This window comes from Rutilus rutilus (assembly GCF_951802725.1).
Source record: "Rutilus rutilus genome assembly, chromosome: 6".
NCBI classification, from domain to species: domain Eukaryota; kingdom Metazoa; phylum Chordata; class Actinopteri; order Cypriniformes; family Leuciscidae; genus Rutilus; species Rutilus rutilus.
Genome location: NC_140214.1, coordinates 31200799 through 31344977, shown reverse-complemented (window position 1 = coordinate 31344977; position 144179 = coordinate 31200799). Strand labels below are relative to the sequence as shown.

At 38.4% G+C, this 144179-nt stretch overlaps 9 protein-coding genes across 20 annotated transcripts; 4 read left to right on the top strand and 5 right to left on the bottom strand.

Annotated features, from left to right (window-relative positions):
* The first annotated feature begins 14731 nt into the window (after positions 1-14731).
* Positions 14732-16880, top strand: LOC311292714 (extracellular superoxide dismutase [Cu-Zn]-like). 3 transcript variants are annotated; one of them, XM_084412497.1, is made up of 2 exons: positions 14732-14943; positions 15922-16879. In XM_084412497.1, exon 2 carries the CDS (start codon positions 15937-15939, stop codon positions 16591-16593), a length of 657 nt encoding a protein of 218 aa, XP_084268623.1. In that variant the 5' UTR covers positions 14732-14943; positions 15922-15936; the 3' UTR covers positions 16594-16879. The 3 variants fall into 3 exon arrangements, with proteins under 3 accessions (XP_084268623.1, XP_084268625.1, XP_084268624.1); XM_084412499.1 differs by lacking the exon at positions 14732-14943 and adding an exon at positions 15501-15571 and having other exon boundaries at positions 15922-16880; XM_084412498.1 differs by lacking the exon at positions 14732-14943 and adding an exon at positions 15777-15796 and having other exon boundaries at positions 15922-16880.
* A 10080-nt stretch (positions 16881-26960) lies between these two features.
* Positions 26961-40113, top strand: pter (phosphotriesterase related). Of its 6 annotated transcripts, none has more exons than XM_084412172.1 (6): positions 26961-27038; positions 29907-30017; positions 30759-31203; positions 33598-33863; positions 36111-36251; positions 38628-40113. In XM_084412172.1, the coding sequence occupies exons 2-6, from the start codon at positions 30007-30009 to the stop codon at positions 38836-38838; spliced, it is 1074 nt and encodes a 357-aa protein (XP_084268298.1). In that variant the 5' UTR covers positions 26961-27038; positions 29907-30006; the 3' UTR covers positions 38839-40113. The 6 variants fall into 6 exon arrangements, with proteins under 6 accessions (XP_084268298.1, XP_084268302.1, XP_084268300.1 ...); XM_084412174.1 differs by having other exon boundaries at positions 27016-27210; positions 29903-30017; XM_084412175.1 differs by lacking the exon at positions 26961-27038 and adding an exon at positions 27155-27210.
* A 1963-nt stretch (positions 40114-42076) lies between these two features.
* On the bottom strand, positions 42077-44802 carry c1ql3b (complement component 1, q subcomponent-like 3b). Its single transcript, XM_084412180.1, has 2 exons — positions 44112-44802; positions 42077-42783 (listed from the first exon to the last, which is right to left on the bottom strand). The coding sequence occupies exons 1-2, from the start codon at positions 44667-44669 to the stop codon at positions 42604-42606; spliced, it is 738 nt and encodes a 245-aa protein (XP_084268306.1). The 5' UTR covers positions 44670-44802; the 3' UTR covers positions 42077-42603.
* A 20752-nt stretch (positions 44803-65554) lies between these two features.
* Positions 65555-86151, bottom strand: gpt (glutamic--pyruvic transaminase). 2 transcript variants are annotated; one of them, XM_084410238.1, is made up of 12 exons: positions 85783-86151; positions 85118-85307; positions 73945-74034; positions 73617-73725; positions 73015-73148; positions 71891-72134; positions 70754-70833; positions 70431-70567; positions 69300-69474; positions 68230-68385; positions 68031-68143; positions 65555-66753 (listed from the first exon to the last, which is right to left on the bottom strand). In XM_084410238.1, the coding sequence occupies exons 2-12, from the start codon at positions 85256-85258 to the stop codon at positions 66663-66665; spliced, it is 1470 nt and encodes a 489-aa protein (XP_084266364.1). In that variant the 5' UTR covers positions 85259-85307; positions 85783-86151; the 3' UTR covers positions 65555-66662. The 2 variants fall into 2 exon arrangements, with proteins under 2 accessions (XP_084266364.1, XP_084266363.1); XM_084410237.1 differs by having other exon boundaries at positions 85760-85980.
* A 4390-nt stretch (positions 86152-90541) lies between these two features.
* fuz (fuzzy planar cell polarity protein) lies at positions 90542-96751 on the bottom strand. Of its 3 annotated transcripts, XM_084412414.1 has the most exons (3): positions 96525-96738; positions 96416-96432; positions 90542-93212 (listed from the first exon to the last, which is right to left on the bottom strand). In XM_084412414.1, exon 3 carries the CDS (start codon positions 93143-93145, stop codon positions 91874-91876), a length of 1272 nt encoding a protein of 423 aa, XP_084268540.1. In that variant the 5' UTR covers positions 93146-93212; positions 96416-96432; positions 96525-96738; the 3' UTR covers positions 90542-91873. The 3 variants fall into 3 exon arrangements, with proteins under 3 accessions (XP_084268540.1, XP_084268541.1, XP_084268542.1); XM_084412415.1 differs by lacking the exon at positions 96416-96432 and having other exon boundaries at positions 96686-96751; XM_084412416.1 differs by lacking the exon at positions 96416-96432 and having other exon boundaries at positions 96525-96679.
* A 1087-nt stretch (positions 96752-97838) lies between these two features.
* Positions 97839-101503, bottom strand: LOC311291306 (stress-associated endoplasmic reticulum protein 1). The gene is made up of 3 exons (XM_084410246.1): positions 101242-101503; positions 100933-101008; positions 97839-98460 (listed from the first exon to the last, which is right to left on the bottom strand). Exons 1-3 carry the CDS (start codon positions 101320-101322, stop codon positions 98420-98422), a joined length of 198 nt encoding a protein of 65 aa, XP_084266372.1. The 5' UTR covers positions 101323-101503; the 3' UTR covers positions 97839-98419.
* A 1186-nt stretch (positions 101504-102689) lies between these two features.
* selenot1a (selenoprotein T, 1a) lies at positions 102690-109429 on the top strand. Its single transcript, XM_084410589.1, has 6 exons — positions 102690-103316; positions 104695-104805; positions 105018-105144; positions 106220-106307; positions 108504-108670; positions 108919-109429. The coding sequence occupies exons 1-5, from the start codon at positions 103186-103188 to the stop codon at positions 108626-108628; spliced, it is 582 nt and encodes a 193-aa protein (XP_084266715.1). The 5' UTR covers positions 102690-103185; the 3' UTR covers positions 108629-108670; positions 108919-109429.
* Positions 109430-117236: 7807 nt separating this feature from the next.
* Positions 117237-132683, bottom strand: LOC311292245 (glutamate-rich protein 6). Of its 2 annotated transcripts, none has more exons than XM_084411855.1 (11): positions 132565-132683; positions 132121-132179; positions 131772-131885; positions 131590-131682; positions 127121-127290; positions 126430-126497; positions 125698-125858; positions 125360-125442; positions 120502-120657; positions 118241-118463; positions 117237-118088 (listed from the first exon to the last, which is right to left on the bottom strand). In XM_084411855.1, the coding sequence occupies exons 1-11, from the start codon at positions 132593-132595 to the stop codon at positions 117828-117830; spliced, it is 1419 nt and encodes a 472-aa protein (XP_084267981.1). In that variant the 5' UTR covers positions 132596-132683; the 3' UTR covers positions 117237-117827. The 2 variants fall into 2 exon arrangements, with proteins under 2 accessions (XP_084267981.1, XP_084267982.1); XM_084411856.1 differs by having other exon boundaries at positions 117239-118088; positions 131772-131882; positions 132565-132672.
* Positions 132684-135134: 2451 nt separating this feature from the next.
* Positions 135135-141576, top strand: LOC311292244 (uncharacterized protein). The gene is made up of 4 exons (XM_084411854.1): positions 135135-135652; positions 139155-139277; positions 139447-139562; positions 139636-141576. Exons 1-4 carry the CDS (start codon positions 135376-135378, stop codon positions 141289-141291), a joined length of 2172 nt encoding a protein of 723 aa, XP_084267980.1. The 5' UTR covers positions 135135-135375; the 3' UTR covers positions 141292-141576.
* The last annotated feature ends 2603 nt before the right edge of the window (positions 141577-144179 follow it).

The window sequence follows — 144179 nt, the reverse complement described above, 5'->3', positions numbered from 1 at the left end:
AGCATCTCAGATAGCTTAGAAGAACTAGATATTACAACAGAAACGTTTAACTCTCTCTTTTCCAGCACTTTAGACACAGTTGCTCCGTTGCGCTTAAAGAAGATTAAAGAAAATAGTCCAACGCCGTGGTACAACGAGCACACTCGGGCCCTTAAGAGAGCAGCCAGAAAAATGGAGCGCAACTGGAAGAAAACAAAACTAGAGGTATTTCGCATTTCATGGAAAGAGAGCTCAATTACTTACAGAGAGGCTTTAAAAGCTGCTAGATCTGCTTATTTTTCAAACCTATTAGAAGAAAATAAACATAATCCTAGGTATTTATTTGAAACGGTGGCTAAACTAACGAAAAATAAAGCTTCAAGCACCGAAGTTTCCAAGCAACACAGCAGTAATGACTTTATGAACTTCTTCACTTATAAGATTGATAATATCAGGGACAAAATTATAACTATGCAACCGTCTACTACAGTATCGCATCAGGCAGTGCATTGTAGTCTCCCTGAGGAAAAATTTGATTCATTCATTGCTATAGGAGAGGAAGAATTTACTAAACTCATTAAATCATCTAAATCTACAACATGTATGTTAGACCCTATACCGACTAAGCTACTGAAAGAAATACTTCCAGAGGTCATAGATCCTCTTCTTAATATCATTAATTCGTCTTTGTCTCTAGGATACGTACCAAAAAACTTTAAGCTGGCTTTGATTAAACCGCTTGTTAAAAAAACGCAACTTGATCCTTCAGAATTAGTCAATTACAGGCCGATCTCGAATCTACCTTTTCTGTCAAAGATATTAGAAAAGGCAGTATCCTCACAACTGTGTTCCTTTCTTGAAAGAAATGATATCTGCGAGGATTTCCAGTCCGGATTTAGACCGTACCATAGTACCGAAACAGCTCTCGTTAGAGTCACAAATGATTTGCTCTTATCATCCGATCGTGGTTGTATCTCTCTATTAGTGTTACTCGATCTTAGTGCTGCATTTGACACCATCGACCACAACGTTCTTTTAAATAGATTAGAACATTATGTTGGCATTACGGGAAATGCACTAGCATGGTTTAAATCATACTTATCTGACCGTTATCAGTTTGTAGCAGTAAATGATGAGATGTCTCATCGATCACAAGTTCAGTATGGCGTACCACAAGGCTCAGTACTAGGACCGCTGCTGTTCACTCTGTACATGCTACCCTTAGGAGATATCATTAGGAAACATGGCATTAGCTTTCACTGTTATGCCGATGATACTCAGCTCTATATTTCTTCAAAACCTAACGAAACTTATCAATTCACAAAATTAACGGAATGCATAGCGGATATAAAAAATTGGATGACTTGTAATTTCCTACTTCTAAATTCTGAAAAAACAGAGTTTCTAATTATTGGACAAAAAACTTCCTCACGTAATAACCTAGAATACTGTCTAACACTTGATGGCTGCTCTGTTAAGTCTTCGTCGTCAGTTAGGAACCTGGGTGTGCTCTTTGATACCAATCTTTCATTTGAAAGTCACGTGTCTAGTATCTGTAAAACTGCATTTTTCCATCTTAAAAATATATCTAAATTACGTCATATGCTCTCATTGACAAATGCGGAACAATTAGTTCATGCGTTCATGACCTCAAGGCTAGATTATTGTAATGCTCTACTAGGTGGTTGCCCTGCACGCTTAATAAACAAACTACAGCTGGTTCAAAACGCAGCAGCTCGAGTTCTTACCAGAACCAGGAAGTATGACCATATTAGCCCAGTTCTGTCAAAACTGCATTGGCTCCCTATTAAACATCGCATAAATTTTAAAATATTGCTGATTACTTACAAAGCACTGAATGGTTTAGCTCCGCAGTACTTGAGCGAGCTCTTAACGCATTATAGTCCGTCACGTCTATTACGATCTCAAAATTCCGGCCAGTTGATTATACCTAGAATATCAAAATCCACTGCTGGCGGTAGATCCTTTTCCTATTTAGCACCAAAACTCTGGAACAGTCTTCCTACCATTGTCCGGGAAGCAGACACACTCTGTCAGTTCAAAGCCAGATTAAAGACACATCTCTTTGACCTAGCTTTCACATAATACATTATAGACTTCTATAATTTAATGTTATGCTGCATAGATTAGGTCAGCCGGAACCGGGAACACTTCCCAAAAATCCTGATGTACTCGTTACATCATGAGAAGAATGGCATCTACGCTAATTTTAGTGTCTGTGTTTATCCCAAGGTTTTTCCTGCAGCCTGCCGGATCCGGGCCGTATCCAGATCTGACGAAGGACCTTCACCTGGACCGATGACAACGCAGTGCTGAAGTGCCAACTAGTCTCTCCCTATGGAGGATCCCACTACCACTCTACAGATAAGGCGTTGTCGGGAAAATTCGTCTTGCGGTCCTACCCCAAAGCAACAAATAAAATAAAATTCCTTATCAAAATTTATAAGGAAAGACAAGTATTTTGTTTAGGCTTGGCTTGTAGGGAATTCCAAACCTGCGTATATTCTAACGCACATAACTATAGAACCCATTCTAAATGCGCATGTGACCGCCATCAGCGTTTCTCACAGGTTCGCGTTTAAAGTCTGTGTAGAGAGAATGGTGTCGTCTTAGCGGCCCCTAATTTAATAACAAATGATCATTGCGACGGAACCAAATCAATTAAAACTAACTTTAGATGGAAATAACTCAACTCTGCTGTAAAGCCGAAACAATGTTACCTTAAATTATACGCTTATCTCTGTAAAGCTGCTTTGAGACAATCTACATTGTTAAAAGCGCTATATAAATGAAGATGACTTGACTTGACTTGACTCGGGGTGAAGGAAGATTATGTGCTTCGTAAGGCACAGAGAAAGCCTGTACAATCCATTGTTTGGACGCTGAAGAGCCCAGTTCTGGGGGAACCAAACCACACCAACAATTTCTCAGACTTACACCACTGAGATAAGCGGTGGACGTAACAATTGAGGGCTCGAACTGGGCAAAGCAGAGTAAGCTTCTCTGGGTCCGCCATCTGAAAAGGAAGAGGGCAAAAGGCCTGGAAAACAATGGAGTGTGCTACATTATTGGGCACTTTTAGAAACATAACCCAGTTTAAGGTGAAGAAAAGCTTTGACCATGCTGGGTGAAAACTCTAAGCAGAAGTAGTCAACAGAAAGCCATCTTGAAAGTCAGAAATTGATTCAAAAGGCTCAAATGGTGCCATTGACAAACCCTCCAAAACAACAGTAGTCCCAGGCAGGAAACAGGACACTAAAGGGTGTCTCCCCAAAGACTCAACACTGACAGGTGCGTGGTAAGCAGCCATGGCCGCCACGTAAACCTTAAATGTGGAGGGGGTTAACCCAGGTGAAAAACTATCCTGAAGGAACTACAGTATAAAAACTGGAAAGTTGACTGGGTCCAACTCTCTGCACCATAAAGTGAAAAGTCCCCACTTTAGGGCATACAGTTTCCTCAGGGAGGGAGCTCTAGAGTTCAGGATGATCTCAACAACATCAGTTGAGAAACCAGCGTTCAAGAGTTGATCGCCCTCAAGGGCCAAACCCACAATTTCCATAATTCGTGCTCCCTGCTTGAGACAGAAGATCCCTCCGGACGGGAATCTCCCATGGAGAGCCATCCAGGAAAGACATCAGGTCAGAGAACCAGACTTGGCTACTAGTAGTAGACGAACCCTGTCCTGGTGATCCCTCTCTAGAACTTCCAGGAGCAATCGGGGGAAATGCATACAGACATAGCCTTGGCCCAGGACTTATTCAGTCCATCCTGTTGCCCATGTTCACATATAGTTTCCGCTCGAATGTTTCGATAAAATATGCAAAATTGAGAAAATGGAGAAAATGGAGATTTAAAACACAGTTGTTTTCAGAATGTTTCAATCATATATGTCACCATGGTGGAGGCCATGACCAGTGCAGCCCTTCCCAGCCTACACAATCTGGTGCATTAGCCTCTGTGCTGGCCATTGGTCCAGACGACCGTTGATGCGCCTAATGAAAACCGTCAGTGAACAAAAAAAACAAAAAGGAAGAGGAAATTCCAAATTCCCATTGTGACACAGCCATAGGCGCCATGTCCCAGCTCACCACGCACATAATTTTAAATGTACGGAATGATATAACATGTTAATATCAGATCGTTACTTTCTTTGATTGTCATGCATGAACTCCAATAGCAGCTCTGGTTGTGCCTGATCAGATCATAAAAATCCATGAATGTGGGAGTTATTCTTATATATGGAGATCAATGAAAATCAACCACTAGCAAACAAAACATGGTAAATGTTTGACTATGTGAGCATTAAAGTAATCTGCAGAATCCACATTGATACGTGATGTGTAGACACTGGACATATAGTTCAGACAGGTAATATAATGCATTCAAGTGCAGCATAAAGACAATCAGCTCAAAATACTAAATATATCTATAGACATGGAACAAGAAATGAGTTCTGAATGTTCCTGAGCCAGGTGATGACCCGATTCTGTGTGATTCAGACTCACGTAATGAATCTATTCCAGATGGACCTGGAAGAGGCTCAGAAATTCCTCACTTGGTTCACCCATCAGATCCTGACCTGGGAATGGAGTAGGCTACACAATGGGGATGGTTGATACTCGTTATTAATCAATTACTTGCTTGACATTCATGATTAATTGATGATCTGGTATAATATTTTAGGCCAATCTATACTGTCAATGAATATAGATGCACAATGTGTTGTCCTAAATGGGAATAAATCTGACTTTCTGATTCAGCAAGGTATGCCTCAAGGTTCAGTTTTGGGACCACTTCTTTTTTCTATTTATGTAAATAATCTACCATTACTTCTTAAAAACTGTCAGGTTCAACTTTATGCGGATGATACTGTCATATATACATGTCATTTTGATCCTATACAAATTCAATTATCTCTTCAATCGGATTTTAATAGTTTACAAGACTGGCTTTTGGCTAATAAATTATTGCTTAATAAAACCAAGTCATATACTATGATTTTTGGTTCTAAACATAAACTTAATTCCAAAATCTGTTCTTGTGTTATATCATGTAAAGACGGTACTCCTCTGCATAGAGTTGACACTATTAAATATCTTGGTGTATGGCTTGATTCTAAACTTTCCTTTAAACCACACATTAATCATGTTTTTTACGAAAAGTCAATGTTGGAATGAGTATTTTGCATCGATCTCGAAATTGCTTCTCTTATAGTGTTCGTAAGAAACTAGGTGCTCAATTCATATTTCCGTTTTTTTATAACTGTGATGTGGTTTATCAGACTGCCTTAAAATTTGATCTTGTCTCACTTAATTCGGCATATAATAGAATTTGCAGATTCGTTTTAGGATGTTCTTTTTCCACTCACCACTGTACAATGTATGATGCACTTCAGTGGCCATCTTTGAATGTGAGAAGGCAGATTCACTGGCTCCAATTTATATTTAAATGTATTTACTTTGATTATCCTAGTTATCTACAACAATACTTTGTACTCTTTTCTTCAAACCACCAAGTTAGGCATTCTGTCCAGACTTACTTTCTCGGTCCTTGTGTTAAAAAAACAGTTGGTAAGTCGAGAGCATTTATGTTTAAAGCCGTATTAGACTGGAATAATTTGCCTGTAGATATTAGATCATCTCGGTTGTTTAAACAATCTTTATTATCTTATTTTAAAGTAGATTGCACATGCTATCACTGAAACTGTCGTTGTTGTTGTGTACTGTTGCTTTTTTTTCTTTTTTTTGGTGTGTTTTGTTGTTTGCCTGTTTGTTGATGTATTGTTAATTGTAATCTTGTTATGTTCTTTAAGTTGTAATTGTTTCATTGTAAGGACCCCCTCGAAAACGAGATGATACATCTCAAGGGGTTAATCCTAATAAATTCTAATATAATATGAACATTCTCAAGATATCCAATTTTGTGTAAATTTTATATTTTGTGGGCAATATATTGAAGAGAGATGAATATTATAATATAAAATGACCAGCATCGTAAGTATTGTGAGTATTTGGCGTTTACGTTTCAGAAATGCTTGCATTTAGAGTAATCATTTATTTTCTTGCGATTTGCAAGTAATGTATGAGGTATTTAAAATGAATTATTTTAGTAGGCTAGTGTCTCGGTTTTCACCAGCTGTTTTGTTTTGCAAAAACCTATCTTGTTGAAAGTTGTTTATATGGAAGTGTAGATGTTGACAAGAGTACATTCATACAGATTCACAACAGAGAAGAATACGATTCCTTCTGTTTACAAAGTATAAAACATATACTAGTGTAACTGTGTAGTTGTGCTTAAAACCAGTAGATGGCGCCATTATACAATTATCTGTCTCGTTCTCTGCATTACTGCCTGATTTTTTGTTTATGCCTTATGCAAATATGGAACAACTCTGGCTTTGCCCAGAGCCTTGTACAAATCTGAGAGTTACAATCCTCCATGACAGAGATGAGAGAAACAGTGTTTGAGATAACAATTTTACGTGCACTTCATAAATGTGGGGATAGATGAAAGCTTTTGTTGCAGTAATGTCAAATCACATCTCTGCTGGTGTTTGGCCAAAACAAAACAGAGATTCCACAATTTAAAGGAACATTCAGCCGTTTGATGGGACCAAAACTAAAAAAAAAAAAAAAAAAAATATTCCAACAAATTAAAAAAGGTAAAATTGATTAAATATATTAAATATATTAAATGTATTATTAATATTATTATTGGTCCCCCTATCAAAATAATAATAATAATAATAATCATAATAATAAAAATCTTCCAACAAATTATAAAAGGTCAAATTGATTTTTATTTTATTTTTAAAGGGGGACTAATACTAATATTAATAGTACATTTCATATATTTATATTTGATGTACTATATATATATTTTTGTATAATAATAATAATATTTAATAACTCTATGTAATCTCAATCTAATTTTATTCACCAAGTCTTCTGAAGACAAATAATAGCTGTGTGTGAGGAAAATAATGAAATTTTGCTTTCAAAATAAAATGTTGTTGGTGACATCTAATGCAGTCAGCTTGATGAGGTCATATTAAATAACATTTTTGCCTTGAATATTTCAAGTGAATTAAGATTATAAAAAGATTGTATTATATAACGGGTTGGTTCACCCAAAAAAAAAAAAAAAAAAAGGAAATTCTGTCATTATTTACTCAACCTCATATTGTTCCAAACCTGCATGACATTCTTGTTCTGCAACGAAGAAAGAAATGTCTGCTGAAATGTCTTTTTTTGTGTCCATAGAATGCAATTCAGCTTTAATGTTGTTCTGTTCCCAATATTTGAGAAAATATGTTCTACAGAAGAATGGAAGTCATTCAGGTTTGGAATGACATGAAGGCAAGTAAAAGATGACAGAATTGAGCTCTTGTGAAAGAGAAGTACACTTTAAGCATACTTTAAAAACAATAGTGCAAATTTGATGTAATCGGACACTTTACATGTTTTTTTGCAATTAAATGAAAATGTACAGTTTAAATTTATATAAAATGCAATCAGTTGAACTTAATTTGACGTCTAAATAATACATACTCGGAATTTGTCCTCTGCATTTAACCCATCCAAGTTAGTGGTAGTGAAAACACACACACACACACGCACACGCACACGCACACGCACACACACACACACACACACACACACACACACACAGAGCAGTGGGTAGCCATTTTTGCTGTGGCACCCAGGGAGCAATTGGGGGTTATGTGCCTTACTCAAGGGCACCTCATTCATTTCCTGACGGTATTGAGAATCAAACCCTCAACCTTCGGTTACCAGTCTGACTCTCTAACAATCAGGCCATGCCACCAAGCCATCTTCCATTAGTATATTATCTGCAAGTACAGTTTGAAAGAACACATAATAAAACTTGAAGTACACTACAAGGGCAAATTCAATTCAATTGAGTACACTACTTTTTATCAAAGGAATCCCTTTAAGTTCTTTTCAAAATATTTATTGTACTTTCTTGTAGACATCAGCATTGACTGGATGTAGGGTGCTTGTCTATTAAATGCCTCCCAGGACAAACGATGAAAATTCAACAAAAGCACTGGAGAAGCTAAAACAGCCTCACTAGAAATGAGTGTTTTCCGTTTCGACTTTATATTTGATCAAAAGAATAAAACAAGTCATTGACATTTATCTCTAAAGACTCAAGATGTTAACATCTGTCATCAACACAGTGGGAGTTTTATTCTTCTGAGGTTTGAAATTGAGATGCAAAGCACCATTTCTCATCCCCCTCTTTCCAAGCTATGAGCCCACACTGAGAGAGCAGGGCTCTCCATAAATTAGGAAGAGGTCTTGCTGGGAGATCGCAATGGCGAATGAGGTGATTTTGGATTTTTTTTCATACTTCTATGCTGTCACTCAGCTTTGCCTCCACAACACAGCGGAGTGAGTTATCACAACAGCAGCGCTAATGCAGCCCTAATGCAGATGAGCTGCAGTCAGAGGTTTGCTGCATGAAAAGCCCTGCACTCTCAGAAAAAAAAAAGGTATAAAAGCTGTCACCCTTTCAAAAGGTACACTGTAAAAAAATAATCTGGTAAATTTACGGTTAAAAAAACGGCAGCTGTGGTAGCCAGAAATTTACCGTAAAAAAATACGGTGAGGTTGCGAATTGCAACCAACAAAAGTTACGGTGGCTGACAGGAAAAGACGTCGTTGTCTGAGACAGCAGAGAGTAGCCAGTTAAGCAATGAGGTTTCTTTACAAATATAAATTAAGAAATTATGTTTACTTTATTATTCAGTAAAACGATATGTTATTGCGAATATTATTGTTACTTGTTCATCATTGTGTCAGTGTTTTATTCGCTGACTTTAGCTAACTTCCTTGCACGAAGAACAACATAGTGACGAAACGCGTTTGTCAGTTTAGGGCTACTGTAGAAACATGTCGGCGCATTTCAATGTAAAGGGACCCGCGGTGTATGTAGATAGAAATGGCTCATTCTAAAAACATAAACGGTTCATTAAGTAAGGTTTTTATACACCACTGAAAACATAGTTATGTATATGATATTGCATTTCTGTCAACAGATCCTCCTAAATATTACACAATGCACCTTTAACTCAAATTTACAGTAAAAATACGTATTTCATTATCTGATATGATGTTAATTTACTGATACATTGACGTACTAATATCTGTTGTACTATTGTAATACACTGACAACCACCAATCACAGTGGTGATGAGAGTCACATGATGAATCAAAGCTCATCACAAGCAGCTTTTCCTCAAGTTGAGAAAGATAATATTAATATATAGAAGCTGCACAGTTTCATTTACACAAACACTAAACACCATCATGGTAACACACATGACATTTTAAAAATGCAATAAACATTCATTTAACAACATTAAATGTAACATAAAACCCTAATGTACATAACTGATTAGAAAAATCTAAGAAAAACTATGAAGAAACATATATTATTTAAAAAAAAAAAAAACATTGAAATGTGAAGTGTCACATAGGGAATTGTGGGAATGTCAATTTATGGTTTTTCACTGTATATTCTACAATGATTTTGTACAATAAAAATGTACAGTTAGATCTATCACGGTAATTCACCGTATAAAGTACGTAAACTTTCTGTTAACCAATTAACAGTTTTGCACCGTAGCATCTTTTAATGTTAAAATCACAATCATTTTTACAGTGTACACATTTGTACCTAAAGAGTGCATATTAGTACCTCAAAGGTACATATTGGTACCAAAAGTGTACATATTTGTACCTAAATGGTACATATTAGAACCTTTTTAAAGGGTGCCGTCCCAGTGACAGCTTTTGTAAAAAAAAAAATCTGAGAATGAAGACAAACAGCAGTCAGGTGCAGTCCGACAAGGTGAGAGAAACATGTTCAGGTTAATGCTTACTTTTATACAGTATATATATAAGATTTATCAAACCACTAAAGATTAACTATTAACAGTGTGCTGATAAATAAAGTCAAATGAACATAGAATTAGAGTACATTTTTCTTTGTCCAGGTTATGTTTTTGATGATAGTATTGTGAGGGTTGCTTTGTGGTTCACAAAAAAAACTTTTCATCTTAAAGCTGGAGCCAGGTCAATAACAAATGATTTTGCCCCAATAAAGTTTTTTTTTTTCTTGGCCTGGATCTCAGAGATGGGGTATCCAGGCCAGCAAGGGGAGTTCCTCTGCTCGATCCACAGATCTACCCAGTGCTTGTGTTTCAAAACACTGAGGAGGCCTAAAAAAGGCCTTAGGACTAATCTAACTGGGAGGCCTCATGAGAGACCTACGGCCGTCTGACCAGACTCGGGAGGCCGAGTACTCATAGTGACCCTCAGTGAGGGGAGCACATGGCCTGACTGGTAGGCAAACCAGGCTGTAGGCTAAAAAAGAGAATCCGAGAGGGAACCAGTAGCAGAAAGTGAACACTTTAATTGTGCTAGGGTGCAAGCTTGCCTTCAGAAGCTGCCTGCTAGGGCCAGCTGAACTGATCTGAGCCACTAGCTGCCAGAACCCAGTATCGCTGGGAAACCACTTATACCCCTTTTCCACCAAGGCAGAGCTGGTGCTGGTTCGGAGCCAGAGCCTAGTTTCAAATCGGTTCTTTGTTTTTCCACCGCCAAAGCACCAGCTCCGAACCAGTAAAACTGGTTCTTAAGTAGCACCAAATCATTGCAGGGTCTAGAACGGCGCCAAGAAAGAACCGCTTGCGTCAGAGGCTGGGGGCGGGGTTACCGTGGCCAACAAGACTGAAGAGAAACTTGTGACCGCCATTTTTAAATAGCAGCTAGTCGAGCTAATAGCAGCTCGATTATAATATCCGTCTATGTAAGTTACGGCGAGCTGCACGAACGCGTTGGATTCGCCGTGTTTGGATGCCGATTTATTTTCGCAAACCCATGAGCATCCATAGTAACGCAACGTCTATTATTGTTGATGCCTTGTTCGAGATGCATCGGAGCAGCGTGGACCGATCAGAGATTCGGGAGTGTTTGGAGATCATACGACTCCTTGTGCTTTTTGATCGCTTTCGCAGTGCTTTGATTTCATGTGCTGATCGTTCTGCGAGAAGCCGATGCATCTCGAACAAGTCTGGTGTGTTTGTGTTTGGCGCTGCCGCACTAGCGTTGCTGGGCAACATGATACGTATGCAGTGACGTAAGATATAGCTCTGTTGTGGCTCTCTGGCCGGTGGAAACGCAAACGGGTTCTTAGTAAGCTCGTCAGTCGAACCAACTCCGAACTGGCAATAGCTCTAGCTCTGAACCAGCACCCGGTTCTTGTTGGTGGAAAAGGGGTATTACAGGGAGGCCTGGTGCCCATACTTGGGAACTTGCCTTCAGGGAGGCCTGATGAGGCCTACTACCTGATAGCCAGTAAGGCTAGCTGTCCAGTTGCCCGTATGTGGGAACTCGCCTTCAGGGAGGCCTGGAGAGGCCTACTACCTGATAGCAAGCTAGAAAACTGGTTGCTATGAACCCTGAGTCTGGGTGTCAGTCCCAGAGTGGCCTGCTAAGGCCAGTTGCCCAGTCCTGGGGCAAAGTCTCTTAGCGGTCTGTTAAGGCCGGCCACCTGAAAGTTTTCTTAGGTAAGAAACTGACTGCCATGGACCAGTAAGGTTGGGGACTGCTTCATGGTGGCCTGATAAGGCCAACCGCCGGACAGTGGTCTTACTAGCTGGCAAAAATTACCCACGCTGTTGGGGGTTTGCTTTGAGTGGCAAATCTTATTTGGCTGATCGTGATCGGGGCTCGCCTCTAGAGAGGCCCACTGAAGCCAATAGTCTGATTGGCCAGTGAATTTAACAGCCAAGCACCCTATCTGCTGGCTGTGTACCCCGTCACTCGAAAACTCATGAGAGGCCTACTCGGCCTGAGGCACGCCTGTGCTGTTAGCCAACTACCCATACTGCTGGGGACTCACTTTCAGGGAGGCCTGGTAGGTCCTACTAGCTGACAGCAAGTCTATTCTGCTACGAACACAACACCCGTTGGGAACCATACTACGCCAACTCAAATATTGGGGCCAGCCACAGGAGCCCTCTTGAGGCTGGCTACCTGGTCGCAACTTTAATGTATGTCCTACAACGTTGGGACTCTCTTCCGAGGAGGCCTATTAAGGCCTACTACCCGTCAGTGAGTCTACTGCCCAAACTACTAAGGCCAACCACCTGAGGCAAGCTGGCCTAAAGAGCTCTCATAAGAGTCACAAATGATTTGCTGTTATAATCCGATCGTGGTTATATCTCTCTATTAGTGTTACTCGATCTTAGTGCTGCATTTGATACTATCGACCACAACATTCTTTTAAATAGACTCGAAAATTATGTTGGCATTAGTGGAATTGCATTAGCATGGTTTAAATCATACTTATCTGACCGTTATCAGTTTGTAGCAGTAAATGAAGAGATGTCTTATCGATCAAAAGTTCAGTATGGCGTACCACAAGGCTCAATACTAGGACCGTTGACACTCAGTTCAAATCTAGACTAAAAACACATCTCTTTGACCTAGCATACACATAACACATTATAGACTTCTATAATTCAATGTTAGGCTGCATAGATAGGTCATCCGGAACCGGGAACACTTCCCATAAATCCTGATGTACTTGTTACATCATAAGAAGGATGGCGTCTACGCTAAAATTAGTCCCTCTGTTTATCCCGAGGTTTACTGCAGTCCACCTCATCCTGGCTGTATCCAGATCTGATGAAGGACATGCGCCTGGACACGACGACAAATTTTCTGTTAGACAGACAGTTTTCTGTTAGAATGGTTTCGTGTTAGCGGCCCCTAAGTTAATAACTAATGATATTCGCAACAGAAGTGAATCAATCAATCAAAACTAACTGGACAATAACTTTATTCTAGAGCTGCTGTAAAGCCAAAACAATCTCTGTTACTGTAATTTCCTATTATCACTGTAAAGCCGCTTTGAAACAATTCATATTGTTAAAAGCGTTATATAAATAAAGGTGACTTGACTTGACTTATTCCTTTATATCCACGGGACTCGCATGTGGCACTGATATCTGTCTCTCATTAGCAATCGTGACCTGCTTCATACCACAGTCATGTTAAAACCATCAATGTATTGACTCATCCATAAACATTATTAGATCATTCGGCATGGCGGCAAGTTCCAAAATTCCGCTTATGCGTCATCAACCTACACCTTTGTTATTGTAAGAGGTTAAGCAAGCCTGGTTAGAACCTGGATGGGAGACCTCCTGAGAAAACCAGGTTGCTGCTGGAAGAGGTGTTAGTGAGGCCAGCAGGGGGTGCTCACCCTTGGTCTATGTGGGACCTAACGCCCCAGTGTAGTGATCGGGACACTATACTGTCAAAGAGCACCATCCTTCCAATGAGACGTTAAACCGAGGTCCTGACTCTCTGTGCTCATTAAAAATCCCAGGATGTCCTTCAAAAAAGAGTAGGGGTGTAACCCCGGCATCCTGACCAAATTTGCCCCTTGGCCTCTGTCCATCATGGCCTCCTAATCATCCCCATATACTGATTGGCTTCATCACTGTCTCCTCTCCACCATTGAGCTGGTGTGTGGTGGGCGTTCTGGCCCAATATGGCTGCCGTCGCATCATCCAGGTGGATGCTGCACATTGGTGGTGATTGAGGATATTCCCCCTTCCATGTAAAGCGCTTTGAGTACCCAGAAAAGCGCTACATAAATGTAACAAATTATTATTATTATTAAAATGTAGATGCAGAATATAACGCTTTAAATATGGACACAATTTAAGTTCATTTACAGTGTTTAGAGAAAACAGACAGAAAAAAAGTTTTACAAGATGGTTACCATTTAAAATGTTCCTCTTATTGAATTTTTGTTAGCCTGTTGCATGTGTTGTAGTTCCATTTGTAATATGTTGTAGAGGTCATTAAGATATCTGATATTCAAATTTCATGTCAACATAACATGTTCTAGTTGTTTTGAACTTTACACATGCATTGAGTGAACTGATGAGTATTACTCATCATAGCCTATCTATGTGCTTTTGGGTCTGTTAAATATGCTGTGGTATATGTTTGTGTGATGTGTTAATAAATCATGTGGTTTTAAGATCCAGGATCATTTTTGATAAATTAGGGATGGGTCACATTACCTGAAAAGAAATTTGTCTGGAGTGCATGATCTCAAAATGTTTATTGGTATATACCTTGCAAATAACACATATCAACTGTATTCAAAATGAAATATTAAAGTTAACAAAAGTAATAAAAAGAAATAAACTAAATACATTTAACAAAAAGTGTCCCACCTTACCTGCTGCATTCACTCTACTAAAAGGGGATGTAAACATCGATGCCATAGAAGAATCATTCTCTCCGAAATTTTTACTTCTGCCTTCAAAGACAATTAAATAACAGTCCAATTGCATGTGTAATATAGGCTTGTCAGGCTTGGTACATCAGAGTCTGTAGAAATGGTTTCTTGAAAAAGAAGAACTGTCAGCTATTCACTTATGTGAGATGAATATCTGCTATAAGAAGTGGTGTCAAGTGGAATTGTACACTAAGAATTAATGAGTCACAAATGAGCCTCCAAATGAAGAGAAGAGGAATCTATAGCAGTACTTCTTTTAATAAACACAAAACAATGGAGGTAATCTACACTGGAGAACACATTGTGCATTGCAAGACAAAGAACTGAATACACTGAGTGCTATATATAAACAGGCAAACAAAGGGAGCTAAATGAAACACAGGTGAACTTAATTAGTGACTAACAGACTATCATGGTTAACTTGTAGCTCAACATGAGTTCCTAAAAGAGCAGCAAAAAGTGTGATTGCAAAGGAACATTCTCTCAACCCCAGGTCAGGACTGCACACGGATTAAGCGTTGTAGTATTTTTGTGACTGCAATATTGAGGCTCCACACGGATTGAGGACAACATTTCAGCTATACGGTAATGCACCTTTGCTGTTTTAGGCTTGTGTTTTTTTCTCCATTCCATTTTCTCCATCAACTGACTTGATTTAGTACAACTAAAAAAAGTTAGTTTAAGCAAAAGTATAGATATTGTCTTTTATTTTACCTGTCCTTGTGAAAAATATCAGAAAATATTAACTTTATATTTAATATTGAATAACATGTAGGCTACAACATATCAGATTAAGTGTACTTCTTTAAAGCACAACAAAAAGCTTTGTAAAACATAATGTACTTTAAAGTAAAGCTCTTAGTTTGACATTACTTTTTTTTTTTTTTTTTTTAAGTTTACATGATGTACTTAATGTCACTCCTGCCAGCAGAAGCGCTATGATAGCCACCAGAGGGCACTTCTCCCTAAACCTTTTCCATTTCCATAAACCTTTGCCTGGACTCATTTTAGTGTGATTACATCCACCTGTATGTCATTGGTTTGTTAATGTTTGTGTGTGTATATATCATAGGCACTTTGGCTGGCAGGTCTGACACTTATGAAAGTGTACGGTGTGTACACTTAAGTGGCTTTTTATAATTCATCAGTGTTATTATCTGCAAGTGGACCTACAGGTTTTTTTTATTATTATTGTACTTTCAAGATACTACAGGTACGCATCCAATACCAATAAGTGCATTTATTTTTTTAGTTTTTCACAAGGGTACATAGCAATTCAAAAATGATAGCGTTTTCCAGACAGCAACATAGTGTCTGCCCAGATCCGGCCCACATCTGGTACACATGGATTACACACGGCCCAGATGTGGGCCGGATCTGGGCCGACGCTATGTTGCTGTCTGGGTTCTTATATGGTTTTCCGTTGCAAACTAATCTGGTTGTGCTATTTTTACCTAATGCAACTTCCATTCTCAAAGCTCCCTGCAGCTTTGACCTTTTATCAAAAATATTACATTCTTAAACCAAACGGCATGATTTCACTGAATCCACTCTTCATTGTAGGCTTTAAAGATCAACATGGAGAAAATCATCCTAATATTCCCTCTGATATTGCTGGTGCTGCATATACAAGGAGGAGAGTTCTCCAAAAATCAAGTTTGTTTGCCTGCCGAAGCTCCACAGCCAGAAGTCGTGGAGTTCGACAACACAATCTATGCCACTTGTGAAGTAACTCCCAGCCCCAATTTGCCACGTAACCAGCCAAAGATCTTTGGACAAATCCTCTTCAAGCAGCTCTTCCCCAATGGAGATTTAGAAGTGAAAATCAACCTCCGTGGTTTGCCTGCCAACGATCATCAAGAGCGTGCCATTGACATCCATCAGTATGGAGACCTCAGTCAAGGCTGCATCACTGTTGGTCCTCATTATAATCCAAACAGCGTTGACCACCCTCATCATCCTGGAGACCTGGGCAACTTTGCTTCCGAGAAAGGAGTTATAAGGCAGTTCCTGACGCTTCCAGACGCCAAGCTCTTTGGGCCTTATTCCATTCTGGGACGTGCGGTGGTGGTTCATGAGAAGGAGGATGATCTGGGAATGGGTTCAGATGATGAGAGTAAACTCAGTGGGAATGCTGGACAGGTAATTGCTCTCGGTGTGATTGGTATTACTACTCCAAGTCTGTGGCAGAAGACTGAAGTGCTCCCCAAGAAAAAGTGTGGAGGAAGCAACTGAGAGTCAAAGATGAGGGAGTCGGATATGGTGGAAGGGCAGACTCAAATGGGATAATCATGATTTTCCTTGTGTATTCTTTATGTGTCCTACATTAAAGTATATTTCATAACCTGAACATTCCCATGTTTTTTTTTTCTTTTTTTTCTTGGTCTTTTCAGAGGCTTTTTGGCCATAGCTTCCAATAGTAAATGCACTCTTAAAAATAAATGTAGGGTGAATGCAGGCAAAGTGGGCCGTTTAGTTTGATTTCCTGTGCTCAATGGGTTAATGCTTTAAGAGCATGACAATGGCCTTTAATTAAAGATACACTATTTCTTTAAATGATAAAATGGTTTTGGTTGATGCAATATGACACTGGAGGGTGTGGCTACATCTCAAGGGAGGACACCCTTATTGTTGAAGGTAGACATAACCTCTGACATAAGATTTTATTTTCTAAATTATAAGGTTTCTCGCTAAATGTCAACAAATGGGTATATTATTCTGACAGTTTGTTACTACAGTTAACAGGGAATCAAAATGCAAAAAAATATAATGATTTTAAAATGTGTTGGTTTTCTTGTAAGGTGATATATTTCCTGCAGTTGTGTACTTCCAGTATCCCAAAAGTTCCCAAAGATTTTTTAATTTCAGAGAAATTCCAATTTTAAAGGGAACCTATTATGACTCTTTTCACAAGATGTAAAATAAATCTCTGATGTCCCCAGAGTATGTATGTGAAGTTTTAGCTCAAAATACCCAACAGATAATTTTTTACAGCATGTTTAAATTGTCATTTTTTGGGGGCTCAGAAAAACGCGCTGTTTTAGTGTGTGCCCTTTAAATGCAAATGAACTGCTGCTGCACGGCCCAGGGGGCGGAGCCTCACGAGCTGGCGCTCAGAAGAACCAGAAGGACAATCTCAACAGAAACTCTGAGTTGCGGTGTTCATTTCGACTCGGCGTCGGACAATAATGCCCACAGAGCCAGAGAATATATGCTGTATGAGATAGAACAGGTATAGTGTAGTTTAATTATGGTTATAACTTATTTGTCATCTGCTTTTATCCACTATTAATACAAGCCTGCTGTAGCAAACCCCGTCCGAATGATGACCAAAATAACGTTATACTGATGAGTTCAGTGAAGTTTATTGTACATCACACAAAAGATGAGCGTTAGTTTTACTCCAGAGAATCACTGTAAGACCTGAATAAACACAGTATAAGAAGTGCGTATTAAAGTCTTATCCATAAACTCTCTCTCTCTCCCTTTCATTATCAACAACATACACAGCAAAGTACACAAAACACTGGTTACAACTAACAGTAAACAAATATATACACACCTTTTCAGTGGGTGCTAAATAAACTGGTAAACCTTATATCCGTAAAACGACTCGATGAGCTGTCATAAAGTGCGCGCTCTCACTTTCATTTCTGCAGTGGTCAGTAACATTAGTCCTGTCGCTCTGGAGACTGTAAGCTGGATCACAAACAGTACAGATCCATAAAACTTCAAATAATAGCCCGGGCTTTTATTTTCCCAAATCGCCGAACTGCACCGGCTTGTATTTGAGAGAGGCGTCTATATGAGACAGGCCTTTAATTTAGTGTGTGTTGAGACTTCACCCTGTGCTGCAATATACATTTAGTTTTACATTCATTTACAGAAATCAGCTGGTTGAATGGAAACTGCTGATGTTATCGGATTTTCAGGTGATATTCTAAAATCATTCAGTAAACGGACGCTCTGAGGTGAATTCAGACTGCAGACTTAGCAACGATTGTATTTGTACAGTAGGCTACAATCATATAGTACAGACATGATCTTAATTCCATAATGTCCTTAAACATAACTATTGCTGGCCATAAAATGACAAAGTGCGCGTCCGGTGCGGTGTGCGATACCTCGAGTGGTCATGAACGCGATGCGGCGCTTCTCGTCCGGTGTGCGATACCTCGGGTTGTCATGGACACGACGCGGCGCTTCTCGTCCGGTGTGCGATACCTTGGGTTGTCATGGACACGACGCGGCGCTTCTCGTCCGGTGCAATACCTCGAATAGTCATAGACGCGGCGCGGCACAGCGCTTCTCGTTCGGTGTGCGATACCTCGAGTTGTCATGGAGCTCACTCACTGAGTGCCAGCTCACTCAGGGCGGGTCTAGGCTCAAACAGCAGTGTCAATCAAGGAGTCGTGGGATGGGCTTGCGCAATTCTACGTCACATTGCACCGAATCTGAGAACAGCTCATTCTGAGACAGTGCTTATGATTTATTGAGATTGTAAAAAAACCACTGGGTGGATTTTTATCATTGCATTGCATATCATTGTGAATTTTGCATAATAGGTGCCCTTTAAATAATGGCTCGTCCATGTTCACTTGTCGCCTGTCAATGACGTAATATCCGCGTTATCCCTGGTATCCGCTCGTAGTGCCATAGTAACCATGGCGACAGACGGCGACAACTGCGTTACGTCTAGCGTTCAACGTCGTTCAAACATTATGGACCATGGCAAGCAGACTTTGGGACAAAAGGAGAACTAAAACGAGGATCAATGAGCACCAATAGTAACGCAACAACCTCCATTGTTGATGGAAGGCTTGTTCGAGATGCATCGGAGCTGCGGGAGTGTTTGGAGAGCATACGACTCCTTGTGCTTTTGGATCTCTTTCGCAGTGCTTTGATGTCATGAGCCGATCGGTCTGCGAGAAGCCGAACCATCTCGAACAAGCCTGGTGTGTTTGTGTTTGGCGCTGCCACGCTAGCGTTGCTGGGCAACATAAGATGTATACAGTGACGTAAGATCTGGCTCTGTGGTGGCTCTCTGGCCTTGTGGAAAGGCAAACCGGATCTTAGAGAGCTCGTCAGTCGAACCAACTCCGGACTGGCAATAGCTCTGGCTCTGAACTGGCACCCGGTTCATGCTGGTGGAAAAGGGGTATGTGTGAGTATTAATTCAGCACTTGCGGGTAGATCGGTGTCCTTATTCCTTTATATCCGCGGGACTCGCATGTGGCGCTGATCTCTGTCTCTCATTAGCAATCGCGACCTGCTTCATACCACAGTCATGTTAAAAACATCAGTGTATTCACTCATCCATAAACATTATTAGATCCTTCGGCATGACGGCAAGTTCCATAATTCCGCTTATGCGTCATCAACCTACACCTTTGTTATTGTAAGAGGTTAAGCAAGCCTGGTTAGAACCTGGATGGGAGACCTCCTGAGAAAACCAGGTTGCTGCTGGAAGAGGTGTTAGTGAGGCCAGCAGGGGGTGCTCACCCTTGGTCTATGTGGGACCTAACGCCCCAGTGTAGTGATCGGGACTGGACCTAACGCCCCAGTGTAGTGATCGGGACACTATACTGCAAAGAGCACCATCCTTCCAATGAGACGTTAAACCGAGGTCCTGACTCTCTGTGCTCATTAATCCCCTGGGGTCGGCGGTATCGCTGGCGATACCAGCTCGCTTTTTTTTTTAGCAGTTCAAAAGAGATTCATTTTGCTCTGTTGACTTTGATATTACAAACAAGTTTCATACATCAATCGATTCTGTTAAATGCGTATTATTTTTGTGTATACTCACAATAAAAACAAAGTGTTGTGCTTTTTGCCAAATAAAGAAAAATAAACACGAAGCGAGTTCTGCCTTCTCTCTGTCAGTGAAGTCCATTCTGAAACGCGTCCGAAAATGAACAATAACTCAGCGAATACTCAGTCAAACAGGCATACAGACACACAGGCATGAAGCTTGAATTCTCTTCTTTTAAATGAAGTAATTTATATAAAAAACAAATATTCTCAGTTCATGTAATCTGTAAGAAAAGAGCAAGATGTCAGTCGTTCTCATCTCATCTAATTATTTTTAATGTGACCCCGCCCACGGAGAGCGTGCGCTATTCAAACGCAAATGAATGAGGCAATCCACGCAAACCTGTGAACGCCCCCATATCAGCTCAAGAAAACACAAGTTTATTCAGATCATTACTTGTTTACACCGTCTCGCAGCGCTGTGAGGAATAATAATAATGGAAAATGTACCTCAGAAGTGCGGGTATTTCGAGGAGCAAGGATCCGACTGAGCTGAGGAATACTGTAGGCAAGGCAAGGCAAGGCAAGTTTATTTATATAGCACATTTCATACACAATGGCAATTCAAAGTGCTTTACATAGAAGAAATTAAAATAATAAAAAGAAATAAGAATAATTAAAACAGTTTAGAAAAATAAAAAATAAAATACAGTACAAACAGTCGGACGAACATTGGCACAGTGCTCATTCAGTAAATGCATAGTTAAACAGAAGTGTTTTGAGTCTGGATTTGAATGTGACTACAGTAGGAGCACATCTGATCTCCTCTGGAAGCTGGTTCCAGCTGCGGCTGGCATAATAGCTAAAAGCAGACTCGCCATGCTTAGAGTGAACCCTTGGTATTTCAAGCTGATATGATCCTAATGATCTGAGTGATCTGTTGGGTTTATATTCAGTGAGCATATCTGCAATGTATTGAGGTCCTCCTAGGCCATTGAATGATTTATATACCAGTAATAATACTTTAAAATCAATCCTAAATTTAACTGGGAGCCAGTGTAAAGACCTGAGGACTGGTGTGATATGTTCATATTTTCTGGTTCTGCTCAGAATCCTGGCGGCAGCGTTCTGTATGAGCTGCAACTGTCTTATGGTCTTTTTGGGAAGGCCAGTGAGGAGTCCATTACAATAATCCACCCTGCTGGTGATGAAAGCATGCACAAGTTTCTCTAGGTCTTGTCTGGAAACAAAGCATCTAATTCTTGCAATATTTTTCAGATGATAGTATGCTGATTTAGTTATTGCTTTGACATGACTACTGAAACTAAGCTCTGACTCTAGTGTCACACCAAGATTCCTGACTTGATTTTTGGTTGTTTGACCCCTAGAGTGAAGGTATGCGTTCACCTTGAGAACTTCATCTTTGTTTCCAAACGCAATGACTTCAGTTTTGTCTTTGTTTAACTGAAGAAAGTTTTGACACATCCAACTGTTGACTTCATCAATGCATTGGCACAGGGAGTCAATGGGGCTATAATCGTTGGGCGATAGGGCTAAGTAGAGCTGTGTGTCGTCTGCATAGCTGTGGTAAGCAATTTGGTTCTTTCTCATTATTTGGCTCATTGGGAGCATATACAGGTTGAACAGGAGTGGCGCAAGAATTGAGCCTTGAGGGACTCCGCATGTCATGGATGTCCACTCAGACTTATGGTCTCCTATACTCACATAATAACCTCTCCCATCTAAGTATGACCTGAACCATTTTAGGACTATCCCAGAAAGCCCCACCCAGTTTTCCAGCCTGTCCAGAAGTATGTTGTGATCGACAGTGTCAAATGCAGCACTGAGGTCGAGTAGTACCAGCACTGATAATTTGCCTGAGTCAGTATTTAAGCGAATATCGTTTATTATCTTTATGAGCGCTGTCTCTGTGCTGTGGTGCGGTCGGAAACCAGATTGAAAATTGTCAAAGTATCCATTCGAGCATAAGAATTTGTTCAGCTGATTGAAGACAACTTTTTCAATGATCTTACCTATGAAAGGAAGATTTGAGATCGGTCTATAGTTGCTTAATATGGTCTTATCCAGATTGCTCTTTTTCAGGAGGGGCTTGACAACTGCAGTTTTTAGGGAGTTTGGAAAACTCCCAGAGAGAAGTGAAGCATTTACCACTTCTAGAAGATCTGCTTCTAAACTGTTTAACACACTTTTGAAAAACGATGTGGGAAGTGTGTCAAGAGCGCAGGTTGATGTTTTAAGGTGCTGTACGGTTTCTTCCAAAATTTTGCCATCAATTTCTTTGAAATCAGACATAGTAACTACTTTCTCAGGTGGTTTGATCTGTCTGACCCCAGCGCAAGACAAGGATGTGCTGATCACCTTTCTGATATTATTGATTTTCTCAGAGAAGAAAGAAGCAAACTCACGGCACTTGCTGTCTGAGAGCATTTCACTGGGAATCTGGCTTGGGGGGTTTGTCAGTCTCTCTACAGTAGCAAAAAGAGTGCGTGTGTTGTTTAAATTGCTGTTTATAATATTTGAGAAGAAGTAGTAAGTAAGTAGTAAGTTTTTTTTCCTTCTCAAGTGAATCGCGTTTCTATTTGTGAATGAATGAACGGCAGAGATGCGCGCTGTTTACCACAGCTCGCAAAAAGACCGTTTAAATTTAAATCGCTTTCTGTGTGTGAATGAATGATGATGTTTTAGCAGACTGTATTGCTATTCTGAGATGAGTAAAAATCGACTGAAATATGTTGAAATAAAATGTAGGCTATTTGTATAAGCAACGTATTAAACTGCAAATTAACATTTATATGCCCTAATATTTCATAAAAACAAGGTTACAGTCAGGCGAAATATGAAAGACAACATTTTGTTGACTAGATTTACTGTAGAATATACTGCCACATCAAATAAGCTTTTGTTTAGCAATTTCTGCTCATATGTTATATATATATATATATATATATATATATATAATACTATTTTTGTCAAAAATAAAGTCATCAACTAAGATGTTAGCTGTTCCAATGTTGGCTATATTCAAACTAATGAATACATATGATAAAATGTAGGCCTATAATCATTTTTTTACAAAGAAAGAGTACACTTGAAATATTGTTGAAATTGTAATTATTGTTGTAATTGTAACCTTTTTAATAAAATAGCAAAACATATTTACAAGATAGATGTAAGCAAAATCTTAAATGGTCAATATAAGTCTTCTTCTAAATATATCTTTTGTCCTTGCATTGTGGCTCAGTCAGTGTCACACCTGAATGAATGGCTCATTATGCAGAGTGGGTGGGACATTGTATTCTCAGGTGTAAACTACTCCTCCTTCACTCCCCCCTCGCATATTGGCTTTCCAAGCAAAACCTGTTTACACAATTTAAATCAATGTATTGGTTTATGTGAAAGATAAAGCAAGACTATTTTCACATAATTTTGAAGTAGACATCTGACTGTAGTACTTTTACTTGTACTTGAGTAAAATTTAGTAACATTTAAAATGAAGTAGACATCTGACTGTAGTACTTTTACTTGTACTTGAGTAAAATTTAGCAAGGGGTATCTGTACTTTTACTCAAGTAATGAAGCTGTGTACTCTGTCCGCCTCTGCTTATTGGTTCAAATCACTTACTGAGACAATCGTTGTCATAAAATTAGTGCTGGGAAAAAATTAATCGCGATTAATCGCATCCAAAATAAAAGTTTGTGTTTGCATAATATATGTGTGTGTACTGTGTATAATTATTTTGTATATATAAATACACACATATGCATGTATATATTTTTTATTTATTTATATATAAATGATTTATATTTATATATAATATAAATTACATGCAAATATTTCTTAAATAAATACATGCATATGTGTGTATTTATATATACAAAATAATTATACACAGTACACACAAATATATTATGCAAACACAAACTTTTATTTTGGATGCGATTAATCGCGATTAATTTTTCCCAGCACTACATAAAATACATTTGTCTGTTAACAATGGTTAGGACAAAAACTCTGATTGGCATATGTCTGTTGTGATGCATTCATAATAAATTCATGCTGCTGTTTATGCTTCATTTGTTGTTTGCTCATCTAGATTTAATTTTATATATGGGTCAAAATCGCTATTAAGTGCCTTTGGTGTCCTCGTCAGAATCATAATGCAAAATAATGAAATTCTGAGGTTTTATGATAAATCATCAAACATTTACACATAGAAGTACAATGATAAATCTCTTGAAATGTGTTTTTCCTTGATTGGATGTATGTGACTTTGGCATGTCCCATACGCATAAGTGTAAAAAGTGGTTAAATTACACAAAATTAAATAAAGTTTTTCTCAACAAGTTGTTTTTCAATTTGATCATTTATATGCTATTTTCATAATAATATTAAACATATACACATGTACGTTTAGTTTCATTGGGTTGGGGTGCCGTAAAAATAAATATAAAAAAACGCTACAACCACGCTTACAAAACGTTTGGGAACCACTGCTAGAGGTATAGTGACAACTAAAAAGGCCAAAAAAAGATCTGGCCTGTTTCACTCACAAATGTATGAGGAAGCTTCTGCCTCAATGTATACAGCTATTATTTCATCTTTTTTGGCACAGCATAAACTGAACTCCTCTCTCAACACTTCAGACGTGTTATGGGAGAACCACACGCTGATATGAATCTCCCAGTCTTGCGCCAAAGATTTGCATAAACTGTGATGGGTCACAAGTCTGTCAGGCAGAATAGAGTGATTATGCTGAACTAATTCACACCCAGGGCTGCAGCACCGTGTCAGCTTTGAATAATCTTCTGCCTGATGCTTCTACAGATTGAGTCAAGATAAACTTTATCCACCAATCAAATGATTTACAAGCTTGTTCAGGTGAGATACAGAAGTTTGTCAGAATATACAAACGGGCATCAAATCATCATGGCCCAATTTTAACTGTAAGTAATTCCACTCGAATTAATGAATTAGGCCTAGATTGTGCTGTTAATGGTACGCAGCTATGCTGCAGTGCTTAGGCAATACGAATGTCCAAATATGTGTCATGCCAATAAAGCAACTAAAACCGATTGCCATTCACTGATTATTTTATAATTGGCATGTATAATTGCCTGTGTTGGACTCGCCATCTGTCCAGGGTGTTTCCCAGACACTGGGATAGACTCCAGCATATTGGCATATTGGTATACCTTCCAAATAACTTATTATATTAACTGAGTTTAAACCATTTCCTTCTGTGTACATAAACTACATGTTTAACAAAAAGTGTCCCACTTTACCTGAATTCACCCTAATTTATTTTAGTGATCTCGTATTATTTGAGGTAGGCTGCAGTGTGCAGTCAGTTGTTAATTTTAACCTTAAATTGGGCTTTTCACACAAAATTTTTAATTGTTTACTCGCTCTCATGTTGTTTGAAACCTGTATGGCTTTCATTCTTCTGTGAAACACAAAAGATAATTTGAAAAATGCTTTTGTCCATGCAGAAGTCAGAACACTGAGACATTTTTGGGTGATCTATCCCTTTAAATATACACTTATTTTTGATAAGGTTTTTGGTCTTCACTCATGTCAAATATATCTGGATTATTCTGTGATTTGATTGACGTCCTTAGGGCCAGTGTCTCATTTGGGCCATTGTTCAGCCGAACCACATCTTCAAAAATAATGTCTAATTATAATGAGACCTCATGCAGATATACCTTTGTTCCATATATAGACATATATTTTAGTCTTTGATGGGCTTTTTTATTATTTGATGTGGCTGAACCTGGATTGCAAGGTTCAGCCACATCAAATAATAAAAAAAGCCCATCAAATTCTTGCTAATGGATTATAGAGCAAAAGCTGAATAGCACTAATAACAAACCAAATCAATGTTAGGGAAAATCAGATTACTGACCACTTATAATAAACATCTTACTAACAGTGTGCACAGGCTTTTTATAGTCTATTCCACAGTGGATGAATTAGAAGTGACATGAGACGCCAACAGCTGTTTAGCAATTTGCAGTTGGTTGATACTTAATACTAGTCATTCTTGCTCTACCTAAGGACTCATTTTGTACACGAATCCATGGTCAGATACCTCCCCAGGACCTGTCACTATTAGTTAGATCAGACTTGCACAGAGAAAATGTATTATGGCTCAACGTGCCACTTTAAAATCATGGATCAATGGTTAGATCAGGCTTTGCATATGTGCACTTTGTTGCATACTAATTGCTTTTCCCAATAAGGGAAGTAGATTTGGGTTAGTCAGTTGATGTGATTAGAACAAAGGAAGATTTCTTATCCATCAGGCTACAAACACATCTAGCAAATAATTTTCATTAGGCTGTAAAAATAGCAGCAGGGCATAGAAATGAAATAATGTAGAAGCACAACAATGTCAAACTAGTTCTTAGGGACAGTTCACCTCAAAATGAAAACGCTGTTATATACTCACCCTCAAGTTGTTCCAAATGTGTATGAGTTTGCCATTGACTGCATGGTATTTTTTTTCCTATACTATGGAAGTCAATGGCTACCGTCAACTGTTTGACACAGTGTTTTTATGCAACTGGCTCTTGGTCTAAGCTGGTTTAAGTTGTTATCCACCATGGATTCCCATGGAAACACAACAGTTACTGGTAAAACATTCCACTTGTAACCAATCACAAAATAGTAGGCTGCAGCTTTCAGCTTCATAATGATAAATAGTTTCCAAATGTTATGTTTCATAATAACATGCTTTATTTCTTTATGGGACTCATCTGAGTGAGGATGTATTTTCCGAATCCTGATTTCCACAAAGGGCCCTTATATAATACTTGTCTCAAACGGCAGTGAAGGGGCGTGGCATAAGCTTCAAAGTTTAAAAACAGGCTAACTGTGTAAACGGAACCACATCTTCAAACTAGAGGTACTGCATTCATTCTTACTAATTTAATTGTACTGTTTTAATTATTCAGTTTTTAGCACTTCAGATTATAGTGTTTAAATGTGAATGTGAAAGCTGGTTCTCGCGCTATATGCATAAAATCGCGAGAATGTAGGCTACTGCTCCGTTGTCAGTTCTGAATCTGCAGACTCGAGTAAGTTGAACTCACCTGCAGGTCTTGGTTTTCACTTTGCGTTCTATTTCAGTGTTTATTAAGAATCTCTAACTGCATAACGCCGTGTGATTTTAAAATAGCAGCTAACGTTAGTTTCACTGCATGCTAATCGACTGTGTTGTGACTTTTAACGGTTGTTATTGAGGAAGCCTCGGAGTCCTTAGTTCTGTGTTCAGTTTATTTTAGAATCTCAATATTATGAACATAGTTGCATCTTATTTTGGGCATAATCTTAAACTACTTTAAATGTTGCAGCGTTAAATAGACCGTTTATTAAACCAGGTAACAGTTATTCGGACATCTTCCTGCATGCGTTTGTTTACATGCATTGCAAGTGCATTTAACCGTTACTTCTGTAATCCATATTTGGAAATTAACGTTAGTAAACCGCATTAAATGCATTGCAATGCAATAGTCTTCAGTCAGTGCAAAGTCTGAACCGCCAAGGTGTGTCTAACCCGTTAAATGAGACACAGCCAAGATGAGTCATTTACAGATTTACACCAGCCAAGCATTCACTTCTTCTTCTTCAAACATGCAGTTTTTTTTTCTTTCTTGGCTTAAATAGAGTTGGGGGGAAAAGATGTTTAAGTATTTTTTTCTAGGGGTGGGCGAAATGACCCAAATCTTATATCACGATATGAGTAATTTTATTTCATGAAAACGTTAGGCCTAGGCTATATCACGATAGTTATTTTTGCTTTAAATGAGGTTTTAATGATATTAAAATTTGATACCATTGAAATTTCATAATTCAAACCATTTTCAATATCATTTAAAAAACTAATACTAGCCTACAAATACTCTCAAGCTGTACATGAAGACTTGTAAACAGTGATAAAGAAAAAACTTTAATAATAATAATAATAATAATAAACTACATAAGATGTGTATATATATATATATATTAGTAATCAAATGTATAAAAACAAAACAAAAAAAAACAATGTATATAGTCTTTACTGTGTAAATTAACCCAGACAGCGTGTCGGCCCACACCTGGGCCATGTGGAATCCACATGTATTCTTATAAAAGTAAAAAAAAAAGTGATTCAGTCAAGAGCAGTGACAGATTTTCTCTTTTTTGTTGTTGTTTAACATTAATAGTGACAGCAGGTAGCCTAAATTTGGATGCTGTCATTTTAAGACCGACTGCACTGATCCAATATAGCCTACTCGTGCGTTTTCTTTCTCAACTGTTTACATTCACTTAAAGGGATAGTTCACTTTGAAATTAATTTTTGATATGTTTTAGCTTACCTCAAGGGCATCCAAGATGTAGGTGTCTTTGTTTCCGCAGTAGTTTCAATTTTGATATTTTTAGGTCAAACCGTTCTTGTCTGTCAGTCATATAATGCATGTCGATGGTCACTGTCTTAAAACACAAGCACAGAGTCCAAATTAAACAATTCCCCATCATAAGTACACATTGATGGCCTAAGACACGAAACGAGCGGTTTGTGTGAGAAAACGAACAGTATTTATATCGTTGTTATCTCTTGAACACAGCACACGTCCAAATGATCTGACGGCGCGGGCGGGTATAGATATATACTAGGGATGGGACTTTTTCTCGACAAAACGACCGACATTCGACACATGCTCCACTCGACAAAAAAAATAGAGTGTCGACATGTCGAGGGGGCGGGGCTTGTAGGATTTCCAAATTGCATTTTTTTTTTTTTTGGCTTTTAATTTATTACATTTCCTCGGTTACTTTAACCTCGGTTCCCTGAGAGATAAGGGAACGAGTATTGCGTTGCAAACGCTATGAGAAAACTCCTTTTCTCGAGAAAAGAACGACCATGGTGTGTAAACAGAAGCAGCAGCGGAAATATGCACGATCCGCGAGTGTTGAAGACGTTCTGCACGGCTTTGATGGGTGCGCAGGAGGACACAAATGGGCGGCGACAGCTTCTTACAGTGGCGGGAGCTTTTTCCTCAGCGCCGTCAACAGAAAGAGCGTTAACTGTAGGTACGTACACACCGCCGCCGACTTGAGCAAAGAAGCTCTGGCCGCCCTGTCAAGGACGCTTGTCAAAAAGTACGGGGAAGCTTGACCGCTCTGAATGGTGAGTGCGCGCGCGCGCGGCCGGGACTCGCTCTCTCTCTCTCTGCTCGTGCGTGCGCGCTTAAAATTTCATATTTTGTTATGAACATTCACCCGCCAGTGTGGCGGATAGCCTTTTGAGATTTACTCGCCAAACAGAAAATCTACCCGCATTTGGCGCTTGACGGGTGTTAATTTCGGACCCTGATGTAGAATATTTTCCACCCTCCGCATTGCTGCTGCTCTTTAAAAAAGAAAAAGAAAAAAAAGGCCGACAATCCGACAAAAAGTCGACACATGGGCCTCGACAGTCGATTTCCCAAATCCCGTGTCGTTCCCATCCCTAATATATACATAGATGTCGCCTTGGCTACGGTTTCGTTCCAATGAACTGCAGTAGCCAAGGCGACATCTATTTATATATCTATACCCGCCCGCGCCGTCAGATCATTTGGACGTGTGCTGTGTTCAAGAGATAACAACGATATAAATACTGTTCGTTTTCTCACACAAACCGCTCGTTTCGTGTCTTAGGCCATCAATGTGTACTTACGATGGGGAATTGTTTAATTTGGACGATGGGGAATTGTTTTAATTTGGACTCTGTGCTTGTGTTTTGAGACAGTGACCATCGACCTGCATTATATGACTGACAGACAAGAACGGTTTGACCTAAAAATATCAAAATTGAAACTACTGCGGAAAAAAAGACACCTACATCTTGGATGCCCTTGAGGTAAGCTAAAACATACCAAAATTTTATTTCAAAGTGAACTATCCCTTTAAGACATAAATGACCGTTTACTTGCAAATACTTGGTTATTATTACACAAGTTATGTGTTTAACCATTCAAGCCCAGTTAGGTGGCAAAAAGCACACTGAAATGAGTTTCACTTTCACTGCTTATTGCGCTTTTACGTTTTAAAATCAGCTGTTTTTAAACCAAAATGCATGCAAACGATAAGCTTTCGTGACCGCACAGCAACGTCACATGAGCGTAACCGCGATAGTCCGCTCATAAAGCGGCTGTGAAATCGCGATCAATCGCATCTAAAGTAAAAGTTTGTGTTTACATAGTATATGTGTGTACTGTGTATAATTATTTTGTATATACAGTAACACACACATGCATATTGTATATATTTAAGAAAATGTGTTATTTATTTATATGTAAAATATTTATATATAATATAATTATATATAGGCCTAAAATATATATATACATGCAAATATTTCTTAAATATATACATGCATGTTTGTGTATTTATACAAAATAATTATACACAGTACGCACATATAGGCTATTATGTAAACACAAACTTTTATTTTGTTTCACAGCCATAGTCCAAAATCTCTACCGGTTGGCAAATTTCTACCGGTTAATCATGTCTACCAGTTGATCCCCCCCTACTTTTATTCAAATTTCACACTGTCCGAACACTATTATATTAATGAATGTAACTGTTTGTTGGACAGGATCCCCGAAACCATGTCTGAGCGTAGCGGTAAGGTGCAGACAGTGCTTGGTCTGATCGAGCCTGATCAGCTGGGCCGAACCATGACACACGAACACCTCACAATGACGTTTGAGTGCAGCCACGTTCCCCCAGCACCTGGAGATGAGGGTCTCGCCGCAGCTCCCATTGAGATGAAGCATCTTCACTGGTTGCAGCAGAATCCGTACAGCCACCAAGAGAACCTGCTGTTGAATCAGGAGATCGAGGCGGTGAAGGAAGAGTTGCTGTGTTACCGTAAAGCAGGAGGAGGATCCATAGTGGAGAACACCACCACGGGCATCAACCGAAATCTGCCCGTCCTGCGTCAGTTGGCGAAGGACACGGGTGTCCATGTCATAGCTGGAGCGGGGTACTATGTGGACGTGACCCACTCTGATGAGACCCGAAAGATGACCGTTGAGAAGGTTGGCGCGTGTGGTCCTGTGATTACATTGCAAAACAAAACGGATTCCATTTCTATTTTCAGAATGATGGGAATAGGGGTGTGCGATGTTGACAAAAAATTATTTCTGGGATTTTTTTGATAACGTCAATTAGTCTGTGTGATTTAGTGGGTCATGGGGTTCGGGGCCCTTTGCTAAGGGCTATCCGGTCCCTGTACGACCGGAGCAGGAGCTTGGTTCGCATTGCCGGCAGTAAGTCAGACTTGTTCCCGGTGCATGTTGGACTCCGGCAGGGCTGCCCTTTGTCGCCGGTTCTGTTCATAATTTTTATGGACAGAATTTCTAGGCGCAGCCAGGGGCCGGAGGGGGTCAGGTTTGGGGACCACACGATTTCATCTCTGCTCTTTGCGGATGATGTGGTCATGCTGGCCTCATCAAACCAGGACCTTCAGCATGCACTGGGACAGTTTGCAGCCGAGTGTGAAGCGGCTGGGATGAGAATCAGCACCTCCAAATCCGAGGCCATGGTTCTCAGTCGGAAAAGGGTGGTTTGCCCGCTTCAGGTTGGTGGAGAGCTCCTGCCTCAAGTGGAGGAGTTCAAGTATCTTGGGGTCTTGCTCACGAGTGAGGGAAGGATGGAACGGGAGATTGACAGGCGGATCGGTGCAGCTTCTGCAGTAATGCGGTCCCTGTACCGGTCTGTCGTGGTGAAGAAAGAGCTGAGCCGCAAGGCGAAGCTCTCGATTTACCGGTCAATCTACGTTCCTACTCTCACCTATGGTCATGAGCTGTGGGTCATGACCGAAAGGACAAGATCCCGGATACAAGCGGCCGAAATGAGCTTTCTCCGTAGGGTGGCTGGGCGATCCCTTAGAGATAGGGTGAGAAGCTCAGTCACTCGGGAGGAGCTCAGAGTAGAGCCGCTGCTCCTCCACATCGAGAGGGGCCAGTTGAGGTGGCTCGGGCATCTTCTCCGGATGCCTCCTGGACGCCTTCTCGGGAAGGTGTTCCGGGCATGTCCCACCGGGAGGAGACCCCGGGGAAGACCTAGGACACGCTGGAGAGACTATGTCTCCCGGCTGGCCTGGGAACGCCTCGGTGTCCCCCCGGAAGAGCTGGAGGAAGTGTCTAGGGAGAGGGAAGTCTGGGCATCCCTGCTTATATTCTGTGCGTTGGTTAATGTATTTTTTTATAAAAGGGTGATGGTTTCCACCTTAAACTGATTTAACCTAAGTATTTTTTTATCTTATTAGATAAGATTACAAGGGTTACAAGCACCAAGTCCAAGCCTCGCACAACGAGTGCAAGCATATTCGTATATGCTTGCACTCGTTCACTGACTAGATATATTTGAAATAATGTAGGCCACTTTTTACTGGTAACTTGAGACATTTGGCATTATCAGGATCCAAAATATTCCCCCATTGCATTATTATACATTATTATATTCAACATTATAATAGTTTAATGTAGTACTGACACTAAACTCTGTAAACTGAATTTTTTTCTCACACAGTAATTTTTTATTTTGGGTAAACTATCCATGATACAAATTGTCATTATCAACGATACATATTGTTGCATTTTTGTATTGCGATATATTGTGACACGATATATTGTTACACCCCTAGATCAACAAAATCTATTTTTGCACTGCTGAAGTGGAACAAAAGATACACCTAAAGGAGCATTTAGATGTATTTACGCTGCAGTTACAATTGCATAAATAATGCTGAGATTGATTTAAAAATTAAATTGGCATATGAAACTAAAACCACCTGTAGGTGGCGACAAGTCACTCTCTTAATGAGTGAGTCTTTAAATTATTCCTTAAACCGATTCGTCTGATTCATGTGAACGCATAATTTCTTGAGTAGGTATTTATTTTGAATAAGTAATTACTTCACGGCCGCTAAAAAAGTATGTTCTGTATAGAATGAGTGTGTGTAGTATGAATGTAATCTGGAGGCACTACATGCATCATGTTGTCATTATCATGTGAACTTTATCAAGATCATTATCCCGTGGCCTTATGGGATAGTAAAGAGTTCATCGAATAGTGTTCACAATCTCGCTGTAAGAAGAAGTAGGTCATCTGGATACTTTTTGCCTACTCTTTAATGAGTACTGTGAATTCGAACATACTTTTGTCACTTACTGTTTTTCGCCTACTATGTAGTAGGGAAGTATGCGATTTTTGGATGCAGCCTCTGTCTTTATGAATAGATCATTGAATCATTCAGGTATGAAACACCATTGTGTTGCTCACCACATTTCTGGTAATGCTTTATTTGGAACTGCACTTTTAACTTTAGAATGAGACCAAAACAACAATTACGATATTGCACACCCATAGATGGAAATGATTTGTTCCCATTTCTCAAATGTGTCATTTTTTTTTTTTTTTTCCACAAGCTTACTGACATCATTGTCAGCGAGGTGCTCCATGGAGCAGACGGCACAGAAATCCGCTGTGGCGTGATCGGAGAGATCGGCACTAGCTGGCCAATCACAGAGAGTGAGAAAAAGGTCCTGCGAGCCACTGCTCACGCTCAGACTCAGCTCGGCTGCCCCGTCATCATCCACCCTGGACGAAACACAGCCGCTCCTGGAGAGGTCATCCGCATTCTGCAGGAAGCTGGTGGAGATATCTCCAAAACGGTCATGTCTCATCTTGACAGGTAAGAAGAGGTGGGAAAACACCTGCATACTGGAACATGTTCCATAAATGGATCACTATTAGGAAGAAAAGCATAAAATATTAACAGCTGTCTGAGAACAACATGTAGGTCAGGGGTTCTCAACTCTGGCCCTTGAGGTCCACTTTCCTGCAGAGTTTTGCTCCAACTTTAATCAAACACACCTGGACAAGCTAACAAAGGGCTTCAGGATTCCTATAATGTTATAGACAGGTTAGATTGATCATGGTTTGAGCGAAACTCTAGTGTGGTCAGTATTATGCAGATACACTATCATTCAAATTTTTTGTAATATTTTCGAAATAAGTCCCAAGGCAAATTACTATAAAAACAGTAAAATTTTGACTTTTTATTCCAATTTAAAATAACTGTTTTCTGTTTTAATGTAGTCTTCAGTGTCACATGATCCTTCAGAAATCATTCTAATATGCTGATTTAGTGCTAAAGAAACATTTCTAATTATTATCAATGTTAAAAACCGTTGAAAAACTACTTAATGTTTTTGTGGAAACTGTGATACTTTTTTCCCCAGGATTCTTTGATGAATAGGTTCAAAACAACACCATTTATTTGAAATATATTTTTTTATCAATTTAATGCATCCTTGCTGAAGTATTAATTTCTTTTGAATAGCAGTATATATCAACTTCTTATATCTTCAACTTGTATCTCACAATTCTGAGAAAAGATGTCATAATTGCGAGATTTATAACACGCAATTCTGACTTTATATCACGCAATTCTTACTTTATGCCATGCAATTTGCAACTTTATATCACGCAATTCTTACTTTATATCACGGAATTTTGACTTTATATCACACAATTCTGACTTTATATCACGCAATTGCGACTATATCTCGCAATTCTGAGAAATAAAGTCAGAATTGCGAGATGTAAGCTCGCAATTGTGAGATAATCTTTTAAAAAGAGATTTTCTTTTAAAATGTTTTATTCTGTGGCGGAAACAAGCTTCCATAACTTCAGGCGCTTTTATGACCCTGGGTTTGTTTTTTGTTTATATGAAGGTCACATAAAAAATGACTACTTGTTAGTGGTACCGTGTCAGTGAAGAGCCTGAGATATGAAATATGTAGGTGGTGTATGTAGGAGGTGGTGGTGGAAATGACTTTGTGGTAGATTAAATGTTCATGAGTTATAGAAAAAAGGACAGAATTTCCTGTGATGCATGTATGTCCACTCTTGGCCGAAGTGAGTGGACAAATTAAACTAGAGTGCGAAAACTGTTTTTAAGGGAGGGACAAAAGTGCCCATTGTTGAAGAAACTCCTACTTATATACAATTCAATAACAGGCAAATTGGATAATTATTTGACACTATATTTACAGTTCACAAAACCTAATGTTTTTGTTACTTTTTCACAATCATCTCATTTATTTGAGGTTTATTAATTTTAGAGAATCTAGCACGTCACATAGAGTGATTTTTGTAGGCCAACCCGGAAGTTAGCGTCACCCTGGTTCCCTCGACAAAACCCAATAGGATTTTACTATTGGCTTTTGGATTATTGCAGAAAATGAGCTCTGTGATTAACAAAAGTTTACGATTCCTATACAATTTGTTCATGATGATAATCTTCACAAATTAACACAACGTTTATTAATTTTGAAGCCTAAATACAATCGGCAGATATAAAAAGCTTAACATAGGCTATACACAGTACGAATTACACTACGGTCAAATGACTTCAATGTCACCACCATTAAGGCACATTCACTTCAAGAATGATAACTATAATGATAATTATATTAGTGTCCACACCAATGGATGACAATGTTCTGTTTAATATAAGCACTGACACATTTATGTAGTCTGACCGCTTTAAATTCGCAAACTCTTCAAAGTCTGGTGGAATTTGATCGGCTGTCAAATGTTTTTAGCGTCAATTAGCTGGGAAAAAAAAGTTGTTCTGAAAGTGATATCGTTCTTCTCTGTCTTTATTGTTATAGTTGTAGTTTGGACTTTGCTTTTCTCATAGAATTAGAATGAGTATAGAATGGAAACAACAGTGTCAAAGAATAAAACGTGAATATATCTTGAGCTTGTTAACCACAGACCTTATTTCAAGCATTTAACCGCAAACCCATTCAAAAAACACATTGACTTCAGGACGATGGAACCGGAAGTGCTAAAATGGTAACTTTGGATTTGGATTTTGACCTACAAAAATATGTCATGCCTTTAACGCTCTATTGTGTGTCCCTTATAGAACCTTATTTGATCGTCAAGAGCTTCTGGAGTTTGCAAAGATGGGAAGCTACCTTGAATATGACCTCTTTGGCACAGAGTTGCTGAATTACCCATTCAACCTTCGTGTTGACATGCCCAGCGACAGCCAGAGAGTTCAGAAGTAAGTATCTGCCTCCAACCAGAATGCAGGCATTACATTAGATGGGTCATAAACATCTGCCTCGTTTTCTTTTTCTGGTAATCAGTACAGTACATGATTGTGGGTGTGTTTACACTTGTAGTTCAATTCGCTTGGTTCGTTTAGTCCGGACCAAAAAAACAAACATTTTGGGCCCTATTTTAACGATCTAAGCGCATGGTCTTAAGCGCACGTTGCAAGCGCACTAAGGTCGTGTCCGAATCCACTTTTGCTAGTTTAACGACGGGAAAAATGGTCTCATATCCCATTCCCTTTAAAAGCCAGTTGCGCTCACACCATGGTGGATTCGCTATTTACATGGCGGAATTTGCAAGCGGAGAAACGGTTCTGCTCGGTGTCTTTAAATAACAAAAAAAATATAGTCTAGTTGACTTTAGACCAGGTTTCAGTTGCCTCAAAATAGCAACGTGCCAACAATGCGCCTGAACTAGGGATGTCAATTTTCACAAATTCCCATGATCGATCGTCATTTAAATTAACGATCAATTAATCGATTAATCGTTAGCCGTAATACTGCCATATGCGTCTACTGCAGTGGCTGGCCAACAGCATGACAGGGTCTGCAAATGCTGCTAAAAACGCTATGTTCCTCACCAAATCAATAATGGTTATAAATATAAATAAAGGGCTAGTAGGATTGTAAAATGTTTTATGTGATTGCTAATTAAATTAATTATTCAAACTACTAATACAACGTGTCACCAACGCCTCGTATGCGCTTAGAATGTGTGACAGTTGTGGACGCGCTCTTCCTGGAACAACTGCACGCGCTGAATGAATCTGCTACCGTTAAACTGGAGCAGCTTGCTAGCACATTATTTATCTAAAAGAAATGCATCCTATATGAGATTAATCAGATATATTCAAAATAAACATAATATTACAAATTATATCTACACAAAATGACGCAAATTCATGCACAAGTGAACTTGAACTATTACGTGCCATTCATTCAGAACTACTCATGTTGTGGACGCGCTCTTCCTGGAGCAACGCGACACGGCAACTAAACCCAAATAATTCACAATGTTTTATTACAATATTGTTCTCTTTATAATGTTATGTAATATTACAGTCCCAATAGTCATTATTAGTCGTGCACTGCCGTTTGAGCTGCACGCGCTGAAGCTGACGCTTTACTACAGAGTTCATTCTTAACCAAATGCATCCAATGCGAGATAAATCAGATATAGATAGGCATACACAAAATAAACAGTATTACAACTTACATTTGCACAAAACAAAAGGCTGCGATTGCAGACGCAAACTTCTAGTCATGATGAAGGTGTAAAATGGTCCCAAACATAACTCCGGCACACTCGCTTTACATGTTTCGCGGTTGAGCAGCACGCACGCGCATGAAGACCTGCTTAATCGATGATCGATAAGTTGTATCGATTAAATGTATTATCGACAATTAATCGATCGTCGATTAATCGTTGACATCCCTAGCCTGAACACACCTCGTTTTCAGACCAGCACGCCCATGGGCGCACAGATGGGTGCAAATGCATTTGCTATTTAAACAATGTGGCGCAGGACGTGAAAATGATAACCGTGTCGGGCTGAAACTAGCAAAAAACACTTGCGTCGCGCCTGGCGCTGCATTGCACAGGGTGTATGATAGGGCCCTTAGTCTGGGTTCGCTTGCCGTTCACACTGTCATTTTAACAAACCTAAAGGCATAGCGATATGTTCACAACCTGATTGGTCGGGTTTTATTTCGCAACGGAACTTACCGAACATCTAAAACAATGCAGTGTTCTGGGATAAATGCACTCGTTGTATGTGCGTAGCCCAAATTACGAGTGTAATGAGAGCTTGTGAAATGTGTTAAAGAGTCAAAACAGCGTCAGGAATCCCTCCGTCACACAAATGAAGATCTGCTGTGAGGAGATTCGGTTCTGATGCTTGTACTGAACTGTGATGGGCAACATCGCGATTATGACGAGAAAAAACTAGTTTGTTTGAGCATTCTGTCCTTTTAGGGTCGCATCTTGTGACAACATGTCCTGTTTTGGTTCGTTTACATGTCTTCTGTCCGTGTTGCGTTCATATTTCATTCAAACCGCGTTCGTTTGGAAGTGGACAGAGACCCATCTTTCCAGAGGTCTCGATCCGCTTGTTTTGATGCCACTAGGGTTCAGATGGCAGCGTTCACACTTATTCAAATGAACCGCACTATAGAGCAATCACACCAGGGTTCATTTTAATCAAACCAAACATGCCAAGTGTGAACACACCCTGTGTTTCTTTAAACATGCAAATTTGATTGATGCTATCCATTTTATATACTGTCAACAGATCATTGAGAGTCATTTTGTCTTGTTCCACCAGCTTAGTCTTTCTGATCAGGGAAGGTTATGAAGACAGAATCCTCATCGCCCATGATATCCACACCAAGCACAGACTGACCAAGTATGGCGGTCATGGCTACTCCCACATCCTGGAGAATATTGTTCCCAAAATGTTGTCCCGAGGAATCACTCAGAACCAGGTGGACAAAATACTGATTGAGAATCCTAAACACTGGCTGACGTTTAAATAAACCAACTGCCTTAAAAGTCGATTTACTTCCTCAAGTTAACATACCAAATGTTGATTTCTACCTTTAATTGTTAAGAACATTGTTGTCCAATTGATTTTGGTGCTAAATTCCATACTTTTGTGAACATTAATCCACGGAAGATGTCAAAGTTGGGACCCATAGATCACTGTTGGGTTTAACACTAATCATTAAAGCCTGGTAAATATTTGATTTGAATATATGAACCTTTTAAGTCTAGTTAAAGTTCTCTCACCACAAAAAAAGTGGTTAAAATAAAAGCATGGCTCTGAGTCATAGAAAATGGGTGCTTTGTTTTCTTGGATGAACTACCAAAGAAAATGCTTTTAAGTAATTAGACTATTAATTCAACTCAGGGAATCACAATGAAAAAATGAAAGTGTGGTATGAGCACAGAAAGAATGGTACTGGTGCGATCAAAGTTCTAATTATGCTCAAAATTCATTATTAATCAATCGCACACTAATAATGTGCAAAATGTGCTTTCTTATATTGTGTAGCTGCATACGTCTCAAACAGTTAATGGCAATATCATGCTGAATTTAAAGATGCCCCTTTACAACAACTGACTATTAGTACTAAGGTGGTTGGATTTGACTGTATGTCTAAAGTAAGACTGCTTGCCGTACACATCTAATAATTGAAAGGCGTGCGTTCTGACAGGTCATTGTGTAGGACAGAGAGGTGTTCCTCTGGAGCAGGTGGCCGCTCACAGTGACTCCTTTAGTAAAATAATGACACTGTCAGTTGCTCTGTTCCTGTGTAACAGCAAGGTAATGTTAAAAAAAAAATCATGCCGTGTGAGTCATCCATAACGTTCTTATTAGATGACGGCATATCAATCCCGTTTCCTTCCATTTCAAGTGAAAGTGCTCCTATTATGCTATTTTAAAGGTTACCAATTTTGTTTTGGAGGCCTCCTACAATAGATGTACAATCCTCAAATGTCAGAAAACACTTTAATTTTCTCATGATATACATTGCACATCACCTCATTTCTCTAAGAGTCTGAAAACGGTTAATTCGAAGATTCATTCTCTCTAAACCCATTCTTTCCAAGAGCTTTCTCTGCTCTGATTGGTCAGATGTTCTAGCCTGTTGTGATTGGTCTGCTCTGCTTTGATTGGTCAGATGGCATTGATGGGTTGGCATTCCAGTTCAAATTGGTGATGGAATTGGCAATGGAAATGAAAGGGATTTCTAACTTGTATTCTCTCAATAACCTACGAAAGTGATACGAATTCAGCACAAACAAAATATTTTGCGCAATAAAACTGCACAATTAATTATTGAAAGCTCACATCTCGATTCAAAGACCCACTCGATCTTACTCCTACAGTAGATTCGGCTCTGTCTTTTAAACCTTTGACAAGGACGATCACAACGAACATTCAAGCGCTGAGCAAGAGAGTGCAGTTATGTATAGGTGTGAAACGGCTTCACAGTCTTTTCAACCACAGAATCATTATTTCTGTTACAGTAATTCAAATTATCAAAACACTGATGTCTACGGAAGCGCTCAAAATAGAGTAAATCACCTATTGAAAATAACTTATTGTATCAGTTACATCGTTACACCAGTAGGTGGCGACAAGCGACTGTTAAAAAATGTATTTGTCATTGAATTGTTCATTTAAAGGTGCATTAAGCAACTTTTCATATTAAAAATACCCGTTTTTCTAACCCATACATGCTTAAACAATTGCCTGATGGGCTGAATGAGCCCTTCTATGATCACTGCGATTGCCTCTATAATCCTGTACAGTAAAATAAATAAGAGGGATTCGGGACGGAATCGTCACGCTCACCTGGCTATGTCTGGCAGGTTTGTGTATTCGCCGCCATTATCCGCATCAGCGAAGACAACTCAAGCGACTTTTGCAAAAGTAGAAGATGGATTCAAAGAGACCGGCTTCTAGTTCATCCCAAACCCTAACGCAAACTCCACGTAACCGCGTGCACAACTCTGGTTGCAGTTTCGCGTGTCGCCAGAAGGGGGCATAGTTCTGCAAAAACTCAGAGACTTGCGCAATGCACCTTTAAGAGATTTGTTAAGTCACTGATTCATCTAGTAATGAACCAAGTGGTTTCTTTATGAGCGAGTCATTAAATCATTCACTCAAACTGATTTTCTTTTTAAATGACAGTTCATAAAAATGTATTAAATATACTTTTTATATAGACTGCAGCAACTAACATTTTCTCATAATCTCTGTATCATGATTAGTTGTCTATTAAGAATTGTGATCTCTATTTAAAAAGTGATTTTCAATTTCCAGAATCTTGTAGCTAATTGAGTAAAAACAGCATCATAACCTCATGTGATGAAACAGGCTGTGAGAAGGAGGGAGATTAACTCATATAGGCTACTCTTTAAATTCAAAAAAAAAAAAAATTCCTCAGCAGTTAAGATTGTTTCAGATAATTCTTATATTATATAACTAAATGTTTAGGTAGCAATTTTTTTTTTTTTTTTTTTTTTTTGTCTATGGTTCTCAAAACAAAAAGCTTTATACAACGATATACATCAAATTGTAACCATTGTTTAAGCAAAGGGATGAGTCAATATTATTATGTATTCTAAAGACTTTATCCAGATTATTTAGATTTTTGTACTAGCTTCCCTTTCCCTTAAAACTGGATTCACCTTTAAATGTGTTTAATAATTGATGATTTTCAAAGCACTAAACTGAGAGGCATTTAAATACATCTGAGAAGTCTTTGAAAGTGAATAATGATAAAATAATAATAATAAAAGAATCTGTCCAGTAAATCTGTACGAAGGTTCAAAACAGGAAGTGAGACAAGAATCGCTGACGACTCGTTTCGGAAGTTCAGAATCAGTTCTTTCTTTTAGGAGACAATCATTTATTTGGTGCACTTTAATCTTTAAAACTTTGCAGACCTTTCACATTCACACACGGCTATATTACACACTGCATGAAAGGTGGTTTTCCAAAAAGCACAATAGGGGCACTTTAAAATTAGCTTTTTTTTTTTTTATTGCTAGTGACTTTTCTAGCATGAGTATTTTGCTTACAAAACTAATTCCCTGTATTAATTCTTTTGTGGTTATAGATGAGGATGTTTTACAGCAGCATTTAGTTTAGTGCTTTTAAAGCTAAAACATTTCTAGATAGTACTGAATTTAATTTGTTGATTGATGTAGTTGCATTATATATGTAGGATGCTTAGTATTATAGGAAATTTATACACAGATGCAAATCATACAATATATTTTATTCACAATTTGTTCGATGACACTGCACATACCAGACAGTGGTAATATTTTTAAATGAAAACATTGATATAAAACAGTAGAGAATTGTGGGTTGAAATGTGACATTTAGTGTGCGAAGAATGAGAAATGATTAAAGAAATGTCATCTGAACTGTGTCCGGGCTAATATCAGGTTTTCTGTAACAGCCTCTTCGGATCAGCCATGTGTCAGTGTACCTTTGGCACATATGGAATGGAATGATGATTTTCTGCTTTCTGCCGGTTAATCTCTCAATAAATATACTACAATCACCAGTGTTACACTGTAAGATTTGTTTCTAAATCACAGTGATTTCTCTAAAAACTAATTTGCGTGTAGAGTGTGTGTTCACATGCTTGGAGATGTATAGTTCTCAACCGGACGATCTGTTGCGTTTATCCTTCACGGGCTCGGGGGGTTCAACTTTTTTGTGCCCTCCGTGACGTCAGAACGAGGTACATCTGAAAGTGCAGTTTCTTCCACAGGTGTTAATCGGTGTAGATCATGAAGCCTGAGAAGGTGCTGTATTTGTTGTTGTTTCCCCCGTGGGCTTTGCCTCCGTCTAGTTTAATGTAGACCTCGTCTCCGGGCTCCAGGTGTAATATCACGCTGTTGCTGGCGTAGTCGTAGTTCTGATCTGCATCCTGCGCTATCGCGCTTGCACGCACCTGCAAGAAATATATTTTTAATCTCATCAGAGAAGTGCACATTAAGTTATGACTCCTTGGTACTTCCAAAGACTTAAAACAAAATTCTACCCATGGAAGTTTAACGTTATTCTCTTAAGACAAGACAACATTTCAGTTTGTCCACTGAAGAAGGCAGGTTTGTAGGCTGACGCACAGCAATGATTTTTATTTTTTTTGCAATATCAGATGTAGCTGAGAACTATTTTATTATTATATATATATATATATATATATATATAGAGAGAGAGAGAGAGCTTGTATAATAATAATGATCTAATCATTATAATATTCTTAAGACAAAATTTTAATAGCAATTTTAATTTAAATAGCATAAATTGGACAATATTTAAATTTTAATTGTTCAGTCTAGTTTTAGTGTGTAAGAAACATTCAACTTTAAAATATTCAATTAAACATTTTGTGTACATAGCAAAACATAATAAAGACACGTTTTTTTGCTTTATTTTTTCCCAAATAATATTTCTACTAATTAGTGCTGTCAAATCAATTAATCGCTTCTAACATAAAGATTTTTGTTTACATAATGTGTGGGTGTGGGTGTATATAGGTATATTATATGTAATGTATGTGTGTGCGTGTGTAAAAAAAAAAAAAAATGTTATATATATATATATATATATATATATATATACAGTAGTCAACATTTGAAGTGGATCAAAACCTTTCTCAAAGTTATACATGAATTTTGAACAATAACAGTTCTTGTCTTAGGCACCTTTGATCCAATTCAAACGTTGACTACTGTATATTATATGTCTGTGTGTGTGTATATATATATATATATATATATATATATATATATATATATATATATATATATATATATATATGTGTGTGTGTGTGTGTGTGTGTGTGTGTGTGTGTGTGTGTGTGTGTATTATGTGTGTGTGTGTGTTCATCAAAAGTGTATATATGAAGAGTTCAGATGCAAAAGCCTCTAAGTGCCATCTGAAATTTTCTTCTAGAATGACCACTTTTGCATCTGACCTCTTCATATACATACACACACACACACACACACACACACACACACACACACACACACACACACACACACACACACACACACACACACACTTTGTAAACAAATCTTTGTTAAATGCGATTAATCGATTTGTATAAGCACTACTTATACGAAACATGCTTAACTTATTTTTCAAAAAAAAAAAAAAATTTTTAAAATTAAGTTAAGCATATTTCTTATGCACCAAAACTAGATCGATTCGTTGAATAAAATAAATAGGCTATAACACCTGCGGACTGTGACAGCTGGATTTATGAAATACCTGATTATTCTTGCACAGATCAGCCCACATGCTGGTCCCGTCACCGCCTCTCATTAATACGTGATACACGAAAAAGTAGATCCCCGGGATGGAGCAGGTGAATTTACCACTCGAGGGGTCATAGTGGTTGCCCAAGTTAGTGACCACATCATCAAACTTCAGCACCTCGTATCCTTCGTGTTGCTTCTTGAGTCCTGCGTAGAAGGCGATTTTGGGGATGGTGCTGTACGTCGCTGCGCTTATGACACCGGTGACTCCGGGCGGACCGGGCAATCCAGGTGGCCCTGGTTCTCCTATGACCCCCGGGGGACCTGGAGGTCCGGGTGGACCCGGCTGACCCCTCGGACCGATCCTTCCTGAGCGCCCTGGCTCTCCTTTCGTACCGCGGATGAAAGTTGGTGGGGACTGAACTAAACGGTTGTCCACCGGTGCTGATGATGGAGACTTCGTTCCGGGCGGATCGCACACCATGCGGCATGCGCCGAGCATCTCGTAGCGCGGGTCGGATCCTGCCGCGCTGACCAGCACCGGGATGAGGATGACCAGCACCAGCACCATGACGACACCCAGCACTCCCGTGGCGAGCACCCGCGCTCTGACGCCCAGTCTCGACAGCACCGGGCGCGCCTCGCGCTGAGATTTACGCGCAATCTTGCTCGGCGCAGAAGCGATGTCCAAATCTAAACAATTAAACTTCCCTGCTGCTCCAGAGAAAGTCAGTTAACTTTGCTATGAAGACGTTATATAATTCCTGAACTAGTGGAAACGACACCTGAACGAAGTTTTAGTTTGAATGGAGAAAACGAATGAAAGTTAAACACTGGAGAAACAAACATAAATGTGTGTGTGAGAGATATGCATTACATCCCTGCAATCTCACCTGAGGGTGGGCGGTGGGTGGGTATGTCGTGAGACAGAGAGAGAGAGAGTGCGCGCGCACGTGAGCTGTATCTTTAGAAAAACAGATTGATGCGAGGCAAGTGGCCTAAAATCAAAAAGTAAACCCATTTTTGTTAGCTTCTTTTATAGCCAAATAAGATTAGTTAAACTGTGAAATCCAGGACATTTTAATTAAATGTCATGTTGGAGTTAAGTGTTGTCAAATGTGTTTTAGATAAATGTAATTTAAAAAAAAATAAAATTAGCAGACAATAATTTTACATTCTTAAATTTTTGCGGTTTCATGAATTGTGTATGTATAGGCCTACTGAAGTTTTGGGGTCAATGATGAATACATATTCAGTAAGGATGCATTTAATTGATCAAAAGTCACAGTAAAAACAAAAGTCACAGTAAAAACATTTACAATGTTACAAAAAAATTGTAACTTGTTATTCTGCACTTGTTATTCTGCACATCATACAGTTACTGTGTCTCCCAAAGTCTCTCCTTACCCATAAATCTGCTTGAGAAATGTAATCAATTCCACCCATTCAGAGTGATGGAGCACCTTAAAAGTGCCACACATTGTCATCTTAGACACTAATATCTATATGACTCACAATGAAGTTCTCACCTCGTCAAACTGAAGGAGGACAGGTATTTGTGAATGAGAAAGAGATCTGCTGCCTATAATGAAGATTATTACACCCTGAGAAAGCTCTGGCCTGTGAAAAGGATTAATTAAAACAGAAATGATATTCATTCAGACTGTGACAATAAACCATAATATTCACACAGAAGATTCGTACACGTGCCATATCTCATGTGAAGAAGCATGATAGATTAGCATGAGAAGCTCACTGCTTCACTCACACCTCTTGTAGTGTATGTACACAGACAAACACAGATGCACCAGTGCACACACACACACACACACACACACACCCTCTCTGAGTCAATGAGCACTTGTGTCCTGCCTTGTCCTCTCCAGCTGGCATTCTCAGTGGTTTACTCAGCGTGATTGGATGATCACTGCTATATCATGAGTCACATGCCATCTTCATGTGCACAGCAGTGCTCCAACAGACAAAGAAGCATCAAGCAACTTTTTCCAATAATATGTATTTACTTGTATCACACGTTGTGTTGTATATGTAAATGCATAGGACAAAAGTAAACAGATGTTCAATAAGCAATGCTCTCGAGTCTACTTGTGACCTCAAATGAAATCGAAATGAACACATGAAAACCCTTGGGAAGACTGCAATTGTTTGTTGATTGAAAAGTAGGGCTGCACGATTTGGGGGAAACGTCATATTGCGATTATTGAGGTCAATATTGTGATTGCGATATAATAAACAAATGGTTTCATGAGTCAACTTGCTTGGTTCTCAAGGAAAATGCACACACAGATTAGTGATAATGCTGAAATGTGTATTTCTCAACTCAAACTAGCAACAACAACTAAATGCACATTGTTTTCTAATTAAAATAAGATTTTTTTGCAAAATTAAATAATGACATCTTTGCATTACTGCTTTGTTATTGTCTAAATAGTACAATAGTATAAAATAAATAGAACAATAAATAAGAACATTTGAATGCTCATGAAAATAAGACATTTTGGATGTATAAAAATAAGATACATACATGTTCATTTTTCTCAATACAAAAAATAGGCTATCTCACCTAAAGCTGTAAACAGACAGAGAGCCCTGTCAGCTGGTATTATTATTAAAGGAGTTAAAGTAGGCTATAGTGATATGAAAAATATCTTAATTTTGTGTGTGTAACTGTCTCTAGAATAATGAACAGACACAATTCAAGTTAAGATGCTTGACACCTGAAAGAAGGAGAAAAGGGATAAAAAAAGGAACAGCAACAATGTAGCCCCACAGTAGAGACGGACTCTTCCTAGCAGCCTATGAGTAAAAAACATTGAGAAAAAGCAGTTAGGACTTTGGTTTAAGAAACAAATACATCAACAAATACGTTTTAACTGTTTCCTTTATCCAAATGATGGGCTTTAATCTTTTGATGTCTGCATCGTAAGCTGTAGAGCGCTATATGCAGCACTGCTCGCCCCGGTGAACCGTCACAATCTATGTTTAAGGTCAGTTTGTTTTGTAGAGGAGATGTGTGCGGATAATTTGACTACAAAATCTTCAGCTCTATGAACATTGGACCTGAACCCTCCTGAATTAAAAACAAACTAGGCTGACCTAAGCATTCTGCTGCTCAGCATCTAGCCCTTCTCCTGCGAGAAACGTCTCGGTTACGTATGTAACCCTTGTTCCCTGAGTAGGGAACGGAGACGTTACATCAGTGACGACAAATGGGGTTTCGCTTAGAAAGCCTATCACCTTCGAGTATATAAAACGAGCCAATGGCAAAGAAATGCCATGGGTCTACGGAATTTGCATAGCGTAACTCCGCCCCACCTTGTGGGTATATAAAGAAGTACACCGGCAACATGCAGATATGTCTTCGCTGAGGAGCCCAGACTGAACTCAGGCGTTCCAGCGGTACAGCGGAAGTGGCAGGGAGACGTAACGTCTCCGTTCCTTACTCAGGGAATAAGGGTTACATACGTAACCGAGACGTTCCCTTTCGTGGTCACTACGAGTTACGTCAGTGACGACAAATGGGGTTCCCAGTCTAATCATGCCACCTCGGCTGTCTTCCAGTGCCCTGCGTAAGTCTGAGATCCCTGTCGTGAGACTAGCACGGACGAAGGACTCCTACTTAACACAGGAATACCAAGGTACACTGGGAAGCATATCTCAGCGGAAATATGCAATCAGTGCCAGCCCGGAGGGGGGGGGACTTAAGAATACACATATGACCTGGAGGGGCTGCATATGGAGTATCACTGGGTTGTCCAGCCGCAGGTGGAATATTTCAACCCCAGGGGTGGCAAGGTGGCTTGCCGAGGGAAAGACACATGCTCAGAGAGACTTACAGTGGAAATACAAATGCGGGGGTCGCCCAGAGGGGGAACCATGCACATGGAGGCACCTAGCCAAGCGCGAAAGCTGGCGGTGGCATAAATCTGGCGTTGGCGTCAACAGCGGCTGGAGGGACAGTCTCGATCATACCCTTCGCCAGTAGGGTGGTGACCTCCTCTCTCATGACAGGGGCATTGCCACCGACCATAGGGAAGTGGACTCCCCTGAAGCGGGAAGGAGACAGCGCAAACTGAATCGTGTACCTGAGCCTGATGGTCAGTAGCCGCGTCCTGCCAGAGGAGGCCAGGGAAGGACCAGCGGTCCACGGGGGCGTGCTCTGGCAGGGGTCTGGCGACAGAGGGGGACGAGAGTGGCGAGGCTCGTGAGCGGCGCACACTGTCATCCGAGAACTCTGTGTGCTCAGAGATGGGTGTATCAGTTCTTTCTTTGACCAAATTAGGGTGCTGCTCGTCGTGGGATGAGTGTCCGTCTGCTTGGCATCCATCTTAACCTGTTCTCTGCGCACTGGAAAAAGTCACGACGTGACCATACACGTGCCACACGTGCCACTGCCTAAACTGACTGGTCTTCTTATTAGCGGTGTAGAAAATGGGCAAACAGCTCTCAGAGAGAATGGGTTGTCATGTCCACACAAGCAGACAGGCACAATGTGGAGCTCTCAGTGTTTTCTCGATCTTGACGATTGAGCACTTGAATAACCCTAGTTCAATCATTACAGCTCTCTGAAAACTTTTAGCATATTGATGGTTATGACCATGTATTTGGTCTTCACTTTTTGGTGTGCACTTTGAAAACAGCTATTCCTGGTACACGTCTGTTTCTCTCCCCTTTTTAGTGCCAATAAGCAATTTTTGGTGATCCAAATACAATATTAAATTGTCTGACTTCAATGTCAATGTCTGTATTTTCATGTTTGTCCACATATAGATCTGAATTGACATAGGCCTACAGCTAATAGTCAAGTCACCCTCTTATTTATAGCGCTTTTAACAATATAGATTGTTTCAAAGCAGCTTTACAGTGATAATAGGAAATTAAAGTAACAGAGATGGTTTTGGCTTTATAGCAGCTCTAGAATAAAGTTATTGTCCAGCTAAAGTTAGCTTTGATTGATTCACTTCCGTTGCAAAGATCATTAGTTATTAACTTAGGGGCCGCTAACACAACATCATTCAGGTCGTCAGCCAGGTCATCATTCATTCAGGAACCGATTCTGGCTCGGGAACTGGCTCAGGCTCAGGAACAGGCTCGGGAACTGGCTCAGGAACAGGCTCGGGAACTGGCTCAAGCTCAGGAACAGACTCGGGCTCGGGAACAGGCTAAGACTCGGGAACAGACTCAGGCTCAGGAACAGGCTCAAGCTCAGGAACAGGCTCAGGGTCGGGAACAGATTCAGATACAGACTCGGGAACAGATACAGTTCTTGGGGCAGGAACAGGTCTAAGAACATGAACAGTTCTTGGGGCAGGAACAGGTCTAGGGACAGGAAGAGGTCGAGGAACAGAACAGGGAACAGGTATTGGCGGTCAGGCGGTGAGGCGGCAGCCATCCTGGCTGAGGGCTCAGGCAGTGAGGTGGCAGCCATCTTGGCTGAGGGCTCAGGCTGGGCAGTCATAACGTAAAGAAGCCTTGGGTCTGGCTGTGTTCCGGATCGAGGCATGACGCTCTCCAGACACCGGAGGACGGTCTCCCTACAGTCTAGTCCAGTCCGGTGGTGTCAGGGAGGTTGATGGGATGGTTGAATGTGGCCCCGATCTGGAAAACAAGGTACTCAGGCTCTCGTCGTCGAGGGCGCTGGTGACGGCGAGGCAGCAAAAGTCCTTGGTAAATGAAAAATTTGGCTCTCCTGAGCCATGACGATAATTCTCACCCTATCGTCCATTTTGGCCGGTCCAATCTTATGTCACGGTGTGGTGCAGGTAGAAGAAGAAGAAGAATCAAATGTTCCAATGCAAACTTTTACTCACAATATAAATCACATCGAAGACAGGCAGAAGGTTCACACACACTTAATACAACATAATCCAGACAATGAACGAGGTAACACACAGGGCTTAAATACAAAGGGAATACATCAGGGAAAGGAGACACAGCTGACAAGACTAACGAGGACACAGGTGTGACAGATGAACTAATGATGGTAACCTTGGAAACAAATGAGTGACGGGAAAACAGAACAAAGGAAGACATGTGACTAATGAAAACAAGACTCTGACAGAACACAACTCTGGATTCCATTCATATTAATGAATGAGGCATTTATATAGTGCTTTATTATGTACTACCGTACACCCAAAGCACTTTACTATCATATCAGGGGTCTCTCCTCAACCACCACCATATCATATGTTGGCAAAGGGTCAGTCAAGCTTGGAAAATAATACCTTTCCCGTATTTCAGTGGTAAACATGCAAAACCATCCTTTTTACATTCAACTAAGTGCCTCAAACAAAACTCTTAAATATCTTTAAACTGTCCCGTATTATATGCTGATATATGGCACATCATGTCCAAGTGTAAAAAGTGATCAGTTGACTTTACTTAAAGGCAACAGGATTCCTCACTTTTTTAAGTAAATCAACTTTGTGTGTAATTAACAAAATAAGTTATGTGACCTTGACAATTCCAAGTTACTCTGGCAAATAAAAGTTATTAAAACAAAAGAAAATGTGTTGTTAGTACTAACTTATTCTAATTAAATTGCAATTACTTAAAAATGTCAATCTACTTAACTTAAACGTAACAAGTTTTTGTTCTACTTAATTTGAGGAATCCCGTTGCCTTCAAAAAATGAAGTAACCACAACTTATTGTATAGTACTTATAATTCACTTGTGACTGATTTGATGTAATCTCATTTTATTAATTTCTTTGAAAGTCTTTAAAAAAGTGTAGGCTACTACAAATCTTTTTAAAAAAAAAGAAAAAGAAAATGTTCAAACCAGTTTATTCTACTTGCATAAACTGCACAAAAAACACTTCTCTGAAAAAAAAAAAAAAAAAAAAAACATTTTAAATTGTCAATCTGTAATTACTTTAAATGTCAGTGTATTCAGAAAAGCAAAAACTGTATTCAAAGCTATACATCCCCTTTGACTAAGTGGAAAAACAACTTTTTTACATTAAAAAAGCTGACTTAAATTCTGCTGCTGACGATGTAAAAATACATTGATGCTGGTCACCTTAAATTGAAATGTTCCTCATACCTGCAGGGCAGTCTATGTGAAATGCATGAGTTCAAACAAAATACATAAATAAGCATATGATGATTTTTGAAGGATCATGTGACACTAAAGACTGGAGTAATGATGCTGAAAATTCAGCTTTGATCACAGGAATAAATTATATTGAAAGACATAATACAAATACACTGTAAATAATTATTTTCATGATTTATCACAACTTTTTTCCTTTTGTCAAATCAACTTAATTAATGTGGTTCAGATAACATAATATTTTGAGTTTCTGTTGATTAAAGCAATCTCCTTTTAATTTCAGTGAACTCAACATTTTAAGGCAACCAGGTAACTTACTTTTTTAAGTTAAACCAACAATACCAGTTATTTAAAATGTCAAGCTCTACTTAACATTTTCTAGTGTATGCAATGAAAAAAATGTAATTAAAAGGTGAACATAAGTGTATGCGTAAAGTAAATGAAAAAACGCAAGTAACTACAATTTGGTTAAAATTAAGTAAACCTAACATACAAGTTTACGTATTTGTGAGCTGCGTGATATGCAAAAATTCTATCCATTGCAGTAGTTGTGTGGAATACTGCTTTATCATGTTTGGAGCTTAACAACCCCAGTTTCTATTCAACACCATTACAGGTGCATGGAAAAATGTCCTGGACATTCGGCTCAAAATAACTTTTGTGTCACAAAAACAAACACTCACAAAAATAAAAAAACACACGGGCTTATCCCTGTAAGTGGGGTGTTATTAAGTAGATGCTTTCCCTCTATGTTTCCAGCTGCCTCAAACATCGTGCTTCACGAGCCACGACCTCTCCAGAAGCGTGTTTTCTGTGGATCTCTGTGACTAATTGTTTCTATTGTGGTCTTTGTTAAGTTTGTCACTTGGCAGGTCTGTGGCACCGGGCCTGAGCCAGAATGGAGAGAGCAGATGAACAGAAAGGAAGAGTAGGTGCGACCACACCATCACCCCCTCAAAGCATGGCCTCTCACTGCGCTGCCACTCACTCCTGCCGAGGGATGATTAACTAGACTTACGTAACCAGACAGTTCTTTTACTTACTTTAGGACGTTCACACGCCCTATGCAAGCATAATTATGGATTCTTCAAATTAATTAATTTATACCAACAGTGGCAGTTCTGGCCAGTGGTGGACGAAGTAGTTGAGTTAATGTACAGATACCCTTTTAAAATATTACTCCAGTAACCTATTCCTTTTCAATTTTACCTGAGTAAAAGAACAAAAGTACTTGGTTTTTTTATGTACTAAGTATTATGTACTAAGTATTAAAAGTAAAAAGTACTGATTGGTGAAGGGGGGGGGGGGGGGGGGGGGGGGGTTAATACTGTACTAGACACAGATAGCTGGCAGCACAAGTACATCACAGAGATGTCTATTTGATGCGTGTGTTTACATCTGGAAGCTGTTAATTTTTTAGAGTGTTTGCTCATCGGCAATACATCTATAGGACGTTTTATGTCAGATGTCAAATAGACGTTTAGAAAATGTAGATTATGATTATGATTTAGAATTATGTTTATGATTTAGAATGTATGTAAAACTGACATCTTAAAGACGTCTATCAGATGTTAGTAAACAGCAGATGCTTTCCAGATGAAGTGATCTTTAAAAGACATCCCAGCTAACAATTTTTGGTTCCCATAACGTTAGTTTTTGGTACCCAGAACATTCTCAGAATGTTAGTTTATGGTTCCCAGAACGTTATTTTTTATGGTAACCACCCAGCAACGTTCTGGGAACGTTATTTTATTGTTACATAAAAATAAAACCAAAAAAGAACGTTCCCCTAACGTAAGTATTTGGTTCCCAAAAAAATAACCAAAAAATAACATTAGGGGAACGTTCTGTGTTAACTGGGATCTTGCAGACGTACGTGTGCTATCTGGTAGTCTGACTTGCCAAGTAGCCAGCACTAGTCAATAAGTAACATTATGGAATCACAACATCACTTGGAACCATCAATGCCAATGAAGAACCTTTATTTTTAAGAGTGCAGTTTGAGATTGTTCTTTGAGTATCCACCAACATGATGACATATTAGCCCCTTTCACACAGCAATCCCGGTAAATTACCGTAGAATTGCTAGAACAACTTTACCGGTAAATTCAAAAATGTGCTGTTCACACAAGCAACAGAGTTCTTGCTTATTACCGGTAAAAGACCATTCACACATCAGTTCCAAAATACTGGTAAACTCTGTCAAGATGTCATTAACCAGAAGTTTATGCCTTGTTCCTGAAGGGCTAGTTATTTTATCATATGTGACAGTTTCGCTAACTGTTGCTGACAAATCTATTAATCCGCACTGAGGAGGAGAGGCGCTTTAGTTTTGGTATCACTCCAATTTGAAGACATGTGTTGACAGTGCTGAGTTAAACGCGTTATCAATGCACCATTTTATGAATGGCCCAGAGCCGTTGCTCTTTCAACGGCTTCTGATTGGCCCAAATCACTTCTTACGTCAGCGCGTTCTGACCTCATATGTGCAAAATACCAGTAATCTTCATTCTGCGTTCACACAGCGCATATACCTTAATTTACTGGTAATGTTACAACTTCCCTTACTGGTAAATCGCCAGCACTGATAAAAATGATTTTGTGGTGAAGAAAATACTACAGAAAAAAACAATGTAATTTCTACATGAAAAAGTTAGTTCAGCCAAGAATAACAATAATAATAAAAAAAGTAAATTCTATATTAATAATCAATTCAAGAATGTAGAAATTTAAGTATAAATATTAACTTTGTAAAATTACTCAACTTTTCTGATACTGGTGTTCCCATCATGCACTGGGACTTGAATAATTAATGAGGTTGATTTTTCACTATTTTGTGAAATTATCATTATCATTGCTTTTGTTGTTAGGATTAGAAACTTGCCATTTTGTGACATTTGGAGTTCATTTTCTACTCAAAATGACACAAAACCGATCCATCAAATGTTACCGTCATTGTGTATTGTCTACCAAGTATTGAGATCACAGCGTTCACATAATGTGTTTTCTATGATTTGTAGATTTGGTATCTTACACAATATCTATCGTATCATTTATTAAGATATTTGTTAGTAAAGCATATATATAATAGTTGTGGTTTAATTCAATGTTATATTGTTTGAGTGAAATATATTGCAAAGAAAACTTCAACTATATAGGTATTACTCAACCTTTTACTAGCCAAGTAAAAATGACTTATTTTCTTTGTTAATTTCACTCAACTTAGTTAAAGGTACAATATGCAAGAATTTTTGGCCTCTAGAGGGCGCTACATTCCAAACAACAACAACGGCGTAGCTTGATGACGATGTGAAGGAGCGTGGAATGATGGGAACTGTCGTTTTAAACTCCACCGTGGATGTAAATCAGTCAGACGGGAATCGAAAAATCATGTTCATGGATGAGGTTAAGTTTTATTTTTATAATGACATGCTTTTTGTGGCGAGGGGGGCGTGGTTCAGCGCGGTCTGTAATGGGAGAGAGAAGAGACGAGCGTCCCGCAAGTAGGTCAAGTGCAAATGACGAACACCTGTGTCCTATTGCCGTGATCCGTGTGGAGAGACCGCTTTTAAGCCGCGCGCTGGAACGAGAGAGAGACTGAAGAGAAAATTTGACGCAGAGAAAGAAAACCGGTGGATCCGAGCTCTCATTTTTGAACTGTTTTGTGCCGTCGCGGTTGCCACGGTGAACGCGACTTTTGTTTGTTTTGTTTTATTTTAATAAAGTACGAGTCCCAGTCACGCCGACTCGTCTTCTTCCTTCCTGACTCTTGAACCTCATCACACTTTTATTTCATTAAAATGAATTAACCGCAAGAAAAGTAAGGTTTAATACTAAATTGGTTATCACAGATGTTACTGTATGTCGAATTCATTGTTGTGATAACGCAGCGCAGTTTTACGTGTTCTAAACAATTGTTGTAAAAGTACATTCGAACATACCCACATCATTTGCCAAAATACTGATTAATCTTTATGTATAACACATGCTATATTTATTTACATGGCCATAAACACCAGACGTGATAAACAATGTCAATAAACTAGACACAAACCTAAAGCAATAATACTTTCCTTACATAAACATAACTATTACCGAATGCTACATTTGGAAAATATAAAATTAAGCATGCTTTGTCGACAGAACCAGCTGCAATCGGTAAAGAATAATTGTGTTCCATAGCGACTGCACGAAACAAGCTAACGTGTGTTGCTTGATAGACGCTACAACTACAACTTCCGCATTTGTCAAGGACTCCACGCAGTACGAGCAGAAACCGAGGGTAACGCTGATATGATGCAATTGACTGGCGACTCCCAGCTCCCCCCTGCTCTAACGCCCCGTTTCCTTGGTTAAAATCGCAATTTTCTCACGATTTAAAAATAGTTGGAAACATTTGGAATATTGTAAGTAATCAACTTAACAAAATATATAACACTGGCCTTGAGATTATGGGATATTTTAATGCTAAATTTTTGCATATTGTACCTTTAAGTAGAGTTTACTTAATTGCATATGTGAAATTTACTTAATTTGTCTTTAGCAAGTTTTTGCACGTATATTTTTTAAGTAAAATTTAAGTATATATATATATATATTTTTTTTTTTTTTTGGTGTAATTTACCGGTATATTTGAAAAGGTCCTGTTCACACATGATCTGTTACCGGTAATTCACCACTAAAGACGGTATGTGTGAAAGGGTCTAGAATTTTCTATTTAAATTGAATGACTGGAAGAAGGACTCATCTGGACTGGTTTGAATAATAACACATTTTTTATTCCACTAGAAACCTTGTTGGAACCTTGGGTTATTTGGGTTTAATCCAACCTTGTTGTTCTAATACACAGATTTGCCCGCTGTTGCTTTGTAAAGCATTCAAAAGGGCTTAATGATTGTTCTCTCCACCTTTTAATTAATCCTGAAACTGAAGCAAACATTGAGTTTGTTGACGGAGACATATGGGCTGCAGAGAGTGTTTCTGCACAGTTGACAGATCTTTGAGTTCACCAATTCGGCTCAATAGATCTAGTCTAGTATTGATCAATTACTCTGTACACTCCTCAGACAGCAGGGAGGAAAAGTATTGGATAACCTTGATAAGAAAGAGATTTATCACAATCACCATGGCAACCCTGACCATTTTCTTAGTACATTTCATTAGCATTTTTTGTGCATCTACATATTCACCCATCCACATTGTTTGTGGTGTATGTGCTATTGAAGACCAAACTTAGAGAGATCTCGGTGAACTTTGAAATGCTGTGGCCTTAAATGTGTTTGAACACTTTTGGGTACATTAATCACACTTGAAGTTCCACAAACAACTTTTTTGCAACGTTTTGAAATGTGTGATTGTGGTATAATTCTTTCATAATGAAATGGCACTCATACACTGTAAATATACAGTATATATTAGTGCTGTCAGATCGATTAATCACCATTAATCGATCTGACAGCACTAAAATGGTAGCAACATTTTAGTTTTTATGGATTTAACTTAAATTTACATTTAAAAAAAGCATATTTAATTAACTGATATAATGTTAAAACACCAACTTACCAAAGCACTCTGTTTTGTACATTTATAATACACAGACAACAGGTGGTAATGAGAAAAACACGCTTACTGTAGAATCAAAACGCATTAAAAGTATCTTTTCCACATGAGATAATTGTTATGAATATACTGTATATGGAAGATGCACAGTGTCATACACACAAACACAAAACACAATCATGGTAACACACATGACACTAAAATAATGCAATGAACATGTATTTAACAACATAAGATGTAGCATAAAACCCACATAACTGATAAGAAAAACATCAAATGTCTACGTTTTCACTGTGAATTATAAGGTGACTGTATATTTAATAGTATTTTACAATAAAAATATACGAAACTTACCATTAGATTTATTACAATTTTACACTAAGGGAACTTCGCAAGCATTTTTTTAATACCATTAAAATTACAATATTTTTATTTTACAGTGTATCTTTTTAAATGTGGTTTACAATTCAGATTTTTAAAGTCAGGATTTTAGTTATGAAATAAACCACTTATTTTTAAAACAATAAAACTAATCTTGACAGAGGAGCTTCTCTTTCTAAGATGGCTTTCATATTATGAAGCAAATGTTTAAAGATAATGCAAAAAAAAAAAAAAAAAAACAGTTCAATATCAACAACTTGTTCCAAGATGCAGTCAGCTTTGTATCTATAGGCACTGGAGTTGTTTGTGCTTATGTAATGGGTGAACATGCTCGGAGACCCTACTGGGTGTTAGCGGTTCAGGACTGGCACACGTTCACACCATGTCTCTCTCCTTCTGCTGTCCGTGACAGAGGGGAAGCATTACTAATCTGCCTCAAACAGAGCAACAGAGACTCTCAGAGATGAAGAGCCATGGAGATATAGAAAAACGTGTACATGGAAGAGAGAAACTAGCATATAAACAAGCATGTAAAACCACTTTTGTTCTGCTCTGACAATGAGTCTTCTCCGTGTTACCGAGCAACATTTCCATAAAAAAGCCTAAGCCTATAAGCTGAATCACACTGCGGTACAAATTTGTTTGAGTCCAGGAGCTAAAATAAATTCTGAAAACCAATCCATGATATTCATGAGATTCCTAGATTCACATGGTGCATCATATTTAGGTACTGAAGATCAATGGAAAACTTGAACTTGAAATGTGAGTTTGAAAGAAAGAAAAAACCTTGAGCGTGAGGCTGAGGTGCCAGTTTGGAAACCCACCGAACAATAGAGCTATGATTGCCATTTTGCTTTTTGTGACTGCGTATCGGAGGGTTTGTTCTCGTAATGGCAAGAGCCTGACTAAATGCATGTCTTAATTGTAACGTTTAAAGGAACCACGCTGAGAATGGGAATGAAAGCAAAGAGAGTGACTCAAAGGTGAGAAAGCATGAACGATGGAGGTTGAGGCAGCGTCTGGAATATAAAACCAGATCTTTGTGGTGTTTTACATTGTTGCAATTGTTTAAATGATGCCCTTGTGCATGCTATTGTGCTATGCATTTCTGCTGAATTTTAAACAGATGGAAAAATAAGGCATATGATTGATTTACTAGTTAATAAGTGTTCCAATGAATACCTTTGTACGTTTCTAGGGAAATATATTGTAATGTGAAATAGCCTTAAGATTAAAATGATGTGTTTTGACAAACCAGTTCAAAAATACATGTTTCTGGAGTGCAGAATTATGAATGAATGATCAATCACATTCCCTGACATGAAAAATATATCCATATCATCTATACATACAGTGGGGAAAGTATTCAGACCCCCTTAAATTTTTCACTCTTTGGTATATTGCAGCCATTTGCTAAAATCATTTTTCCTCATTATTGTACACACAGCACCCCACACAGTACCCCACAGAATTGTTGACATTTTTGCACATTTATTAAAAAAGAAAAATTTAAATATCACATGGCCCTAAGTATTCAGACCCTTTGCTGTGACACTCATATATTTAACTCAGGTGCTGTCCATTTCTTCTGATCATCCTTGAGATGGTTCTACACCTTCATTTGAGTCCAGCTGTGTTTGATTATACTGATTGGACTTGATTAGGAAAGCCACACACCTGTCTATATAAGACCTTACAGCTCACAGTGCGTGTCAGAGCAAATGAGAATCATGAGGTCAAAGAAATGCCTGACGAGCTCAGAGACAGAATTGTGGCAAGGCACAGATCTGGCCAAGGTTACAAAAAAATGTCTGCTGCACTTAAGGTTCCTAAAAGCACAGTGGCCTCCATAATCCGTAAATGGAAGACGTTTGGGACAACCAGAACCCTTCCTAGAGCTGGCCGTCCGGCCAAACTAAGCTATCGGGGGAGAAGAGCCTTGGTGAGAGAGGTAAAGAAGAACCCAAAGATCACTGTGGCTGAGCTCCAGAGACGCAGTCGGAAGATGGGAGAAAGTTGTAGTAAGTCAACCATCACTGCAGCCATCCACCAGTCGGGGCTTTATGGCAGAGTGGCCCGACGGAAGCCTCTCCTCAGTGCAAGACATATGAAAGCACACCTGAAGGACTCCAAGATGGTGATAAATAAGATTCTCTGGTCTGATGAGACCAAGATAGAACTTTTTGGCCTTAATTCTAAGCGGTATGTGTGGAGAAAACCAGGCACTGCTCATCACCTGTCCAATACAGTCTCAACAGTGAAGCATGGTGGTGGCAGCATCATGCTGTGGGGGTGTTTTTCAGCTGCAGGGACAGGACGACTGGTTGCAATCGAGGGAAAGATGAATGCGGCCAAGTACAGGGATATCCTGGACGAAAACCTTCTCCAGAGTGCTCTGGACCTCAGACTGGGCCGAAGGTTCACCTTCCAACAAGACAATGACCCTAAGCACACAGCTAAAATAAGGAAGGAGTGGCTTCACCACAACTCCGTGACTGTTCTTGAATGGCCCAGCCAGAGCCCTGACTTAAACACAATTGAGCATCTCTGGAGAGACCTGAAAATGGCTGTCCACCAACGTTTACCATCCAACCTGACAGAACTTGAAAGGATCTGCAAGGAGGAATGGCAGAGGATACCCAAATCCAGTCCGTTCCCAAAAAGACTCATGGCTGTATTAGATCAAAAGGGTGCTTCTACTAAATACTGAGCAAAGGGTCTGAATACTTAGGACCATGTGATATTTCAGTTTTTCTTTTTTAATAAATGTGCAAAAAGGTCAACAATTCTGTGTTTTTCTGTCAATATGGGGTGCTGCTGTGTGTACAATAATGAGGAAAAAAAAATTACTTAAATGATTTTAGCAAATGGCTGCAATATAAGAAAGAGTGAAAAATTTAAGGGGGTCTGAATACTTTCCGTACCCACTGTATCTATATGGGTCCAAAAGTGAGATCACTACTGACCTTGATTTTGAATTTTTCTTATTTAATACATTTTGTTTATAGCAAATTATTAGCACGACAATTTGAGTTAGAAAAGTTACATTTAAAACTAATCTAAATGTCAGAATGTCTCAGTATTTTAATTGCCCTGTTTGCTTTAATGGCAGCAGCAAATGCTATTATTATGGAGAAGGCCCTAGACCAGGGCTGCGTCCGAAATCGTATACTCTAGTAATTACTTCACAACCACTAAAAAATATTTCGTTCTATGCGGAAAATGTTTCCGTTTTTAGTACATCATTGTCATGTAAATTTACTCTCTGTGTGATTTTCGAAACTTTTTTTAAGTACTAAAAGGCTTGCCAGTTAACAAATAATAGCAACATCATGTCAAGAGAATCATCGCAAGTGAAAATGATTATAACCATCTCAACAATGAAAACATCTTAGAATCTGTGTAGACAGAAGCCAGTTTTAATAACTCTTCCTTTGCTATGGAGAAACATCTCCTCCTGCCATGAATGTCTATTTAACATATAGGAAAAAAAATCACTTATTTGTTGTGAATGTATTTGTCACTGAATCGTTCATTCAAGAGATTCGTTCAAAAAATCTTTGCATGAGTCATTAAATCATGCATTTTAAAATTAATTCAATATTTTGCAAGAATTTTGCAAAATTAACATTTTGTCAGAATCTCTTATTAGAATTTAGAATCAGAATTAGACTTATTTTATTTGTTTATTCAAAATCGTGGGAGAATCGTGATCTCTATTTTACACAGTTTACTCAATTTATCCAGAATCGTGCAGCTCTAAAAAGAACTGTGATGTTTAGAACAGTCTTGATGTGGAACTGTGATGTTTAGAACATTCTGGATGTGGAACTGTGATGTTTAGAACATTCTGGATGTGGAACTGTGATGTTTAGAACATTCTTGATGTAGAACTGTGATGTTTAGAACATTCTTGATGTAGAACTGTGATGTTTAGAACATTCTGGATGTGGAACTATATTGTTTTGAACATTCTGGATGTGGAACTGTGATGTTTAGAACATTCTGGATGCGGAACTGTGATGTTTAGAACATTCTGGATGTAGAACTGTGATGTTTAGAACATTCTTGATGTAGAACTGTGATGTTTAGAACATTCTGGATGTAGAACTGTGATGTTTAGAACATTCTTGATGTGGAACTGTGATGTTTAGAACATTCTTGATGTAGAACTGTGATGTTTAGAACATTCTGGATGTGGAACTATATTGTTTTGAACATTCTGGATATGGAACTGTGATGTTTAGAACATTCTGGATGCGGAACTGTGATGTTTAGAACATTCTGGATGCGGAACTGTGATGTTTAGAACATTCTGGATGCGGAACTGTGATGTTTAGAACATTCTGGATGCGGAACTGTGATGTTTAGAACATTCTGGATGTAGAACTGTGATGTTTAGAACATTCTGGATGTGGAACTGTGATGTTTAGAACATTCTGGATGTGGAACTGTGATGTTTAGAACATTCTGGATGCGGAACTGTGATGTTTAGAACATTCTGGATGCGGAACTGTGATGTTTAGAACAGTCTTGATGTGGAACTGTGATGTTTAGAACATTCTGGATGTGGAACTGTGATGTTTAGAACATTCTTGATGTAGAACTGTGATGTTTAGAACATTCTTGATGTAGAACTGTGATGTTTAGAACATTCTGGATGTGGAACTATATTGTTTTGAACATTCTGGATGTGGAACTATATTGTTTTGAACATTCTGGATGTGGAACTGTGATGTTTAGAACATTCTGGATGCGGAACTGTGATGTTTAGAACATTCTGGATGTAGAACTGTGATGTTTAGAACATTCTTGGTGTAGAACTGTGATGTTTAGAACATTCTGGATGTAGAACTGTGATGTTTAGAACATTCTTGATGTAGAACTGTGATGTTTAGAACATTCTGGATGTGGAACTATATTGTTTTGAACATTCTGGATATGGAACTGTGATGTTTAGAACATTCTGGATGCGGAACTGTGATGTTTAGAACATTCTGGATGTGGAACTGTGATGTTTAGAACATTCTGGATGCGGAACTGTGATGTTTAGAACATTCTGGATGCGGAACTGTGATGTTTAGAACATTCTGGATGTAGAACTGTGATGTTTAGAACATTCTTGATGTAGAACTGTGATGTTTAGAACATTCTTGATGTGGAACTGTGATGTTTAGAACATTCTGGATGTAGAACTGTGATGTTTAGAACATTCTTGATGTAGAACTGTGATGTTTAGAACATTCTGGATGTGGAACTATATTGTTTTGAACATTCTTGATGTAGAACTGTAATGTTTAGAACATTCTGGATGTGGAACTGTGATGTTAAGAACATTCTTGATGTAGAACTGTGATGTTTAGAACATTCTTGATGTTGACCTGTGATGTTTAGAACATTCTGGATGTGGAACTATATTGTTCTGAACATTCTTGATGTAGAACTGTCATGTTTAGAACATTCTTGATGTAGACCTGTGATGTTTAGAACATTCTGGATGTGGAACTATATTGTTCTGAACATCCTTGATGTAGAACTGTGATGTTTAGAACATTCTGGATGTAGAACTGTGATGTTTAGAACATTCTTGATGTAGAACTGTGATGTTTAGAACATTCTTGATGTAGAACTGTGATGTTTAGAACATTCTGGATGTAGAACTGTGATGTTTAGAACATTCTGGATGTAGAACTGTGATGTTTAGAACATTCTTGATGTAGAACTGTGATGTTTAGAACATTCTGGATGTGGAACTATATTGTTTTGAACATTCTTGATGTAGAACTGTGATGTTTAGAACATTCTTGATGTAGACCTGTGATGTTTAGAACATTCTGGATGTGGAACTGTGATTTTTAGAACATTCTTGATGTGGAACTGTGATGTTTAGAACATTCTTGATGTAGAACTGTGATGTTTAGAACATTCTGGATGTGGAACTATATTGTTTTGAACATTCTGGATATGGAACTGTGATGTTTAGAACATTCTGGATGCGGAACTGTGATGTTTAGAACATTCTGGATGTGGAACTGTGATGTTTAGAACATTCTGGATGTAGAACTGTGATGTTTAGAACATTCTGGATGTGGAACTATATTGTTTTGAACATTCTTGATGTAGAACTGTGATGTTTAGAACATTCTTGATGTGGAACTGTGATGTTTAGAACATTCTTGATGTAGAACTGTGATGTTTAGAACATTCTGGATGTGGAACTATATTGTTTTGAACATTCTGGATATGGAACTGTGATGTTTAGAACATTCTGGATGCGGAACTGTGATGTTTAGAACATTCTGGATGTGGAACTGTGATGTTTAGAACATTCTGGATGTAGAACTGTGATGTTTAGAACATTCTGGATGTGGAACTGTGATGTTTAGAACATTCTTGATGTAGAACTGTGATGTTTAGAACATTCTGGATGTGGAACTGTGATGTTTAGAACATTCTGGATGTGTGATTGTCTTGTGCCACACTAGGAGATTAGATCTCAGTGTGTCTGCTGTCTCTGTCACCCCCTGTTAAGACAAGCACATCGAGATCCAATCATCCAGCAGTGTTTAGAGGCGGTCTTCAGGTGCAAAGACAAAGGCAGCGGGCGGTACGAACAAGATGATACTTAATTAAAAAGCCGAATCTGCTTCCCATCACTAATACGGGCTGACAGAGGTCAGGGACGGTATGAGAGACGCTTTCAAATTAAGACAGAGACTCACTAGGACAGGGCCTGGATTTTCAATCAGCGATTTCCAAGACCAGCCCCTAACAAATAACATAGCAAACATTCTAGAATCCAACTTAATAGAGTAGCCTACAGCTAAAAAAAATAAAAATGCTGCATACAAATTAAAAAGTGAAACAAATTTAAATGAATAGCTAGGCTGCAAATCTGTAAAGTGTCATGTCCACAGTATAAAAACTTTGATTTTGTCTTTATGGACCTTTTTTATTTGGAAGGGAGTATTCTTAGTTTTAAAAACATACTGATAAGTCTAAATATAATTTTGACAGGAAAAACATATAGAATATATAAACACGGCAGCACCTAAACCTTTATTTTACAACTATTATCTGTTTTGGACACAATATAGGCCTATGTGGATTCACTTTTCCTCTCTGTAAATGTGTGTGTGTGTGTGTGTGTGTGTGTGTGTGTGAGAGAGAGAGAGAGAGAAAGCACGCGCGCTCTCTGCCAAGTGACAGATAAAGACACTGATGCGCTGCTTTAAATAAAAATCAAATTGGTGCGATTAGTTTATGCGATTGTTTAAATCAGATTTTATCCCTCTGTGGAAACACAGAAGTCTAGCTGTTCCCTTAACAGATAAATTGGTCACACGCCAATCATTGGTCTTATATACTTGGCAATGTTTCTGTGCAGATCTGCCATGTCAGTCGTTCTTGTGATGTTGATGTTCTACACAATTTCTCAGATGAGAAGAAAACAGAATTTTTATTTATTTTTACTTTCAGAACCTCTATTGAACGTTGCAATTTCACATCTGTCTCTATTGTTTCTGGAACAATCTATCTCTCTCTCTCTATTGTTTCTGGAACAATATCTCTCTCTTTCTATCTGTAGCTATACAGTTCAGGTCAAAAGTTTGGAATAATAATGATTTTTTTTTATCTTATGCTTATCAAGGCCTCAACAGTAATGTTGTAAATTATGGCTGTTTTCTGTTTGAATAAATATAATGTATTCCTGTGATCAAAACAGAATTTTCTGCATCATTACTCCAGTCTTCAGTGTCTCATGATCCTTCAGAAATCATTCTAATATGATGATTTGATGCTTATAGAAACATTTATTATTTTTATCAATGTTGAAAATTGTTTTTGCTGCTTAATATTTGTGGAAACAGTGATAGATTCTTTCAGGATTCTTTGACGAATAGAAAGTTTAAAGTTTTTTTTTTATCTTTCTTACACCAAACTTTTCCAGTTTTGATAATAAGCATCAAAAACTATTTTCAACATTGATAATAATGTTTGCAGAAATGTTTCTTGAGCATCAAGTCATCATATTAGAATGATTTCTGAACTGAAGGATCATGTGACACTGAAGACTGGAGTAATGATGCTGAGGAGAATTGCGCCTAAGAGAATTCCTTCAAAAACTTTTTGTGGCATTGCATTTACCAAACAAACTTAGACTAGAGACAATTAGCTTTTAAAAGTTCTGAGATGTGAAGTTCTCAAAGTGCATCTCATCCCATTATGTCTCCTAACTCATTAACAAAATGACACCATCAAAGAATGGAGCAGTTGGGCTTCTCAGTAGTGTGTGTGTGTGTGTGTGTGAGAGAGAGAGACAGAGGTGTTACAAAACAAGGCTTCAATTCAATTCAAAAACATGATCAAGTGTGGTCTGTAGTGGTGTGTCCTCTAGTGGTGAGTAGCTTGCACAACACAAACAGCACACTGCACAAAAATATTAATCTATACTGTATTATATCTGCCATAAAAATCAATCTGTTATTTACACATACAGGAATGTTGGAGCGCACATTGATTCATGAATACATTTATAATTACAACTGCTACAGAGCACTGAAGAGAAACCAGTCTAGAATCATGTCTCTTGAATGCCCATTATTTTCATCTTACTATTTACGGACCACAATAAGGCCCTGTTTACAACTGGTATTAAAATGCGTTTTGGTCGTACTAAATACAGGTGTAAATGGGGTCTAAAACGTTTTGAGTTTGTCCACTTTCACTTCCAGAGTTAGTCAAAAACACATTTGACCGGATTGCTTTCGTAGTGTAAACGCTCATGTGGTCGAATGTGTTCAAACAGCCACAAAAGACCATCTACTCTCCGTCTACTAAGTAAACTAGCGCGCTAGCCAGACGGGATTTAAACTTTGTCGGCTGGAGAACCACGTTTGTTTTGAAGACGAAAAACGTACCAAGCACAATGTTCTCTCACCATTCCTGATTTCTAACACAGCGTTCGCCGTGATCTTGCGTCCATCAGAGAAGAAACAAAAGCTGCTGCTCTCCGTGTGTTTTTCCGTCATCTCCCGGTGCGTTTATATAAAAATTGCGTGGGCTTATTCTGTCCATTAGATCGAAAGATCTGAAAAAGACCATACATTTACCCGCCCATAGACCCTGACCTCGAAGAAATCAGGACAGAAGTGGTTGAAAGTGGACAAAAGAGACGGATTAAACCACCAGGTGTAAACAGATCGACCAAAACGCATCTTAATACCAAGTGTAAACAGGGACTAGCATACATTATACCACATCAAGAAGATCTGGATGGTCGTAAATGGTTCAGGAAAGTTTTCAAAAACAAAGTCTTCCTATTTCTACCCTTTGCATGTTAAAAGTCCATAGTGAGAATTTTATAGTGTACTCATTCATCTTTAGCTACTAGGCATAACATTATCCATTGGAAAGGTTGCAGATTAGTGTCCATCAAGGCTCAAGAGATTATTTGGCCACATCCTGACCAAGCATTAAGAAGTTGAGAAATGTACTGTAGCACTTTTAGTCGGTTGTGGTAGTAAGAGCTGGGATTGAACTGGGTCAAGCAAACTGCTGGGTGAACGTCTGATGGAACTCCTTCAGTTTGTGGAGCATAATCTTGAGCTTGTCTGTTGGAGGTAGGATGGTCATCCTGGTAAAGAAGAGGAATGGAGAGGAGGGGGACGAAGAGGTTGATTAATATTCAACAATATTATTGATCTGCCTGCATTGACACCATTATAGGAGAACTGAACTGAGCTGGACGATGACATCAATGTTTTCTCCAGAGCGGCTATATATGAACTAAATTAATAACTTTTTTACAACAGAAATGAACCATCACTGAACTTACTTAAGCTGGACTATGACAATATTTTCTTCTAGATCTACCGAGACAAACTTAGTTGCATTATTTTCCTGTTATCACTGTACAGCTGCTTTGAAACAATCTGACAAAATTACATTTTTCATTACATACAATTTTTAGCAAATATTCCATTCCATGTAGTTTTTCAATTATAATCATTTCAATTATATTGATTGAGAAGCTACGAAGCCCCTAAAGAGACAATTATTATATATTTTTTTATATTATATTTTAAAAAATATATATATATTTCAATGCTTTTGCGTTCTCTCGCAAAACTTTTGTGTTCCCTGAGAGACTTTACATTCTCTCGCAAAACTTTTGTAAAAAAATATATATATTTCATTAATTTTGCAACCAAACACAAAGTTTTTTGTTGGAATCCAATGCTTTTGTGAGAAAACACAAAAAAATATTAAAATATAAAAAATTTCTCCGATCTAATATTTTTTTTCCCATCACCATGTCTCAGTAAGAAGAAGCTACATGGACTATTTATACAAATAATATAATAATAAAAAGGTATGTGGAAATTATTCCATGTAGCTTCTCAATCACAATAATTATAGTTAATGAGCATACATAGACTATTTGCAAAAAAAATTAAATTATAATTTGCTTATGAAAACAATAAGTATCTGTTATACATAATTTATAAGGAAAAACGTTGTGGGTGTGAATGCTTTCCTTTTTCTTTCTTTTTTTTTAACCAAATATTCCATAGCTTCTTAATGAATATGAGCTAAGCAGCATGTCTAATAAATTTGGCATAAAATGAAAAATACCTATTTATTTATTTTTATTTTTTTTAAACTTTCTTTGACCTGTCATAACGTGATCTTCCGGTGAAACGTCAGACTCTCTCTGCTGATGTATGTCGGACTCCTCCAATCATGTAGTCTGCTTAAACTCCGCCTCTTTTCTACAGTCGACTGCAAGCTCGCAATCGCACTCAGTTTCACGACTTTAAGAGTCCAATACGTGTACATTGTGTGTGAACGATTCACTGTACAAACCATGAGAAGAAAGTTCCAAACTCTTGAGGACAAACACACACACACCTGAAGTGGTAAGTGCCATCTCTTTGACCAAAACCGCTGCCAGGAACGAGACAGATCCCGGTGTCCTCCAGAAGTTTCATGCAGTAGAACATGTCTGGAGCCTGACCCTTTGCCTGTATTCACACACAGACAAACAAGTCATGAACCAAGTCAATAATACCATTAAGCAGAAGACAAAGAACATGTGACACAAAGCGACCTTGGCTTCGTTGATGGCGCGTTGAGGTAGGGTGATCCGGGGGAACGAGTACATGGCTCCCTGCACAGGGTTACAGCTGATGCCTGGCACTGTATTCAGGATCTCCTCGGTCAGTTTGGCTTTTTCAGCCAAGGCACTCAGAACGGCTGTTCGCTCCTACACAAGACAGAGGAGGAGGAATAAATAAAGGAAGAGTCTGGGACACTAGCCAGTACGTCTACCATCATTAAAACAGCTAATTGGGAACAAAATACCCAGCTTTTTATGCAGAAACCAAAGAAACATTGTTTTCTTTTGAATTACATGTTTTTTTTTGTCCACATAATACGTCATTGGGGGTTTTGACCAAATTTACTTATTTATTGACAAAAACACCTGGAACATTCTTCAAAATATCTTATTTTTTGTTCCCCAGAAGAAAGACAATGAGTCTCATTCACTAACTGTGCAGATACGTACAAATGTTTTCACAAACAAATCACAATTCATCAGTAACTTTCATACTAAAATGTATACTACATTTAGTTTTTTACGGAAAAAAATTAGGAACAACTGAAACTATATATACAATATCTATCCGTCCATCCATCCATCAGTCCATCCATCTGTCCGTCCACCTACGTAACTACCTATCTATCTATCCATCCATCCATCCATCCATCCATCCATCCATCCATCCATCCATCATCTATCCATCTATCCATCCATCCATCCATCCATCATCTATCCATCTATCCATCCATCCATCCATCCATCCATCCATCCATCCATCCATCCATCATCCATCCATCATCTATCCATCTATCCATCCATCCATCCATCCATCCATCCATCCATCATCCATCTATCCATCCATCCACACAATTCATGTGCATTGTGCATACATAAATTTTTCGCAATAAGTTCTCCTGTGCATATTAATACGAATAATCCACTTATTTATCCAACAATCCAATTATTAGTGAATGAGACCCAGTGTCTTGGAAATAACTTTTCCCATAACAAAGAGTTGTACACCAGCAAGTTAGTTACTCATCTAGAAGTGCTAGAAGATGGAAAGAGGAAGGCACCTTCATGAACGTCTGGTAGGAGGGTTCTCCGGGCTGAGGGCAGTTGACCACCAGGTCCATGAGGGCTTGACCGGGCACAGGTGGGCACAAGCGCACTGACACCAGCTTGGAGAGCTGAGCTTTGACCTCTGGGTCCATGTTGATGACCTCCATGTATCCCCCTCGAAAACCACATCTGAAAGTGTGTTCATGTACGTTAGAAAAGAAAGTACGTTGGATGAACTCGGTGCACATGGAAATCCACTTTGTTATCGGATTGTTTTCTGTGCACAAAAATGTACTTTTAAAGGAACCGTATGTAAGATTGTGGCCAAAACTGGTACTGCAATCACTTTCAAATTACTGTAGAGCGGTGTATCCCCTCCCCCTCCCCCCTGACTCGAGGTTGCCAGATAGGCTGCAGGATCCAGCAGGAACGTTTGTAGCTACAGCTGTGGTAACTAGAGCAGAGCTGGCAACCCGGATGCCGAAACACTACTGACTTCGTGATTGGTAGATAGGTGGAGGGTGGCGCTTCAGGCCAAAACACAACATGACAACATCAACATCAGTTGAGGGCTGCAACTTCACTTTTTAAATGACAATATCCTGGCCAGACTACTGTTGTCAGTGATATAAGTATTTGAAATGAACATGATTTCTTAATGTCTAGTGACATATCAGGGCCATTTTATGATTAATTGAAATACATTTCTTACATACAATTCCTTTAAGCATATTGTTTCATACAGACAGTATGAACTTGCTACTGCTAATAGACACACAGACATGCTGCAGTGAGTATGTAATATCTGCTGCTGCATTAATAGACATACATAAATCCTGTAGCAGATCTAGACAGGTGGAGCTGGGGAGGTGGAGGGTTTCAGAGGAACTCTGACTAACCTACAGCAAACACTGAACCAGACTATTTAAATGTTGAGCAAGCAATCTCATTGGCTGCAGTATCAGCAGAGGCCAATCGACTTGTACATGCAGTTATGATGTGATTGCTTGCAGATTGCATTAACCTATCAACCAGCGCCCTCTAGAGTTCCATGACTGAACTAGATATGTATACAACAGAGTCAGGTCCATACCAATGCAATGTGCTTCCCTGTGACATGATAAACCTCACGGATGTGTACTCACTCTCCCATGTAGCACTTAGAGGTGGAGTGGAATGATACCAGCTCTATTTTCCTTGAATACTCTGGACCCATCTCGAACAGCACTTTCTTGAAGGAGTGAAACTCACAGCCCTCTGCGTATACATTGTCCTGATACACCTAAGAAACAGATGCATAGTAAAATAAATGTTTAGCGCTGAGCAAGTAGGGTGAGAAATGCTTGCCTTAAACCCTTGTATGAAAGTGTGCACTTCTATGCCTGTAGATGCTGATATGATGTGAATACAGATTTATAGTATGATATAATATGGTGTAAACGTCATATGACCACCATTATTAACTTACTTCATCAGCCATTAGGAAGAGGTTTTCTTTGGCTGCAAATCGAATTACATCTTCAATACATTGTCTGCTTTGTACCTGACCTGTTAAAAAAAGAAAGAATGGGCAAAAAAAAAAAAAAAAAAAAAGTCAGCTATAGGACAAGCTGAGAAGAAACAATTCTTTAAATAATAAAAAAAATACAATCTTGAAAAACATTATTTATACCACATGTTGGTTGACTACACTGTTTTAAGGTTTGGAGTCTGTTAAGTTTTTGAAAGAAATCTCTTATACTCACCAAGGCAGAATTTGATCAATAGTGAAAACAGTAAATATTGTAAAATGAAATTTCAATTGTTTTCTAATTGAATATAGTTGAATATGTTATTTTTTCCTTTGATCAAAGCTGAATTTTCAGCATCATTACTCCAGTCTTCAGTGTCACATGATTCCTCAGAAATCACTCTAATATACTGAGTTGATGCTCAAGAAACATTTCTGATTATTATCAATGTTAAAAAAACATTTGTGCTGCTTGATATTATTGTGGAAACATTTCTTTCAGGAGTCTTTGATGAATAGAAAAGCTATATGTAATACTGTTACATTTGATCAATTTAATGTATCCTTGATGAATAGAGTATTCAATTCTTTAAAAAAAGCTTATTGACCCCAAACGTTTGATATATATATCAAACGTACGCATCGATTTACGGCGAAAGAGTAACCCCTGACCTGACGCATGACGCATTGACGCAAAACAAAACACCAGTCACAAAGTCTAAAGCGAGAATTTTTAAAGAGAAATAAAGAATGATTTCGAGATTACAAAAAAAAACATCACTTTGCTTCAGAAGGCCTTTATTAACCCTCTGGAGTCATGGATTACTTTTATGATGGATGGATGCACTTTTTGGGACTTTAAAATCAGGACCGCCATTCACTACCATTATAAAGCTTGGAAGAGCCAGGACATTTTTTAATATAACTCTGATTGTGTTCGTCTGAAAGAAAAAAGTTATATACACCTAGGTTGGCTTGAGGGTGAGTAAATCATGGGGTAATTTTCATTTTTGGGTGAACAAACCTTTTAACTTCACTGCATTACAGATGATCAAATTTGAATTTGTTCTTTTGGAAATGATCTTAATGGTTTACCAGTGGGGTTGCCGGGGTTGATGATGCACAGCACACGGGGGTTGCAATGCTCTCTGGCTGCTTGTAGAGATCGCTGTAGCTCACTTATGTCTAGACTCCAGCACTTCTCCTCATTCAAGTAGTAATTCACCTGGACGGCACCCAGCTCTGCTATAGATGCAGAGTACAGAGGGTACTGAGGAATAGAGATCATGACCCCCGTCCGTGTGTGACCCTCCCCAGTTGTCAACAGCTTCAGTATGGTCTAAAAGACAACAAGATAAAGACAATGTGACCATAAGAGTAAAACTAGATTTCCTCAATAAAATGTGAGAGGTGCATGATGCTAGGGGTGGTTGTTGGGGCCTTGTTATGTGGTTTGCAAGACCAAGTCAAAAGAGGCACCCCAAAATTCCTATGATATTCTGGCCCCTATATGTGTCTCAATGTAAGGCTATGTTTTTTTATTTTTTATTAAAATCTTTAGTCTGATTGCTATGGAAGCTTGTTTCAGCTACGGAATAAACTTTTTATTTCACAATTCTGACTTTTTTTCTTGAAAAGGCGAATTTATATCTCCCAGCTGTGAGGAAAAAAGTGAGAATTGCTATTTTTGCAAGAAATAAAGTCCAAATATGCGAGATATTAACTCGAATTTCAAAACAAAATAAAAAACAAAAATCAGAATTGGAAGTTATAAAGTTGTAAAAAGTCACTTATACTTGTTTTATATAAAAATGACATTTGTCACAAAATGTAGTTATAAAAAAAAAAAAAAAAAAAAATGATTTATACGAGTTTGAAAGACAAATACACTTTTTATTTGAAATATTGAAGGTGCTGTTTTTTGTTCACTCAACTGATGAGTTGACATATGGAATAATAAGTATACTGGATAAAGTAGAGCAGAAATCTGGTGGACTGTCTCTTTAACTGACATACTGGAGAGGTCACCGTGATTTTGCCAAGTAAGACATGTTCCTGCATCAACATATTTTGTTGATCCTGGAACAACATTCCTGTCCGAAAACAGCCCTAACCCTGCTATCCCTACCCCTAAATTACATTCACCTATTGGAGCAGGCTGACTCTTAAGTACACAAGTTAAGTGTACAAAGAACTTTGTTTGCGTTTGCCTGACGTACCACAATGCCGTCACTGGCTCCTGTTGTGAGGTAGATGTTATCAGGATCAGACGGAATACCGCCGTCACGGCGCTGAATGTACTTCGCAACATCATGCCTTACACAGTCAATGCCCTGACTGGTTGTGTACGCACCTGACGAACAAGAGGGAAAGAGCAAAGGGAGGGGTGAATATGGGAAGAATTTCATATTACAGAGTCTTAAAACCTCAGATGCCTTTTGGACAGTGACTAACATCAGCACTTTAATCAGTAACATCCCTGAGTAGATTGAATAACATCAGCTAGTTCAGCAGTCAACAATTAGTAGAGTTTAGTTTATCATTTTATGTGGGATATTAGGTAAAAAATTTACATATACTGCATAGATAAGGGAAAGTGTATATTTTGTGTCCTGTAACTGGTCACCATTTCTTTCTTTCTTTTGTAGAACACAAAAGATGATATAACCATTTAAGAGATGATAAAAGATGATTTTAACCACTTAATGAAAGTCAATGGGGTCCAAAAAACACTGGAGCCCACTGACTTTCATTGTATGAAAAAGTAAAAACATCAATAAAAACCATCTGATATTTCATGTCAGCTTCCTTTATCACATACCGATGCTATTCCCTCCACATGATTGCAAAATACGCCTCGCTCGGTTTTTGGCATCCTCTGGAAACTTGTTGTCATCAAGTAGTTGTGGATAAGTACACAGTGCCATCACCTTGAAAAACAATTCAGTTATGAGACCATAAAAACATCTAGAACAAACTAAGCAAAATTAATCAAATAAAATCTATGCGCAAAGTGGTCCATCTAAAATGTTGACTTTGGTTAATGCATGGAACAGCTGAAAGTGCAGTGGACCTGAAAATGACTGGAAAGGACTAGAATAGATCATTCATTGAGACTCCTAGTCAGCAAAACAAGATGAGTCAGCTACCTGTCGAAAGAAGGTGATTGGCCGTTGCCCCATAGCGTGAGCATCGCCGATATTGGCTTTAATGACCTCTTCAAAAGGCTTCTTGACCCCCTGAAATGGAGTAAAATATATCAAACAAAATGTAGGAAAGCAGACAATGATATCCAGCATAGATGTTATCAGTCATGAATAGAGTTGAGGTTGGAATACAGTGCACAACTTTTAAAATCTGAACAGATTTTAAAACACTGGGCATCATACACTTGCCAACTTTGTAGAAGATTAAAGAGAAAAACTGGGCATTAACGACTGAGGATCACACAATACCATACTTTCAAGTCGTTCCCAACACAATAAACTCACACAGAAACATGAGCATTACCAATGAAAACACTATGAGTTCTAAAATCGGCTCAAAACATCTTGGTGGAATTTGAGGTATGCTTGGGATTATTGTTCTGTTGGAAGGTCTAATGACGCCCAAGCTCCAGCTTCCTCACTGACGGCATGATGTTTTCTCCTAGGATTTCCTGATACTTAAATTAATCCATCTTGCCTTCCAAACGCTGCAGGTTTCCAGTGCCAGAGGATATAAAGCAGCCCCAGAGCATCACTGAGCCACCACCATGCTTAACTGTAGGCAGAGTGTTCTTATGCTTCATTCTTCTTCCTCCAGACATACTGCTGATCCATAGGGCCGAAAAGTTCCAGTTTTGTTTCATCGCTCCACAGAACAGAATCCCAAAACGTCTGTGGCTTATCTATATGATTTTGAGCATACTGGAGCAGACATTTCTTGTGCTTTTGGGTCAGTAGGGGTGTACGTCTTGGAGTTCTGGCATGCGTTTAGTATGAGCCTTACTGTGCAAGCTGAAACCTCAGTGCCTGTTGCCACCAAGTCTGGCTGTGGGTCTTTTGCAGTCACTCAAGGGTTTTTCTGAACCTGCCTTCTCAGAGATCTGGTTACAGCCATTAAAGGGATAGTTCACTTTGAAATTAATTTTTGATATGTTTTAGCTTACCTCAAGGGCATCCAAGATGTAGGTGTCTTTGTTTCCGCAGTAGTTTCAATTTTGATATTTTTAGGTCAAACCGTTCTTGTCTGTCAGTCATATAATGCATGTCGATGGTCACTGGCTCAAAACACAAGCACAGAGTCCAAATTAAAACAATTCCCCATCGTCCAAATGAAACAATTCCCCATCATTAGTACACATTGATGGCCTAAGACACGAAACGAGCGGTTTGTGTGAGAAAACGAACAGTATTTATATCGTTGTTATCTCTTGAAAACAGCACACGTCCAAATGATCTGACGGCGCGGGCGGGTATAGAATATACATAGATGTCGCCTTGGCTACTGGAGTTCATTGGAACGAAACCGTAGCCAAGCGACTTCTAGTGTATATATCTATACCCGCCCGCTGGCGGGTATAGATGTATACACTAGATGTCGCATTCGCTACTGCAGTTCATTGGAACGAAACCGTAGCCAAGGCGACATCTATGTATATATCTATACCCGCCCGCGCCGTCAGATCATTTGGACGTGTGCTGTTTTCAAGAGATAACAACGATATAAATACTGTTCGTTTTCTCACACAAACCGCTCGTTTCGTGTCTTAGGCCATCAATGTGTACTTATGATGGGGAATTGTTTAATTTGGACGTGGGGAATTGTTTTAATTTGGACTCTGTGCTTGTGTTTTGAGCCAGTGACCATAGACCTGCATTATATGACTGACAGACAAGAACGGTTTGACCTAAAAATATCAAAATTGAAACTACTGCGGAAACAAAGACACCTACATCTTGGATGCCCTTGAGGTAAGCTAAAACATATCAAAAATTAATTTCAAAGTGAACTATCCCTTTAATATCTTCCTTTTCCTGCCCTGTCCAGGTTCCTGCCCTGCCACTGTTCCTTTAACTTTGAACTTGTAAACTATGCTTCCACGGTGTCTCTAGGAACATTTAGTGCCTTCACTATCTTTTTGTATCCTGTTCCGTGTTTGTGAAGGACAATGATATCTTCTCTTAACTTTGTGGACCATTCTTTTGCCTTGCATTCAAATGTGACACTCAACAAACCTAGCCAGTTCAGATATTTCATCTGTTCTAGCTCAAGCACAACTGGTGCAACTAAAGAAGCTTGTTTTGCAGATTTGTGCTGTTGTGAGAGATTCTATTCAGGGGGTTGAATAATTTTGAGACTGCAGAAGTCAATAAAAGTTGCATTTTCAGTTGAATTTGCGGCAACCACTTGAAACATGTGTTGAGCTATTTCAATTACTTTTGTTTGAGTTGTTCATTGCAAACAGCTGAAAGTCTGTAAATTTTGCCAATAAACCTGATTTGCAATGGAGGTTGCGAATTTCAGAACGTTCAGAGAACATTCAAAAGTAACAGTCCCATTAAGTTTGCAAAATGGAATGTTTTTAAAACATTTATACAACTGGATGTTTCGACTGTTCAGAGAAAATCCAGAACTACCATTTTCATAGCTTAATGGGAACAATAGCAAAACATTCTTAGAACATATTTTTGTTAGCTGATGCTAGGTTTGGAGAATTGCCAAGGCTTTGCTAAGGTGTTCTGAGTGGTTGCCAGGGAATTCAGAGTAGTTGCTAAGTGGTAGGTAGGGTGATATGGGTGGCCAAGTTAAAAGTGCCCACACAGAAGTCTCTATGATATGGCCTAGGTGTGAGTTGAAAGGTTGGGGGGAGGAACATTCATATTCATGATGAAAGCTCTACCTGATTGATCGGTGAGTTTTGTGACAAAACCTTTATTTAAACCTAACTTTGTCTGATCAGCAGAGGGTTAAAATGCTGCAGTGCTTTCCATGCCTTATGGAGAACAAACAAGCAGCAAGGGTCAGTATTCCTGCTGATGGCAGGGGTTCACCCAGTCCCCTTCTGTGTCCCATTCTTTCAGTTTACTCATTTCAAAAGCACTTTAACAGAGTGTGCAGCTGAAGCCTCACAAACAACCCCCCTATCGCTCTCACTGCATGCTGATTGCAACACACAACCACCTTGTTTTTCCAAATATGCTGCCTAGTCCTCTCCGGTGTGGAACACGTGGTTCTGACAGGGTTAGATAATAAAACATGTTATTATACTGTCATCTGACTGTCAACAAAAAATGATTGCCTGATTAAGGAAATGATTCAAGAAATCATTGATCAAAGATGGAGTGAGAGTCTACACAAACATTGAATGTGAATGTGTGGGAAACAGACAGAAATGAGATCTCTTCAATAGCTCAATTGTTGCTCCGAAACAGCAAAGAGATTAAATGGAGAGCAAATGAAGACTTAACCCCATATGTGCCTCCTGCAGAGTTTAAGCCGAAATCCCTGTTATATCTCAAACTGTGCTCATATATGCAAAGATATCAATGTCTGTGATAAAAGTCAGAGTTTTCAGTATGAAGATTACTGATCAAATTCTTCCAAAACCAAATTATCTGAGCTTTGCTATGGACTTTTTATAATTGTCTCATTTGTGGACGGATAGATTGTGTATCTATTTTTATTTTTTTAGAAGAAACATCTGAGGGACAGTTGATGCTTACATGAAACTACATTTCCTGAGCAATGAAAGAGCACAGAGCAAACTGACAATTCATGGATAATCCATTAACTTTTATATAACCATGCGATCAGAATTTAACAAATTATTTGTTGTAAGTAAAATGAATATAGCACACATAAATATAATATAATATAATATAATATAATATAATATAATATAATATAATATAATATAATATAATATAATATAATATAATATAATATAATATAATATAATATAATATAATATAATAACACTTTATTTCGATGGTCCACTTTAGACATTTTACTATAAGTAACTTTGCAAGTACATGTCAACTAACTCTCATTAGAGTATTAGTAGACTGTCAGTAGACTGTTAGGTTAGGGTTAGTAGAATAAGTGGAAATGTAGTTGCACATTTTCCTATAGTTAGTAGAATGTCTGTAGGGGAGGATCAAAATAAAGTGTTAGTAGATACAGTCTACTAATACTCTAATGAGAGTTAGTTGACATGTAGTTGCAAAGTATAGTAATTAGAATGTCTAAAGTGGACCGAAAAATGAATAACATGATCTTGCAGTCGGTTGTGTAAGGAGTAAAGAGCTGACAGTCTATATGAGTCAGCATTTCTGCAGCTGCATTCTCAACTCTATAAGTGTTTGATAGAGTTCTTTGGTAAATCAGCTAAAACATTACTGCAGTTGTCAAGTCTGTATGTAACAAATGTGTGAAACCATGAATTTTGTGTCAATAAGTGATAGAATATCACACATCTTAGAGATGATGATAATGGGCTGTTCTACAAACAAGATAAATCATGTATGCGTTATAAAACATTATTATATATTATGTCAGTGTTGCAACATTTTAATAGGAAGTGTTTAAATCCGCTCATAAAAATGTGGCATGTAAGTAATGCAGCCAGAGCAGGTACATACATGATCAGCAGGAATGTGTAATGAATCCAATCTCACAATATGTTATAAACTGAGAGCCAGGAACTCCTAAATGACTGAGAGTTGGATGCAAATGGAATACTTTAAAATATAATAACAAAATTACAAGAAACTAGGAAACCAGAAAGACCAGACCATAAACCATGGAAACACAAGGACAATGTATATATACACAAGAGCTAAGAGGGGTAATAAGACACTTTTGAACACAGAGTAATGAGGGGAAAACAACGTGATCTCATGAAATGTTGGAGTTGGAGAAGAACATCACAAAAGAGGGAATATCATGCAGGTTTGGAATGGCATGAGGGTGAGGACCCGATGGGTGACCTGATTTCACCAAATACAACATCTGGATCAACATCTTTGTCGATCCTGGAACAACATTCCAATCAAATCTGAGGATTTATATCAAGTTTAGGTTTACAACCAGGGTTAGGTGCTTCTACATCAGTGCTATTCACCTATAATTTCCCTCTGATTTTAGGAATAAGTTATCAGGACTCAGGACAGTGTCAGGACTAAATTGTCTGACAGGAATGTTATTCCAGAACCAACAAAAATATGTTGATCCAGGAACGTCTTACTTGGTAAAATAACGATGACCGTAAATTATGACAGAATGATGTTCAGAATGAACTATCCCTTTAAAACTCTTCAAACTATTTTTTCTCTGCTAGCTAAAAAAATACATGGTTTTTAAATAACAGTGTTTACTTTTATTTCTTACTTGTCCTTTGAATTTGAGTTATTGCTACTTTTGGAATTTGTCTACTTTTGCTTAATATAAAATAAGCAGTGTTGGGGAAAGTCACTTTCAAAATTAATACGTTACAATATTGCGTTACTCCCTAAAAAAAGTAACTAATTGCATTACTTTTTATGGAAAGTAATGGGATGTTACTTTTGCGTTAGTTCAAAACTCTTACTTCAGCAATAAACATTTAAATAGAAATTAAAATCAGATAAATAATTAATTGAAAAAATAATAATAATTGAAATAAAATTAAATAGAAATGTGATGTTCATCTAAGGTCATTTTTGCTTATTTATATGCTTGAATTGGATCATTGAAGGTCGGCAGACATTGGTTAATAAAGTGAGATTAAATACATAAAGTATATTTGCATAATCTAACATTTAATTATTGCAGGTTTGCAGAATATTCTGAGTTTGCATTTCACTGTTTTTATTCATTTTCAAGAATACTGCATCTGTTTTGTGCAAAGTCAGATGAGTACATGTATGCTCACATTAGTCTAGAACTACGGTGTTACGTCCCTGTGTTGCGTGTGTTTTGTTTTGTTTCTCTTCCCGCTTCTCTTGTCTACTTTCACTTCTTAGGTACCCGGGATTGGTCCAGTAATCTGTCAATCATCATCAGCGCTGACGTCATCAATCATCTCTGTCGCCAATGGGAAAAGACCACCTCGGATAAAAGAGAACGCCAGACGTTTCTTTCCCACGCACGGCTTTCTGTTGATATCTTGCACAAATTACCTTGCTCTTGTTTCTGTAACCCTTTTGTTTCTGTGCTGCTTGATTTTAGTGTATGATTCCATTCTTGTGTTCGCTTCTTTTTGTTTTATGTAACTTGAGTATACAGTGTTCCGCTGTATGTTACTAGTCCTGAAAGAGGCGGACAGGTAAGAATGTCACGTGACATACACTGCAACACGTAGGGTTTTTGAGCTGTCTAGTACACTAGGTTAGGGGCGTGTGCCACCCCATGTACTTTTGGTTATGGGTAGTTAGTGGAGATTAGATAGGGCGTCCTGGACGTTGAAGATCTTTGTTTTCTTTCTTTTCTTAGTTAGGATTAGAGGTTACCTACAAGTTAGACTTTGTTTGGTTTTGTTACTTTATTTTCTTTGGCGCCGTCCACGTCCCCTCTTTCTTTTTTTTGTGGTATTGACCAGCTTACAGAAATTCTGTATCCACTGTAAATATTTATTGAACATCTTACAGAAACTCTGTATCCACTGTATATATTTATATTCTTCACCTTTTGCCTATAACCTTTTTGTACAGAATAAAGGTGTTGGCTTTTTGCACAGCTACTGGATTGGTGGATGTTTTTTTTTGCACAAAGTGTGGGTTATGTATGTTTCTCTTTAATGTCAATTTTAAATGTTGGACCCCCGAACTCCTAGACTATATCGGGGGTCGTAACATACGGTAACACTGAAATTACTACAAACTTGATTGTTGCTTGTGAAATCTAACTTACATGAGGAGGGGTTTAAATTTACATCCATATGATAATTCATTTAAATGGAAATGATTCAGTCAGATTCACTGAATAAAAAGAGTGAGCATGTCACTGCATGTTTAACTTCAATCAAGCCTCACAGTCATCTTAACAATAGGTGAGTAGTACGCACCGATATTTTGTTGTTTCATAAATACAAAGTTGTGGCATGAAACTCTAGATGGCACAGGTCCATTCATAGTTCATAATCACATCGTTATCTATAGCTGATTGGTTCTTGCCGTTTCAGTAGCCAATGAGCTCGCTTCTCAACCTTCAATACTTGGGTAGCATTTGCCTTAGCAGTGCAGCGCGCTTCAGAAACCCTCCACCTTCCCCAGCTCCACCTGTATAGATCTGCTATGGGTAATTAATGTACGCTATATTGTACAGCAGCAGCAGGTCTTACATGCTCACAGCAGCGTGTTGTGTATGCATTGGCAGTAGCAAGTCCCGTACTTGCACTGCGGCAGCGTAGCAGATCTAGCAGACCAAACATATCAACATTGTCATATCCATTACCACACCAAACACTCCGAGAGTCGTCATGACAGAAAAGCCTTTCTTGCTAAATTTCCTGTGTGGGAAGAATATAGGCTCAGTGTATGCACTTGATTACAGCGCTTTCATTGTCTAACGTGTTATCTTGTCCCTCAGGCTCCAGCTGTCTGGAATTCAACAAACAACAGCGGGGCTCCCAGTAGTAGGTACGGACGGGACTGGATTGCAAGCTGCACATCTGTTTCTCACTAGAGTGAGACTGAGTCTCTGTCCAATAGAACCAAATGCATCTACCATAAACTCCCTCTCCCCCCCAAAATACCCAGTTTTATTTCCCAACCCTTCCCCTATTGGTCGGGAAGGGGAGACGATTCTAAATGGCAGCCAATCAGAGATAGCGGTGTGACTACCGCCCCTAAAGGAATGACAACCTTTAATCCTGTTTAAGTAGAGGGTGGATGGTTTGTGTTAAAAAGAGGTTTTCAGAACTGTAAAAACTTAGTCACGCTGACTTTCACAGTATGAAGCGTGTGGGGACAGCGGGTCAGGTTTCACGAAGCATTCCTGCAGGAAGAGCTGGCCTTTCCCTGCATTATCAAATAACTGCCTTACATTTAGTCAACATGATCAGCATTACAGATTTATAGCAGCATCTACATTAAAGATTGTGCTAGAGTGTTACCACTTCTAATCCATTCAGCATAACTATTCAAAGAATAGGACAGGGACTCCAAAAGCCATTAAAGACAAAAGGTGAAAGTCTCAGTCATCTGAGTAATCAGATAATCTTTCTTACAATAAAGAGAACAGGACTGGCAGGAAACTTTTGCTAAAATCTGTGCTTAACCGAATGATTCATCTGATGTCATCATCTTTACCTTAAATGCTAAATACAATGTACTTCCCTTTAGTTTTCCATGTGATGTTATGTAAGGATGTAAGATGATCAGCAGATCTTAAACAGATTCTTAAATTTATAATTCCACAATGGATGGATAGACAGACATATAAATAGACATGAATGGAGACAGGCAGACAGACAGATAGATAGACATGGATGGAGGGACAGACAGATGGACGGACGGATGAATAAACATGGATGGATGGATGGATGGACAGACAGATGGACGGACGGACGGATTAATGGATTTGTATTATATTGGCTATCGTCCACCCTGTAAATGTTCATGACACACACTAACATGCTATCAGTGAATATCTATTCTAGCAAGCATCTGATTGGACAAAAAATTTTGTTTAGCACAGGATGAGTCATCAAAGTATTCCCAGAGAGGGCAGATTCGAAATGTTACATCAACTTTTCGGACACAAAACTAACACATCTGTTTTAAAAAGGCTCAACATTTTCATTTTCATTTCATTTCATTTAACCCTTAGTTTAACCGAAATTAGTCATTTTAAGAACAAATGCAAATAATTTACAGTAAGGTCGTTAATGTGTTTTTTATTGAATGAATGTCAATTCTACATAATTATACACTCGCTCTCTTGCTCCAGACACATTTATGTGACCTCATCTTTGGACTTTACTTCACCAAATAATCATTTATAAACGTAATATTGTGTAGCCTACTGTGTACGTCAGGGGGGCTATGTATGCGCTCGAGGTCCACTGTCCCGCAGAGTTTATCTCTAACCGATTCAAACAGACCTGTCTGTGATATTCAGTAATCCTGCGGACGTTGGTTAGATTTGTTCATGTGTGATTTATTAGAGTTGGAGCTGAACAATGCAGTGCACTTCGAAGGCCACCTCTGACATAAGTTCATTTGTACTTTGTAACTGCATGGATACTATGTAAGACTTGCTTTTGCAATACTGTTATATTTTACATACCAATAGAACTTTGCTGAGAGAAAAACGAAAAGAGACAAAAGAGAATTGAGTATAATAGAGCTGCAAGGCAAGTAAATGAAAGAAAGTAAGCAGGAAGAGAAAGAGAGATTTGTACAGTATTAGGTGAAGGCCACCTTTGTTATGTATGTCTTTCCCAGAAACCTAAAACCACAGGACCTAAAAACAGGTGCCAAGTCTAAAACAGAGTGCATATTCTTTCCTAGATCAAGAAATCCCCCTGAAGATAGTGCTGATGGTTGCATTCTTACAACATATTCCTGGAAATCAGTTTTTTTTTTTATCACAGCAATGAGAGGATGTTATTATTAAATTATTTCACAATTTAACTGCCATGGACACCTTTAATACTCATTCTTCCTGCGGTCTCTAGCAGTGTGTGTGAATGTTGTCACTGTGATCGCTGGAAGCCTTGCATCTTAGCAAATGCCTTGTGGCTTTGTGGCGAATTTATAGTAATTATGGGAATTACAGGTTTGTACTTGTTTAATAGTTTGTTAAAAAGTGTTTACACACTGAAAAAAAAAATGATTCGTTGAATTAAAAAAAAAAAAGTATGGTAAGTGGTTGCACACAATTGATTTTAGCTACATTTAAACAAATGCATTAAGTTGAACTTAATCAATTTTAGTTCAACTTAATGCATTTGTTTAAATGTAGCTAAAATCAATTGTGTGCAACCACTTACCATAAAAAAAATTGATTAAATTCAACGAATATTTTTTTTCAGTGCAGTGTCCTTGTTACATGTTAGTAAAATATTATATGATCAATAAGTTATGACAACATATGTTTTTACATAGCTTTAACTCAATTTTCTAAGTCAGTTTAATGCAATTTAAATTGAAATTACTTAAACATCAAAGTTGATTGTACTTAAGCATTGAAGGCAGGAACTTTTTTTAGTGTAGTAAGTATGCATATTAGTATATTAGTATGCATAATTACATGCAACTCACCTTAACCGAAACCTAAACCTAATCCTACCCTAAACCTATAGTAAGTATTAACGTAATTATTGCTTTTATAATGCATTTTCATTGTTTACGACTGAAAGTCACAGGCTCTGGTTAAACAAAAGAGTAAAAAGTGCACATGCATTCCGTCATAAATGTAATCTGGAAGTAAATATGTCGAAATCCAACGTCAGATGTTGTTTTGCAACTGGCAACAGATGTTTGACATCTAATATAATTTCCATTTGCGTTAGTTCTTGGAAGGTCTCTTGCCTAACAGACACCAATTTAAAGAGAGAGGTAAAGACTTGACAAACAGAGATGCTCTCTGTTCCCATGCCAATCAGTGCTGACATCAAGGGCATGACCTCAGAGTTAACTACTGCTGCTCCGAGCATCACTCACATGTGCAAAAGAAATGAGGATTGCTATGAGATGTCTGGCCAAAATAACTAAATGAGCAACAAAGAGTGGACTTTATCTACTAATGAGTGATGACAGCCTGCTTTACAAACACTGACCTAGAAAATTGACTGAGAAACAGGGATGAATTGACAAACAGGATGAATAGGTAAATAGTAGCACAGCCCTTCAATAAAAGTGAGTCTTAATGTGACTTAGAGATGGACTTTTTTTCCTTCATCATCTACAAAAGTAAACCTGTCCCTTTTTCAGTATAGAAATATGTATGAAGGACTAATCTGGGCAGTTCAGAATGCACTGTTTAGTCAAGTAACCTAAAATACACCTTACGAGGTCAAATGTTTATTTTTATTATTATTATTCGTGTAGTTATCAGCCGGCGTTGCACATAAGTAGAACAGCCAAAGTTTTTTTTTTTTTTTCTTGTGTAAAAAACATTATGTAGGCTATATGCCTGACAACAAAAACAAATGAATTCAGCAAATTCAGACAACGGGAAAAACACACTTTTTAAACAAATTTAACAGCATAGCTCAGGACAGCATCAGTTCACCGACTTGCTTTTCCTTCAGAGCGAAGGTCGCAAACATCCAGTTATACAGTCTTGCTTCCAAACTATACGCAAGAAAATGACGGTGAAACAAAATTAAGATGAAACAAATACTGCTCGTACCTCCTTCAGCTCCTTCTCGATCTGCAGCGCTCGCTGAACTATTGGCCCGCGGACCGCGTAGTCAACCTTCTTCACGTTGGGGTTCATGGTATCAACGGTGAGCACTCTGCCCCGATGGGGTAACGCTCCATTTTCGGACATTTTCTGCTGTAGATGTTCGCTTTGAGCCGCCGGGGAAGCAGAAATATCCCTATGGGGAGAAGAAAGGGAAGGCAGTGGGGAAAGGTTCAGGACCCAGTTTGGAACCTTGGGGTACACCGTCGCGTAAGCCTCACATCTTCCCAATTTCAAAACCCTCACGCTTCTATTAGAAAACATTTTACAAACAGGTAAAGCACAACAAGATTAATAGGTAGAACTTAAATTTGGCTTCTTAAACTTTGGTTTTCCGCGCAGGTTTCGCTGTTATGCGCGTAGTAAAACCTTCAAAGATCTACTCGCGACGACCTTTGGACTGCATCAGATAGTTCAAGATTTCATAAGTACACGCATTGCTGGCCCCCACTAAATCCCCACGCCTCTTTTTTTCTTTTTCTTTTTTCTTTTTATCTAGGGGCTCATAAACAGTCCTATATTCAGTGTTCCCATTATCTTTTCCATGACTGCCACCGCTTTTTAAATGGGGTGTTTTATAGCCAGTACCTCCTCCAGACTGTATTACGCACCAGAAGTGTAGAAAGGGAAGCCTCTTGGGTTGCCGAGACGACAGACTGCAACGATAAACCAGTGTGAAGTGTCTGAAGCAGCTCCAAACTTTGACCCGACCAGTGTAAAACTTCCATGCAGAGTGAGTGAACCTCCTCCCATTGATACAATAACTGAGAATAAAGCACGCCAGCTCCTCCCATGTTGACTAGGCACAGTTTGTGTCTTGCATGAGAGATTAAACAAGCAGTGCGATCACATTACATAGTGATAGTTAAAAGGAAGAGTTCCGCAAAAGGAACTGGCAAATTTAAGGAAATAGTAGAGCAAATGGAGAAAGCTATGGGAGACTTGAAAAGGAGGATGCTAAGTCTAATCAATTGTCATGTGATTCGGAGACCATGCTGTTCCAGGCAGCATGTTGTTCATTATTAAATCACTTATTATAATATGGGAGAGGGGGCTGGTTGTTAAAGAGGGCAATATTATGGGCTGGTATAGCTATAAGGTTTAAAAGTCCCTTTTTAAAAGTTTTTATTTTTAAATATTGTCTAGAATCTCAATAAAAAATATGAAGTTGAAATTGGTTAAATTATTTTGATGGGTTAACGTAAAATCATATGTTGCCATGACTTACTGATCTCCTTTTTGCATGCAGTTCAAATCTTTCTTACTATGTTAAAGTCCCCCTGTGGTGAAAATCCAGTTTTTAATGTTGTTTATATGTCTATGTGGTGTTTTTAATATGATTTAAGACAAACCTTGTGCAAATTCTTAAGTCAACACCATTACTGAGTATTTTCTCATTACAGTTTTTCTCAGTCGCTTTGGTGCATTTCTCACATCACTATTTACATTTGCACAACAGTTAATGCAGTTCTCAAAACAATTAGTACACACTGCAAAACTTAGTATCACTTGCTCAAAATGGGTAGCTCATTCCTCAAAAGCAAGTATTCATGTTAATGAAAGTGTCAGTGTCATCAAGATGAAAAGTCCTGACACCATTGTTTCAGGACAAGATAGTCAAATCTCACATGGCTTTGTCATGTTTTCAATGCAAAAAAAGTCAGATCTTGGTGACACTACCTGAAAATGCTCAAGACAGCACTATATACTATTTGCACAGCCATTTGAAAAATACAGTAAAGGTACACATTACTGTATAGGTAACTGAGTACAAGACACTGAATATGTATGTTTCACATTTTACTGCATGCTCTTTGCAATTCTAATTTGTTCACAGCATTGTGCAAAAGAAAAAATACACCCTTATTTACAACAAACATAAACTCCCTTTGGGTAGAGCTGTGCACAACTGTAAACAATATTGCAGTACATATTGGAACTGAACATACAACATACATAGTACTGTAATCATTCATGCACATCCAGACGTTCCTCTCTGTCTGGCCACATAATTTCATTACATCACAGCGAATATCATCTCTTGCTCAATTGCAAATTGTTCAATTTAGGAGACATTTTCAGGGGAAAAAAAGATTTAAAAAAATGTGTACAATTTACTTGACAGATTTGATCAAACAACATGTTTGTATGTAATGACTCAAGCAATGAAATGAGGACTATTAGTTTTATATGGAATGACTATTCAGCATTCACAAGTATAGTTCATTTTGACTGACATGGCATAAGCAAATGATAATGTTAAAACAGCAGAGAGTTGTATGAAAGCAATTGATGCATGTCCAAAAGCATTTGCAATTTGTTGGAAGGAATGAGAAACTGCTACTATGATGTGCACAAATGACTAAATGTTGTGGAGGTTGAACTAACTGTTGTGCAAATGTAAATAGTGATGTGAGAAATGCACCAAAGCGACTGAGAAAAACTGTAATATATTTGTGTGATAGATCATTTTAAGCCATTTTACATGTTATTTTTTAAGATATACAAGAGTCAACTAGTTTTTAAAGTCAGTTTAATGTAATTTAAATTGAAATGACTTACACAGCCAAGTTGATTTTAAATTTAAGGCAGCAAGTTTTCTACAGTAGCTGATAGATTGATAGATAGACAGACAGACAGACATACAGACAAGACAGACAGACAGACAGACAGACAGACAGACAGACAGACAGATAGATAGATAGATAGATAGATAGATAGCTAGACAGACAGACAGAAAGATAGATCGATAGATCGATCGATCGATCGATAGATAGATAGACAGACAGACAGATAGACAGACAGACAGATAGATAGATAGATAGATAGATAGACAGACAGACAGACAGACAGACAGACAGATAGATAGATAGATAGATAGACAGACAGATAGACAGATAGACAGATAGATAGATAGATAGATAGATAGATAGATAGATAGATAGATAGATAGATAGATAGATAGATATTTGGCTAAACAATGTAACCCATCTACATTCAGACATGTCATCCTGTCATTTCCAGAGTTCAATGATTAGTCAGAAGAACACACACAAGTCATATTGCAGTCATAAAAGCATGACAGTGACAAGCAAATAATGTCATTAGGTTGCATCTTAGCTTAAGGGCAGAAACATGTGACCAACCATATTCAGCATAAAGCACAGAACAAATCAGTCCTGCTCTTTGTCATTTCCTCATTACTCCAGTGTGAACTGCTCTGAGGTCATCCATAGAAATTGTGCATATGAGGTACATTATTTATTCTCAATTGCCAAAGATCAGTGTGGACTCTGTGATAAATGCATCAGCTATTTTTTGTTCCTCTTTGATGCCAATTTGGGTTAAGTCACAAGACTGTGTTGTGATAGTATTAATCAAGGTGGCTTGACTCATTTCAAACAGGGTGAATAGCTAAATAGTAGCACAGCCCTTCAATATAAGTGTGTCTTAATTGCATGTATGTACTTGTAGACACATTATCTTATCCAATGCACTAGCTTAGAGATAAGACATTTGGGTGAACTGTTTCTTTAAATGCAATATCTGTAATTATCTTTATTACAAGCACTCAGGAGGCTAATAAAGATTAATACGAAGTTGAAGCTATATATATATAGTGTAAGTTAAGGACACAAGGCAATGCCTGCTGCTTTTATTCAGCTAGACTAATCCTCAAACTTGTTTTAGTGAGACGAGGGCTAGGCAGTTGACAGTACAGAGGCCCCATAGACTTCCATTGTAAGTACATTTCTATCAACACATTGTCTTTGCAAACTGAGGCATGTCACAGATCTCATCTGGTTTTGATTTCTTTTAAGCAAAGATAATGAGCCTGGGTGTGAGTGTGACTGAATAGTGATATAAAACATGGATTAATTTTTTTTTTGTGCTATTTCTAGAGCTTGTTGACTGTACTGCAACGATATTTCAGCTTAGTGAAGATTGACCTTTGACTGAGGGAGTGACTCAGGAATAGTTCTCCGCCAACTGCAGGCAAACGTTTAATTTGTTATTGGGTAATTATAAGTGAACAAAAGAACAAGGACTGTAAGACTAAAATTAGAATTTTATGAGAAAAGCTTAGTTGCAGAAACCCATGGATTTCTATTCTTAACTAGTACATCCAATGAAAACAAATATGCTTTTTACACTTCACGCATTTTCAACTTTGTCATTATCTCTTTTTTTAGTTTCTCAATTGTTGGGTGTAATGCTGGTTAACTTTTGTGCAGGTTGTACAATGCTATTTATATTTAAAACAAGATATAAATATACTATTAATTGCCTAAAATGCTCATCCATTACACTCACACACACAATGATGTCTTTATTTAATCTGCTTATACAGCGTGTTTAAGTACGTCTTCCTTGTCCACTGACTCTTGCGTAAGACTGGTTTTCCTGCCAAGACGGAACACAAGATAAAACACCCTGCAATAAAACAATCTGGAGGAAAGATCTCAAAGGAAGAGTGTTGGACACCACTTTGCATTATCTCTGCATCCCCCGCTGACTCAAGTCACTGAAAGTTCACTAAGAATATTGACGACACATGATGTATCTTGTGAATCTTTAGTTTTTTCCCTTTCATGTTTGGTATCATTTTAAATGGCTCAGTGCGATTGGTAAAATGGTCACTTATATTATGAGAAAGATTGAAAGGAGAATTGTGTTCTGCTGTTGAAGGTGGTGGTTGTCCCTTCAAGATATCTGGTAATCATGTCTCCTCTCCCCCAAAACCAGGTGCAGGCCTTTAGGGCACATTTCTCCCAAGGTGTGTTTCTCCATTCTCTCACCTCATGGAGTTTGGGTTGCTTGCCACTCTGGCTTAGTTGGGGACACTTAATGTTCAACAATATTATTGATCTGCCTGCATTGACACCATTATAGGAGAACTGAACTGAGCTGGACGATGAGCGGCTATATATAAATCAACAAAATTAATAACTTTTTTTTTACAACAAACATGAACTATCACTAAACTTACTTGGACTTGGACTATGACACTATCTTCTTCTAGATCTGCTGTACAGCCGAAACAAACTTTGTTGCATTATTTTCCTGTTATCACTGTAAAGCTGCTTTGGAACAATCTGTATTGTAAAAATGCGCTGTATAAATAAAGGTGACTTGAGTCAGCAAACCTGGTTTGTCTGGTTTGTGAGCGGTGAACTCACCAACCACTGTGTGTGTCTCTGCTGTCAGGTATGCATTTCTTTGTATTTTCAAATTTGTAATATTAAACACATTGTGCTTATCTCATAGAACACACATTATGGTTGTTTGTGCTGTTTATTTTTAAAACACACGACTGCTTTACTGTAAGTGTTGTGTGCAACAGTACTTGGGTTAAAGGTTGGAGATGTTATGCATTCTAGACTGTGTGACTTGTGTAAAATTAGAATAACTGTAACACTGGAATTGTTCAGCAGTTTCAAGTTACATGTGTGAGACTATGCTGAATTTGTTTGTCTTGTACGTGGAACACTCCGACAGGTGGTCCTTACACTTCTTAAAACACAAAATATTCACAACTGTTTTCTAGAACATAATAAGACTGGCCAGCAGAGGGAGTGGTTACAGAGAATTCCACTGACCTAAAAAAATTATTCATAAATCTGACTGTGGATCAGAAATAGTAAAAGCAGATTTAATGCTAGAACGCAGAATGATGTTATTTCCAAAAAAGCAAAAATCTAAAGATGCATTTCAAACAATATGTATTTATTCACACCACTAATTATCATTAACACCACTAATACACTCATTTATTCACCAGTGTCATTAATTGAAAATTAACATACACAGCTTTCAAAAATGCATTCATGTTCAGTAACAATAACAAATCAAAGGTAGAATTTGGTCTCACAGTGTGAATGCTACACATAAACAGTCATACAGTAGAGTTAATAAGTGCTCCGTATTTTGATTCACAGAATCTCGTTTGGTTAAATCCCGTTACTCTAGCTCTTAAGGAAAAACTTTTTTGCGCTGTAACAATACAAAATGATATTGGCAACACTTAAAATAAGGTTCAATTTGTTAAGATTAATGCAATAAGATTACTTTATAAATCTATAAATCTTAAAGTTATTTTATTGTGAACAAACATTCATTAACAATGAACACTTTTACAGTATGTATTGATTAGGTTAGTACTAATTTACAAATCTGCTATTGTTCACTGTTAATTATTGTTCAAAGTATTAGTAGATAAAGAAATTAACATTCTAGCGTTATAATGATCATTGGATTAACCAATATTAATACAAAAAAGTCTATTCATGGTTAGTTTATGATATCTAATGCTAACAAATTGACCCCTGTCGTAAAGTGTTACCAAATAAATTCTCCTTTTGATTAATACGCAACCAGACACAAGCTTAACCATGAAGTTAAAGGGATAGTTCATCAAAAATGAAAATTCTGTCATCATTTACTCATTTTGTCCCAAACCTGTATGTCTTTAACAAAATAAGATATCTGGCAAAATGTCTTGGTGGGGTACAATTAAAGTCAATGGGATTCAATGTGGTTTCAGATAAATAAAAAAAATTTCTTCTTTAGCATTTCACAGAAGAAACAACAGGTTGTGCAACGATGTGGGTGAGCAAACAATGACAGAATTTTCATTTTTTTAAGAGTTTTCCCTTTAATCCCAACTCTGCCCGGTAACCCATACAGGAGCAAAGCGATGTCTTAAAAAGCAGTCGCTGAAGTAATCGCTGAGAGAGTCTGTGTAGCGACAGTACGCAAGGCAAACGTCGGCACAGAGAGATCCGTGAGGAGGAAGAGCTGGTGTTGGGGACTCTGCAGGCCGTAACACTTACACTCCTCAGTCACAAGGTAGCACTGCACTGGGACGTGGGTAAATCCCTGAGAAAAATCCTGCGAGGCTGACGAGACCGATGTCTCCTGCGAGGTAAAATATCGAGTCACGGCAAAAGTGTAAAAAAGCCGAAGGAGCTCCAAGCGCCTTCCTGATGAAAGGAGAGGCGTAGCCTCCGCTGGAGCTCCGCCACGGACCCGAGGGCAGACGGTGACCGCGCGTCGAGACTCGCGGTTGATGAGCAGAAGAGCCTGGACGTCCCAGCGAAGGCTCACAGAAGGAGGAAGAGTGGAACGGTCGGCCTGCTCCAAACAGCTGCGTAGATTCTCCAGCAAAGTGGACCAAAAACGACTAACAAGCTCATTCTCCGCCTTGTACAAAGAGGGTTTGGGGCCACAGAGGACGCACACGTGAACCCCGGGGAGGAGTTGGAAACCGAGCAAGCGAATGGCGACGGTGGGACTCCCTTGGGGTAGGAAGACTGGGTAGTCACATGACGATGCATTGGAAAGTGAGTGCACCAGGACTGACAGCACAACAACTTCCTGGGAAGTCAGTCGAGACCACCACTTCTCCGTGGCCTGAGCCACACGCCCGCGCACTAGCAGGCAGCCGAACTCGCTCTCCGCCGCTTGGGCGAAGGAGTCCAGGGCGTCCTGAAGCAAGGCGGAGGTGGAGGGAAGCAAGCAGTCGGCGCATTGCGTCAGATCTCCCATAAAGCCCTGCTCGTCATTGACGCGCTCCAAGAGCAAGTCGAACAGGCGGTAGCAAGAGCGCAGCTCTCGCTTTAACCGCTCCACGTTGCGTATGTTCGCCAGCTCGTCCTGTCCGAGGACCAAGACCATGCAGTTCCACACGTTCTCCAGCAGGCGGCGCAACTGCAGCTCGCTGATGCCGGAGCCCCCGCCGCCACTCACCGCGATCAGCATCAGGCTCTCCTGGAAGACCTCCCAAACCACACGGCTGCCCCGATCCGTCTCGCAGCTCGACAGCTGAGCCCCGTGGCCCGCGCCGAACATATGGACGCCGTTTAGGGACCCGACGATGGAAAAGGGAAGCTGCTTGGTGGAGCCGCGTGAGAAGAGAGGGACCCCGCTGGAGGCTGTGAGGCACAGCAGTTGGAGGGTCTCGGCTTGCAGCATCGTGAGTGTAGACTGGGCTGGAGAGTGTCTCTAAACACCAGTCAGTGACGAAGACATCGTATGAAGCCTTTAGGTGCAAAGACAAGAAATAAACACATGAGAACTTCAGTGATGAACATTCAAACACCTCTATTGAACACCTGTGTAGGGTAAGATGGGGGAATATGCAAGAACAATGTGCGTTTACTTTTAGATTGTGACATATTTGGATGTAAGTTAGCATGTACAGGGTCATTACACATCAGTCAATGTGTTATTAAAGGAGTAGTTCACTTTCAAATGAAAATTAGCCCATGATTTACTCACCCTCAAGCCATCCTAGGTGTGTATGACTTTCTTCTTTCAGACGAATACAATCTAAGTTATATTACATTTACATTTATTCATTTAGCTGACGCTTTTATCCAAAGCGACTTACAATTGCTATATATGTCAGAGGTCGCACGCCTCTGGAGCAACTAGGGGTTAAGTGTCTTGCTCAGGGACACATTGGTGTCTCACAGTGGATTCGAACCCGGGTCTCTCACACCAAAGGCATGTGTCTTATCCATTGCGCCATTACCACCCCACCATATTAAAAAATATCCTGGCTCTTCCAAGCTTTATAATGGGAGTGGATTGCAACCAACAGATTGAAGCTCAAAAAAGTGCATCCATCCATGGTAAACGAACTCCAAACGGCTCCTGTGGGTTGATAAAGGCCTTCTGAAGCAAACCGATAAGTTTGTGTAAGAAAAATATTAATATTTAGTAAAGTAAAATAACTTGCTTCCGGCCAAACGCAGTCTTCTTGCCCCTAATGCGCAACTTACGAAATTGATGACGTCGGAAGTAGTGTAGTGCGTCATAGTGTAGCGTAAATATCAGCAGTACGTCGCATTACTCGCATAAATTGCGTTTAGACTTAAGTGGAATCCGTATGTTCGTTTGGCCGGAAGTTAGTTATTTTACTTTAAAAAGTTCTAAATATTAATATTTTTCTTACACAAACTCATCGTTTTGCTTCACAAGACCTTTATTAACCCACAGGAGCCGTTTGGAGTTTGTTTACGATGGATGGATGCATGTTTTTGCTTGGAAGAGCCAGGATTTTGTTTTATATAACTCCGATTGTATTTGACTGAAAGAAGAAAGTCATATAGGCTACACCGAGGATGGCTTGAGGGTGAGTAAATCATGGGCTAATTTTCTAAAAGTGAACTAATCCTTTAAGGGAAATAAAAGGGTAATGGAAACATTTGTTATTTTAGTCGTCATAGCACAAAATGTAAAAAAAATTACCCCACTATCTTGGGCAAGAAACACTCCTGCGTAAACTTTTGCAGAATGTATAAATGACATGTTACGTACAAATTACATACAGCCACCATATCGGTATCGGCCGATATATGTTAAGTTTTAATGTTATCGTTGTCGGCCCGATAAGAAAATGTGGCCGATATATTAAAGCCGATAATTAACGGATTCTTTCCTTCCGCTGAGACACTTCAGATGCGCACTGTTCGGCTTGACGGTTTTGAATTGCTTGAAATATGATTGAAATCACTTCAAAAAAGGAAAATACAGTAAAGACGCAAGTCTTTCATATAGGGTACATACAATTATAATTATAATTATAATATATTATAATTGTGTGCTTGGGACATAGCTTCTAGTGGTGAGACTTGTTTTTGTAATCAGGTTGGATTTATATTTATTGGCCAATATATCAGTTATCTGCTTTCAAATATAAAGAATTATCGGTTATCGGCCAAAAACGTCATATCGGTGCATCCCTATATATATATATATATATATATATATATATATATATATATATATATATATATATATATATATATATATATATATATATATATATATATATATATATATATATACACACACACACACACACACACATACAGTACCAGTCAAAATGTTTTTGAAAGAAGTCTCTTCTGCTCACCAAGGCTGTATTTATTTGATCGGAAATACAGTAAAACAGATTGTGAAATAGTATTACAATTTAAAATAACTGTTTTCTGTTTTAATGTTTTAAAATGTAATTTATTCCTGTGATGTCAAAGCTGAATTTTCAACATCATTACTCCAGTCTTCAGTGTCACATGATCCTTCAGAAATCATTCTAATATGAGGATTTGATGCTCAAGAAACATTTATTATTATTATCAACGTTGACAGTTGTGCTGCTGATTTTATTTTTATTTTATTTTTTTGATTGCATGGAAACCATGAAACACTACCATTCAAAGGTTTGGGGTAAGTAATATGTGAAAAAAATATATACTTTTATTCAGCAAGGTGCATTAACTTGATCAAAAGATACAGTAAATACATTTATAATGTTACAATTGTTGTCTATTTCAAATTGCCTAAATGCTGCTCTTTTTGCCTTTCTATTCATCAAAGAATCCAGAAAAAAAATGAATCACGGTTTCCACAGAACAATTTAAGCATGCAAAAACATTGATAAAATAATAATTTAGCACCAATAATAATTGAGCACAAAATCATCATTTTACAATGATTTCTAAAAGTGCATGTGACACTGGAGTAATAATGCTGAAAATTCTGTTTTGACATCAAAGGAATAAATTACATTTTAAATTATATTAAAACAGAAAACAGCTATTTTAAATTGTCATAATATACATATGAATAAATACAGCCTCTGTAAGCTTAAGAGACTTCTCTCAAAAACATCTTAATGTTTTCAAACTTTTGACCGGTTCTGAATACATATTTTCAGTGTAGCAACACAATGAATTCAGATTGTTGTGATGAAAAGAAAAGTTGTCTGAGATGTACATCTAATTGGTGGAATTATTAAATATAATTTTACCCTAATAGTAATCTTTTCACTTGATGATAATAATAATAATAATAATAATAAAAAGACTCTAAAATATTCATTAATGTGTCCATAATTAAATAATGTGTCTACTTCATTAACAAGTAGACAGAAAAACATGTGCGATTCAACATAATAGGCTACTATGTTATTCTATAGATTTCTATAAACTAGGCTATACATTTTCTAAATTAACTTGAGACCTGTTTTTTCAACAGACTACAACTAAGTTACTACTAATAATAATAATAATAATAATGCATTTTATTTAAGGCGCCTTTCAAATCACTAAATCACTCAAATGTTGATATCCAGATGAAATGACAAGAGAACAGCTGTTCATTAGGCTAAATGTGCTGTGGTGAGATATTATGCCATATATGATAATCAAGAGAGGGAAATATGATAATCCTTACCCGGCTAACTGGAAAATCTGGTCCTCATGCAAAACAGACACGCAGACGTTACACATCTGAGACAAAATTACATTTGTTTTGTGTTTAACTACTCCAACATTGAACTAACCTGCTAATGTGAGCGGACACATTCACAGACTGCAGTAACCAGCGTTAGTTCGCCTAGGTTTGACCAAAGGTTTTTATACTCGGATATACAGAGCTAATGACTTGAGTTGGTAACTGTTAACTGTTAATAAGAAAATTAATTAACTTAATTGTTTGTCTTGCCTGAGTCGTAAACTTCAGGTCTCCACAGCAACATCTCTGACAACAGCGGCTCCGCTCTTCTTCGTGGCCAATGAAAGTAATAGAGAACTGATGGGTCCATAGCGCCACCTTGCGGAGACTCGGGTAGTGTCTATAAAGCTTAGCATTACTCAAAACTGAATTACTTAATGAGTTAATGTTTATATATTTAATGTATCCTTAATATTTTATGTTTTATTATACTTCACCAATCCTGAACAGTTTCGACAGTCTTGATAATTAAAAAATAACTTTAATATTAAACTATTTAACTATTGGTGCAAAACACGTTTTAATGTAAATATGTCTATGTGGTGTTTTTAATATATCAAACCATGTGCAAATTCAAGTCAACACCATTGCTGTGTAGTTTCTCCTTAAAACTGCAGTGAACCAAAGACAGTCTCAAAAAAGCGGTTTGAAATCGCTGGTGTTTCTGACGTCACAAACTACCTTGTAACCAATCAGGTCAGCGTGTGATCGTCAACGAGTCGATCTCTGAGCTGGTGTGAGTGAGTGGAGGCGGGGCTAATTTGCATATTCATAGAACCGTGTATACTATGAGGCAAGGGTGTAGAGATACTCAATCTCTCATTTTCAGCAATTCTTCGTTCTGGTATCATTAAGTCACAACTGAAGGATTTCTTTAAATGAACAAGAACTAGCAATCACAATCCACACTGAAGATTGCCTTATTTATACTGTCTGGACGCATTACTAGAAGGGAGAGAAGAACAGCAACCATGTTCATGAACAGTAAAATAATATTGCTTCTATAATTAAATACAATGGTCTTTCAGTACTTAACATTTTAATTTTTACAAACACTTATAAAATATTACTTACGTTGGAGCAGAATTTGTTCCACTGAAATTCAAGTATTACTTAAAGGGATAATTCACCTAAAAATGACTCACCCTCAAGTTAATCTAAACCTGTATGAGTTATATATTTTTGAAGAATAGTCGACGGCACGCATTGACTTCCACGGTATTTTTGTTTTGTTTTTTTCTACTATGGAAGTCAATGGGTGCCGTTAACTGTCTGTTCCCCAACATTTACATTTTATTTTACATCCAGCTCTTTGTTTCTCTTCCTCCATTATGCTATCATGACACATGACTATAACATCATCTGAGAAAAAAACTCATTTTATTACGGTAAAGAGTACCACAATGTGCCAGAGAATTACATTATTCAGGCTGAAATTTCATATTCTGGAAGAAAGGAGGCAGCTATTAAATTACTAAGAAAACAAGTTAAAGAAAAGTAATACGAGGTGTGATTTAGATGAGCTGACTGGCTTTTCATTCGTAATATCCTGTGGAAACCACAAAATGGTTGCTTGTTTTGGGGGTTCCAAAAAAAACAAAAACAATAACATTAAATCAGTTTTGCACAATTATTTCAGGAATGATCGAGAAGTCAGGCTTTACAAATCACATCACTCCTAGCGACATCAAGATTTTCACATTACATCAAAGTATAGATTGACAGAAGATAACATTACAATTGATCGGAATGCAATTTTATGGCTTTTTGATTTCTTTCTTCATTAAAAAGGCACCAGAGAGGAATGACAGAATCGTTGCACCTCACAGAAGAAGAAAAATCAAGAAAATCAACAAAAAGCCTTTCAGAAAAGCTCCTTGGCAAAGTCGGGTGCAGTATGTGGAAGTGGCAAGGAGTGGAGAGTTGAGACAACATTGGTCCTCTTTACATGCCCATTCGGATGCTCTGAATGATCTGGAATATTGCTGAGGACAGACAAAAAAAAACAAAAAACGGTGAAGCTCAGAGTGATATTACAGCTTTGGAAAAATTGAGGAGAAAGAATATTGATAACCTGAACTTTGTGAAGTCATGATTTATAACAACATAAGTGCAAGCTTTATTGGTTTATAATGGGCCGTTTTATCTCTCACAAAAGTAAACCGATTTTTCCCAAAGAGTGGCATCTTTAACGGATGCTTTCTGGATCTAATCAGATAAAAAAAAGATTGCAAAATCATCCATGTCACAAAAGTTAGGGCAGGCAAACAGAGAGCAAGATGACCCCGAAAATGTCATTCGTTCAATGCAAACAGATTCCCAAAGGACACGGGGTAAAGAAGACCCTGCTCGAGCTGGAAGAAACCCGTGTCAGAGCAAGTGCCACGTATAGTCCACGTATAGTCACGTAAACTACAGGAGTTGTGAAAGCTGGTTGCATCACGCACATTATGGAGAATCTTCACAGATTTTCTTCTTTCCAATCTCAAACCTGCACACACACTATAAGATTTGAAAATCAGGGCACATCACACACTACAAGATGTTCTTAAGATTATAATGCCAGATTTAGCATCTCACAGGGAAGTGGATGGAAACAAAATGGATGCGGTGTCGTGGCAACTTGCCGTAGACGTTATATGAGGAGACATTATAAAGGCAGTCGTGTTGAGCCGCATTTCCACCAGCCGTTCCTCTATCTCTGTTGTCCACCGGACCCGTACAGCTGCTTGTTGTTTCGCGGTCACCATATCAAAAGTTCCATCTCCTTGAAGATGCGTCTCTCAGCGGCTACTGTGGAAGCACTGACGTAATCATCCTGATTTAAAATCCTAAATATCAAACATGTTTGATCAAATCGGGACGGATCCGCGAGCAGATCGGGAGGTTTAAGGTTTGATCTGGAAATGCCGAACATTACCAGATAATCTGGGCCGAACATCGGGACCAACCGATGCCCTGGATGTAATTTTTTTCTCTGGATGTCGGGAGGGGTAAATCAAGCATAAATCAGCCTGAAATACCTATAGTCTGAGTTCAGCTTAAGATAGCTTAAGCTAAAGAATTTGTAGATCTGAGCCAGCTGGTAATGAGATCCATTACAAGATAGATACGGACGTTACGATAGTCTTTTCTTGGATATTGTGACGTATTTCTAAGTGAAAGCTTCTCGAATAAGAAACAAATTTAGGCCGGGACTAGATTTTGTCCATGGGGAATTGATTGGATGGTTGTGGTTTGCTATTGGTGGATCTCATGTGAGTGAAAGGTTGTCCCGCCCTCATGCCAGTTTCAAGAGGGAGGGGAAGTTAAGTCTGTGGAATACTTGATTCTGATTGGTCAATCGCACCATCCAGCGGTATTTTATTCCCCGGTAACAACCTGTAAAAACACAGGCTCATCCGGGTAACTGTCACTGAAGTCGGTGCTTTACGCTTTGCTAGGAATGTTTTTTTTGTTTTGCGTTTGGTGAGCTAATAAAATATTAAAACTCAAATCAATATTTTGTGTAGTTATTTAATTCTGTCATCCGGTATCACGGACTCACTCTCTCGGTTTCATAGAAACGCAGCTACTGCCATTTTGCGACTATTGTTTTGTACACTATAATGGGTTATTATAAGATAACAATTAACAAACAGGTAAGATTTTAAAACGGTTTCATCTCATATCAATATTTCTTATCCCCATAATTAGTCACATGTGGCGAAATGCTGTGTAATAAGTGGGATGATTGTATACCGTATCTCTTAAATGTCCGTCTAGTTTGAACCTGCCACGCTAGCAACTGCTCTCTCCGTGAAAGCTTTGTGTTTAAAGACCTAATAATATGTTTGTACTCAAGTAAATATTTTGTGTCTGATTTACGTAATGTGGCAAGTAGCCATGTAATAAATAGGATAATGTACTTCCAGCCGATTGTTATTGCAGAATAAACCCCTTCAGGCTGATGCAAGATCACCCTGTCAGGGTTTAATCTGCGATAAAAACCGACTGGATGTACATTATCCCGACCCTTACACTTTATTTTTGTTGATGTGCACAGATAAATCCTTTATGATAAATCCTTGTTTTATTTGTACATTGTACATTCTGATTTCATGGTGACTTTAAGCAGTGTTGTTGGCAATGTTCTCCAATGCTGTTTTGAGAGTAGCAACACCTGCAAATCCACGTGCTGTACCCCATGAAAATGAGCAGATAAAGTCATGCTATCAGTCCAGCCTTGTCCATGTAAATAGTGTGCATTATTATCTCGGCCTTCACAAGGTTTCACAGTGTGAGTGTGCCAAAAAAAAAGTTGAGTGGAGGTCAGTTTGTCTACATATCTTGAACTCAGTAAAAAGTTCAACACCAGCTCGTATAAAAACAAATGGTATTCAAATTAACGTGTTTATTATTCGGTCTACCACATGATACATCACTTGTTAATCTTTTGAATTGGTAAATTCACTCACCTGAGCCGCAAACAACAAAGATGAAGAGTGCCAAGAGCCACGGTCCCACCGACACTTTCTCATCACTCACGGTTCTCTGTGTGAATTCACATTCAGATCAGTTGCAATCGCGCATTATTTAATAGTAGTAACGTTAGAGCAGTGGGTTTCAGCATACTGCAGTATAAGGACAATATTTCGATACAAAGACCGATAAACCATAGCTCCTAATATCAATTTATTCAAATGAGCCAGCCATGTTAGCACATTACATTAAGTTCATTTCTCCTCTGCGGCTACACTGTTGAAGATCGTGAAGGGACGTCATACCGTCGATTTGACGTTGCCTCTCTGGGTGATGTTTTTGCTGTGTTTCTCGTTGGCCATACGAATCCTCTGTTTGGCGACCATCGTTGCAAAATGCTGGTGTGTTGTAAAAAGTGAGCTGGTCACAGTCACAAATATGACGAACACAACACAAACTACTAGTGAGGATGAAGAGAAAACTACGTCGATCTTTGTCTACGTCCTCAGAACGTAAGCTCCGCCCACACCGGAAGATCGCAAATGGACTGATGATGCTTTGGACCAGCCCGCTTTTTGTAAAACGCTGATAATAAATGTCAACGCTATATTTTCTTAGTAAATGATTAATTATTTACTAAGTTTATTAAGTTCAGTTTTTAAAATTCGGTACCGACCTTGCATAGTGTGGTCATACACTTATATAAATAGGTCATATTAATCAAGATCTTGGGTTGGCAGCCTTGGATTCTTGCATAAAAAATCTTTTTTTTTTTTCTTTTTTTTTACATTACATGTCAATTAATGGATATGAGGCGTAAAACAGTCAAAAGTGTAACATTTCCAGAAAAAACAAAAACAAATGCTGATATCCGGTTTGTAAACGATGAGTCGAATCTTTTTAATGAATCGATTGAACTGGGTTGCAAAAAAAAAAGCCTGAATTGGTCCTGTCCCAGTGGGTATTGGGCATAGGTATTGGGACAGGCCTCTTTCACGATTCGGACGGAATCTGAGATTTTCAGAGAACAATTCACCGACTTAAAGAACCGTCTCTTTCGGACATCTCGCAATGAGCCGAGAAGCGAGTTGATTCACTGTATGAAACCATTTTTAATGACTTTATGTTAACTACCAGTCAAAAGTCTGGAATAGTTAAGGTTAAATTGCACAATAATTGCATAATCACAATTTTACTGTTTTACTGTATTTGATCAAATAAGTGCAGCCTTTGGTGAGCATAAGAGACTTCTTTCAAAAACATCTTAATTATTCCAAACGTTTGACCGGTAGTGTTGTTTGCAATTAACTAAACTGAGACATTTGAATTTACATCTAGATAAAAAAAGGTTTCTCAAGACGACGAACTTTGATGTTGGCTTAGAGCCTGTCAGTAGCCTATTTTTAAATCTTTAAAGCCGAACTCGGCAACTCTAGCGAACTCTAGTCACTTCTTCGCTGATTTTCCCTTTTGTTGTCGCATGTTTTCCCCACGAGCTCCCCCTACAGCTGTGGTGGGGCGTATATTTCACAACACGGTCGTAAAAAACTCACTTGCGGCGGCCTCCTCCCCTTCTCTACCGCTGCTCATGTGCGTTTGTTTTGATCGGAGCAAGCCAACTGTATCGCGTGGAGCTATGTCTACCGAGGTGGGTAATCTGGTAATACATCATACATGCGTGTGTGTTTATGTCGAATTGCCGTAAAGCAATTTGTGTTTCGCGCTCGTTCTCGTTCTAGTTCTCGCTTCTCACGAGACTTCCAATTTCTATCTTGCCGGGACGGTAGTGAACAAGTTGCAAGGTTGGTTTTCCGCCTGGGAACGCTGGGGGGAGCGGGGAAAGTCACCAATATCACCAGAACAGGTTGTTTAACCATCCAAATGATTTCTAGACAGTTTTATTAAGTTAAAAAAGCTACCAAGTTCTCCTTTAAGTTTGAAGACTAAATTTGAATTAGTTTTAAAAGCTATAAATTTGAAGGTAGATTAAACATTAGACAAAACAAAAAAGGTCAATAAGAAACTACATAAAAAAAGAAGAAAAAAGAACCACGTCATGACGCAATAGCGTGAGGACGCAAATAACCGGTTCTCTGAAATGAACTGTTCAAAAGAACCGATTCGTGGATATGAGCCGGGCTTCCCGTCATGGAACGAACCAATCACAGCGTCGCTTTCAGGATTACCCGTATGAAATTCAGCAGTCCACTTCCTGCCTTCAGTTCTGTAACTGATCGTCGTGGGGGAAGATGCGTTGGTTGCCTCTCTCGGTGATAATATTATGGGCCTGTACTCTTTACAGCGCCTCTGCGGATATTAATGGCGTAAAGAAGATGAAGATGCAGTTTGCCGCCGGTCCACTCCTTAAATTCCAGATTTGGTGAGTATGAGTTTGGACACTTTTAGTTTTATGTCGATCGACGTCGGTCCCCTGAACAGGCCGATGACTGTGTAATGACATTGAGTGTGTTGATAGTAGCACAGATTAACCTCACAAACAATCATTAATTTGTCTCATATGGCACAAGCAGTCTCGCAAGTAACCTCAGCAGGATGTTATAATCGGCCAGTAATCCGGTGTTAAGTGGAGAGCTCTCATTTGAGCATTAGCCCATTAGCCCATTAGTGGATCTGTCTGTCTGTGTGCTTGCTTTTGAACCGTTACATATTAAATAAATGCAGCTTTTATTGATTTATAAAGCACATTCGATATTGCTATAATATCTAGTAATTTATCCATTGGAAGGGCGTTTATCACAATCTGAAATGGAAATTGTTTATATTCCAGGTCATTTCGCTAACGATAACTATAGGCTGAACCGCACTGGTCGACAACCGAGTAATCAACCGATAGTTTTAAAAATGGATACTGATTGAAAACAAACATAACACATAAATAGTGCTGAATATATATATATATATATATATATATATATATATATATATATATATATATGCTGAACCATGAAAATGTACTGTACTTTTTAAATATAAATTAGTGCTGTTAAATCGATTAATCGCATCTAACATAAAAGTTTTTGTTTACATAATAAATGTGAGTGTATATATTATTATAATTATATTTCTGTGTGTATGTACACACACATTTATACATGTGTATACATGTGTTTGTATGTAGGCTATACACAGACACACATACACACACATATAAATATATATACACACATTTATTATCAAAACAAAAACTTTTGTTAGATGCGATTAATCGATTTGACAGCACTAACATAAATATGAATATATTAATTATACCTTGATAATTTATGTTAGTTTGTAGTGCATTAACTAATGTAAAGAAATACAACTTTAAAATGCAAAAATGCATTTGTAAATGGTGATATTAACAAATTAACAATACTTTTATTAACCTTAGTAAATGTCACCAATGGAGATTTTATTGTAAAGTTTTAGCATTTCATATAAATCCAAAGAGTCATACTTAAAGTTGGCCATCTTAAAATATCTACACAAAGGCCATAGCGTTGAAAATAGACACATATGTATATTGTATGTATTGCCTATTCTCCCAATGCTATTTGCTTCCTTTTTAGAACACTTGATGACTATCTAATCAAAATATGTATTACAGTGACGAAAAAAAAACAACAACCTAAAATCGAATGCGTTTCTGATTTGTTCTATAGTTCCAGCACAACAGTGCAGTTCACGTTAATATCACTCTGTGTAAGTGAAGCAAAGGCTCTGAGGTGTGTCTTCATCTTGTTTGTTTTCTGTTTCAGTATCTCCTGAGGGTACAAGCGGGTGTTTGAGGAGTACACGCAGGTTTTGTACCAGCGGTACCCAGACATCCGCATAGAAGGAGAGAACTACCTTCCAATGCCTCTCTACAGGTAATGGCCTACACAACACCGCTCACTGTTACATAGTCACGTTTGCGTTCCTTCTAGCCTCGTGGCCTGGGATGAATGTATAAATAATAACAAAATAGATAATTTTTTTAATTTACTTTTTATTTATCAACTAATATATACTATTAATAATATATGTGTTTGTTTGTGTATAATTCATAATTTTTAAAGTGTCCTTTTTCTCTTCCCTCCAGGCACTTTGCTTCTTTTCTGTCTATGTTTAAGTTGGTGTTAATCGGAGTGATCATTTTGGGCAAGGATCCATTTGCTCTGTTTGGCATGCAGGCTCCAGGCATCTGGGTTTGGAGTCAGGAGAATAAGGCAAGACCATTATGACCGGTACACATTGTACGATTTTGGGCTGTCCCAGGCGAAAGATGACCGATTTTTGTGGTCGTGGCTCCTAAACGGTGGTCCAGTGAGAGAGGTTCAAAGAGGGGCATTTGCAGCCAAAGATAGTGTGAGAAATTTAGCATGATCATCTCACAGTGTCTTTGCTGCTACGACCCACGTCTACTGACTAGCCAATAAAAATGCTAAAACTATCTTACCACAAGCTCAATTTGCAAGATTGTCCTGCCAAGTTGGCCTCTTTTCCCTTTAGCCATGACCACATATATATATATTCTCTTTTGCTTCCTTCTCTTTTTTCAGCGCAGATTATAAACCACAACTGCCAAAGTGCGATTAATTGCTCTATTTGTTTACCACTAGCGCATACTGATGACGTTTTATTCTTCTATACAAACTTGCATTGTAGCCTACGATTCAATGGGTGTCATCATCGTACAGTCTACGTACATGTCGTACCCGAGTTTATTAGATCCATGTCGTACAGTGTAATTTGTAATGATTTTATGGCACAGTCTGTAGCAGGCATTAGTTAAAACATTTGCATTTGGTGGTTTAAAGGTGCATTTATGATTACGTAACAATTCTGAACTGTAAAAAGTCTTGCTTGTAGAACCTATAGTTACAACGTGTAAACTCGACTGTAATTTCCTGAGAACTACGACTTGTACCAAGCTATTCTAGTACCAGGTTAGATTGAAGATCCAACATGGGTTCAGATACAAACTTTTTTTCCCCATGGACCTCATTAGTCTTTAACTTCGTCACCTCGGTGTTGTCTGCAGTGCTAGGAGAGAATGCAACACCCAAGAGACCAAAGGACAAGCCTCATGTTAATGTTCACCTGACTCTCAATGTGCCATTCCTGAAATGTAGACAAGGAAGATTTTAGCATTCTTTGATTTTTAGAAAAATTAGAAAAAGTCATGTATAAACTACTCACAAAATTAAGTATTTAAACATCAAATATGTGTAGTACAAGAAAAGCATTGCTGCGGCTAGTTATATTATTATTTTGCTTATGGGATTTGTTTCTTTTTGTCAGATATATGCCTGTATGATGGTGTTCTTCTTCAGCAATATGATTGAAAATCAGTGTATGTCTACGGGTGCTTTTGAAATCACGCTCAATGGTAAGTATTAGTATTTCAATGTATAAAATATCATTTATATTATTGTTTATAATTATTGTTGAAATTATTAGAATTGTTGTTATATATAGATATATGTATGTAAAAATAAAGTTTTTGTTTGTAAAAAGGGATAATTGAATGATTATAGTTTAGAAAATCCCTGTTATGACCCCTTTCAGAACAACATAACTCGACCAAAGACATTTAAACCCTTAAAGGTGACCTAAGTAACTTTTTACCTTAACCGAACAGCTTCGGAGTCATTGGAATAGTTATATGACTTTTTTCGGGTTGAATGGTGGTCGTCTCGCACCCCCCAAGCGCCTTTGAGCCGAAAATCCAGCCTTGCAACTTTGGGCCGGCGGGCGTGATATCAGGTCTCGCGATGTAACAAATTGCTTTACGGCAAAAAAATCTGCTAAAATGCTGTCATTATTGCGCTCCCTCACGCTGTTCGAACCCGAATGAAGAAGACGTTTTAAAGAATGTCCCATCTGCTTTGATGTCGTTGATCTATAGCCTCTGTCGAAAAACTCGTTGGCGACTCTCAGATACCAGTGTTGTCAAATATCTATTCCGAAGCTGTAGGGGGAGCTCTAGAGAGAAACCTGCGAGCAAAAAGCAAGAATACAGCGAAGAAACTGCATAGCCCTGCTTTAAAAGGGATAGTTCACCCTAAAATTTTAATTAAATCATCGTTTACTCACCCTGGTGTTTTAAAAGGATACTCCACTTTTTTTGGAAATAGGCTCATTTTACAACTCCCCCAGAGTTAAACAGTTGAGTTTGACCATTTTCGAATCCATTCAGCCGAACTCCGGGTCTGGCGGTACCACTTTTAGCATAGCTTAGCATAGATCATTGAATCGGACAAGACCGTTAGCATCTCTCTCAAAAAAATGACCAAAGAGTTTCGATATTTTTCCTATTTAAAACTTGACTCTTCTGTAGTTACATCGTGTACTAAGACCGACGGAAAATGAAAAGTTGCAATTTTCTAGGCTGATATGGCTAGGAACTATACTCTCATTCCTGTGTAATAATCAAGAAACTTTGCTGCCGTACCATGAGTCCAGCAGGCGTAATGATATGACGCAGCGCCTGAAAATAGGTCTAATAGGTTAGACAAACTTAGTCCCGGTCACGTTGCAAGTTACCGAGCTGGGGACTATTTTCAGGCCCTGCGTCATATCATTACGCCTGCTATACCCATGGTACGGCAGCAAAGTTTCTTGATCCGTCGGTCTTAGTACACGATGTAACTACAGAAGAGTCAAGTTTTAAATAGGAAAAATATCGAAACTCTTTGGTCATATTTTTGAGAGAGATGCTAATGGTCTTGTCCGATTCAATGATCTATGCTAAGCTATGCTAAAAGTGGTACCGCAAGACCCGGAGATCGGCTGAATGGATTCGAAAACGGTAAAACTCTACTGTTTAACTCTGGGGGAGTTGTAAAATGAGCCTATTTCCAAAAAAAGTGGAGTATCCCTTTAATGCCGTATGCCCTTCTATCGTTTTCTAACTAAATCCCGCTTGTTAATATAATGGCAGTGAATAGCGACCAGGATCAAGCTTTTTAAAAACAGCACAAAAGTATCACAGAATAATCCCACGCCGTGTGTTCTAGGGCTGTACGTGTTTTCTTTTTTTTTTTTGGTGTTGAATTTCATGTCTCCTATTAGAGTCTCATAAACGTGCATCCATCCATGCGCAGAAGACCAATTGCCAAAGTCAGGATTTTCGTTAAATGTTTGTTTTTCACCAAACCCTGTCGTATAGTTCCAGAACACTTGGGATAAATGACACGTCTTTTAAAAAAAGCTTGATTCTGTTCGTTATTCACTGCCATTATATGGCCAACCTTTGTTGTCCAAAAAAGAAAGAAGGGCATATGGCATTAGAACAACACCAGGGTGAGTAAATTATGATTTAATTCTCAATTTTAAGGTGAACTAACCATTTAAACCTTTTTATAGCAAATACAATTGTGCTAAATAAGAAACTATTGTTTATCAAATTCAAGGTGTTCACTGTCTGTCATACAGGATGTTGACCTCTATAGAGTGGTTGCGTGGCGTTTGCCTAATTCAGTGGTTTAGTCTGGCGGAAGTGAAAAATGCTGTGGTTGCACTATCACTATGGTAACACTATTTTGGGGGATTTATTTTTATTAAATTTTTTTTTTCTGGTTAGATGTTCCAGTTTGGTCCAAGCTGGACTCCGGGCACCTGCCTTCCATGCAGCAACTAGTTCAAATCCTGGAGAATGAGATGAAGATGAACGTCCACATGGACACACTTCCACACCCTCGTTTGTAACCTTGCCTCTGATTCACTGAATGGAGCCTAGGACCCCTCCTCGTATGTGGAACCATCATAACCTTGCTAAATGTTCAATCAATGTCTGTTATTAAAAATACTGTCTTTTTGTTTAAACAAAAAAATTCTATAATTTGAAAGTGTGGGGTCAGTAAAATTATTCTGAAATACGTCTTGCTTACCAAGGCTGCATTTATTTAAACAATACTAAGGTTTGCCTAGATTAAAGAAGATGACTATTTTTTTTTTCTTGCCTTATTAATTCTCTTCACTCACACATTCTCTTTTAGTTTTGTGGTGAAGCTCTCCTACGGTTGTGAGGTGACGTTTATGACGGTTTGCGCTGAAAGTAGAGCCTCTGCTAGCGCACACCCGATGCTCCGCGTCGTCCTCATCGAGCCTCTCGGAGATGCACCTCCTGCAGAAGCTGGTGCGGGATTCATGGCAACAACAGTGGCTATATAGATATGACTAGCCCATCTCTTGTGCAATAACTATTTGGTTCAGGATATATGTTCACAAGGAATATGTAATAAATATTTTCTATTTGAGTTCATTTAGCTCAGTCAACTAAATTAACTATGGCATATTTTCCTTTCATTTGATTCTACTGTATGGCTAAACCATGGTCTTTATTTGATGTAATAAGTAGATATGATAAGCTAACTTACACACCCATCCCTCTTCATGATAATTTAACTTTTTAGTGACATTAATTATATTTCTGAGCCCTGGTTTTTTATATTGCTTTGTATTGCTTAAAATGTTTAGAAAATTGAAAATAAAATGGAATTAACTAAATATTGTGTCTTTATTGGAAGGATGGCCTAGCAAATTGTTTTTAAAACAATTTAAAACAATAAAAAAATTAAAGGCCAGAAGAGTATTAGCTGAGTTGCACACTATATTACATATAAAGGCTGAAAAATAATTACCATCAGCAAACCGACACACTTCTCTTTATTAAAAAAAAATCTCATTGTTCATTTGTCTTGTAATGCTATTAATCTAATCCAGAACTGGGTTAGTCTGGTTTTACCCAGATCACTTCAGGTGAAAAGTCTTGTGTGCTTAATCACTGTCTAAGAATCTTATTGTGAACTTGGTCTTAGTTTTGGATTCTTCCAATTTGGCAGATTTACAGTTAATGTAGTTTGTTTAGTGAAGGCTTTTCTATAGCAGGTATTTTACGGGTAATTAATGCAAGTAATATTAACTAACAGAGAGCAATACATTTGTTATAGTGTTCAATAATATTTTTTAAACATTAATAAAAATACAGGTGTTCATTTTTAGTTCACGTTAGTTCAGGTGCAATTAAAAGACACAAGTTTTGATTTGAATACCATTAACTTAATATATTACATTAAGACTAATAAATGCTTTAGAAGCTTTACATTTTTTGTTCATGTCAAGTCAGCTTTATTTATTTAGCGCTTTATACAACACAGATAGTTTCAAAGCAGCTTTGCATTGAAAACAGGAATGATTCAATGATGCAGTTCATTTCGGCTGAACAGCAGCTCTAAAATAGAGTGTCATTATTCAGCTGAAGTCAGTTCAGTGTTGATTCAGTTCTGCTGTAAAGATCATCGAGTATTAAATTAGTTCAGTTTATCTATCAAGCAGTTAAGCAGAAAAACAGTGATGTCGTCGTCCAGCTCAGTTCACTAAGTGATTAGTTGACTTTAAAAAAGTTGGGAAAACTGTTGCCTTAAAAGTATAGACTATGAATCCTCCTTTTTGCTGCTGTGGATGTTGTGGATCCTTTTGTCCCTCCAGCAGATCTGGGCCCGTATCCCTAAAGAATTTTTGTGCAAAAAGTGTCTCCTAGCGGCCAAATTCTAAGAAAATTCTCAGAGTCATGACGTTTTCTTAGAATTTCCCCTAAAAGTGACACAAAAATCCCAGTTAATATAAAAGCTATTCCTCAAGATTCCTAGCGCTTAAAAGGGCTCCTAAGGCGAGATCTGCTAAGAGCAGGGAAGAGGACTTTTAGTGGCTTAGGAGTTCCCCTAAGCAGCTGCACATTCCTTTTTTTCTCCATTTTCTGTGTTTGTAGGATATTTGTTAACAAGCCTTCATAAATAGACCAGCCAGCAATCACAGACATTGATAAAAGCTGAGCTGTGTTACCCTTGTTAAGACCACACTGAGTCGTAACGTTGCAATTTCTACTTCATTAAGGACAGCCCCTTGAGATAGGCCATCTTGTTTTCAATGGGGTCCATATGGGAGTGAAAGTACAAAATATGCCAGCTAGGATATTAATATGAGCAAATAAGACACGAATCATTATTTGAACAGGGTGTAATGAGCTTAAGTTTTCATATATTTTAGATTCTAATGTTAGGCTATAACCCCTACAGCTTACTATTCATTTTCCAGATATTTTCTTGAATGTGAAATATTATTTACAATTACAGTCTGCATAAGATTAGAGTGTATAATTATGTTTATTGATTTGAGGGTACATCCTTTGCTCATTATCACCAAAAGTTCATTTTCATCAAACTTGTAGGATCAACCAATCACGGCTTTTGAAATGATGACTCATACCTAGCAACGGGGTCAACCACACCTCCTCACTAAGATAGGATTTTCCATCCATTCCTTGCTCAGAGTTCACTGAAAATGTTCTGGAATCACTTCTAAGCTAAAACTCCTGGCAAGGAATTTTTAGGTTAAGTTAGGAGCTCTCTGAGAGGATTCTCAGAATCTTTAGGGATACGGGCCCTGGAGCCTGATCCTGATCCTGATCCATCAAGCCAAATAATGGTAAATCGCCAGTCATTATAAATTCTCCAACATTATTTTAAACTGTATTGTCCTCTTGTTTTCCACTAAAAATATCTTCTGAGAATTTTTATATTATTTTCCCCATATCAATATAATTTTCTCGACACAACCAGCACTGATATTTTTGCACTGCACTGATAGCAAGCTCATATATTTCTCATATTTTTCTGTTTGTTTTCCAGAGCGCTTTGAGTCTCTCTATAACGTGGGAGAGATGATTGGATCCGGAGCATTTGGCAGTGTGTTTGATGGCGCAAATTTGATGGCAAATCTTACCAGATTGGTTTGCTCTTTGCTCTTGCATGCATCAAAACAATTTACAGATGGTTTAATACTTAGTGCAAGGTCAGGTGCTTTAATACTGTTACTGTTATTGAAACTTAAAAAAAAAAAAATTGTTGCAGGCAGCCATCAAGCGGATGTGCAAGTTTTGTACAGAATGCAGTGATCTGATTAGCCAGTGCCCTGGATCCAACTAAACGGATGACGTTAGAGCAGATGTTACAACATACATGGATTAGAAATGAGATTGGGAAGTTCAGGAGATTCACTCGATCAGTGATTTCAGGTGTGAGGAAGTGTAACAGACAGAATAGGATTATTATCACTTGTCTTCAGTTCTGGATTATTTGTATTGAGATTTTCAAATCTTTGTTCATCATAATGTTCTTGTTATAGTCAAGTCACCTTCATTTTATATAGCGCGTTATACAATACAGATCACAAAGCGGCTTCACGGTAATAAACAGGAAAATAACAGAATCAGTGATGCAAACGGAATTCAATTTCTGTTGTAAATCAGCTCTAGACATTCATGAGTTGACTTATTCATATAATCTTTATATTGGACAGGAAATAACATTTAACACAATAACACTTGCTGTCCTTGGTGGAGGGCTTGACCTCAAGACTCGAGCCTGAAGTCCAACCCCAACCTGACAGGGAACTCAAGCCGCCACTCCAGAGAGCCCAGAGCCGGTCCACGTCTGAGCAAGTACAGGAGAGACGGCAAGACTGGAAAGAAGTCATCAAGTCATCACAGCCACATTTGCTTTGTTTTAAAAAATGTCAAGACATGTCATCTTTTTTTATATAGCACCTTGTATATGACTAATATGTGTATGACCAATCTGTGTATATGACCCCTGTGAATAAAACATTTCAATGATTACATAAGAAGAAATGCTTTTAAACAGTCTCGGCCTATGAGAAACCTTTGAAGTGAAAAGGCAAAGAGTTATTTTTGTGCTACATTTACATGGTTGCAAACTTAAGTACATTGTTGAGCCTGTCTAAAACATAAACCTATAAGAGACTAGAGCCTGTGGACGATAATAATAATAGTAGTAATAATTTTGTGCATGACACCCCCGTTGGTTATTTAGGTTAAAGAAGCTATTCTTGTATTATTAGAAAGATTTAGGGCGATCTTGAAGCGTATATGAATAGTTACCCCAAAAAAAATATAAAGTTCTGTGATTAAACTCTAGACGGCACAGGCTGATGGTCCTTAAAGGGATAGTTCACTTTGAAATTAATTTTTGATATGTTTTAGCTTACCTCAAGGGCATCCAAGATGTAGGTGTCTTTGTTTCCGCAGTAGTTTCAATTTTGATATTTTTAGGTCAAACCGTTCTTGTCTGTCAGTCATATAATGCAGGTCTATGGTCACTGGCTCAAAACACAAGCACAGAGTCCAAATTAAAACAATTCCCCATCGTAAGTACACATTGATGGCCTAAGACACGAAACGAGCGGTTTGTGTGAGAAAACGAACAGTATCGTTGTTATCTCTTGAAAACAGCACACGTCCAAATGATCTGACGGCGCGGGCGGGTATAGATATATAAATAGATGTCGCCTTGGCTACTGCAGTTCATTGGAACGAAACCGTAGCCAAGCGACATCTAGTGTATATATCTATACCCGCCCGCTGGCGGGTATAGATGTATACACTAGATGTCGCCTTCGCTACTGCAGTTCATTGGAACGAAACCGTAGCCAAGGCGACATCTATGTATATATCTATACCCGCCCGCGCCGTCAGATCATTTGGACGTGTGCTGTTTTCAAGAGATAACAACGATATAAATACTGTTCGTTTTCTCACACAAACCGCTCGTTTCGTGTCTTAGGCCATCAATGTGTACTTATGATGGGGAATTGTTTCATTTGGACGATGGGGAATTGTTTTAATTTGGACTCTGTGCTTGTGTTTTGAGCCAGTGACCATAGACCTGCATTATATGACTGACAGACAAGAACGGTTTGACCTAAAAATATCAAAATTGAAACTACTGCGGAAACAAAGACACCTACATCTTGGATGCCCTTGAGGTAAGCTAAAACATATCAAAAATTAATTTCAAAGTGAACTATCCCTTTAACCCAATCTGCTTCTTCTTCTTCTTCTTCTTCTTCTTCTTCTTCTTCTTCTCTTGATTAATGGCAAATTGCAACCAACTTTTAGGTGCATACCGCCACCTACTGTACAGGAGTGTGTAACATCATGCTATTTAATTATTCTCATATTCTGCTCATCAACCCTGTATTTTTAAGAAATTTAAAAAGAGCCGTTCTGGAGCTTATTATCCCTTCTCCCTCTCCTTCTGTTCCCAGTATCCCCATCAGATTCCACTCACGCCCTGCTTCCTGAACCCGGTCTTGAAACACCTGTCTTTCCACCTCATATAATATACAGTGTAATATGACATGTTCAGCATTTTCTTTAACCCCACAGTTTTCACAGTATTCACTATTCCTTTTCCCCATTAGAAACAAGGTGCCATTCAATCCTGTATGATCCACTCTCAGTCTTGTCATTATAATTTCCTCCCGCCTAGTCCTTTCTTTATAATTTTTAATACTAACATATTTTTGTATTTTATGATATCCACTTCCTTTCAGGTCTTCTTCCCACCATTTCTGCCATATTTCCATACCTTTCTTTCTAATCACTGCTTTTCCTTCTCCTTTTCCAAGTAGAATTGGAACTGTTATTTCCTTCTGTAATGCATCTTTTGCTAGTTTGTCTGCACTCTCGTTCCCTTTCACCCCCTCATGTGCTGGCACCCAACAAAACTGAACGTCTATTCCACCCCGATGTAATCTTAGCAGACTGTGATGTAATTCTAAAAGTAGATCTTCTCTGGCAGATTCCATTGACTGTATGCTTTTTAGAACAGATAATGAGTCTGTACATAATACTACCCTATCAGGTCTTACTTCTTCAACCCATTGTAATGCAATGATGACTGCCACAATTTCTGCTGTGTATACAGATAACTGGTCAGATAATCTTTTGGAAATATTTATTTTGAATTCTGGTATATGTATTCCAACTCCCACATATTCCTGTTTGCTCTTGGATCAATCTGTATAAATTTTGAGATAATTATTGTAACTGTTCCTTATATAAATACTTATCTTAATTCCCTCTTCCTCCATTCTCCATTCTCTTTTCTTTTCCAGGATACTAAAATCTGTTTTGAGCCCTGGGAAAAACCATGGTGGTATATTACTAACTGGGGTGGACGTTGTGAAATCTAAGGCTTTTATTCCATATTCCTCCACTCTCTTTTCCCCGTTCCATCCAAACCCACGTCCCTGATACTTGTAATACTCCCAACAATCCTGTATGGTCTCCTTAGTAGGGTTCTCTTTCCCACTTCCTTTCAATCGGATCCAATAAGCTAATGCAAGTTTTTCTCTCCTTATCTTCAGTGGTGTCTCTCCTGTTTCTATAAGTATTGCGTTAGTGGGTGTTGACTTAATAGCTCCAGTACATACACGTACACAGTCAATTCCCCAGTGTTAAATTAACACTGCTCAGAGCACATATGGTCCCACTCTACATGGTGTTAAAGTAACACTGAAGCAGTGTTAAAGTTAATGAGGCAATTAAGTGATTAATTGAGTGATGATTGAGCATTATTGAAGACACCTGATGATAACAAGCAGAATCACTGAAGGAGAAAATCTCAAATTGTAAGCCACCGTTATGGTGATGGGTGTTTGCTTTAGTTGGGCTCTTGACCCTTATTTTATTAACTTTAATTTTTGTTAGGCTGCTGTATCTGAGTTATAACTGCCAGATGAACAAAGAAAAAAAGTGATCTGATGGTGTTGGTTATGTTATGACAATCATCATTTGAACTTTATGTTTTTGATTTATGTTGTTGGTTACAGCATAACTGTGATTCTGCGTAAATATCCAGAATTTTAGATAGAATATAAATGATTTCTTAAAAGTTTTTTTTTTTTTTAAATCTTTCTTTTAGGCACACACAGACATAAAGATTCAGTCTATGCATCTCAACAATGGTGACAATTGGGAAAAGTAAATTACATAGACAATTCAGATCATAATTTATTCATACCGCAATGCATGATGGGAGCCATTAATGAGTTGTGATTGGTGGCAGCCACTGCAACATGCTTTATTATTGTCACCATTGTTGAGATTCACAGGCTGATTATTGATGTCTGTGTTTCTAAATAAATACATTTGAAAGTGTTTTGATCAGAACAATGTTTATTAAATATATTGGATTATAAGAAATATGCTGATAATCATATGCTGTAGAATCACAAAGCTGCTGCTAACAAGTTACACCAAACTATCTCAATAAGTTTCATTTTCGGATCACAGCATGATTATGTCAAAACATAACCAACACTATCAGATCACACTTTTCTTTGTTCATTTGACTGTTATAAATCAATAACAGCAGACAAACTAAAGTCTAAAGTTAATAATATACAGTAAGGGCCAAGAGCCCAACTAAAGCAAACACCCATCACCACGGTGGCTTACAATTTGTGATTTTCTCCTTCAGTGATTCTGCTTGTTATCATCAGGTGTCTTCAATAATGCTCAATCATCACTCAATTGATCACTTAATTGTCTCATTAACTTTAACACTGCTTCTGTGTTACTTTAACACCATGTAGAGTGGGACCATATGTGCTCTGAGCAGTCTTAATTTAACACTGGGGAATTTACTGTGTAATGCTCTATACTGTAATCTGTCAATTATTTTCAATGATGTTTTTGCTGCTGCACCATAAATTATACAACCATAATCTATTGATGATCTCATGCATGCTCTATAGATGTCAATTAGTGATATTTTATCTGCTCCCCAATCATATCCAGCCACAGCTCTCATTAGGTTGATAACTTTTTTGCATTTAGTTTACCCAATCTGCTTGGATCACATCGTTGTCTTTAGGGCACAGCTGATTGGTTCCTGCTGTATCAGTAGCCAATGAGCTTGCGTGCTCAACCTTCAAATACTTTGTTAGCATTTGTTGTAGTTGAAACGTGCTTTGATTAACCAAGGTTCGCACTAAGGATGATAACTATAACTACAAGGTTCGACATTAACGTTTGTCCAGGATAAGTGGATTTTTTGAAGGAGCAAGTGAAAGATAATTTTACTGGGCCGACCGGACAAGTAGCCTGATTAAAACTTAGGTGACAAAAAATGACTAGCGAGGCATCGAAACGCGAGAAAGATTCTGATTTGATTACATTCAGTGTAAACAGTGTAAACAGTGATAGTGTAGGCTATTTCCGGTAACAATGTCAAGCTGTTGAGGCTCGCTGCCTGCCTCTCTGTGAGACACTTTCATGGAAAAAGCAAAACAAATATGTAACAAACATGTATATGATTTGCGGGCATCAGGGAGCCACTATCAATATGAGGGAGACTCCCGGACCTTCCGGGAGAGGTGGGATGTCTGCAAATGAGCGTAACAGCAAACAGAAAGAAGCTCACAGAAAAAACATACTGAGGAAGAAATTCAAAATGTTACGTTTTTTATTTATAACATATGATATAATGAAGTAATGTAACACGACCAAGGGAGCATATATTTGACATATATTAATTAAATGTTAAATGTTACATTGATTTTATTGTTCAATAAACAAGTAGTTCATATTAAGTTACATTTTCAAGTGAGCTTCACTATGTGCTTATTTTATTCAGATATAAGTAAAATAAATGTGTGATGGCATGAGGGTGAGTAAATGATGAGATCTATTTATTGTTAACTTTTTTTTGTTTTTAAGGCATGGTCATATTTACCACTGATTGATATATTTTAGCAGGCAATTTAGCAGTCGTTCCGATAAGAATCCAAGCAATCGGAATTTCAAGTGAGGGCGAAAGATTTCCCTACGTATAGTTATTTCTCAGTGGGTTTAAGTTGCTCACGCAAATTTGTCACGTTGGTCACAGCAAGCTATTTGGTTTGAAAGTGACTTCTGTGTGAGCTCTGTGCTTCATAATCGCTACACTATTGACAATGGAACTTTTTTGCCCATGAAATTTCGCTAATGTGACTGCACCTTTAGTCAAGCGAGACTAGCATATCTTGCATGAGTGTCAGTTCATGGACAGGCCTGCAGACAGCGCTGGATGAAGGCCTTGTCTGGCTCTTCCATTTGTACTCTGTGGCTCAAACTCCGCAGCCTTCGGACCAGCGAGTAAAGGAAAGGTGGAGGTCTGATCCTTAGATGTGTGAAGCTGGATGGGAAGGCTTGGCACTGCTGTAACCGTATCAGAGCCATGTAAAGGCCAACCTTGCATGCCAGAAGTACTAGTTCCTCTTTACACATGAGGGGTTGAGGAGGAGTGTTGTGTTCTTTGGACTGTAAGCAAAGACACGGCAGACAAAACACTTAGCTGGACCAATCTGAGTTGAGTAGTAAGTGTGACGGATCAAGAAAATGTCTCAAAACTCTCATATGAATAGCTAAAATTGGTGATCAGATTAAAAGACAGGACTTGTGCACTTTCTTACCGACTCACAGCTGCCTACTCTGAACCTGGCTTGCTGTCCTGAAGCGAGGAATGACACAAACACCAACTGTTGGCCAAGAACCCGGACCCCTATACTTCTGTTGAGCGACAGAAAGAGTGGTCTCAGGGGTGTTGGTGTTTGAGCCTGGTCTGTCCAGCTCCACGTTCTGATCCTTCTCCCGCTCTCATCTAGACTCCGCCCACCCCAAGCATCCGTACTCAACCTGCTCCACAGGAAACAAGAGCCACGTCACAGTTTACTGAACTTATACCACAGAGTTAAATTTATAAAGGGTTATTCATCATTTACTCTCACCCTCATGTTGTTCCAAACCCACAAGCCTTTTGTTCATCTTCAGAACACAAATGAAGATATTTTTCCTGTATGTCCATCTATTAAAGGGTTAGTTCACCCAAGAATGAAAATTCTGTCAGTAATTACTCACCCTCATGTTGTTCCAACCCCGTAAGACTTTTGTTCATCTTCGGAACACAAATTAAGATATTTTTGATGAAATCTGAGAGCTGGCTCACTCCTTCATAGGCTTCTAGGCAATTTCATTCTGCCGGTCCAGAAAAGTTAGTAAAGACATCGTTAAAATAGTCCAAATGACTACAGTGGCTCAACCTTAAGTTTATCAAGAGACGAGAATACTTTTTGTGCGCAGAAATAACAACTTTTATTCAACTATTCGTTTTCTTCTGTGTGGGCCTCTGACGTGAGTTTACGAGAGCGCCACGACACATGCGCGAAAACTGAGAAGATGATGCTCACGATACACAAATAAAAAACGCGATTAACCGATATGACAGCACTATTATATAATGCTGGGTAGTAACTGATTACATGTAATCTGAATTACATAATAAAGGCAGTAAATAATTGATAATTTATTGCTTCTCCATAATTCTTCTTTTTTTATATTTTACAGTTTCCTTTCTTAAAAAAAGCACATCTTTTATATACATTCAGAAAGTCTTTCATGAAATTGCACACAGACCTGCCACTAGTTAGTTATTAAACATTGATAACAAAGAATGGAATATATTTTCTTACATCAATATGGTACAATATTATTATATTCAATTCAATGTAACAAACAAGTTAGATCAAAAGTAACCAAACAGTAGTAATGTATTATGTTACCAACTATGGTTTTTGGTATTTGGAATCAGTAACAGACTACAATTTGTTAGTAATAAGAAGTGAATAAAAGTCTAAATTTAATATGTTCATCTTATAAATCAATCATGTCTCTTTGGAAGACTTGTGTTAAACTGCTTGATTCATATTGGTTTTACAAATATTTGATTGCACTTTTTTACAGTACATGCACTTGTAATGTACTTATAGTGTACTTACCCACAAAAGTACTGAGTAGTGTAAGGTAACTTAATGGGTTAAGTTATGGTTTAGAGGTAGGTTCAGGGTTCACACTAGTATGTTCATTATAAACAGGACTGTAAAATAAAGTGCTGAATATTTTGAAGTGTCTATGTTTTGGTTTTGTGGACTTGCAGTGGAAGGACCAAAATCTTTCAGGTTTCTCTAAAAATATTAGCATTTGTGTTTCGAAAATGAAAAAAGTCTTAGGATTTGGAAAGACACAATGGTGAGTAAATGATGAGAGATTTAAAAAAAATCTTTGGGGAGAATTATCCCTTTAAAGTTAAAAAAATGTATTAGTGTACATAAAAATGTAGGTTAAAAAATGCTGTAAAAGCATTTATTATTTATTATAAATAAATGTTTTGTTCATGTTATATAATGTTATATGATATCTAATGTTCATGATATCTAATATATCTTAATAAATAATTATGTTCCCGTGGTTAGATTGGGCCCATCTATCTGACAGTATTTATTGTCAACTAAATGTTGTCTTCCAAATAGAGCACTGCAGGGATGATGTATTTTTGTTGGCCAAAACCCAGATACAAGTTAGCAATATAGCACTTCCCGTTCTATCATCCTAATGGCGTTTTTTGAAAGGGTTTTTGGTTAGACGTCTAAAATAAAGCCTGTGGTTAACATAAAGATGCACATAAAAAAATAAAAAAACACATTTCTCAAAATATCTTCTTTTGTGTTCCACAGAAGAAGGAAAGGCATGCAACAACATGAGGGTGAGCAAATGATGACAGGATTTTCATTTTTGGGTGAACTATCCCTTTAAGGTTTCAGACTTTCCCCTCCAGATCAAGAATCAGTCCATTTGAGACATTCAGATTCGTGTCAGTGTAATAGCAATTTGACCATACCAAATGCTGCCGTTGCAATGGTAACAAGTGGCTCTGCCATTAGACTGAAAGAGGGCTCTGACTGGACAAAGAGTCGTCGTCATGTCATCCCGTACGATACAGATCCTTTCATTCTTACAGCTGAGAATGATGATAGCCAAGTTTCCTGAAGGATAGCTATTGCCATGACAATAAGGACAATCAACAGCAATAGATAATAAATTAACAAATTTTCAAATCACTGTACAATCATTTTATCCCAAGGTGTCAAACCCTGTGTGGATGCATCAAGATAGCTCCATGCAAAAGGTTTCCATTATCAATGTCACTGAAGAAATACCCCATTTGTATAATGATATATAGTTTGTACCACAATCCAGCCTTTTTTTTTTTTTTTTTTTTGTACAGTAAAATATTATAGTTAGTGTCTTTTACTGAAATCTAAAGTCACACTCTAATCCCAAATATTACTAATTACTAATTTATACCTGTAAAGCCTGACATATGAAATAATAGTCTTAATATGGACAATGGAGAATATGGAGCTCAAACTTTAGGAGGAAAAAACACCTCAATTTTATTCAGTGGCCTGAATTGAGCAAAAATATGCAATTAGATGCAGTTGATGATAATTATGTGACCCAAAAATAAGATGAAATTCTGATAGCTTGTAATGTAAATCAATCAGATTTTATAACAGTTTTGCAAATTACTTACATAAAATGCATTTAAATATCAGATTTCACTCTGTATCTCCCAATAATATTGTAACATGCTCTGTTTTGGATTCATTGTGTTTTGGTTCTGTGGTACGTTTCCTGAAAGCATTGTTAGCCAGATCGCAAGTTCTGTCAGTATAGTTCAGCGAGTCTATATTTCCCGAAACTATAGTTCCAAAGAACATTCGCAAACAGCATCGCAAAGTTGAGTGGTTGGAACAGCAGATCTCGACCTGAGGTTAGAAGCATAGTTTCTTGTTTGCATGACATGTGGACTTAATAAATCATTATCTTGAGCAAAATAAGCAAGCTGACATTCAGTAAAATCTATATTCAGTAAAATCTATATCTTACATTTCAAATTAGAATATATACAAATCACATCTTTTAGTTTGTCGAGTGATTTAAATCACCATTTTGAAGAGAGCGCATGTGCGTACATCTAGTACGTAAAAAAAAGACGATGATTGTATCTGGAAAAAAAAAGCAAAATAACTGAGATAATTAGAATTACTCTTCACACAAGAAGAGCTGCTCTGACTGCCTGAACTGGGCAGAGATCTAGATATATACTCTTAAGGCCCGAAAAGGGCAGAGAAAATGCAACTCCTGCTTGCCCTCTGAAGCTGGAAGAGCAGAGAGAGTAACGACCTGTGCTCTGAACGGAGTAGAGAGCACCTTAGTTACATAGCCGTGTCTTGGTTTGAGGACGACTTTACAGCAATTAGGCCCAAACTCAAGGCAAGACACACTCACAGAGAGAGCTTGCAAGTCACCCACTCACTTGACCGAAGGCGGTCTTAAGCGAAAGGGGCCGCAGCTCAGCTGATTGGAGTGGCTCGAATAGAGGGCCCTAAGGACTGTAGACAGGTCCCATGTTGGAATAGTGAGGGGGACGAGGCGGGTTCAGCCTTCTGGCCCCCTTCAGAAAACGAACAACTTGTTCCTGCCTATAGACTGGTCGGCCACAGGAGCGTGGTATGCTGCTATGCCTGCCACATAGACTTTGAGCGTGGAGATGGGTACGCCCCTTGTCCAGCAGCTCCTTCAGGAAAGACAGTACCAGTGAAACCTCACAGGACGTCGGGTCTTCACTCCGGACTGTGCACCAGTCAGAGAAGACAGACCACTTAAGGCCATAGCGGCGTCTAGTGGATGGGGCTCTAGCCTCAGAAATAGTGTTTAGGACTCTCGCGGAGAGGTCCATAGGCTCCTGTCGTGGACAGGACATGGAGGGCCCACAACTTGGGTTGAGGGTGTGAAATCGTTCCTTTTGCCTGGGAAAGGAGGTCCTTCCTGAGGGGAATTGGCCACAGGCTTTTGCGAGCAGCTGCATCAACTCGGGAAGCCATGACTGGTTCCGCCAGAGAGGGGACACCAGACGGGCTACACGTCTGTCCTCCCTGATCCGTCTGATGACCTGAGGGAGCAGCGCAACCAGGGGAAAGGTGTAAAGGGGAAGGCTGGACCATTTGTGGACCACCTGTCCTTTGAGATAAATATTGGGCAGTGAGATTTGTCTTCTGAGGCGAAGAGGTCGACTTCTGCCTTCCCGACGATACTCCAGATCTTGTGAACAGTCTGGAGATAGAGCATCCATTCACCTGAGGACATGTTGCCTCGGGACAGCACGTCTGCCCCTTGGTTCAGTCTGCCCGGCACGTGTGCTGTTCTTAGTGAGCGCAGGTTGCGTCATGCCCATGAGAGAAGGCGTCTCACAGAGGCCTTGATCTGAGCCCACCTTGGTGGTTTATGTAGGACACCACTGCAATGTTGTCCGAGCAGACTAAGACATGGTGCCCTTTTCAGGTCTGGTAGGAAGGTTTTGAGGGCTAGAAAAACCACCAGTATTTCATTTCTAGGCAGTTGATATGTAGCCATTTCTCCATGCTCGACCAGGAGCCTGGATGTCGGCCTGCCCAACCCATGTTGGAGGCATCTGTAGAGACTACCTTCCAAAAGGCTGAGGAGCAAGAATCTGTGAGTGTCTAACTCGGCCTCTGACTGGGCCAATACAAGCCAGTCATCAAGGTAATTCAGGATGTACACTCCCTTCTGTCTCAGAGGGGAGAGGGTCACATCCTTGCACTTTGTGAAAGGGTGCAGTGCCAGAGACAGTCTGAATGAAAGGACAGTATAGTGTAAGTCACCCCCTCAAGCACGAATCTCAAAAACGGTCTGTGATGGGGGGGCTATCTGGATATGAAAGTAGGCATCTTTCAGATCCACTGAGAAAAAACAATCCCCTGGGCATACTTGTGAGAGGATTTGTTTCAGTGTTAGCATCTTGAATGGCTGCTTCATCAAGCGTGGTTTAGATGCCTGAAATTGGGGATGGGTCTGAGGCCACCATCCTTTTTGGGAACGAGGAAGTAGCGGCTAGAAAAGTCTGACTCACTGTGAGCTGGAGGAACTGTCTCTACAGCTCCTTTCACTAACAAAATTCATCACTTAGGAACGGAGGTGCTTCGTACCGAACTCCAGACCATGGCCTTGAAGCATGGGGGTCTGCGAGCGAATTGAAGCAAGTAACCTTGTTTGATTGCCCCCATTATTCAGCTCAACACTCGGGGGATGGCCTGCCATGCCCCGAGAGAACGAAGGGGAATGAGGGGAGGAGCTGCTTTCTTTATGGAGAGTTTCTCTCGCAATGAGAGCGTCCGTCTTTGATGAATGTGGCTTCGCGTGGCCCTGGCAAGCGATATGCTCAGGGGCGCAACATTTTAAAACAAACGCCGGCGAAAAAAGATGCTCTTTTAGAGAAAAATATGCTCTATTAGTCTCATCTGATAGCCGTTGTGAGGCTCATTCAAAGGAGAGAAGGCTTCTTACATTTACATTTATGCATTTTGCAGACACTTTTATCCAAAGCGACTTACTTTGCATTTCAAGTACACATTTACATTCTTCTGTCTTGTCTCAGAGTCAGGAGAAGATCTTCATCGCTGAAGGAGATTTGTTCTGAGATTCCTATGGCGAAAATCCTGCTAAATATAGACAGGTAGCCCTGCCCATTTTCGGCATGCTTAAGCGCCATAGGTTCGTGCAGTTCTGCTGCACAGCCATTGGCTTGTAAAGTTTAACTGCATGATTCAATAAGGCTTCAGTATTCTGAGAAAAACGAGTTTTCTCCAAAGCGCCTAGCGACGCAGTGTAAGTGAACCATATCGATAGGGAACCATAATTGCGATTCATTTACCACTATGCTGATGACGTTTTATTCTTCTATACTAACTTGTGGCATAGCCTATGATTCAATAGATATCATCATTGTACAGTCTACATACATGTCGTGCCCAAGTTGATAAGATCCATGGCATACAGTGATTTGTAATGATCCTATAGGATTGCTAAAATCATCTGTAGCAGGCATTAAGTGTGGTTAATTTCCTGAGTTTCTTCCCTGTGATTCTCCTACATGTTCCGAATGGAATTTACTATTAAAGTCTCTTTTTGTTATCCTTTGTGATCATGTGTTTACAATAGCCTACACATCACCTGACAAATATGTCTTACTAAGATATTTAAATGCTTAGTTTTATGATCAGCGCCATGTAATGTTTTATTGTGGGGGCAAAACATATAATGCAATGCAATGCAATGATGATTGAGAGCTGAACAAATAAAACAAAAAGCCCGGATGTACCATGTTTGATACTCACTTTTTATCATGACTTTTCTAAAAAAAATATATGGATAATTAAGTAAAGCTAAGTTGCTTCAGTCCAACAAGTGTTCATCTTGAAGTATTACTAACAATATAAGGTTATTCTCGTGTTTACTTTATAAAAATCAGTAAAGACATGTGTACCACAACCAGAAGGGTATATTTTATTTATTTATTTTTTAACTAAAAGAGCTTTTACTTTCTAAAATATAAAGTCAATGAATCAATCAGATGACAGAAGGCGTGTAGATTGTGTACAACAGGTTTGATCAAGTTTTGATCATGTTGATAATTTAGAAGCCTTGGAATTCTGCATATCAAATATAATACAGTAGGCTATGAGCATAGCCACTTTCACAAAGCTATTGAAGTTGAAGTTGAACTTTATTGTCCATTCTGTTTGTCACAGAGTGGAAATTTGTCTTTGACACTGGTGACATATTGCTACTTAAAAGTACCCACATAGTATTCTAGATTATAGCTAAAAGGATACAAAACTTGTGCAGAACCATCTGGAAACACAGTAAGAAATTTCTCTCCATTAGAATAGTACTTCTCCAAGAAACTTGAATTGTTCTGAAAAAAAGAGACCAGATGTTTAGTTTAAGGACCTCATTATGGAAGCTTGATCCACCACGGAATAAAAAAAATTAAAAGATAATCCCAGAATTGCGTGTTATAAAGTCAGACCTGTTAGATATAAACTCGCAATTCTGAGAAAAAAAAAGTTGCACTTACCTTTTTTATTTTCTATTCCGTGGCGGACACAAAGCTTCTTCCATACCATGATAATACAACTTTCTAACAGAGTAAATTATTATGGTCAGTTACCTGGTGATGAGTTAAGCCAAACTCAACTGACCCCAGTGCAGAAGACTCATCACTTGTCCATTGTCCAAAGATCGCGTCCTCATGCATGTACTCTTTAAGATCCTCTTTGGGTTCACAGTTAGAGAGACGGAAACTGATAACTGAATTATCATGAGGCACATCTGAGGAGAGAAATTATTAATTTACCCCCTCAACATGCTGTCACTGAATGATATCTTAGTAATATGTCACACACACACACACACACACACACACACACACACACACACACACACACACACACACACACACTTTAAAACTATAAAATTGACAGGGGGTTGAATAATTTTGAGACTGGAGAAGTCAAGTTGCATTTTCAGTTGAATTTGGGGAAACCATGTGAAACATTTGTTGTGTTGTGCTATTTCAATTACTTTTGTTTGATTTGTTCATTGCAAACAGCTGAAAGTCTGTAAATGTTGCCAATAAATCTGATTTGCAATGGGGGTTGAATAATTTAAACTATATATATATATTCCCCATACAAATTTATTGTAGTAGACTTGGAATATTGTCCTATGGACCACTTTTGTGAAATGGTGACTGTCCACGGAAAGGTAAATTCTAGTCATGGGAGTAAATAATGACAGAATTTTCATTTCTGGGTGTGAATATTAATTGTTGTTAGGCTACTTATCCATCCATGGGTAAATTGTCAAACACATGCTCTCACTCACATATGTGGATACTCACTGTTCTTTGATACCAATAAACTGGAATAAGCAGCTCTGTCATATCTCTGTCTCTCTCTCTGTCTGAAACTAAGCCAAAGGAATGATAAGTATAAACAAAATCACACATTTCAGTTTTCATAACAACATGCTCAAGTAACAACACAGCAAAGTGCATATGCCATGTACACTGCCATTCTAACATTTGGGGTCAGTAATACATTTTTTTTTAAAATCGTTTTGAAAGAAGTCACTTATGTTCACCAAGGCTGCATTAATTTATCAAAGTACAGTAAAAACAGCAATACTGTGAAATTATATTATCATATATATATTTCTAAATATATCTTAAAATGTAATATATTCCTGTGATGTAAAAGCTGAATTTTCAGCATAATTTATCCAGTCTTCAGTGTCAAATGATCCCTCTTATTAGATAATTCTAATATGCTGATTTGCTGCTCAAGAAACATTTCGTATTATTATCAGTTGAAAACAGTTGTGCTGCTTAATATTTTGGTGAAAACCATAATGCTTTTTTTCAAGTCTCTTTGATGAATATGAAGAAAACAGAAATAGAAATATTTTTAAATTTCTACTTTCACTTTTTTGTTCAATTTAATACATCCTTGCTGAAATAAAAATGAATAAATAAATATTCATACTGACCCCAAACCTTTAAGCAGTAGTATGTAGTACTGTACATATCAAACCTGTGTTTTCCTCTTTCTCGTGCTTTTTCTTGTAGCTCTTCGTCCTCATTGATGAAAGGGTCATCTAGTCGACCAGGTCCGATTGACTGTGCCTCAGAACGTCTCATAGACAGAAGCTTTTCATGGACCACAATCTCGAACAACTCTCTGTAGTTCTCACAGCAGAAGTCCTGAAGTCCAATTAGAAATTCATATCAGGATTTAGTGTTGAAGCAATAAGGGCAGTGTTGGGGTTTAACACATTACAAGTAACGCAAGTAATGTAATCAGATTACTTTTTTCAAGTAAGTAGTAAAGAAACACATTATTTTTAAATTTACTACAAAATATCTTTATTTTTTTAATTTATTTTTTTAAAGTAACGCACGTTTTCCCATTTATTGACTGACACCTCTCCTGTTTCCATGTTGAGAGAAATCAGTATAAAGTATAACAAGACTAAATGTGAGCAGGCATTGACTCATCTCACTTCCACAAAAACAGATTCAGTATTCCTCAAAATGAATAAAAACAGTGAAATGCAAACACAGAAAATGAGATTCTGAAGTGTGCATACGATGGACACTTTGGGCCTGTCCAAATACCCACACTTGTGGTTTTGGCCACTTACACATGCATGCGACAGGAAGTAAGTTCACAACTGTCCCATGTCTTATGCCAAAATGCCAAATTGCAGTGCTCTGAAAACACACTAAACCCAAGATCCCATCATGCATCATGTTTGGGAACTCACGAGATATAATTTGGTAGTAAAACATAAAGGCCTGGTTTCAGACAGTGCTTAGATTAAGCCAGGATTAGGCCTTAGTTTAATTAGGACATTTAAGTAGCTTTTATAAACATGCCTTTGAAACAAACATTACTGGTGTGCATCTTAAGACAAAACAATGGCACTGACATATTTTAAGATATGTCAGTGCAAGTTGTTTTCAGTTAAAACAGCTCAAACATGCATTTTAGTCTGGGACTAGGTTAAGTCTTGTCTGTGAAACCAGGGGAAAGTGTTGCACATTTTATTGGTGTATTTTGTAAGATAAAATTTGCAACTGCTTTTTATAACTTAATTAGAAGCGCCACAACAAGTCTTCTGTTACAACTACTGAACAGACATTTAGAAGTTTATTTTAAAATGCAAAGTATTGAAAATCAAAATAAAGCTCTGTAAACACATGCATTTTTGCAACCCTATAAGTGTGCTCTATCGGTCAATCAAATGTTCTACACACACTTGCGGTCTTCATGCCTACTTGAACACTTACAAATACAGGGCCAAATGAAATACGTCATGTAAGTAGTGGTCAAGTGCAAAGACCAGAAGTGTGGGTATTTGGACAGGCCCATGACTATCCTTGACTATTATTCATTTCACTTTTGGTGTGAAAGGGCCTTTACATTTGCCAAAAATATTACTTTTTCCCCTGTACATGCTACCCATGGGAGAAAGAAAGCATGGCATTAGTTTTCACTGTTATGCTGATACAGTGAGGAAAATAAGTATTTGAACACCCTGCTATTTTGCAAGTTCTCCCACTTAGAAATCATGGAGGGGTCTGAAATTGTCATCGTAGGTGCATGTCCACTGTAAGAGACATAATCTAAAAAACAAAACGCAGAAATCACAATGTATGATTTTTTAACTATTTATTTGAATGATACAGCTGCAAATAAGTATTTGAACACCTGAGAAAATCAATGTTAATATTTGGTACAGTAGCCTTTGTTTGCAATTACAGAGGTCAAACGTTTCCTGTAGTTTTTCACCAGGTTTGCACACACTGCAGGAGGGATTTTGGCCCACTCCTCCACACAGATCTTCTCTAGATCAGTCAGGTTTCTGGGCTGTCGCTGAGAAACACGGAGTTTGAGCTCCCTCCAAAGATTCTCTATTGGGTTTAGGTCTGGAGACTGGCTAGGCCACGCCAGAACCTTGATATGCTTCTTACAGAGCCACTCCTTGGTTATCCTGGCTGTGTGCTTCGGGTCATTGTCATGTTGGAAGACCCAGCCTCGACCCATCTTCAATGCTCTAACTGAGGGAAGGAGGTTGTTCCCCAAAATCTCGCAATACATGGCCCCGGTCATCCTCTCCTTAATACAGTGCAGTCGCCCTGTCCCATGTGCAGAAAAACACCCCCAAAGCATGATGCTACCACCCCCATGCTTCACAGTAGGGATGGTGTTCTTGGGATGGTACTCATCATTCTTCTTCCTCCAAACACGTTTAGTGGAATTATGACCAAAAAGTTCTATTTTGGTCTCATCTGACCACATGACTTTCTCCCATGACTCCTCTGGATCATCCAAATGGTCATTGGCAAACTTAAGACGGGCCTTGACATGTGCTGGTTTAAGCAGGGGAACCTTCCGTGCCATGCATGATTTCAAACCATGACGTCTTAGTGCATTACCAACAGTAACCTTGGAAACGGTGGTCCCAGCTCTTTTCAGGTCATTGACCAGCTCCTCCCGTGTAGTTCTGGGCTGATTTCTCACCTTTCTTAGGATCATTGAGACCCCACGAGGTGAGATCTTGCATGGAGCCCCAGTCCGAGGGAGATTGACAGTCATGTTTAGCTTCTTCCATTTTCTAATGATTGCTCCAACAGTGGACCTTTTTTCACCAAGCTGCTTGGCAATTTCCCCGTAGCCCTTTCCAGCCTTGTGGAGGTGTACAATTTTGTCTCTAGTGTCTTTGGACAGCTCTTTGGTCTTGGCCATGTTAGTAGTTGGATTCTTACTGATTGTATGGGGTGGACAGGTGTCTTTATGCAGCTAACGACCTCAAACAGGTGCATCTTTAGGATAATAAATGGAGTGGAGGTGGACATTTTAAAGGCAGACTAACAGGTCTTTGAGGGTCAGAATTCTAGCTGATAGACAGGTGTTCAAATACTTATTTGCAGCTGTATCATAAACATAAATAGTTAAAAAATCATATATTGTGATTTCTGGATTTTTTTTTTTTAGATTATGTCTCTCACAGTGGACATGCACCTACGATGACAATTTCAGACCCCTCCATGATTTCCAAGTGGGAGAACTTGCAAAATAGCAGGGTGTTCAAATACTTATTTTCCTCACTGTATCTAAACTACGACATTTAATCTCAATGACAAATGCGGAACAGTTAGTTCATGCATTCATGACCTCAAGGTTAGATTATTGTAATGCTCTTACTGGGTGGTTGCCCTGCACGCTTAATAAACAAACTCCAGCTGGTCAAAAATACATCAGCTAGAGTTCTTACTAACCAGGAAGTTTGACCATATTAGCCCGGTTCAGTTAACAGTGCATTTGCTCCCTATTAAATCGTATACATTTTTAAATATTGCTGATTACTTACAAAGCACTAAATGGTTTAGCTCCCCGATACTTGAGCGAGCTCTTAACGCATTATAGTCCTTCAACATCTACTGCGTCAACTTCAACGACTGCGATCTCAAAATTCTGTCCAGTTGATAATACCTCGAATATCAAAATCAACTGCAGATGGAAGACCTGCACCTTGACGACCACACCGCTTGATGTAGTCAAACGGATCCGGGCCGTATCCGGATCAGATGGTGGACCTGCACCTAGGCACGACCACAACGCATCCCTGAAGTGTCAGCAGAGATTGTGTCAACTAGACTTTCTCCTCACTGACATGACAGCCATCGGCACTGATCCTCAATAAACCCGTCTCCATTCCGGTGTGACTTCGATCGTCAGACAGATGGAACTGGATAAATATTCTGATTGTTCCAATCCAATCTGACTTCTGACCTGTAATGCTGCCTGAATCATAATCATACACTGTTCGTTCATTGGCCAGAGGAGAACTGGTCCCCCGACTGAGCCTGGTTTCTCCCAAGGTTTTTTTCAGCATTCTGTCACCTGATGGAGTTTTGGTTCCTTTCCACTGTCGCCTTTGTAAACTTTGGCTTTTGGCTTTCTTAGTTGGGGACACTTAATATTCAACAATATTATTGATCTGCCTGCATTGACACCATTATATGAGAAATGAACTGAGCTGGACGATGACATCACTGTTTTCTCCAGAGCGGCAAATAACAAATGATTTTTACAGCAAATTAATCAACACTGACCTTACTTATGCTTGACAATGACACTATTTTCTTCTAGATCTGCTATACAGCCAAAACAAACTTTGTTGCATTATTTTCCTGTTTTCACTGTAAAGCTGCTCTGAAACAATCTGTATTGTAAAATGCACGAAATAAATAAAGGTGACTTGGCTTGATTTTACTTATAAAAAAACAAACAAAAAAAACAAGCAAGCCCAGCACAGGTGAGAAAAAGTAATGCAAAAGAAAGGTAACACTTTACTTTCCATAAAAATTAACTGCCCCAATTTGTTACTTTTTTTAGAGAGCAACATAATATTTAAACGCATTACAATTAAAAGTAACTTTTCCCAAAACTCAATAAGTGTTTGTGTCGGCTATGTCCTTTCTCAATAGTCAAACCTCTCGAGTCTCTGCAAATCGTGGATCCAGAGGAGGCCAAGCTTTCAAACCACAGAACTGACAGCATATTGGAGAGTCCCGTTGAGGTCGGGGCTGGGTAAAACACAAATTATTTATTCAATATAAGTAATTTTCTAAGATGTTACACTTCTAAAATGACATAAATCAAATGAATAGGCAACCTGTTGACTGTACATCCTCTCCTGGGACTCTCTTTTGTATCTTAGGACTCCTGGAAGCCCATGACAGAGAGCTGGTGAGGATTCCAGTGTTTGGAAATACTCCTGCTCCATCTGCTGGACAGCACAGAAAATGGTGTGGAGAGAACGTATGTAAGGGTGAACTGGATATGAGAAAAGGCATGCATTCTTTAAAACACTACTAGAAGTGGGGCAGTGGGGGGAAGCTAACCCATTTTCTTGTTGTACTGAAATGTTTAAACATAATAAAGAGACTTATAAGTGATGAGAAAAAGTACAAAAATAATAATTTAAAAAGCTTTCAAAAATTATCAGAAGAAATGTTTCTTACACAATCAATATATTTGATCAGTGTTCCAATCTCTGAATCCATCATTGCAGAATCAGCATCTGATAATGTGAAAAGTAACTTGAATAAGCACACAATTATAATCATCTTTTATGGGTCTGTGATACACATCATGTAGTATTATTTTCCTGTTAGATGTCTTAACATCAGAATATAAGAATAAATGCATAATTTTTTCTGTTGTTTATTCTTGCATGTGAGTTTAAAATATTAAACTTTTTGTCTTTTTTGTCTTTTGTCCACAGATTTTCTTTAGCTCATTGATATCACTTTGATGAGTTGTAGAAAAAGGTTTAAAAAAAAAATTCTTTTTTTAAAAGTAACTTTATAACTGTACAAACAACTACAAAACTTAGCAGGTTTCTGACAAACAACACTCTAAATTCTAAACAAAGTCTGCAAAAGATGATGAATTCACATGCTCACCTGGCTGAAAAGTTTTCGCTTGATTTTCCATATCACATGGGATCGTGATGTAGGCCTATGACTGGGAGCAAATCCAGTCCAATGGTCTGGACTAATTTTCGACTGTAGTTTCTTGTACTCTGTATGGGAAAATTACTGTTACTGAAAGACTGTCTAATAAAGTTTTATTCCGCTGAAGTTTTGAGTCACACTGATCAAACCTGATGGAAAGAATAGACCATTTGGATTGTTCCACAACAGTGCATTGAAGGCATGCACCCAGTTCAGTGTTGATGGTATCCATGGATATTTGAGAGGAGTTGTCCAGCCTGTAATATCAAACTCTGTGGGAGACCGTAGTGTTCAGACAGACCTGAGTGCTGAAACACCATGCAGAAGCACATTTCTGCTGCATTTGTTTCTTATGATCTTTGCACCACTATTTTCGCCAATAAGTCATCTAGTCTATTTTATTTGTTTTTTCTTACTATATGTTTGTATTTTATTTGTGAAAATCCATCACAAAATGTCAATCTAGTCAGGACACATGTAGCAACTAGCAACTACAGCATGGAAATCACCATCCCTGCAACCGGATACAACACCTTAGCAATATGTGCATGGGACCTCTATAACGTTACAAATTCAAACTTTTAACGACTGTTTAAACTTTCAGGACAGGTTTTATTGTGTCACCAGAAAAGTTTTCTATATTAAAATAATTTTTTGTTATTTAAATATAGGCTACACACGTTGTTAGTGCTAAAACTGTAAGATAAAAAGTCGAGAAATGAAGTAATATAACCATAATACACGTTTAATTTGTTGGAATCCGGCTTCTTAATGCAAATAACGCTCGTGGATTAGATTTTGGAGGAGAGAGAAGAAAAAAAAGAAAGAAAAAAAAAAACACACGAGGAAACACAGACCAGAGGGCTGTTCCATAAAACAAGATTAGAATACAAGCCAGGCTTATTTTAGTTAGTCAGACTTATTGTTGGTTGATTCTGTTTCATAAAGTAAACTTAAAATAGTTCAAACGCAGTTACTCTGGCAACTTATGCTGGGAAACTAACCTGGTCCAGGGCAGGCTAACTGTCAGGCTAAGCCTGAGTTGTTTCACAGATCCTCTAACACTGACCAACAGGAACACAATGATCTTACCACTGACACTCTCTCATACCATTATTTGACTTAATTAACCACTATCAGTCCAAAAATAAATATACAGTATACAGAAAATCAATAGCGATCAATATATATAATTTTTGTTTTTTTTTGCCTACATTTCTCTCTGGTTTTGTTTGGCAGCTGTAGTACATTTTTATGGTTATTAGAAGAACATTACGATCTTAAGAAAAAGCTTTTAAAAGCAGAGGTTACAATCACGAAATTAAAAATAAATAATTACAAAAGCACAGACTAAATTTTAACTGGTAAGATGAATCTGAGCTTAGTAATTGGCCTAAAGTATATTAGCCTGCACTTGATTAACCCCATTACAATAGTCCCTTTACAGTTATTCCTATCATAAAAAAATACACTTGTAGGTTTAAAATTCTAGATAAAGGCACACCTAATGTCCATTTATGTATATATATATATATATATATATATATAAAAATTTACTTTATTATGTCTTTCAATTCAAACACATTTGACACCGTTATACAAATGGACAGTTTTAAAGACATAATATTTCCCCCAATAAATATTCCTTATTTTTCTTTCTTTTTTCCTTTTGTGATCTTATCTACCAACACATAAAAAAAAAAAAAAAACATAATTAGAACAATAACCAATAAATAGTTAGAGGGAGGGTTATATATATATATATATATATATATATATATATATATATATATATATATATATATATATATATAATTAATAGGCTAATATTTATTCCTTTATTTTATGGAATAGCCTATTCTTTGATTTTACAGTTTTTAGAGTTGCCCATATCTTTTCAAAATGTATATTTTTTGCTCTTAATTTCACATTATCCTCTCTATAGTGTACTTTTGAAACGAAAACTAACCAATCATTTAAAACTGGGGATTCTTGCTTTGTCCAAAATAAATAAATAAAATTGCTTGGAAAGCTGTAATTCTCAGCATTCTAAATAAGTAAGTTTCATCTTTATTAGGTAGCATAGGACCTATCTATCTATAACTATATCTATCTTTATTATATTTGGTTTCCTAAAAATGTCTTCCCTGAATTAGGCTACTTCTGTAACATTTTTTCATTAATTCTAAGTATAAAACATAGGCTAGGAGTGTAATGAGCTACAAGTTCACTGCAACTTATCCAACATCCTAAAGATAAATTATTATAGTTAGAAGATATTAATGGTGTTATAAAATATAGCATATTAATTTTCAAAGCATATTAGTCAGAATTATTGCGTTCCTTTTTGGCGCGCTCGATCGTTCAACGTGAAGTTTAGCAGCAAAATGGAAATATTGGCACGACTTTCCCACATAAACAGATGGACAATATACCTGTGAAAAGTAGGTTTTGCACTGAGGAAAACGCCATGTCTCAAACCATAAAACAGCTAAATATATGATGTTTGAATGGTAAGCCTATCGATTTGATCCATGGTCGACCTAAACGCGTGCACACGCAATTATCCAAACTAGATAAACCTAGATCAAATTAGAGGGTTTGTGTGAACTTTAATTACCTTTTATGAAACCACTTTAGCCCCAACTTATTTGTTAGGTTCATTCAACTCATGTGTTGGAGTTTAATTCCAGCTTTTCTTAGCGTATTTTATGAAACAGCCCTCAGGCATTGAATCTCGCGTGGGAACAGGTGATACTTATGCGCGATAATTTACGTAATGTGCAAATGCTTAAAAACACGTCACTGGAACACGCACGTAGCAGAATGGCGTATGGGAAAATACAGCAGAAACTCTTTGTGTTTTTCATATGCATTATTTTAATAGAGTGCCGAAGTGTGCTAGAATTATCTGGAAAGCAAGAAACAAACGATGGAGGGGGCGGGAATATATCAGAACATTCTATGTCAGACCACGAGGGATTTGATGAGTCCTTGGATGATTTTGAGCACCTTGGTGACGACCCCAGTGTCGCAGGTAGGCCTATGTAATGATCGCTTGGTTTAATTTAATTTAGGCGATGCTTATGTCCAATGTAGCCTAATGAAGGGGGAATTCCACATGTGTTTGCAAAGCCTTTCCAGTTTGTTTTATTTATTTACTTACTTACGGCAGCATACTTCTGTTTAAAGAGACTCTGGTAAAAGGTGATGTAGGCCTATGGGGTGTGTGGTTTTTTTTTTTTTTTTTTTTTTTTTAAACTCCAGTTAAAGTAGCCTATGGGCTGAGGCTCAGACATGTACCTAAGTAAAACGTACATTACTACCACCTGTTTTAGTGTCACACTGGTAACTGGACCTCACCTCATATTAATAGGCTACATTTAATACAAAAGAACTTGCAAGGTGCATTTCAAATTTTGTTAGTATGGCTACCTATCAATGTTTCCATCAGCATGTCTCCGGGACTCTCCAACTTGTTGCAAAACAACCACCTCATTGTAATTTGTTTGCACATAATGTAAATTTATTTCAGTTAACGTTACATTTTAAAGTATTAGCCTACGTTATGACTAGGGCTGCACAATTAATCGAATTTCTAATCGCGATTACGACTACGGATCCCGATTACGTAGGCTAACGTTAATCGTTCAAAACCACGATTACAAAAAAGCCGCTTACATTATTCTGCGTGGTCTTTTTAGAGCATCTTACGTTTTGAGAGGCGAATCACGACTAACTACTTCAGAGAACCCAGCAGGAACTACCAGAGACGTAAGTGTACACTGAAATAAAAAGTCTCTCACCTCAGAAAAACTGACTGTCCTGTCAGCCACTATACTGCGGTAGCGCGCACTCTTCAATTCCGCGCGCAAATGCGGCCGATCGCGCTGTAGGCTATATCGCTTCACTATATAAAGCGCAAAATAAACTACAAGCATGCAACGTTGTTACGTTTTAAATGAGAAAAAACGCTTTGTCCATATTCAGTATTTGCGGACAGATGATATGTTGTTAGTGTTATTATTCTATCGTTATTTTCATAACTTGATACGAAATATAAAGGCTCTCACCTCAGAAAAACGAAATTTCATGTCCTGTCAGTCATTTACTGCGCTCGTAACCGGCACTCACTTTAACAGTTCTTGTAAGTATTGTGTATCACCATGGTAACTGTTGTTTCCATAACCCCAAAATGCCATTGGTTATTTTGTGTATTTTTAAATGACTGTGGCGGCTCATACCAAGATTGTATTAACAAAAACTAGTTTGGGACTGCTATTTAATAGCTTAACCTTGTAGGCCTACTGTTTATTTATCAGTATTAGTCCTATTCTTACTATTTATTTGTATATTAAGTAAAGGGGGACAATACTTGTGTCAACAATTTTTGTGTAAACAAATGTATTATAATAAGCCTATATAATTCCTAAAAAGTTGGGTCGCAGCTTGATGACTGAGGAAATGTGGGTCCCATGGCCAGACTATTCAAAACATCAATGTAAATTATGACAATCATAATGAATTACAATTTCAAGGGAATAATCGACAACTATGATTTTGGTCATAATCGTGCAGCCCTGGTTATGACCATGTGTTATTTTATCTTTAAATAACTTTAAATAACTGGTAAATACTAAATTTTTCTAAATTGCTTGTCAAAATTAGTATAATAATTACATGACAATATCTTTACAGAAAAATCCTAACACTGAACATGTCATTGCACTATCATGAGTCACATTTTTCCCCATATGAAAATTATATGGTTTTATTAAAGTATAGTTTTTTTTTTTTTTTTTTTTGTTTTTTTTTTTGTGGATTAATTACCATTTGTATTAGTTTCACTACAAATTCCATGGTTCAACTATAGTAAGTGTAGCAAAACCATGGTTAATTTGTGGTTACTATGGTGGAAATCAGAGGGTACTTCGGGATACGATAGGCTACATGGCTCACGATACCGATAATATGATGCAGCAATTCAGCGATAATCAATTGCTATGATGATGCATCATGATAATGCAGTTTTTCTCTTTATTCAAGTCCAGACTGGCACAACGTTTTTCAGTCTGTAAATTAAATTGAACATGAAGTAAATTAAACCTTTTATGCTTTTTAAAAGCTTAAACTTTTCTTTGTGTGTAAACTGACACATTTAACTGACATTTTGAAATTTACCAACCTCTATTTAAACCTGGAACATCTCAGTGTTTAGCAGCTTCCTTAAAATAACCATGGGATGTAAAAGTGTTGTCAAAGGTACCATCTTGGGTATGTGACGATACCAGCTTTTCCCCCTAGCATTTTGAGCGCTGTAGAGCGGATTCTTAAACGTTTACAATGTATTTGTCCCATCAATGGTATAAAAGCCAAAGTGGGTCTAGACTCTGAACTTAAACTTGGCTTGGGCATCTATTATTTGACTCTCACAGCTGTCCACCATCCCGTTAAATTTTTTTTTTTCTTGGGCTAGTTAACTTGTTCTCTTTCCCTCATTCATGTGTTGATCGCCACCTCTAGGAGCCATGAAGTAGTGATGCTGAGAGCAGGGAAATCGATTTATAGCACCTTATTTTAGTCATTAAAATCTATTTTGCGCCAGCATATCGATTCCCACCCCTAGTGGTTACTATGGTTTAACTATAGTAACTATGGTTTTTGGTTTTGTATGTAGTAAAACCATCGTTAATTTTTGTAAGGGTTGTCTGCCCCATTGCTCCTAAACCTATTATAAGACATGTGAATGTTTATTTGCTTAATTACTACTGTAACTTTACAATAGATCAGTGGTTTTCAACCTGTGGGATGCGGCCCACTAGGGGGCCTCAGTGATCCTCCAGGGGGCATTTTAAGATGACTTAAAATTTAAATGTATTTGATTAAATTTATTACTACGTTAAATAAGAAAATAATTAAAACAAGCCCCACCTCTCGTATGTATTCTTTGATCGTTTTGGAGCAGTCCAAACCAGAGGAGGGGGGCCTTGGAGTAAAAAAGGTTGAGATCCACTGCAAATGATAATGATGTCCTTTAGCATACAGTATTTTGAGTGATGATGGTAATGGGGTGATGCTGCAAACAGTTATTAGATGTTTGATGCTTAACTAAGTAATTAAAGACAACTACAAAAGCTAGATGTAACAGACCTGCACTTTAAGTCCTAAACAGATCATTAGTTTTGCCTCTGCTCCACCTGAGCACTTCCACTCCATTCTCGAGTCTCTCGCATTGATTACTCTGATCGAAAGAAACCTTTTGATGGAGGTGCAGAGCGTGCATGAGCCGATTTGTAGCGCTTGCCAGTCAAGACTAACCGATTCATGATTTATTAGAGATGCCACCAAATACAGATTAAAACTAAAGTAATGAACCTGGTTTGAAAATGTAAGTAGAAAGTACAGATATTTGTGTGAAAATGTAAGGAGTGTGTAAAGTTGTCAGAAATAAAGTGAAGAACTGATACCAGAAAAATCTACTTAAGTTCTGTAAGTATTTTTACTCTTGTTACTTCCCATCTCTGCTTGCTTGCTTGCAGGGCAACTAGTCTGTTCTTCTGAAGCAGCCTGGGATGCCATCTCTCCAAAATTGAGGTGTGGTGATGATCTCATGAAGTTGCAACTTAGTGGCCCAGAAGTAGCACAAATTGAGCTTTGTCGAGGTAACCTGTGAATTTATTTGTTTACTAAATTTGATGCCAGCACAATATCTTAGTTTCTTGCATTAGTTATTTACTGTCCCACTCAGACTTGATTTTTAATGTGAACTGCATAAATACAGGAAAAATCTGTGTGGTTTAAGTCTTAATCCCCTTTTTATGCAAATCACAGGTAATGGTGCACCTGTTCCCCTTGCCAAGTTGCCACCTCACTGTGGAAACACCATTCCCACTTACGGAGGTCTTGTCTATGCTACACCCTATGATGGATGTGGTATCATGCAGCTGGTATTGCTTTTTCCATTCTACTTATTGTAAGCATTGCATAAGGAGGACCAACCTGGATGTTCATGTTTTTCAGGGAGGGAGTTATGTGATGCGGCTGCAATGGCAGGGGAACTCTGCAGTCATTTCTTGTCCTATGATCTCTACAACTGCAAATGAAACCTTCCTTGGACCTCTTACTCCTGCATATCTGCAGATTCTACTGCCTCATTCTCCTCTTGATGCACTGAGTTCAGCCGCAGACACAATGCTAGAACCATCAACTGGTGAACCATCTACCCCCATATCCCAAGAAATACTCAAACCTCAACCTCCTGGGTACTCTCAAGCATTTCTGCAAAGGTTTTGGCCTTACTACCACCATCACCAACATGGCAAATCAGAGCCTCCAGAGAAACCAATTGTAACCTCTATCCTCAGCGACGACACAGTTGCCCAATCACCAATCCAGAAGCCTCAACTTCCAGGATACCCCCAAGACTTTTGGTCGTATTACTACCCTTATCATCATCATCATCATCATGACAAAACAAAGCCCCCAGAGAAACCAGTTCCAACCTCTATCCCCAGCGATACATCAGTTGACCAAGCACCAGCCCAGAAGCCTCAACTTCCAGGATACCCCCAGGACTTTTGGCCGTATTACTATCATCATCATGGCAAACCAAAGCCCCCAGAGATGCCAGTTCCAATCTTGATCCCCACTGACACATCAGTTGCTCAAGCACCAGCCCAGAAGCCTCAACTTCAAGGATACCCCCAGGACTTTTGGTCGTATTACTACCCTTATTATTATTATCATCATCATCATCATGGCAAACCAAAGCCCCCAGAGATACCAGTTCCAGCCTCTATGCCCACCACATCAGTTGCTCAAGAACCAGCCCTGAAGCCTCAAATTCCAGGATACCCCCATGACTTTTGGCCGTATTACTACCCTCATCGCAAACCAAAGCCCCCAGAGATACCAGTTCCAACCTCTATGACCACCACATCAGTTGCTCAAGAACCAGCCCTGAAGCCTCAAATTCCAGAATACCCCCAGGACTTTTGGCCGTATTACTATTATCATCATCATGGCAAACCAAAGCCCCCAGAGATACCAGTTCCAACCTCTATGCCCACCACATCAGTTGCTCAAGAACCAGCCCAGAAGCCTCAAATTCCAGGATACCCCCAGGACTTTTGGCCGTATTACTACCCTCATCATCATGGCAAACCAAAGCCCCCAGTGATACCAGTTCCAACCTCTATGCCCACCATATCAGTTGCTCAAGAACCAGCCCAGAAGCCAGGAAACCCCCAGGACTTTTGGCCGTATTACTACCCCCATCATCATCATGGCAAACCAAAGCCCCCAAAGAAACCAGCTCCAGCCATCCTCATTGCCTCCCCATCAAGTTCACCAGCAACAACCCAGAAGCTGCAACCCCCAATGTACCCTGGAGATGCATTTCCTCAGTATAACTATTACCACAATTATCCTCTTTATTTGCAACAGCTTTATTCACAATACCCAGTTCAGCCTCCCAAAACCCCTACCATGCCACCTACTACCACCCCTCAACCCTGTACTACAACTGCAGCTGCTGAATGCATACCGTCAGCCAACCAGCCTCCCAATGACCCACCCCAGTACTATATTCCACTCAGTCCAATTTTTTCTGAAAAAGACCCTATCACACTTCATTTTGTGGACTTTTCAGAGATTGCAGCTGACTCTTTCCCGTGAATATTCAGAATTCGCTTAGTAATGGGCTGCACTTGGTTTTTAAAGATTGCTTCCTTCATTAATGCTAATGTTGGTTGTGTGGTGACTGCAAAGTGGTTCTAACTCCTAACATCAACATGCAGGTGTCTGCTACATTCTGTTATAATTACCTTAAACCATTCATTAAAATTGTGAAATGTACTTTGCAGTTTCTTTTCTTAATCCAAAGTGTTTTTCTTCAATTGATTAAACAAATCTGGTGTGAAATTGATGCCTAAACAGATCTAGTTAACTGCCTTTTTTAGTTTCTGATACCAAGAAATGAAGTGTTCTGAGTGATGGTTATTAAAACACTTGTATATTTAGATCAACGATATATAAACTAAACAGAAAATGCACTGCTTGAATTGGGACCAATTCAACCCATCTCACAAAGTCTTATTTTTGTGTGTGGATGGCTGCTTTTGCTTAGCATTATTTGCTAGTTCAGTGGCAACATCTACCATAATAAAAACGAAGAATTTCAGTGGTTACCATTTTTCAAAATGCACGTTAGGCCTGCTTTATAGATTGCTAATAATTGTAAGGGAAACGGGTCAATTTAGCACAAAGGGAATTAATTTATAGGGAATTTTGAAAGAATCCCTTACTGTACGGCTGAGCAAATGGCATTTACTGGAATGGGCCATAACTATCAGCTCTGCAGCAGATATTAATATCCAATCTATAGTGAAAACACAATTTGTTAGCATGGGAACGTAGATCAGTAGTTTAAGACCTTAAATTCGTAAGCGCATAACCCAAGAACACTTCTCTTTAAAATGCAAACAAGACTTTATTGATTACTCTAGCAAACTAAAACACATCTAACTCAAACACACGCACACCCACATTCATACGAGTTGCAGAAAGTGAGGAAAGAATGAGATGATGAAATCCTGAACATGACCTGAATGAACCATCAATCCTTAATTTAACCCTTCTATTGTTTCTTAGGCAGGTTATTTAATTGTATATCAAAGCACCAGTTCAGTTAAGAGTCTGGAGGCTACTTGCATTTGTCTTTATGTTCCTTTTTTGATTTCCTTTTTTCTTTTGCTTGAAAAGGGGGTTTCCTGGGTTTGTTGATTGGCAGGTGGTCCCTTGATGTCTTGGGCAGCCAACCACATGGTGTGTTGGCGGATGGATGGAAAGTCTCATGGATGTTTGAAATTGGAAGCGGGCTTTGCTGTTGAATCGTTGACTGAAACTTTGCAGCAAAACTTAATTTAGAACAGAGAAGTAAGGGAAAGAAAAGTTAGATGGCGTGAAAGACTTGCAAACTTGAATCCATGTTCTTCTGATCTTAATCTGCGGTCCTTCGTCTGCTCGTCTACAAGTCTGAATCGTCTAATCATCGTCTTCTACATGGCTACTCTAAAACATCTGAATCGTCTTCTAATGCTTTGTTCGTGTCCTAAGATTTAAACTCAAATGGCTGTACAGCCTCTCAGGGAGTTCTGACCAATAAGACACTGTCTTTAGTTTAGAGGAGGCTGTTTCTCCTCCTCACATAAATTACCTTATCTGGTCTCTTACCTTCCCGCTCTAAGCAGAGAGTAAAGTTTAGTCATGATTTCTTATAAGGATATAATATATTTACACAGGTTTCAATCAAGCCATCTTCTGAATTTTGAGCATACAATCATAATGATAGGAAACAAGAAACACATTCAGTGAACCATCCAATAGGCTAGTTATAATAATTGCATGAATTATGTGTGATCTAAGCGCACAATAGTCACATATTGTAGACATGATAAAGGATCATGCAGTTGAACTGTTTGATTATAAGTCCATCTAGCATCGTTCTTTGGAATTATTTGATTAATTTTAATATGTAAAGTCTGAATCTCTGTGGGTTTAAAGCGATTTCAGCCCTGGGATCGCTCGGAGGTCCTTAGGAACAAGAAGGTCTGCTTTGTATATCTGTCTTGGGGGTCAAACAACCTCTGGCGTTATCTTTGTGGGCCTCGATCTGTGCCATCTCCGAACCAATCCGTCTTTTGCAAACTACCTAACGTTGGCAACGTTCTTCCTTTAGCTAGGGTCATCTCTTTGAAGCTTGCATGGCCATAAAGTACTTCGCTTGGGGGTGTGTTAATTAGCTCAGACTGGCTGGAGTCTGTCAGTGTCCGGTCAGTGTGCGCTTGTGATCAGTGGCTTGATGTTGTTTGTCTTATATAATGTTGATTGTTTTAAGTGTATAACTGTATTGAATTAGATGATATAGCTACAAGGCAACTCCAGCTCAGTGTCGGAAACCTGTGTTTGAGGAAGTGTGCTGGCAAGAGCATGCAACAAGATGTGCAAAGGCTGTTTCCCAAGCAAAGCAAGGGCAGTGGATTTGATGGGAGGCAGTCGAAAGGAGAAAATTCTCTTGGAAGGAACTATGGGGCATGGAAGCTTCTCAAATTAGTTTCATGTTACGAGCCACCTATGATGTCCTTCCATCTCCAGTGAACCTCAGCAAATGGTACGGGGAAGATCCTATGTGCCCCCTCTGTTCATTTAGAGCTAACGTGAAGCACATCTTGGTTGACTGCAAGGTAAGCTTGACACAAGGTCATTATACGTGGAGGCACAACCAGGTACCGAAGTATCTTGCAGCGTCATTGGACCTCCATCAATGCCCTTCCTCCTCCATTATGTCTTTGTGGTCCAATAAAGGTGTTTGTGGAGGGAGGGGCAAGGGAGCTCAAAGTGAAGACCTCAGATACTGGCCAGCTGGGTGGAGCTTGTGACTGGAAGCTTTTAGCTAACTTGAATCAGAGGCTTTGTTTCCCACCCGAAATTGTTGTTACCAGTCTCAGACCAGACCTTGTGCTTTGTTCCTCCACATTCCAAACTGTGTATATCATAGAGCTTAC

Bases quoted from the DNA above. Each gene is read 5' to 3' on its own strand.
- LOC311292714 (XM_084412499.1), top strand. From the start codon at position 15,937: ATGGAGAAAATCATCCTAATATTCCCTCTGATATTGCTGGTGCTGCAT.
- pter (XM_084412172.1), top strand. The intron at 31,204-33,597 runs GTTGGCGCGTGT...TTTTTCCACAAG, and splicing joins GAAAGATGACCGTTGAGAAG to CTTACTGACATCATTGTCAG. The intron at 33,864-36,110 runs GTAAGAAGAGGT...TGTCCCTTATAG, and splicing joins GTCATGTCTCATCTTGACAG to AACCTTATTTGATCGTCAAG.
- c1ql3b (XM_084412180.1), bottom strand. From the start codon at position 44,669: ATGGTGCTGGTGCTGGTCATCCTCATCCCGGTGCTGGTCAGCGCGGCA. The intron at 42,784-44,111 runs GTATTTCATAAA...TATTTCTTGCAG, and splicing joins ATCTGTGCAAGAATAATCAG to GTGCGTGCAAGCGCGATAGC.
- gpt (XM_084410237.1), bottom strand. From the start codon at position 85,965: ATGGGAGGAGCTGGCGTGCTTTATTCTCAGTTATTGTATCAATGGGAG. The intron at 70,568-70,753 runs GTAAGTTAATAA...TCTGTTTCTTAG, and splicing joins TCTTCCTAATGGCTGATGAA to GTGTATCAGGACAATGTATA. The intron at 69,475-70,430 runs GTGAGTACACAT...ACACACTTTCAG, and splicing joins TCTAAGTGCTACATGGGAGA to ATGTGGTTTTCGAGGGGGAT.
- fuz (XM_084412415.1), bottom strand. From the start codon at position 93,145: ATGCTGCAAGCCGAGACCCTCCAACTGCTGTGCCTCACAGCCTCCAGC.
- LOC311291306 (XM_084410246.1), bottom strand. From the start codon at position 101,322: ATGGTCGCCAAACAGAGGATTCGTATGGCCAACGAGAAACACAGCAAA. The intron at 101,009-101,241 runs GTATGACGTCCC...GAATTCACACAG, and splicing joins GAGGCAACGTCAAATCGACG to AGAACCGTGAGTGATGAGAA. The intron at 98,461-100,932 runs GTGAGTGAATTT...GTCTGTCCTCAG, and splicing joins CTTTGTTGTTTGCGGCTCAG to CAATATTCCAGATCATTCAG.
- LOC311292245 (XM_084411855.1), bottom strand. From the start codon at position 132,595: ATGGAAAATCAAGCGAAAACTTTTCAGCCAG. The intron at 131,886-132,120 runs GTAAGAAACATT...TGTGCTGTCCAG, and splicing joins TGATCAAATATATTGATTGT to CAGATGGAGCAGGAGTATTT. The intron at 126,498-127,120 runs GTTTGATATGTA...CCTTTGGCTTAG, and splicing joins CGAGAAAGAGGAAAACACAG to TTTCAGACAGAGAGAGAGAC.
- LOC311292244 (XM_084411854.1), top strand. From the start codon at position 135,376: ATGCGCGATAATTTACGTAATGTGCAAATGCTTAAAAACACGTCACTG. The intron at 135,653-139,154 runs GTAGGCCTATGT...GCTTGCTTGCAG, and splicing joins TGACGACCCCAGTGTCGCAG to GGCAACTAGTCTGTTCTTCT. The intron at 139,278-139,446 runs GTAACCTGTGAA...TGCAAATCACAG, and splicing joins ACAAATTGAGCTTTGTCGAG to GTAATGGTGCACCTGTTCCC.